The sequence below is a fragment of the Carassius auratus genome, unplaced genomic scaffold, assembly GCF_003368295.1.
Source record: "Carassius auratus strain Wakin unplaced genomic scaffold, ASM336829v1 scaf_tig00003761, whole genome shotgun sequence".
NCBI classification, from domain to species: domain Eukaryota; kingdom Metazoa; phylum Chordata; class Actinopteri; order Cypriniformes; family Cyprinidae; genus Carassius; species Carassius auratus.
This window is the reverse complement of record NW_020523543.1, coordinates 407,533-551,711: the sequence shown is the minus strand read 5'-3', so window position 1 is coordinate 551,711 and position 144,179 is coordinate 407,533. Positions and strand designations below refer to the sequence as shown.

Here is a 144,179-nt window from a genome sequence, read left to right as displayed (position 1 = left end):
CAGCAACCCCTGTTGTTAATTGGGTCAGATTATACCCACTTAATCACTCCAGTGGAGTCGGTGCGTGTGGGACCCCACGGGGGACCAGCCGCAGTGAAGACAAAGTTGGGCTGGACACTTCTGGGGCCGATCAGGTATAGCAAGCAGCAGGCAACATCACAAGTGTCTGCACATCTCCACCCTCTCACCCACTAACGAGCTTCTACAGAGTGTAGAGAGATTGTGGCAGCTGGATGTTCTGCCTTACAGGAGTGAAAAGCTTGTCACACGCTCCAGGCAGGATCAGGAAGCAGTCCGCCTGCTGGAGGCAAAGACCACACGAGTAAATGTTGTTGGAATTCAGCGCTACGCTACTCTCCTCCTCAGGGTGAAGAACATGCCACTGCTTCAGGCACCTAAGGAGGCTGTGCTAGCTAATCTCCGCAGTACAGAGAGGCGTCTGCGGCGAGACCCTCAAAGAGCAGCAGCATACTGTGCAGAGATTGGAAAGCTTGAAAATGCGGGCTATGCAGTTAAAGTGTCAGAAGAGGAGCTGAGCAAAGCAGCTGAGTCCTGATTCATCCCACATCACATGGTGAGCCATAACGGAAAGAACAGGATTGTGTTCAACTGTTCCTTCAAGTATAAGGGAAACAACCTCAATGAGCTGCTGTTGCCTGGGCCCACCTTAAGTTCCAGTCTACTGGGTGTACTGCTGCACTTCAGAGAGCATGCGATTGCTATCAGCAGTGATATCAAGGGCATGTTTCATCAGGTGAGGCTACTCCCAGAAAACAAGCCCTTGCTTCGTTGCCTATGGCGAGACCTTATACAGAGGAACCACCCAGCATCTACACGTGGCAAGTCTTTCCGTTTGGCACCACATGTAGCCCCTGCTGTGCAACTTATGCGCTGCAGAGACATGTGTTTGACCATAGTTAGCCAGGTGAAGATGTTCGAGTGTCGATAGAACGATCCTTTTATGTGGATAACTGTCTGCAAAGCCTCCCATTGGTTGAAGAAGCCCGTCACCCGGTCGACAAACTGACCTCAATGTTGGCAACAGGTGGATTTGAGTTACACCAATGGGCCAGTAACACCCCAGAGGTCATCAGCCATCTGCCAAAAGAAGTAAGATCTGAGAGCAGTGAGTTGTGGCTCAACGAGTCAGGTACTGACCCACAGGAGCTGGCCCTGGGACTCCGTTGGCTCTGCAATTCAGACACTTTAAGGTATAAATACCATATGCTGGACCAACATACACCCACCATGCGAAACATTTACAGAGTCCTGGCACGCCTGTTCGACCCTCTGGGATTTATAGTCCCTTTCACTACACGGGCCAAGGTCTTGGTGCAGCACTTGTGGGACAAACAGAGAGAATGGGATGACCCTTCACTGCCTGAAGATGTGCTGCAGCCATGGCTGATGTGGGAGGAAGAATTGCAGTATCTCTCCCAGATTCTACTGCCTCGCTGCTTTGTGAGCCCTAAGATGAACACTTCAAACCACCAAGACTAGAACTGTGTGCTGCCCTGACAGCTACACTGGTAGCTGCACTACTTCAAAGAGAGCTGACTGTGCACATCCGCAATGTTATATGTTGGACTGACTCCACAACAGTACTTACATGGCTTCAGTCTGACTCCTGTCGGTACAAAGTATTAGTGGGAACAAGAATAGCTGAAATCCAGGAGCTGACTGATGTCCGGGCCTGGAAATATGTGGATTCTGCCAACAACCCAGCTGATGACATAACGCGAGGAAAAACACTGCTGGAACTGGCTGGTAAGAACGGATGGAATCAGGGCCCTGCCTTCTTACAACAGTCGCCTGAAGTCTGGCCTACACAGCCAGCCACAGAGGTGACTGAGAATCCTGCTGAGCTGCGAAAACCTGTCTGCTGTCTCACTACAAGTATACAGACATTTCTGCTACCAAAAGCTGATCAGTTTTCCTCATTCAGAGCACCGATAGAAGCGGTTGCACAATCTAGCCCTGTGTCATCAGTGAGCCCAGTCAGTCTAACTGCTGATGACTACCAAGAAGCAGAGAGAGAAGTACTGAGACGAGCCCAGCAGGACAGCTTTGCTGAGGAGCTCAGTCTCTTGAGTACCGGTAAGCCAGTAGCTGCCACCAGTAGGCTGATCTCCCTAGCACCAGAGTATGACAAGGCCGTGAGACTCATCCGGGTTGGAGGAAGGCTCCGCTGCAGCGACCAGTTAGAACCAGATTCTATTCACCCAGTGGCCCTGGACCATCGGCATAAAGTGACCCAGCTCATCATTCAACACACACATATACTTTGAACCTTTATTTCAATAAAACACCTAAACGGAACATCTCGTCTGCATTCTAATCGATGCCTCCTGGTGGTCACAACCTTCCAAAGACCAGTCAAATTATACAGTCCTTAACAATAACCAAAACATACAATCACATGGGCACTGATATTTTCCCGACCTTTAATGCATTTTTTTAATTGCTTAGAAACAATGAACATAATCCCTATTTTTAATTTTTTGCTTGGTCTATTTTTGGAGTTTAAAAGTAGCTGTTTTATAAAAGACGTCTCAGGCAAATTTGATATAATGTGATGGGTTATCAAGGCATTGTCAAGGCAGCTGGTATCATAGTTTACATGACACTTTCTCCCATGGTAGAACCGTGGAGGTTGGTATCTTTATATACATATTAGTGCTGTCAAAATTAGCGCGTTAACGCATTCGATTAATTTGAAATATTTAACGCATAAAAAAAAAATAACGCAATTAACGCGGTTGCAGTTTTTTTTATTTCCGGTTGTGGCCTATGTGTGTTCAACGTGCAAAGAAATATGGATAAGACCAAGGAAGGACTTTTAGACGGAAAGTTTCAGTATAAAACTCTGCCGGATTACTCTTCAGTCTGCCACAAGAAACATTACTCTTCATTCAGTCTGCCACAAGAAACAGCAACATTAAAATCATGAACCCCAATGTCATTGTTTAAAATAACAAAAAAAAAACAATGACTGTTGTAACAGTGCGTAAATCAGACCTTTCTGTAACGCTAACGTTAATAAGCTTAAACGAAAATAACGAAATAATTGTATAGCGGAGTATTTTTTGTACACAGTCCCGCGAACTGTCAATCACTCCTGTACGCGTGCATCACTGTCCTCCTCGCAGCTGCAGCAACTTGCGCTCTCTCTCTTCATCAAGCTTTAAAACAAAAAGGGGACAAAAAGATCATATTGTCTTTGTGCATAGGCTATAGATTAATTAAATAAATGAATATCTAAATTTGTGCCTAGCCGTCTACGGTATTTTTTTAGAACTTAGAAAAAAGATGCTGCATCCAATGAGCAGCCAGCGGGGGCTCGCTGCAGGACGACTCAACCTCCGCGGACAGTTTTTAATGTTTATCAGACAATAAATACTCAAGATTTTGCTTTAGTATAACTTCCGGGACAATTAGGGCCAGATTCGGGAGTTGGGACAACAGTTTAGATTTCGGGACTGTCCCGAATTTTTCGGGACGTCTGGTCACCCTTCCTGAAAGAGCTGCATTACTTCATTAGCTTGAGTCTGACCTGCAGTGATAGGATTAGAATTTGGTGAGGTGTCAGTCAGCGAATCACCTGATTCTGATCTTGTTCTTGCAGTATTCAGAGTCTGAAGCCAAGAGTTTCACACTCACACTCACACTCATAACCTTCTCCGGCCACGTTGAGTTGTTGACACTTAACAGTGGGAAAAGCGACACATGCGCTATTCACTTGTATAACTTAAGGGTGAATGGGTAATGTAGTTTCTGCTCTGGGTGGGATGAATTAGGAAGCTTGCATTGTGAAGGGCGCTCTGAAAATCGGCAGTGCAGGTAAACGATTAAAACCTCTATTAAAACAGATGTCCAAATGCTACAAGCACGTTCTGGGCGCACGGATAGGTGGCAGTACGCTCAAGAGCTATATTTGGAAGTGGCGGTACTGAGTACAGGTGCGTACCGGCCCACTTAAAGCACTGGCAATGACTATATTTTGGAATTTTTTTGCAGTCCACTTAGAATTCAACATGGAAATCATTTTTGTTTTTTATTGGCATTGATTGTTTTGAAATTCAAATGGTACTTACATGCCTGTGTTTTTATTTCTGTAATAAATATGGCTTTCAAGCCAACAGTTAATTTGGAGGATATTAATGGTTTATTGCAGGTATGTTGTTTACATGAGAAAATCTGTGTTACAAGTTAAACAAAAATTCCAATAAACAATAATGTTTTGAATTTAAATAGTTTCTTTGTCTTGAGTTTACATTAATTATTTACATTTTACATTTACATATCCAAAAAGTTTCAGTCTTTTAATTGCGATTAATCGCGATTAATTGCGATTAATTTTAAAAAAATTGTGCGATTAATTAGTTAATTTTTTTTAATCGATTGACAGCACTAATATATATATATATATATAGCTTTAAATTTAATTGTAAAAAGCTCCCTTTGCTCCAGTGTCCCGTTTTTCCTGGGAGTCACAATTCGTTGTCAAATAAACTTCAAGTTAGTGAAGGAAGAAGCACACTCTCTCACGCACACTCCACTTCTTCAGTTCTCATATACAGCACACGATCAGTTCTCAGTGCTCAAACACACACACAGCAGTCCAAATGTCTTTCGTGTAGAATATCTCACATAAATACAGTTATGGATTAAGTGAAAATGAACAGGTGGGTGAAAACTGAACGTGTCAGTATTAGATGTATGCCTTTAATCTTAAAGGGACAGCATTTCTAATTAAGTAGCCTATCCGTGTCATTATAATGCTAAACAACAAAAGATGTTAAATAAATATTTTAAGTAAACCTACTGTATCTGAAAAAAGGAATTTAATATGTATCTCTTTCTTATGTCTTATTGTCTTATTCTGTATCTTTAAAAAAATATATAAATTATATATATTAAATATATTATACATGAACAACTATTATTTTTAAAAGTTATAACTATTATTTTCACTACTGTTAAAACGGACTATCAAGCATTTTTGTCTCAAGATAAAGATTAAAACTAAATCAGAAATCCCTATCAAAATGAACATTGCTTTGCTCCATATGAGGACATTTTACAGACCCATATATGGTGCATCTGCAGAAATGCCTCCTTTTCTGCTGATTATTAAACTTGTTCTCTGTGTCACAGTGCATGTTTGCCATGCTAACAAGGGCTGTTCTCAAACATTTTAAGGGTCAGTGATTCAAATCAAGAAAAAGGGAACCACATGTGACGATCGTGCACCATAGAAACACGAGGAGAGGGAGAGATCCAATTGCAGGTATACTTTATTAACAAAAACAATCCAAGGAGACAAACAAAACAAAAGAGGGAACCGGATGGAACGGACAGGGAACTCGGAGGATGAGAAGGCAAGGGTAAGTCTCAGGAAACGAGAACATTAGTACACGAAGGTTAAGGACTCCATACAAACAACAGGTAAAGACAGGTATTTATAAGGAGACTAATGACAATAGATTTCCTGTACCTGTGCGATTAACTGGAGTGCAATTACTGTGAAGACAGGACCAGACTAGAGGAATTATAGTGCCTATGGTGAAGTGCCTAAGGAGAAGTGAGCTCACTAGTGGACACCCAGGAAAACAGAGACTGACAGCATGACATTACCCCCTCCCCTACGGAGCAGCTGCCAGATGCTCCACCTGCAACCCAGGGAAACCCAACAGATAAAGAAGCTAGGAGGGAGGTGGAGTGGTGGAGGACTAGGGGGAGGGACAGAGGGCCAGAAAACATAGTACACAGAGACAGGAGAACCAGGTAGAATGGGGAAACGGAGACAACACACCCAGATAGAATGGGGAAACAGAGAAAAAACAACCAGGTAAAATGGGGAGACAAAGACAAGACAACCAGGTAAAATGGAAAGACAGAGACAAGAGAAGTGTAACACAAAACAAGGAGTCCAGGAGGGTGGTGGACCGGCGGAGGATCGGGGGAGGGACGGAGGGCCAGGTCCAAAGAAGGAAACAGACAGACAAACAAAAGAAAACAAAAACATAGGTCCATGAAGGACATCACGTGATGCCCACCCGGGCGGAGCAGAGGACCACCACAACCATGTGGTCAAGACAGAAGCCCCCCAGGGCGGAGCAGACAACCACCACATCTTTGTGGTCGAGGCCGGAGTCCCCCAGGGTGGAGCAGAAGACCACCACGTCCTTGGGGTTGAGGCCGGAGTCCCCCAGGGCGGAGCAGAAGACCACCACATATGTGTGGCCAGACCAACGGGAGGACGAAACTCTGGTAATCCTATGGTGTTTCTACGGGATTCCAGAAGATCGGTGCTGACTTGACTCTGCTCATGTAGATTATTGGTGACTTGCATTTGTTCCTGAAGATCCCCGGTGACTTGACTCAGTCCTTGAAGATCCCGGTGACTTGACTCAGTCCTTGAAGATCACCAGTGACTTGACTCAGTTCTTGAGGATCACCAGTGACTTGACTCTGTCCTTAAAGATCACCAAGTGACTTGACTCTGTCCTTGAAGATCACCAGTGACTTGACTCTGAAAGGTCAATGGTGACTAGCCTTGTCTCTGGAAAGTCCATGGTAGGTAATCCTGACTCTGGAAGGTCAAAGGTGACTAACCCTGACTCTGGAAGGTCAATAGTGACTAACCCTGACTCTGGAGGGTCCACGGGCACCTGACTAGACTCTGGAGGTACAACTGGAACCTGACTTGATTCTGGGGAATTTACTGGAACGTGACTCGACTCTGGAAGGTCAACAGGAACTATCCCTGACTCTGGAGGGTCAACGGTAACTAACCCTGACTCTGGAAGGTCGACGGTGACTAACCTTGACTCTGGAGGGTCCATGAACACCTGACTCAACTCTGGAGGGTCAACCAGAAACTGACTCAACTCTGGAAAGTCAAGGGGCACCTGACTCGATTTTGGATGGTCAACAGAAGCCTGACTTCACTCTGGACAGTCAACTGGAATTTGACTCGACTCTGGAAGGTCAATAGGAATCTGACTCAACTCAGGAAAGCCCACTGTAACTGCCTTCCTCTGCAGTGGCTCCGGGCTGGCGGCCATCTTATGCAGTGGTGCTGGCTCTGGTCTTGGGAATCTCTAGGATTTTTGACAAACTGGAGAAATAATCCAAAAATGTCTCTGCTTTCATCTTTGGTGTTGGCGCTGAGCTGGCGGCCATGTTGCACTGTTGCGCTGGACTGGTGGCCACCTTGCGCTGTGGCGCTATTCTGGCGTCCATCTTGGGGAAATAATGCTGGCGTCTCATAATGGGGAAATGGCGGCTCCAAACCGAACCCCGGGTCAACGGGAGCCCACAGTGGAGATCGCTGCCGGACCTCCTCTCGACTGCTTGCTCCGGAGCGACCTCCCCTGGTCCCCCGGAACACAACTAGGCGAGTACCCTCATATTCATTCCTCTCCCGTTTGATGGCTGGGGAGGAAATTGGAACAGACATACCGCTGGATCTGTTTTGATGGAGTCCTTCTGTGACGATCATGCACCATAAAAACACGAGGAGAGGGAGAGATCCAATTGCAGGTATACTTTATTAACAAAAAGGGTAATCCAACACAAACAATCCAAGGAGACAAACAAAACAAAAGAGGGAACCGGATGGAACGGACAGGGAACTTGGAGGACGAGAAGGCAAGGTTAAGTCTCAGGAGACGAGAACATTAGTTCACGAAGGGTAAGGACTCCATACAAACAACAGGTAAAGACAGGTATTTATAAGGAGACTAATGACAATAGATTGCCTGCACCTGTGCGATCAACTGGAGTGCAATTACTGTGAAGACAGGACCAGACTAGAGGAATTATAGTGCCTATGGTGAAGTGCCTAAGGAGAGGTGAGCTCACTAGTGGACACCCAGGAAAACAGAGACTGACAGCGTGACACCACATCACTATTATGTACTGTAATCTGAGTAAGTACTAATACGTACTATTATCTTATTAATAGTTTTTATAATCAGACTGGCATTAATATCAGAACCTTGATGTCATTTTTCAAAACTCTAAATTCACTACTGATGATCAAAGTAAACTTTTTTCCAACCTTTAGAAAGAATTTTCTATCAGATACAATATGTAAAATAATGCATGACACAACAGTGGTTTCAAATATTCAGAGCTCGCTTTACTTATTTTTCTGGGGTGCAAATATGTGCCGCGTTCATGCACTTCATAAAAGTGCGAGGAGCAAGAGGTTGCAGAACAAACACTTGGTCCCCAATACCCGGAAATGAAAGTGGTGGCGGATGACTTTGGTGAGAGAGCTTGTGGGGTGGTCGGTCGTGTCGGGACTTTGCCCCTTCCTCTTTCTTCTCGAGGGGTCAGGAAGACTTTGGAGGCATCGGGTCCAACACAATCCTTGGCAAGGGACCCTGGCGTCTTGGGAGGGTAGCGTGCTTAGAGGGGCGAGCTCGCTGACACTGCTCCTTAGGGGGCACTGCCTGGGAGGTAGAAGGGGCAGGCTTGCTCTTATGCTGAGTCGGCACATTCCTGGGGTGACTCGAGGCAGAGGCTGAGCTGGAGCGTTTGAGCAGGAAGTGTTGCAAGGCCTTTCATGGCACACAGGGCCAAAACCGTGGCACTGTGGAGGTCGCAAAAGACAGGTGTGTCAGAACCAGACTCATCCAGGGAACGGAGGAGTTTTGCCTGGACAGCTGGAGAATGGCCTTGGTGTGCAGCGCTGAAGCAGCTTGGCCTGCAGATGAATAGGCTCTGCCAGCCATGGCGAAGGTCGTCCTGCAAGGATGAGCAGCCACAGCCACGTCCAGGGGCGGTATTCGCTCACAACCATTCTCCTGAAAGCCTTCGACTGAAGTGAGAGCTGCAGGAGAGGTAGTGCGTAGGAGTGCGCTGTGGGTAATGAGCCTGAACGACTCGTGAAAAAGATGGGACATACTGTACTCTAACAGACAGGCTACGACTTTTTTAGAGTAAAGAAAATGCTGTACTTTTTTCTTAGAGTGAACAGATTGATTTTTAAAAATTTTCATTAATACTGATTTTGCTCTGAGTGAACAGATTGTTTTTTTAAAGCTCTGATCAAAATTCTTTTTTTTTTTTTTGTCAATGAGGGTTTTTTTTCTTTTCAAAAGAAATGTAAAATGAAAAAAAATATATTAAAAAAAAGTAAAAGCGAAGAAAACCATTTAGATTTGGTCTATGCCCATGTAAGCCCAAGCCTGCTTTAGTTTTAGTTTTGTTTTAAGGCAACACATTCTCACTACCAAGTCATCACATATTGACGTGGTCAGGACCATTTGGTGTCACTTTTAGGGTGCTGTCACACATGTAGATCAATAGCTTTCTCCCGCAGCGAGGATTAAAGTTATTACAATGTTGCTTTTTATTCTTTGTGTGGTGTGTTTTCATACGGCAATGTTTCTAAACTGAACAAATTTGTCAGATTTGTCACGCTCAACGTACAAGTCACGCTCAAGTAAATTAATCTCTCATTGGTCAAAGTTTTTTATTTTTCAGAATTCCACTGCTGTCAAAGCTGTCATCTGTCAGTATGGAACTACAACAGCTTTGCCTGGCTTATTGTTTTTTTTTTTTTTTTTTTTTTGTAGATGTCGTTATATTGAGTTATCAGTTTGAGCAGGAGTCCAGGATTCATCGGGAAAACATTTTTAAAATGTACATACTAGGAAGAAGAGCAATAAGATGGCATTATGAAATGAAAAAGTTTACTTTGATTTTGAATGGTAACAATATGCTCACCCACAGACTTTCACATGGTTCGTTTTGAAGTATTAGCAAAAAAACAAAGCTAATGCTTTACCCATTATACATTGTGATTTGGCCTAGTTCGTTGGTCCGTAAGATCGGATAGCTTTCTCATTACAAACGAAACCGCTCAGAGTCAAGACCACCTCAGTAGTAGATATACATTTACATTTATTCATTTAGCAGATGCGACTTACAGATGAAGACAGTGGAAGCAATCAAAAACAACAAAAGAGCAATGATATATAAGTGCTATAACAAGTCTCAGTTAGGTTAAAACAGTACACGCAGCATGGGATTTTAAATAATATAATAAATAAAAAAGAAAACAGATAGAATAAAAAAAAGAATAGAACAAGCTAGTTAGAGGTTTTTACACACACACACACACACACATATATACAATTGCATAATAAATGAAAAGAAAATAGAATACGAAAAGATTAGAAATGTAGTGAGATTTTTTTAAGAATAGAATTAGAATAGTGAGTGTTAAAGTTAGAGGGTCAAATAAAGATGGAAGAGATGTGTTTTAAGCCGATTCTTGAAGATGGCTAAGGACTCAGCTGCTCAGAATTGAGTTGGGGAGGTCATTCCACCAGGAGCCAACATTTAATTAAAAAGTCCGTAAAAGTGACTTTGTGCTTCTTTGGGATGGCACAATCAAGGGACGTTCACTTGCAGAATGCAAACTTCTAGAGGGCACATAAGTCTGAAGTAACAAATGTAGGTAAATGGGTGCAGAGCCAGTGGTAGTTTTGTAGGCAAACATCAATGCCTTGAATTTTATGCGAGCAGCTATTGAAAGCCAGTGCAAATTGATAAACAGAGGAGTGACGTGTATTCTTTTTGGCTCATAAAAAATGTATCTTGCTGCCGCGTTCTGAATTAATTGCAAAGGTTTGATAGAATTGGCTGGAAGACCTGCCAAGAGAGCATTGCAATAGTCCAGCCTGGACAGAACAAGAGCTTGAACAAGGAGTTGTGCAGCATGATCTGAAAGAAAGGGCTTGATCTTCTTGATGTTGAATAAAGCAAATCTGCAGGATCGGACAGTTTTAGCAATGTGGTCTGAGAAAGTCAGCTGATCATCAATCATAACTCCAAGGCTTCTAGATGTTTTTGAAGGAGTTATGGTTGATGTGCCTAACTTGATGGTGAAATTGTGATGGAGCGATGGGTTTGCTGTAATCACAAGCAGTTCTGTCTTGGCAAGGTTGAGTTAAAGGTGGTGGTCCATCATCCAGGAAGAAATGTCTGTTAGACAAGCTGAGATACGAATAGCTACCGCCCGGATCATCAGGATGGAATGAGAGGTAGAGTTGAGTGTCATCAGCAAAGCGGTGGTATGAAAAGCCATGTTTCTGAAAGACAGAACCTAATGATGCCATGTAGACAGAGAAGAGAAGTGGTCCAAGAACTGAGCCCTGAGGCACCCCAGTAGTTAGATGTTGAGACTTGGACACCTCACCACTCCAAGATACTTTGAAGGACCTTTCTGATAGGTAAGACTCAAACCATTGATGTGTGGTTCCTGAGATGCCATTTGCCAGTAGGGTTGATAGGAGGATCTGGCGGTTAACCGTGTCAAAAGCAGCGGACAGATCAAGCAGGATAAGTACTGAAGATTTGGATTCTGCTCTTGCCAGTCTTAGAGCTTCAACAACTGAGAGCAAGGCCATCTCAGTTGAATGTCCACTTCTGAAGCCAGATTGGTTGCTGTCAAGGGTATTGTTGTGTGTGAGAAATGTAGAGACTTGTTTGAACACAGCTCGTTCAAGTGTTTTTGCAATAAAAGGAAGAAGGGAAACTGGTCTGTAGTTCTCTAAAAGAGATGGGTTGAGGTTGGGTTTCTTAAGTAGTGGAGTTATATGTGCCTGTCTAAATGATGAGGGAAAAACACCAGTGTGGAGGGAAGTGTTGATGATGTGAGTGAGTGCAGGTATAACTGCAGGAGAAATGGCTTGAAGGAGATGAAATGGAATAGGATCAAGCGGACAAGTAGTAGGGTGATTAGAAAGGATGAGTTTTGAGACTTCTGCCTCAGAGATTGAAGAGAAGGATGTAAATGAGTGTAAGTTTGCTGGTGACATGAGCTTGACTGATTGTGGTGTGGAAAATTGTGCACTAATGTGTTTCATTTTATTAATGAAAAAACATTTCAAAGTTGTCAGCTATTAGAGATGAAGCAGGAGGGGGAGGAAGAGAACAAAGAAGTGAGGAAAATGTTTTAAAAAGCATGCAAGAGTTAGATGAATTGTTAATTTTGTTATGGTAGTATGTCATTTTAGCAGAGGAGACATTAGCAGAGAAAGAAGATAGGAGTGACTGATACACAATAAGGTCAGTAGTATTTTTCGACTTGCGCCACACCGTTTCAGAAGCTCTAAGCTCCACCGCCAGGCACCGTGGATGAGATCACCCAGTTGGTGGAGGGCCGAGCAGCAGTGCGTCTGGGAACCGGAATTTTTTTTTGTCCTCGTCTCTGTCGCTCCTCCTTCCATCTCCTTTTCTCTCGCCTCGTCTGTCCTACTCCCAGGTTCCTGTGTGATCTGCGTGTGTTTGTGTGCAGACCCGTGTGCTCGTGGCCCAGACAGACTCTGATTGGTCCTTCACCTTGTCAATCTTTAGAGTGTCATAACTGGACACCGCCACATCGTGTCACATGCTTCCTGTACTCTTTCTGGGTGATATCTGCCCACAACAACACTGATATACCTCTGTACTAGGGGTCGACCGATTATCGGCGCCGATATTAAGCATTTTTATTGTTATCGGCATCGGCCATTTTCAAAACCGCTATGGCACTGATCCAGCCACCTCAGTCAGATCGCACCACTCTGTGGCCTAGACTGAGCCCCGCCCATCGTCCGTCTGATTTGTTGGGAGTCACGAGCCTGGCCAATCAATACGGCTGGCGCGGCTGGAAAATGTTCCGCTCTCACACCGAAAGCAAAGGAGCTGCTTCAGTGATCATCATCACACATCAATAAGTTCTCTCTAAAATCTCTCGAAGGTAAGAATGCAGTAAACGTTCCTGAAGTTGCTATAAATCACTACACTGAAGTTGCAAAACACCTAAATATAATCGATTTATGATGACTAACCCCGTTCAGTTATTATACTGTGAATTCCCGGTCAATGTCCGTCATTGCAGTGATATGCTTTAACGGATCATCACAACAGTGCTGAGATAGTGAAACTAAAACCTACTTCTCTCACCATTCGGCCAACTTAACGTTATATTGTGAATAGATTATCAACACGAATGAATTCACTCATGTCTGCCGCAATTTTTTTTTTTTTTTGTGTGTGTGTTGTTCACATAGCTTCACTGAACACCGTCCGTTCCGTTAGGGCTCTTAGTCAAAAAAATTGCGCATATTTGGAGAAATATTTCTTTATTCTAACATGATTGCAAAATAATTGATCATACAGATTCAGAATTACCATTATGCAATTTTGAAGAGCTGAAAAGGCATCAAGCGCGAGCTCTGACACCCTGATGCGACGCGAGCTCCCTATTCCTGATTTAGTTATCTCCGCGGCCGCGCTCTCTCATTTGACTAATAACCCTATGCTAATAATGTCAATTGTCAATAATCTCACATTGCATGTTTCTGGATGACGCTGTCCTGTATACTTCCTAGTTTGTATCGCCGTGATAAACAGTCAAACAAACATTAAACACATAAAAAAAAATAAAAAATTACAATATGGGTTGTGTGTAGGGCTGCACGGTATTGGGAAAAAATGACATTGCGATATTTTATTTTTCTGCGATATATATTGCAATATTTTTTCTTACAAACAAAAATGGGGTGAGCACACTTACATTCTCATTTTAAATGATTTAAACATCGACACCATCGTGTCAATTGATTAATATGCGCGAGGGAGAGAGAACAAGACAGTGCTCGTGTTGTCTGAAGACGGATCGCTCTCTCTGTATCTCTCGCGCGCTCTCTCTGTCTCTCTCACGCGCTCTCTCTCTGTCTCTCTCACGCTCCCTCTCTCTCTGCCCTGTTAAACTTGCATGTGTTTTTCAGTCTTGTCAATGATAAACTTTCACTCTATGATGGTTAGGCTGTGCAATTAATCCGGGAATCACATTCGGATTAACTAAAAAAGCACACACATACACACACACACACGTATGTGTGTGTGTGTGTGCTTTTTTAGTTAATCAATTGATGTGCATTAGAATATTAATGGAGTAGTCACCTCTATTATTTTAGGGTATGTTTTAGTCATCAGAAAATAATTCTAAAGAGTAACACATTTCTAACATGTAAATTATTGATGCCAATATTTCCCTTTCCCTAAACTGTTTAGCTGTACTAAAATATCCATAGGCTTAATCATGAAACATACTGTGGTCCCACTTTTATTAATATTAATGTTGTTATTATGAACAGTTCTCAGAATTAAAGATTTGTTAAAATAATTTAAAGAGAGTCTTTGTCAGAGGCCTTTTTATTCTTAATTTTCATTTTTTACACTAGACACATATCGGTTCAAAATATCGGTTATCGGTCTCCTTGATCTGTAATAATCGGCATCGGCATCGGTCCTGAAAAATGCATATCGGTCGATCCCTACTCTGTACACACGAAATATCCGAATAATAAACCTGCGATTACGATAGTAAAGCTTGTTATGAGATTTTCTTGAGATCTGGGGCATTTTTATAAAAAAAATTGAAAATGTACATCTGAAATGCTAACTTGTGCAGCGATGAAAAAGGCTATAAATAACATATTTTTACAACAGTAAACGACCAAATTCCACCCGTGATCGCAAAAGGGAGTTATTACATACACTCGATCTGTGTTTAAAGTGTACTAATAATTTCATAAATTGTCTGATGTAGCTTGATGCTAACGTTAGCTCTAATGCTACTAATAGCAGGTGCATTTCTTCTTCATAATGTATTCCTTTCACAATAATTCATGTAAGGTCGTAAGAAAATGTTTTGTTGTATTTTTATAGTAAGACTTTTGATAAATAAGGGCTAAATGCATACCGAGACTGTAGTGAGATAGCAGCTTTGTGAACATTGAAATACCACAATAAAGGTTAATCCCACCCAGCAAAAACTCGTTGAAAAGACGTCGAAAAGACGTCATTGGCAGACGTCTAAACAACGTTCAAATTTAGTTGAAAAGTGAAAGGTGAAAAGATGTCTTTTCAGGTCGTCGAAAAGACGTCTATAAACAGAAGTCCAAATTACGTTTAAATGTGGTTAAAAAGTGAAAGGTGAAAAGACGTCTTTTCCAGACCTAATTACAACCGTGAATTATTTTTCATATTCCTAATTAGTGAAAATAAGACAATTCACAGTATATTGACACATTTATTGACACATTACATCTTTCATGTAAATTCTTGATCACATCTTAAGCCTTCTTTGATTAAACAGACCGTAAAAACAGTAATATTGTGAAATATAACTACAGAAATAATTGTTTTCTATGTGGATGCATTGTCAAATGTAATTTATGTCTGTAAACTGAATTTTTAACACAATTACTCCAGTCTTCAGTGTTACATGATCTTCAGAAATCATAATAATATACTGATTTGCTGCTCAAGAAACATTTCTGATTATTATCAATGTTTAAAACAGTTGTGCTGCCCAATATTTTGTGGAAACCATTACATTTGTCAGTATTTTTTTAATAGACCTTGCAAAAGAGTAGTATTTATTTAGATTTTTTTTAATCAATTTAAAAGTCTTTACTATAAACTTATTAAATTAATCCATCTTTCTGTATTAATATAATTTTTCAAGACAATAAACTATGACCAATTATAACCTCATTATTTCCTTACCCTCATGTTGCAGAACACAAATTAAGATATTTTTTTTAACAGATGCCTTGTGTACGCAAAAACCAACAACAGCTTGATGGGGTCTCAGCACAATGTCCATCATCCTCTGGAAGGTAGCCGGAGCCCCGTGCAGCCCGAAGGGGAGAACCCGGTACTGCCAGTGGCCAGTAGGGGTGGAGAAGGCGGTCTTTGGTTTGGCGGTCTGTTAACGGTACCTGCCAATAGCCCTTGGTGAGATCGAGCGTGGATATGAACCGGGCTCTCCCCAGCCGCTCCAGCAGCTCATCCACACGGGGCATCGGGTATCCGTCGAACTCGGAGACCTCGTTTAGGCGGCGGAAGTCGTTACAGAACCGGAGGGTGCCGTCCGGTTTTGGGACCATGACTATGGGACTGGACCAGGGACTGCGGGAGGGCTCGATGACCCCTAGCTTCAGCATCTCTTGCACCCCCTCTTCAACCGCGTGTCGCCGGGCCTCCGGAATTCGATAGGGCCGCTGCCGCACAACGGTCACTTGTGGTGTGCGGACATCGTGGCAGGGCGCACAAATACCGGTCCACGACGACACGTTCGGCCACTAGGGCAGCGCTGGGGCTCCCGGCGAGCAACCAGTGATGGACGAGGCGGTTGAGTTCGGCAGCTTGGGCACAGGCTGGCAACCGACTATTATACTCACAGGCTCGAAACAATTGGGCCGCGGTGATGGGGGACAAACCCACACACGCCAGAATTTCCTTCCGTAGTTCATCATAGGATTCCTTTTGGTGGGCTGGCATAGAAAAGTAGGCCTGTTGGGGTTCCCCGGTCAGCAATGGTGCCAGTATCCGCGCCCATTCTTCACGGGGCCAGTCCTCTCGTGCGGCGATGGATTCAAACATGCCCAGGTAATGCTCTATGTCGTCGTGGACGGTCATCTTCGGCAGGAGCTGGGTGGCTTGAGTGCGCGGGTCCGGCAGCGGGGCCCGCTGAGCGGCCGTGAAGCGGAGAGCGGCGACTTCACGCTCCGTTTCGCCTTGGCGAGCGGCCATGTGCTCGACGATCTGCTGCTGGCGAAGGCTTACTTCCGTCAGGTGCTTGAGAAGCTCTTCCATAGCTGGGGAGGGAGTCACTGCCTGACGAGGAAGCAGAGGGGGGAAAAAAAAACAACTTGGTGAGTCGGTGATCCTTCAGTAAGTTGCTCGCATTCTCCACCAGTGTCACGGGCTGAAGAATCACACGACAGGGTTTAGTGCAAAGTGAAGCCCCGGAGGGTGTATTTATTGAAGGGTGCTCTGTGTAGTGCTGAATCCTGTGGTGTCCAGTGCTCGTCCTCGTTGCCACGTGATCCTATTTGCCGGCCGGCTGAGTGCAAGGGAACTTGGGGTCCGGTGCTCGGGTGGCGGGCTGGTCGATCCGCAGCTGTCTAGAGGGACAAGAGACACAACGTTAGTTTCAGTCATCTGAAGATCCTCTCTCTCTTGTGTCACCTTCAGCCACAGCGTTTATAGTCCTCTCCTCATCCGCTGGGACCGATCAGCCCGCTGTGATCGCGTGCAGGTGAATCTCCCTCATTGCCAGGGCGACGCTGATAGGTGCCCAGGACACGGCTCACTATATATATATGTGTGTGTGTGTTCTATTCTTTTTTTAATTCTATCTGTTTTCTTTTTATTTATTTTATTATTTAAAATCCCATGCTATGTGTACCGTGTTAACCTAACTGAGACTTGTTATAGCACTTATACATCATTGCTCTTTTTGTTGTTTTTGATTGCTTCCACTGTCTTCATCTGTAAGTCGCTTTGGATAAAAGAGTCTGCTAAATTAATAAATGTAAATGTAAATAATACATGATAAATCTGACCCTTAAACGTTTGAATGGTAGTGTATGTTTGAGGTATTACTTACTAGTTATGTTTCATAATGTCTAAAAATGTTCTTTAGCTGGATACAAGCACGGCCATCAGCATGGAAGAATCTAGAACATAAACATTGTCATTCTGTCAATCTGTCAAAGCCAACAATATTTATTATACAATGCCATGTTTATTATAAATAAACTATAGCAGAGGTGAAAGGCAGAAAAGAAAATTAATTTAGAGATTATACAAAAAATTAAAAGAATAATAACAGAATTTAAAGTTTTAGGTTTACTGACCGATTAATACTCTTACAGTGTGGACATCAAAATAACTAACAGGCAAACAAACACACACACACACACACACATATATTATGAAAATATTAAATAAACACACCCATATATAAGAAAATTGCAGATTCATGCTGATGTAGGCGAAATATATTGTTAAAAATACATATAAAGATACCTCTTGTAGTTAGCATTACAGTTGAGATGCTAACTGACTTTTTCTGAAGACACTGACCAATTCTATAAAGTACATTTTCAACAAAAGCGTGTCATTTACATGAAACAAAGTTTCTTTAATGTAATATTTGTGTAATTTAGGGATTAAATTTACCTGAAATTAGTGAAAACAACCACGAGAGACATGGGGTCCCCCCGTTTCCATGAGGTCTCCAGTACAGCGCGTGACCATCAAGTGTTTTAAAAATATATTTAAATATATTTAACAGTGCTTCAGACATGATGTCTAATATATTTCTTCACTAGGTTATGTTAATGGCTTTGTGGTGCGAAAATTTTTTTTTTTTTTTTTTTGCGAAATTTGGACTAAAGCCCATTTACATCTATTTTTGGGCTAAATTTGGATTTAAAAAAAAAAGACGTTAAATGTAGCTTTTTGGGCATAATTTGGACCAAATCCGACGGACCAAATGAAGACCAATTTTCAACGTCGCTTTTTGGTCTAAAAGATGGCCATGACGGGCCGACTTGATTTACACCAGAAAACAACGTCCAAATTACGTCTGGTGCTGGGTGGGATAAAGGTGGAATGAACACAAAAGAATAATGATAAAAGAATAATGCGGATAATGTGTCATACCTGGCGGAGGTGTGAAAGACTCGTTTGGTGAGAACAATAGAATCATGTATGGGGGAGTATTCAGGAGCCAAACACACAGACAAGGCACACAGAACATCTTCACATATGATCTTACAGTGTACTGGCCTGATTAGACTTCTGGCATCTAACAAGTTAAACAGTCACTCAAAAAACCTAGCTGGAGACATCAAGTGGTTTATGAATCAACTGTGAAACTGTAAAATACAAAAAAGATACAATTACTAAGTATGAAATTATTAATTAACAATGAGTATGTAAAGACAATTAAGCTAAGAAAATATCCATCGTAATGTCAAAATAACCTACTTAAAATGTAATTTAATAAACATAAAATAAATTTAACACTATGTATTTACAGACGTTGCGTCTAGCAGATACAAAGAAGGAGGATGTTTAAGGATTAATCAAACAGCTACCACATTTTGATGAACTACTGCAGTACTACTCGCATTTCCTGTTTCCTGAACTAAGAGAGTATAGAGTCTGAGAATGTGACATCAGCAACGCAATGCATTCTGGGAATTGGGGACATGGACGCTGCTGAATGTACTGTATTGAATTGTTTATAGACGGTTTTGTTTGCTTTGTACAGCTAAACAATACGTTACAATGGAGAAAGCTTGTTGTGTAATTAACTGCCATACTCGCACTCACGACCTGCATGTAAAAAGAATTTCAAACGGAGTGCGATTTTTCAGTTTTCCCGCCTGGAAACAGCACCTTGGATCTCAGGTCTCCAAGTTAACAAAGCGGCGCCGGATGGCTTGGTTAGCGGCAGTAAGAAGGAAAACCATCACCTTCAACAATATTTCCTTTTCCTTTGCTTTATTATTCAGTAAAGCCCTTTGCTTCCTGTTTGAGTCCTTGCCTCATCTTTACCCACAATCTTGACAATCACTGGTAACTGGCTGAATAACTACATAACCAATAAAATAATTGTATCTTTTATTTTTAGGCAAACCAGCCTATGAAATGCTGGAGTGTGATCCTGACTGGGTGCCATCATTGCATCTCGGGCACAAAGAAGTTAAAGCAACGCACTCTGGGGGGTTTAACCGGAGTACAAGGAGACTGCAAGCTGTCACAGGGGATCATGCTGCACCTGCACCACTACATGTAGCTGGCCAGATGGATGAAGCTGCAACAGCAGATGATGCCTCACAAATGGACAACACAGGCTCAAATAACAACTTTTGCGGAACAGCAAGAATGCCATCTTTGTAGCTGCAGGCGTGGTGAAATTAACCGTTTGTTGGAGGAAAACAGGAGACTGAAGGAAGAGCTCGCCCAAAAGAGAATGGATGAGGATTCTTTTAAAGATGATGATGCAAAGGTGAAGTACTACACTGGGCTTCCATGTTTCCCAAGCTCTATAGGTGACTATTTTTCAAAATAAAAGTCCTCACTAAACAGACACATACAAAATATTAAAAATTTCTAATAAATCAAAATCAATTCAGTCTAGCACACTCCCCGCCTGGGATTTTAAGAATCCCAAATCAATTTATTCATCAGGGGACAGAAGGATAAGTTCGGAGACAGGATATATTTTTTGAATGCCATCTTTAGTTACTTTAACGTCAGCTTTCCTCACCAGTCCATCTTTGCTTGGTGAACTTTTCTCAACAATTGCCATTGGCCACTCATTTCTGTTAACTTGATTGTTCTTTACCAAGACAATATCCCCTTCTTTCAAATTAGATTTCTGTCTTGTCACTTTTGTCGGGATTTTGAAGTACTAAGGTATTCCCTGTTCCAGCTTGTCCAGAAGATGTCTGCTAACCTTTGTACTTGTTTCCATTCTTCCCTGAGCAACTCATTATTCCCAAAGTCTCTTTAGGTAGCTGCATTGTGTTCTTGGCCTCTTACCTCCCCATATGAATCTTGAAGTCCACTTATCCCATTCAGTAAATTGTTTTAATGGAACTTCAACTGGCTCATTCTGAGGGGTATAATTATAACTTAATATTTGTGTTTTTTTTACATTTAATTTATATCCTGAGTAAAATCCGAATTTTTTTAACATGGACATCAATCTAGGAATACTAACCTCTGGCAACAAACAAGAGTACGTCATCTGCGTACAGACAAATCTTTTGTTCTAAACCTCTAACTTGAATTCCTTTTATCTCCTGCTCGTCTCTAACCGATTGTGCAATGGGCTTAATGAATAAGGCAAAAAGGGCAGGGCTGAGAGGGCAGCCCTGGCGGCAGCCTCTTTCCAGATTAATACTCTGAGTGAGGTGTCCATTAATCCTTATTCTAGTCTTTGGTGGTGAATACAGAGTTTTAATGCATCTAATGAACTCATCTTCAAAACCAAATCTTCTCAATGCTAAGTACAGGTACTCCCAACGAACCGAGTCAAATGCCTTTTCAGCATCTAAACTAATTACTACTGCTCTGATGTGTTCTTTAGTGACATGATCAATTACATGCAGCACCCGCCTAATATCCTGTGTCTGTCTGTCATGTACAAATCCTGTCTGGTCTGAATATACTAATTCTGGTATCATGTCTTCCAGCCTTTTAGCTAATATTGATTCATATAATTTATAATCCATATTTAGTACAGAAATTGACCTAAATGCCCTACACTCCTTTTTGTCTTTACCCTCTTTAGGAATGACTGAAATTATTGCCTCACTCCATGTTCTTGGTGGTAGACCACCTTTAAGTGTATAGTTAAAGCAATCAAAAATTATCGGGACTAATTGATCTTTAAAAGACTTATACCACTCGGTTGGAAAGCCATCTGTACCTGGCGCATTATTAACTTTTAATCTAGAAATTGCTTTCCTTATTTCTTCCTTTGTGATTTCTGCCATTAGGGCTTTTTTTGTACTTCCCCTATGGAAGTTAAGTCAAGTGATTCTAAAAATGAATTTATTTCCATTGAGCTGGTTGTATTTGGTTCCTCATATAAATTTTTATAGTAATTTTCAAAAATATTATGAATATCTTTTTTTGGTTTTGGGATCGCTAATTTCATATATTTTACTCTCAGCATGTTGCTTCCTTATCCTCCATGCCAGCAACTTCAGAGCCTTAGGACCATTTTCATAATATCTCTGCCTAACAAATTTGGCTATTTTGTCTAATTCTTCCTCATATAATTTAGTTATTTCTTTTTTAACATTGTTTATTTGATTTAATATATATGATTTCTTTCTTTCAACATGTTCTCTTTCTAAGTTTTTCAGGTTTTCTTGCAAATCCACCAATCTTTTACATCTTTCCTTTTTTATAAGATGTGAGAGCCATGAGCTTTCCCCTGATCACTGATTTTAAAGCATCCCATAGGACACTTGGGCGATACTTCTATGTTATTATTGTTATCCATAAAATCTGCCAGTTCTTTCTGGATGTATTCCTTACATGTATCATCATTCAAAATGCTTGTATCGCCACAACCTGTCCTTCTTTTTATTATCTGTCAGGAGAAACAGGCTGGATTCAGTTGCAGGTTTACACTGTGCTTTATTAAAGCAGATGAGACAGAGCAGATGAGTAACGTTCCACAGTTTAGCTCACAGGGTCGTTGAATGCCGGCACCCGAGTGAGGGAATGAGAAATAGAAGCAGATGAGTCAAAGCAGATGAGTAACGTTTCACAGTTTAGTTCCGAGACTGGAGGAATGACAGCTGGAAGCTTCTAGGAGCTCTGTGTTCGTGAGAACAGGAGGCAGAGAAAACAGCTAAAGACCCTGGAGCCTGAAGACAAGACACAACAAGGTGAATACCCAGACCAGCTAGTAGATCGGAGCTATTGGTACGAGTAACAACAGTCTGACAATGGACAGAGAAACACAGGGAATTATAAAGGGAAGAAATTAGAAGCACATTGAGATCAGGTGGCAAACAATTAAGGTTAACAATAGAGAAACAAGGAGGGCGGGGGGGGGTTCTCAAATCAAACATACAGACGCAGTGAGCTCTCAAACCATCCAAACACATACACACACAACACATTCACAACCCCAAAAGGCAGGTGATTAGCCCTGAGACCCGACAGTACCCCCCCTCCCAGGAGCGTCACCCAACTACAAGAAGGATTAAGGGGGGAAGAGAACACCATCTTGACCCTAGAAACATGAAACCCGGGTGAACCCAACCAAGAGTAGGAGGAAGCTTGAGCCTGATCGCCACTGGACTAACCACCTTGGTGATGCGGGTGCCAGCTTACGAGAAGGTGCCCGGAGAGGCAGATCCTTGGTAGAAAGCCAAACCCACTGACCACACACATAGGCAGGAGGAGAGGACCGGCGACGATCAGCTGCAGTCTTGGTTCGGCCAGAGGTTTGGACGAAAATCCTCCTGACTTTCTCCCAGGTGCGACGGCAGCGCTGGACGAAAGCCAGGGTGGATGGAACCGCTGCGTCAGGTTCATGTGACAGAAACAGAGGTGGGTTATAACCAACAGCACACTCAAAAGGAGACAAACTTGACGTGGCCACATGGTGTTATGACCGTATTCTGCCCAGGAGAGCTGCTGGCACCAGGAACAGCGGAGCATTCTTCCTAGATCCTGGTTGTCCCGCTCAGACTGCCCATTGGTCTGGGGATGAAAACCAGAAGACAGACTTGCAGAGTCCCCAATCTATCTACAAAATTCCCTCCAGAAGCGCTGGGCCCTAGTGCGATGCACTTTTCTTCCCACGGTCCGACGGCTATGTGCTATGGGGCCCTGGGTGAGGGGGCCCCTCAGATGCCAGAATCTCGAATCTGGGGGCCCTACAAACTATCGTCTCCGAACGGTGGACGTCCCACCTCCAATCAAAATGCGTACCGGTTTGGTGGACGTGCGCTCCTTCTGTGACCCTTTGACCCCTAAACAAGGTCGTAGGGCCACCAAACTTTTCTGCCTGGTCAAGGGGGTCCCCATGAGGCAAACATACCAAATTCGGCCCGATCGGAACCCGGTGAGCTGTGTCCACGAAACCACTAGTCCTAAAACATTCAAGTAAATGGAATGTGGGATTTGTTTAGACATGTTAGACATTTTGGCACAAACACTAAAACTAAAAACTCTTTGGGACTGGAATAATACTACAAAAAGAAAACTTTGCCTCCCACTGCCAGCAGCTTACATTCCGGAGATGGGAAAACAACTGTCTGCATTCAAACAGAAGAGAGAAAAATGCCTCATGTTGGATCTACTTGCATGAACTGCTGCAAACGTCTAGAAAGGATTGTGATTCTTGAAACAAAATTACTTGCTGGACTTCCAAAACAGACGGAACACTTAGCAGACCGTCGTCATGGACCCTCTCAGCATACAGCCGGTGAGTCCCATGAATCTTCTGAATCTCAACAGTTTATACCAAGTGTAGAGGTGCAAGCCGAAACTGATTGCCACACTAATTGATGGCACAAACAGGGAGCGAAACCCAAAGGAACACGAGACATCAGATTGTCACGAGTTTCTCGTAATGCTGCCATAACTTCCTCTACCCCAGGTTCGACTATGACAAGGCTTGTGAATACTGGCATTCAACCACCCCCTATACATCTTGAGAACAGATTTGAAGCATTAAGACATGTGGGTGAGGAATCCCCAAATACGATTAAACATCTATTGGATCAGCCAGCAGCTAACACCGCTACAAACAGGCGCTCAAGGTTGAGCAGACAGTGGCATTCAGCTCAGAGCGCAGCCGAGCCAAGGACTCTAATAGTGGGTGACTCTGTTATCAGAAACATCTGTAGCAGGACTACAACATGCTGCCTTCCTCAAGCAAGGGTCTCTGATGTGAACAAGGAACTTCAGAGCATTCTGATGAAGCACAAGACTGCAAATCGAATCATCATCAATGTGATCATCTTAAGAAGGACTTCAGTGAACTCTTTGAAACACTTCGAAGACTAAAAGTTCAGTCGTTCATCAGTGGACCTCTCCCAGCAAGGGGAACAAATATGTTTTCACGGTTGCTTGGGCTGAACACATGACTACAAAGATCTTGTAATATAAAAGGAGTGAATTTCATTGACAACTTCAATCTTTTCTGGGGCCATAGACAATTGTTTAAACCGGATGGCCTCCACCCAAACAAACTTGGTGCTAGAGTGTTTAAGGACAATGTCTACTTTTCCCTCAATCATCCTTCAGCAGAGTGTGTCAATCCATTCAGCACAACCTCCCAGTTGCCATTTATTCAGAGCGCCCTTCCTAGTGGTTCCATGGACAGATACATTTTAGCGATATCGTGGTTGAATTCTCATCAGGTGTACTCTGCAAGGTCTGAGGAATCCATTTTTGTAAGTTTTATCCCATAATACTGTAGAAATATGCATAGAAAAAAATGTTAATTTGGTGGTAATTTGGACATGTGGTGCATGTCCACCCTGCAATTTATTTGACGGCATATTGACAACTTGCAGTTTATTAAAAAGCAATTCTATTTAATTCGATTTTTTTAAATGTGTGCAATATTGTTAAAGGAAACACATCCACTGTACTCAGCACACTCAGCAGAGTCCATTCATGTAAGTTTTATCACATAATACTGTAGAATTTGCATAGAAAAAAAGTTGAATTTTGGATAATTTTACCACATGTGGTGCATGGGTATACGGCACTTGGGACTTTTTTAGAAACGTCCCAGAGGCCCGAAATTCGGTACGGTGGTCGCCCCAAGTGAGCTGTCGATGGCGTGAGGCCCTAAGGCGAGGTAAAAATTTGGAGCCTCCTGCACAAAATCTCTCCCTCAGCCCTCTCTGACTCTTACATGCATACGGGGAAGTCGTGGCCTAATGGTTAGAGGGTTGGACTCCAAATCGAAGGGTTGTGAGTTCTAGTCTCGGGCCGGACGGAATTGTGGGTGGGGGGAGTGCATGAACAGCTCTCTCTCCACCTTCAATACCACGACTTGAGCAAGGCATCGAACCTCCAACTGCTCCCCGGGCGCCGCACTGCTCCGGGGCTCCGGGTGTGTGCTCACAGTGTGTGTGTGTGTGTTCACTGCTCTGTGTGTGTGCATTTCGGATGGGTTAAATGCAGAGCACAAATTCTGAGTATGGGTCACCATACTTGGCATACACTTTCACTTTTCACTTTCACATGATCAGAGCCTTTTGAGAGATTTCAGTGTGCCGGACGGGTATTTTTTTTCTTGGTCCTACAGCTTCATGCTTCGGGGACATGGGAGAGGGGCCCCTGAGATGCGAGAATCTCGAATCTCGGGGCCCTACCACCCATCATCTCCGAAGAGGGGATGTCCCACCCCAGATGTAAACGCGTACCGGTTTGTTGGACACGTGCTCCCTCTTTGACCCTTTGACCCCTAAGGAAGATCGTAGGGCCACCAGACTTTTCTGCTCAAATTTGACCCGATCGGACCCCGGCGAGCCGTGTCCACGAAACTGCTAGGCTGAACACATTCAAGTTAATGGCGGCGGGGATTTTTTTAGAAACGTCCTAGGGGCCCGAAATTCGAAACGGTGGTTCCTGAGGGCCCCTAGAGTGTGCTGTCAAAAACGTAGGGCCCTAGTGCACAAAATCCCTCCCTCAGCCCTCTCTGATTCTTACATGATCAGAGCCTGTTGAGGGATTTCAGGGTCCCAGACGGGTACTTTTTTTTCAAGGTCCAACAGCTTCGTGCTTCGGGGACATAGGAGAGGGGCCCCTGAGATGTGAAAACCTCGAATCTCAGGGCCCTACGACCCATCGTCTCCGAAGGGCGGATGTCCCACCTCCAATCAAAATGCGTACTGGTTTTGTAGACGTGTGCTCCCTTCTGTGACCCTTTGACCCTTAAATCCCCGGTCGAGGGGATCTTTCAGCCCAATCAGACCTTTGCAAGCAACCCACTAGGCCGAACCCATTCAAGTAAATGGCAGGTGGGACTTCTTTAGAAAAGACCCAGGGGCCCGAAATTCGGATCTGTGGGTTCAGGGGCCGCCCCGAGTGAGCCGCCAATGGCGCGGGGCCCTGGGGCCCTCGCGAGTTGTGTCCACGAATCCGCTAGGCTGAACCCATGCAAATAAATGGCAGGTGGGATTTTTTTTTAGAAACGTCCCAGGGGTCCCAAACTTCACAGCGGGGCCCGTGGGCCCCCCCAGGCACCCCACCGAGACCGCGGGCAGATCGGAACGTCTTGCATCCGGTGAGCGCCTGTGGGGCTGGGGTCCCGTTTCGGGGACGTTCCATAAAAATAGTGGATAAGTGGACAAATAGCGGTTCCACAAATTTTTGAACAAGACTGCGCACTCAGACTTTCTCCGCAGACTTCTGTGCATTTCAGGTAAATGATAGCAGAATACTTTGGGCTATTTCTAAGGAAATCCCAGAATACCATAATGTTATGACTATATCAACACCTAATCATAAAATGTAAATTAACATTAGTGGCATTCTAGATGTCAAAGAGGTTTTGACCATTGACAGAAGCTTATGGACTGTTTATTACTTTACAGGAAAACTGTTTATTTACCCAGGATGGGCTTATTTAAATATGCCTTTAGATAGTTATTTTAGAAGATTGGATATTAATTAAGGAATTAATGGGATGTTGGCTTAAGAAGTCTATTTGTATAAGCCCATATAACTGGATAATAGAGAGAATTATGCTGAAGAAGATAAAGGGAAATGTATGACTCTGTACCCATTGTATTGGACAGTAGCTAGACTTCAATATACTAACTTACATGCAGGATACAGACAAGGGATAATTGATACTGTATGTTATTTTAATATTAGGAGCTTTCACTGGGATTTTGATTTTGTGAGAACTAACGGGCCTTGGAGGACTGATAAAAAGTTTATTAAAAACCTGTTATTCTACAGTCGTTAATATTATCATGCAGGTGGTTGGGCTTAGTAGGAGTAGAGATAAAGAGGACAAAAAAGTGCTCATTGAAAGAGGGATTTATCGAAAGACCTTGACCGAACGTAGCACTCCTTTGGTGAATAAGGTCTGAGACTTTACTTCTGAAATACATGGCATTTCAATAGAGTGCCACGAAGGGTGAACTATGGAATGATAACGCGGACTTAATTCAAAAGGAGTCGCAAATTGTATTTGCAATTGCGTTTTCAATTTGTGCACGCATAAAATGTGACATAATCCAAACGCAAATGCAAATCGCGCATTACCATTTGCATTTTCGTTTAACCCAACGCACAGTGTCTGCCATATTTAAAATGGAAATGCAAAGTCCGTTTGCAATTGTGTTTCCCGGGTCTTACGAGTCATATTTAAATAGCAATTTCAATTACCATGTCTGCTTTTTCACTTTCTCAGCGTCGTGTATACACGTCGTGTATTTGCTCCTGAACACCACCGGTGTTCTGACGGAACACCAAACCCCAAGTATTTAGTCTGTGCCACCACCCATCAGAATGGCATACCGTCGTTTAATGCACACGCGCAGCAGTGAAATTGGTGGAATTGCGCATGCGTTAAATTTAAACATCATTTCAGCTTACCTAAGATTACAAGCGGTAAATTTTGGTGTATTATATCGCATATTGTATAAAAATATATATTTATATACAAATCTGTATCAAAACAGCATACCCCTTTATAAACTGTATTTTTTTTTATTAAAACAGAAGTTATCAAAACAGCATACCCATTTATAAACCGTATTTGTATTAAAGAAGGAGCTATCAAAACAGCATACCCCTTTATAAACTGTATTATTTTTATTAAACCAGGAGCTATCAAAAAACAGCATACCCCTTTATAAACTGTATTTTTATTAAACCAGGGCTATCAAAACAGCATACCCCTTTATAAACTGTATTTTTATTAAACCAGGGCTATCAAAACAGCATACCCCTTTATAAACTGTATTATTTTTATTAAACCAGGAGCTATAAAAAAACAGCACACCCCTTTATAAACTGTATTTTTATTAAACCAGGGCTATCAAAACAGCATACCCCTTTATAAACTGTATTATTTTTATTAAACCAGGGCTATCAAAACAGCATACCCCTTTATAAACTGTGTTTTTTTTAAGCTAAATTGACAGACTCCGCTATAAAACTCAACTTCCGGTATGCTATTCTGACAAAGTATGCTACATCGACAGAACACCGGCACCAGTTGTCATGTGTTAATGTGTTCCTTCCTGCTTATTCTGTAATAATACTTTTACAAATCCATATCCTGCTTTCTTCTTTCTATGGAGGGAACTGTGTAAATGAGACCGATAATAATATAACTGAACACGTTTCATAAGACTGTTTGACAGCTGGGTTATTTTACATACATTATTGCAAAATATTTACTGTGTTCAAAAATGTAATTTATTTTATTCCTTTAAAATGTTTACAAGGTACACGTAGTGAAGTGAGCAGGTTGTTCGCCCCATATGCACAATCAAGAGTTGGTTTACGGAAGAGGTCATGCAGTTCAGCTGTGCCAGCAAAGAAATTGAAGACCATAACATACACCCACAGATTTTTTTGCTTGTCTAAAAGAAGAGACTGTGAGATTCCAAACCCATCTGAGAAGCTGAAGCTGGAGAAAGCTGATCTGAGTGGGGAAAAAAAAAATTTCCCAGGAAACTTGTAACATTGTAAATTAATATAATATAGAATGTCCATGCAGAGTTACGTTTCTACGTAATCTATTTTTGTTTTCTAAGTGTTTATTTTTTATTTTTTAAAAGACATGCTGTACACATTTTGTTTGCCTTTCAGATAAATATTGTCAGCCAGAGGATTTTACAGATTACCTCTATAAACAGTTTCCGAAGCTCAAAGATGCTGGAGGCTATGAACTTCTTAAGACTCGAGGTGCTACCCGATCAAAGTCATTGGAGATAATCCCTTGTCTTAATGAAGGATACTCGGCAGAGTACTTGAGCAACAGTGCCCTTGGCATAGGAGTTAGCATGATTTTCATCAGACCTCTTCAGAAAGACCTAAGCTTGGAGGTATGTAAACTACATAAATAAAGCATGGGAAATGGCTGTTAAGATTTGCCATGTCTGAATTTTATTTTATTTTATTTTTTTATTGAAAAGTACTCAGAGGGAAGATCAGGACAAGGGCCACAAGTACCTTGTTTGTACTGCCAAGAAAAAATTTCTGTTGCTAAAATGCAGAAACATGTCGACCAATGTGAAATGTAAGTGATGCATGGAAAACTTTCTAACTAAACAATAGAATGTTAAAGAATACTTTTCTTATTATAATAAAGTATAATAGTTTTTATTTAAATAAGTTTACCTTCCTTTTTTTCTACATTTATTTTCATTTCCTTTTTTAACAAATAAGGTTGGAGGGAGGGACATGCCAAATCCCCCAAAGCAGCAGCGAGGAATCACCTAGAAGCAGCAGACAGAGTTTTCCTAGAGACAGCAGCAAGGAATTACCTAGAAGCAGCAGACAGGGTTTTCCTAGAGACAGCAGCGAGGAATTACCTAGAAGCAGCAGACAGGGTTTTCCTAGAGACAGCAGCGAGGAATTACCTAGAAGCAGCAGGCAGGGTTTTCCTAGAGACAGCAGCGAGGAATTACCTAGAAGCAGCAGACAGGGTTTTCCTAGAGACAGCAGCGAGGAATTACCTAGAAGCAGCAGACAGGGTTTTCCTAGAGACAGCAGCGAGGAATTACCTAGAAGCAGCAGGCAGGGTTTTCCTAGAGACAGCAGCAAGGAATTACCTAGCATTAGCGAGGAATTACCTAGCAGCAGACAGAGTTTTCCTAGAGACAGCAGCGAGGAATTACCTAGAAGCAGACAGGGTTTTCCTAGAGACAGCAGCAAGAAATTACCTAGCAGCAGCAGAAAGGGTTTTCTTCAAGACAGCAGCGAGGACTTACCTAGAAGCAGCAGACAGAAAACCTTCAGAAGCAGCAGCATCAGACAGGAAAATTATCAAAGTAGAGAAGCGAGGGACAGTGACAATGAAGGTGATTTAGTTGAAGTTTCCTGCAGTCTGTAGAACAATAAGTTTATTTTCTCTATATCAGAGGATAGCTAGAAAAAACTTTCAAAATATGACAATGTTTAAAGTCTTGTGAAAAGTGCCTACCAGATTTTTATTAAATTATATTTATTTTTTTATTTTCCTTTCTTCTCAGAGTGGAAAGTTGAGCCAAACTTGTTTCAGGCAGCACATCAATACAGAAGGAGACTTTTGGAAAGGGCTGAAAGTCTATCTGCTGAAAGTCTAACCGCAGGACTGAACCTATGCAGCAGTACACAGGAAAGAGAAATTTATATTTTCTATAAATCTCAACCTGGCAACTGGGCTCGTCCATTTTTCGTCATACTCCGGAGTAAAAGTAATAGTTTTATTTAAATATTAACACATTTTATACAAGCAATCTGTATGGCAATATCACTGTATGTTTAATATCCTGGATACACTGCATAGATATTAATATTCTTTACGTTATCTCAGGTGATGCAGCAATTGGAGATGGTGTGAAACGCTACTTTCTATCCCAGGTTATTTCACATGTTCAGTTTGGGTTTGCCCTAGATTTTGGTAAGTAATTGTAATCTAAACATTACGTAATTAAGGGAGGGTTTGGCAAAAATGCACATTCTTTCAGTACTCTCAGTCTCTTTGATTTTAATTGTATGACTGTTTTTTTGTCAAAACAAGAGAAAATTGATTGGTTTTGGGTAATTTCTAAAATAATTGCTTTTTTTTAGATGCAATATCAATTTAAAATTTTAATAATTTTAAATGAAATTACACATGACAAAACTGTATAAAAATGTGTTACCTTGGAACTTGTATTGAGCCTAAAAAAAGTGTTCTTTTTTTTCTCACTTTAGACAACTGTGGCAAAACTTTATTTTTCACCGGTCAAGAAGACCATTTGGTGCCATCAACCTCCCGAACTCTGCTGGATAGTGACCTGTTCCGCATTGTTGGACGCATGATTGGCCATTCTTTCATTAATGGTGGTCCCTTATTGACTGGACTTAGCCCTGCTATGTTTGGAATAATAACTGGACAAATGAATGAGACAGTCATAATTCAACTGGAAGATTGCCCTGACACCAATGTAATTGACATTGTCCATCTGGTATGTACAACATAAAACCTACCTCTGATCATTGTTTTGTGCAAATAAAAATTACTGTGAAAATGAGAATATTTGAACTAGATTAGTATATTTTTTGCTAACATTGATTTTATTACAGCTTCAAAGATCAAATACACTTTCTGATGATGAGCGTGCAAAAGTGAATGACCTGGCTGTCATTTGGGATCTGCCTCGGGTCACTGTGGAAAACAGACTGTGGCTAGCCCAAAGCCTTCTTCACCATGCGGTAAGTTTAACCTTTTTTAAAACATCTTTTTTATTTTAAACAATTTTTGTAACTATTTATGAAAGACTGCAACAATTAAATACTTCAGGTCATTGGCCGGCGGGAGAAACAGATGCAGCAGTTGAAAAAAAGACTGTAGGATACTGGAGTTTTGCGCATGGTTAAAGAACGACCTTCTCTTATTGAAGTCCTATTTCCACGATCATCTTCCCTGACAATTGATGCACAGGTAATGTACCATCATGTTTCATAGAATATTTCCAAAAAGATAGTAAGATATACTTGCACATCATTCTATGTAATGATTATGCATTATCTACAGTTCCTTCTAATAGCAAAGCATGGTTTACACACAACTGTTCAAATGTTTTGGAATAATTACGATTAGTACGACAAGCTATATTTATTTGATAAAAAATACAGTAAAAACTGTAATATTGTGAAATATTATTACAATTTAAATTAATAAATGTGTCTTGAGCAACTAATCTGCATTCATGTAACTCTGAAGACTGGAGTAATGATCCCTGAAAATTAAGGTTCGAATTGCAGGATTAAAGAGAATTAAGAAATAATTTATTTTCTCCAAAACACGTTGTGAAAAATGATTGCAACCTTTTATTAAATAGTTTTTGCAACCTCCCTTTTCCAAGATAACAGATCTGAGTCTTCTCCTATAATGCCAAGCGAGAGAACACCTGACATGAGATCAGAGACCATTCCTCCATATAGAATCTCTCCAGATCCTTCAGATTCCCAGATCCATGTTGGCGCTTCTCCTCTTCAGTTCAGCCCACTCATATTCTATATGGTTCAGGTCAGCGACTGGGATGGCCATTACAGATGCTTGGTTTTGTGCTCAGTGATCCATTTTTGTTTTGATGTTTGTTTTTGGATCATTGTCATGTTGGAAGATCCAACCATGGCCCATTATAAGATTTCTAGCAGAAGCCGCTCGGTTTGGATTTTTGATAGAATCCATGATGTCATGTATCTGAATAAGAAGTCCAGGACCTCCAGCAGAAAAATAGGCCCACAACATTAAAGATTCAGTGGTATATTAAATTGTACACATGGGATACTTTTTATCCTTGTGTGCACCCAACCCATCTGGCGTGTTGGCTGCCAAAAAAAGCTCTTTTTTTTTTTTTTTTAATCTGACCACAGAACCCTGTGTTGTTTAAAGTTCCTGTCGTGTCTGACCACTGAATATGCTGGAGTATGTTTTTGGAGGAGCATTTATCTTTAAACCCTCCCAAACTACATGTGGGGATGTAGGGGTTGTTTGAATGTTTTATTTTTTTATATATAGGCTTTCTGACCCCAAGACTCAAATAATCTCTGCAATTCTCCATGTTTTATTGTTGAGTCTTTGGCCACTCAAACCATCCTCCACACCGTGCATTAAGATAATATAGATGCACGTCTTCTTCCTGGCAGATTTGTAACATTTTTACTTGATTATAACTTCTTAATTATTGCCCTGATGGTCAAAATGGGTATTTTCAATTATTTAGCTATTTTCTTGAAGCCAGTTTCTATTTTGTGACGCTCAAAAATCTGAACTGTATTGTTTGGTTTTGCACATTGTGATGGATGATTAAGGGAATTTGGCCTTTGTGTTTCCTCATATTTAAAATCCTGTGAAACAAGAAGTCATGGCTGGACAATTTCATGTTCCTAGTCCCTCTGGTCTGCTAAAAAAAGGTAAATAATAATGGGAATATACTTCAGAGATATTTTATTCATAAAACATTCTAGGGGAATGAATAATTGTGGCCAACGTGTTTTGGAGAAAAACATTTTTTTCATAATGTGATCCCCCTCCCCATTTTAATGCTTTTACTTCAATGAAAGTTTGAATTATTATTTTTTTTTAATGAAAGATTGATTTTTAATGAAAATAATTTTTTGAATGAACAATTTATTTTTTACAGACATTTTTTTATCTTATTTACCCACTGTATGTGGGTGTATTTTGGAACTTAACTTGTTAGTCTTTCACATTGTATGACCCTTAAAAAACAGAAACATTCTTAAACTTTTAGTTTAACTCAAGCTGCTAAAAGAAAGTCCTACATATCAAAAGACAGTGACTAAACTGTAAGATTTTTTTTTTTGTGAATTATCCCTTACTAGTATTACTGATTTCAAGAGTGTTCACAGTGTAATGCTATATATTTTTGTAGCATTAATTCCAGGGTGCAATCGTATAGTACCAGCAGTGGGTAAGCTACTGCATCAATTTATTTTGTGATTATTATACTAGATGATCCTGGAAAAAGTAATATGGCCAAACCCTGACAGTGATGATGAGGAGAACTTCAATCTGGAAACATGCTGCAGAATCACATCCTATTTACGGCAATACGTTGAACAAGGTACACATTTTGATTCTGTATTTGTACACATTTAATATAGCATTTTTAAGATGTAATTTGCTGGGTTGGGTTTGTGTGGTTATTTCATTGTAAGATGACATGAAGATGTCTTATATGAAAATGTCATGTCAGTTTTAATGTCACATTTATTCAATTAGCATACAAACTAACACATTATATATATATATATATATATATATATATATATATATATATAAACAGGTACACCACAAGAGCTGAAAAATCTTGTTGAGTTTTGGGTTGGATGGACAAGCCTACCACAGGAACTGTACGTGGAAGTGTCTCCTGACGTCAGAATGCCAACTGCCTCAACATGCAGGGAGACCCTTAAAATCCCACTGCATTACAGTGATTATGAAGAATTCTGCGCTGATCTAAATGCAGCTGTGTCCAGCAACAGCTTTGTTTTGGTTTAGTCTAAAATGAATATTTCGTAAACCCTCATGTTGTCTTAGGGTTCTGTTTGGAATTTTGAGACTTTTGTTACATTATTTGTCTAAACGCATAATAAACCTGGGTTTGATTTAATTGTTCTGAAGGTATGTATAATTTTGTTCTTGTCCATTTCACATTGGTTTCATTTTTCAATAAAATGATTAAATCCCACATAAATCTAAAAAAACTGACAATGAAAGCCTGATACTACACCACAAATGTAAAGTGTAACAAACATTCTTACACACCTACTGGTTTAACTGCAACAGGCAGCATTTTTATTTAATTTTGCAAATTGAGAACACTTATTTAAAGGGGTGAGACTTGGCACCGATACACACACTTCTGTGAATGAAGACATTGTACAAGAATATTTGTACAAGCATATTTGGGTGAGCAGTTGATCTATCCCAATAAACGAGTTACCTGTTGCACCGTTTCACAGGTTAAAAAGAACATTTTGACTGGGTAAGGTCTTCATCTCTGCAGCAGTCAACTCGCGCACCCTTGAAGCTTAAAAGAAAACCAAAATGCAAAATATATTTATTTACATCAATACATTAATTAAAATCTAATTAAATGTTTTGTTTTTGATTCTGTAATTAACTAGAAATTCAACCAATTATGGTATTTAAGAATTTACCCAGTAAAACCTGAACCTTTAATATAAAACATCCAAATTGCTGGCCGCACACTGAATCTGTGCTGAAGTTAGCAATGTGCTAAAACTTTTGCTTGCTTTTTAATTCACATGCACTTTACTTATAGAATAAAAAGTTGCTAGACTTCTTCAATTTGTACTGTATGCAGTGTGCGACCAGCAACCTTCTTGCTGGTTTTTTTAAGTATTCCCTTAGCTCTATGCACCTGAATATAAAGGATTTCTTGTCAATTTGGAGTGCAACAGTTTTTTCTAATTTACAAAAAGTGTAAACTCTAAATATCATAACATTTTTCTTACTCTGAATATGAAGACCTTGTGCCCGTAGAAGACCATGTATAATCCTGTACGCAGCATTTGGGTAATGTCTTTGTATTTCTGCCACAATGTTGTCTAATACATCATCAGTGACATCAGAGTACAAATCTTTAGTCCTTTGGGGGAAGAATAAATTATTTAAGATTCATCAGAAAACTAAGGCAATAATCATAACATAATAACCAATGATATCATCAAAATCCTTTAAATTACAAATTAATAAAAAAAAGTGATCTGGAGTGCCAAAAGTAGCTGCCATGTTTTATAGTGTATGTATTTATATTTGTTATTTGTACAGTGCCATTTCACTTTTCCCTCGCTCATTAATACAAATGTATTAAAATTAAGTACCTTAATCCATGCTGTTCCAGTCTTCTACGTATGGTTCGCTCAGATACTCCAAGCAGGCGTGCAAGCTGGACACATGAGTAACCACATATCACGTAGTACTCGATCATCTCTTGTGGTATGTCCAGTAAAGGACGTCCTGGTCCTTTAGTTGTCCTGTCCTTCACAAAAAGCCTGTTAGCTACTTCACTGAGGTTGGCGAAGACAACATTACTGATGTTGCTGATGTTCAAGGCCACAAACTAATTTATCTTATCCAAAATTAAATGGCTTCTGAGTAAGAGGAAATCTGTAGAGGATGCACTGTCGTCAACTTGCTGCGCGAGCATCATAAGGTCCTCCACAATTTCACCAACTACCTCCATTGTTTACAATAAATCTGCGTCTGTTCAGGGCATCACCTCTTGACCGTCGACTGTGAGTGACGTCACGTCCCAACACGAACACGCCCCATAGCATAATCCCACCCTTGACAGTGATTGACAGGTTTCCGTGTAAGGCATCGGAAATGGAAATACAAAGGGAATTGCGATTCCATTTGAGTTTTGGCTGGCTACGTACAAGACGCTGTGAAAGTGAAAAGGCAGACGTGGTAATTGAAATTGCTATTTAAATATGACAGGGTCAAGACTCGTAAGACATGGGAAACACAATTGCAAACGGACTTTGCATTTCCCTTTTAAATATGGCAGACACTGTGCGTTGGCTTAAACGAAAATGCAAACGGTAATGCGTGATTTGCATTTGCGTTTGGATTATGTCACATTTTATGCGTCCACAAATTGAAAATGCAATTGCAAATACAATTTGCGACTCCTTTTGAATTAAGTCCGCGATATCATTCCATAGTGAACAGTTGAGTGATATACAATGGATAACTTTAAGAATGATTCTACCAGCATTGCTTATTTGTCAGGAAACAGTGACAACCTTTTGGAAATTCTGGTTAACAATAGTATTTTTATTACAGTGAATATGATATGATATTATATAAAATAATAATATAAATTAAAATAAAAAAGGGGGGTTACATACATATGTTTTTAAGTTTTTATTTTCTATTTTTAGGAATATAGGAATTAGGGAGAGCCCCAGATGGAGAATTACTGACAAGAAAATGTAATTACTGGATTGTTATTGGACAAGATAATTGTATGTAACTTTGTAATGGGGGATTTATGCCAGGAATATTTCTTCAAGAATACATTCATTATGTGGATTAATGACTATGATGAGGCAGAATATAATGTTGAATCTTATGAATTGATGACTGGAGTGCATGTAGACATTTGAAAAAAAAAAAAAAGTACAATCTTTTTAAACTTAAAGACTGGCACAGATTGGAGATCGGGGAATTAGATTCTTGTGCACTGCTTGCATAATAAATTTACAGCTAAAGTTATAAGAGTGGTCAAATTTGATGAACTGCTTTTAATTATAGGCCGAGAAATTTGTGGAGTTCCTGGAGAAGGAGGATTTAACCTCGACTCAGCCCGCCTTCACTCCCCAAGGTGCTAAGAATCAAACAAGCGGCTCCCACACCAGAAGGTATGCCTGGAATGCCAGATCCCCTCTCTTGGCTTCTGAAGAGGATGTCAGAGAGAGGGGAAGAGCCACACGTTTCTGAGTGAGGACCCCTGGGGGAGTCTGATTGGGGCCTGTGTACATGAAAGTACGAACGGACGATTCTTCTTAGTGCGCACGAGATCAACAAGCTTGTTTGCTTTGCAGCCACTTTAAATACAAAATAAGCATTCGATCTACGTCAGAACGCTCTCGAATCTTTCTGCAGTGTCGTGAGCAGAGCGGCAAGAGCGATTTTTGACGCTCTCGACACCGGCGGTGTGAACGCACAGTAAGTCATAAACGCCCACTTTTGCTCTGCAGAGACCTAAGTCTCACCTTAAGGGCCAGAGCTGACAACCCCTGACATACTGATTAGTTAATAATCCCTCATGAAGAACGAGTACACTTTAATTTGTACATTTTGGACAACCATTGTTTTTGTATTATTAATTTACATTTTAATTACTGTTTTCTTTCTCACTTTAGATGCTGGAGAAAAAACAGCGAGGCTAAAGCATTCAAAGTGGAAACATCTGCTGTGGCTCATTAATCCAGAATTGGGATGGAGGAAGGAGCAGAAGAAGCAGAAGATCAGAGATCAGGCAGAGATCTAGTGGTGCCACTGTGGGAACCCATTTACCTAATCTGTTAGTTAAACCAAAGATTTTCCTCACTCACTTTCATGTTGTTCCAAGCCAGACTTTTTTTTTTATATAAAATAACGCATTCACACAAGCACCATGATGCATCAGTGTTGCATTAGCGTGAGCGTGAGAGCTGGCGCTTTTGTGAAAATCCATTGGGCAGTAATAATTTCTGAATAGATTATTTTTGCTGTTGTTGTTTTTTGCGTACACAAGACATCTGTTAAAAAATATCTTAATTTGTGTTCTGCAACATGGTTTGGGGCAACATTAGGGTAAGTAATTAATGACAGAATTTAAATTTATGGTTGTTCTAATGTGGTTATAATTGTTCATAGTTTATTGTCTTGAAAAATTATATTAATACAGAAAGATGGATTAATTTGATAAGTTTATAGTAAAGACTTTTAAATTGATTAAAAAAAATCTAAATAAATACTACTCTTTTGCAAGGTCTATTAAAAAATACTGACAAATGTAATGGTTTCCACAAAATATTGGGCAGCACAACTGTTTTAAACATTGATAATAATCAGAAATGTTTCTTGAGCAGCAAATCAGTATGTTATAATGATTTCTGAAGATCATGTAACACTGAAGACTGGAGTAATTGTGTTGTTTCTATGCATCCACATAGAAAACAATTATTTCTGTAGTTATATTTCACAAATCAATATTACTGTTTTTACGGTCTGTTTAATCAAAGGAGGCTTAAAATGTGATCAAGAATTTACATGAAAGATGTAATGTGTCAATAAATGTGTCAATATACTGTGAATTGTCTTATTTTCACTAATTAGGAATATGACAAATTATTCACGGTTGTAATTAGGTCTGGAAAAGACGTTTTTTCACCTTTCACTTTCAACCACATTTAAACGTAATTTGGACGTCTTTTTATAGACGTCATTTCGACGACCTGGAAAAGACGTCTTTTCCACTTTCACTTTTCAAACACATTTAAACGTAATTTGGACGTCTCATTATAGACGTCTTTTCGGCGACCTGAAAAAGACGTCTTTTCAACTTTCACTTTTCAACTAAGTTTTAACGTTGTTTAGACGTCTGCCATTGACGTCTTTTCGACGTCTTTTCAACGAGTTTTTGCTGGGTGGGTTGTTTTCCATCTGCAGGAGGCATAACTCCTGCAAAAGAGGATGGGAGTGAGTATTAATTTTGAGTGCTTGCATCTTTCCCTGTATGTCTGAAGGTTTGTCATGTCATGTCAATCTTTATGGTTTTATTTTGCCTAGGCGCCTCGTTTCCATTTCTGGTTTGGCCATAAAGGCCAAACAGGCCAAGAAAAAATAGAAAAACTTCTAAGATAAATACAGGGTAATATGGCTGTTTCTCTGCTTTTTGTTCAAGATGTGTACAAACTAACTGGTCATACACTGTGTGCAGAATTATTAGGCAAATTAGTATTTTGACCACATCATCCTCTTTATGCATGTTGTCTTACTCCAAGCTTATTAATTAAGCATATTAGGTGATGTGCATCTCAGTAATGAGAAGGGGTGTGGTTTAATGACATCAACACCCTATATCAGGTGTGCATAATTATTAGGCAACTTCCTTTCCTTTGGCAAAATGGGTCAAAAGAAGGACTGCAGAGGGATGCAGCACTCTTAAAATTGCCAAGCTTCTGAAGCATGATCATCGAACAATCAAGCGTTTCATTCAAAATAGCCAACAGGGTCGCAAGAAGCATGTGGAAAAACCAAGGCGCAAAATAACTGCCTGTGAACTGAAAAAAGTCAAGCGTACAGCTGCCAAGATGACACTTGCCACCAGTTTTGCCATATTTCAGAGCTGCAACATCACTGGAGTGACACACATCACAAGCTCAACTCCCAGTCCTACTGCCAGTTTCTGGAAGACACCTTCTTCAAGCAGTGGTACAGGAAGAAGTCTGCATCCTTCAAGAAAAACATGATTTTCATGCAGGACAATGCTCCATCCTGTACCAAGTACTCCACAGCGTGGCTGGCAAGAAAGGGTCTAAACGAAGAAAAACGAATGACTTGGCCTCCTTGTTCACCTGATCTGAACCCCATAGAGAACCTGTGGTCCATCATGAAATGTGAGATTTACAAGGAGGGAAAACCGTACACCTCTCTGAACCGTGTCTGGGAGGCTGTGGTTGCTGCTGCACGCAATGTTGATGGTGAACCGATCAAAACACTGACAGAATCCATGGATGGCAGGCTTTTGAGTGTCCTTGCAAAGAAAGGTGGCTATATTGGTCACTGATTTGTTTTTGTTTTGTTTTTGAATGTCAGAAATGTATATTTGTGAATGTTGAGATGTTATATTGGTTTCATTGCTGAAAATAAATAATTGAAATGGGTATATATTTGTTTTTTGTTAAGTTGCCTAATAATTATGCACAGTAATAGTCACCTGCACACACAGATATCCTCCTAAAATAGCTACAACTAAACTACTTCCAAAAATATTCAGCTTTGATATGAGTTTTTGGTGCTCAATCTGGTACACGCTAGGGATGACACCCCTGATACGGCCATCTTGTCGCTCGATGCTGAAAAGGCATTCGACAGACTTGAATGGCCATATTTGATGGAGGTGCTTGCGTGATTTGGTTTGGGTGACAATTTTCGTAGATGGATGGAAATTATATTAGCTGATTCAACTGCAGAGGTACTTACTAACAACCATGTCTCGCAACCATTTAAATTAAGTCGCGGATCCCGACAGGGCTCACCACTTTCACCTCTGGTCTTTGTTTTATCCATGGAACCACTAGCAATAGCAATTAGATCACATCCAATAATTTGTGGTATTCATTCAGGTGCTTTAGAACATCGTATTGCCTTGTATGCTGATGATACTGTTGTATTTCTGTCAGAGCTTGAAAAATCTATACCTTCCCTTTTAAAGCTTATTGGCCTTTTTGGTGAGTTTTCTGGTTATAAGGTAAATAAGGATAAGTCATCAATTATGTTCCTGAATGAACAAGAGAGAATAAACCCAAAAGTAGTACACTCCTTTGTTAACGCTGTTAATGGTTTTGAGTATTTAGGAATTAAAATAACCCCCAAAATAAGTTCCCTTAGTTGAGCTAACTATGAACCTTTATTGCTGATGGTGTCTGAGGAAACTACTAGATGGATGACACTGCCCCTGTCTGTAATCGGAAGAATAAATGTGATTAAGATGAACATATTACCAAGATTTTTATATATCTTTTAGTTGTTACCACTTGCCCCTCCTCCTGCTTTTTTCCAAAAAGTCAATAAGCTTCTTTCTAATTTTATCTGGAGTAATAGGAAATCTAGGCTTCGACTTTCTCTTTTGTACCTGCCTTATGACATGGGAGGGTTACAATTACCAAACTTATTATGGTATTATTGGGCTGCTCAAATGAGGGCTGCAATGTTCTGGTTCTCCAAAGATCAGAATATACCTTGGATACAGGCTGAAGAGTTGACCACAAAAGGCATGACACTTGACAGCTTTATATATTCAGCACCCCTTAAGGAACTAAAAAAGAAAATCGACAATCCATTTGTAAAAAATACCATTATGATATGGTATGAAGTTCATAAATTTCTCGGAGAGACCCCATTGTTGTCTTGTTTTTCTCCAATTTGGGGTAATGAATATTTCAGCCCAGCTAAAAATGACCTAGGTTTTAAATTATGGTTAAATAAGGGTATTGTTAGATTGATGGATTTATATGAAGATAATATATTACTGTCATTTGACAATCTGGTGTCGAAGTTAGATATACCTCGCAAACATTTTTTTAAATACACGCAGCTTAGAAGTTTTATTTTTTCGAAATTGAGATATTCTGTCCAACTCCCTTCATTATCCTCATTGGAAACTTTTTCTACACATGACTGTTTCAGTAAAGGGCGAATTACCCAGTAATACAAAATACTGGCACAGAATTATAAAGAAAGTACTTAAAACAAAAGGCAAGCATGGATGCAAGATTTAAATAAAGACATTTCATTGGATGAGTGGGGTACAATAAGTTTGAGCGCAAACCCAAACTATAAACACTCGATTGAGACTCTTACAATATAATTGGATAATGAGAACTTATATCACTCCTGTGAGACTAAATAAATTTAACCCTAGTATTCCTGACTTATGTTTTAAGTGTAATAAGCTTCAGGGTACATTTTTTCATTGTGTGTGGGAATGTGAGGAGATGCAAATGTTTTGGAGTAAGGTAATTCAGTATATATCTCAATTTACCTCCTCTCCTATTCCTTTAAGCCCTTTAATATGTGTATTGGGTATGTATGAGGTTAGTTGCTCTCTGCCCGCCAAAGAAAGAAAACTGGTGGATCTGTGTTTGCTACAGGAAAGGCGTTCGATTGCCCTTTGTTGGAAGAGTGTTGGCCATCCATCCCTTGGGCTTTGGCTAAAAAACTTAATAGCCAGTTTGGCCTTTGAAAAGCTTACATATGTAGCAAAGGGGAAGTCTTCTGAATTTTATGATATTTGGGAGATATTATTGGAATTTGTTAAAAGAGGTGATCTTGAAGAGGCTATAGATGTGTGAAGTATGTATTTTGGAGTGTATACAATATATATATATATATATATATATATATATATATATATTTTTTTTTTTTTTTTTTTTTTTTTTTGATGTGTGTATATGTGTGTATATATATATATATATATATATATATATGACAGAAGACCCGACCTGAAAAAGAAAGTAGAAAACTGCGTGTTTTTCCCTCTGTTTTGTTTTTGTTTTTTCACAGTCTTTTTGTTTCGTAGTGTTGATGGATCCCCTCTCTAGCCCCGGATTCCTCCTCCTCATACTGGAGCAGGAAGGACGTTCTCTCGAGGACCACACCAGACGGTTTCTTCTGTTAGCTAATGCCACCAGCTACCCGGACGACGTGCTCTGCGCCTTCTACAACGTCAGCCTGAACTCCAAGTGCAGAGCGTTGTCGCCCGAAGATGGTCCTCGGGAGGATTTCGCTGCATTCGTGGAGAGGACTCTGGTGAGAAATGGTTCACCTCTCACCGTCTGCCCCATAGAGGACCTCGCCAGCCCCACTCCCGACCCAGAGACCAGCCAGCCACCATCACGCCGAACGGAGCCAGAGCCCACCGCAGCCACAGAGCCCGAGCCATCCACTGACAGGGAACAGGATCTCGAGAGCGCGACTGACCAGGTGTGTGAGCCGGCAACACCGTGCATCGTGGGAGTCCTAGTGGAGATCGAGGGCGTGGAGGAAAGCCCTGCCCACACTCCTGCGACTGAGGGTGAGCTGTATGCAGTCTCTGAAGATCATATGGAGCAAGTTCTGGATCTGATGGACTGGTCTATGGAGGTAATCCCTAATTTTCCTGTTTCCCCGCTGGTTCCGTCCAGCCCTGATTCCCCTGTATACCCTCTCAGTCTCCCACTCCTACCTCCTCCAGTCATTTCCTCTGCTCCATTTCCGCTGGTTCCATCCAGACATGAATTTTCTGTTTCTCCGCTGGTTCTGTCCAGCCCTGAATCTTCTGTCTCTCCGCTGGTTCCGCCCAGCCCTGAATTCCTGTCTCTCCGCTGGTTCCGCCCAGCCCTGAGTTTCCTGTCTCTCCGCTGGTTCCGCCCAGCCCTGAGTTTCCTGTGTCTCCGCTGGTTCCGCCCAGCCCTGAGTTTCCTGTGTCTCCGCTGGTTCCGCCCAGCTCTGAATCTTCTGTGTCTCCGCTGGTTCCGCCCAGCTCTGAATCTTCTGTGTCTCCGCTGGTTCCGCCCAGCTCTGAATCTTCTGTGTCTCCGCTGGTTCCGCCCAGCCATGATTTTTCTGTTTCTCCGCTGGTTCCGCCCAGCCCTGAATCATCTGTGTTTCCGCTGGTTCCACCCAGCCCTGAATCTTCTGTGTCTCCTGTATTCCCTCCCAGCCTCCCTCTCCCACCTCCTCCCAAACCTGCTGGTCCCTCTGCTCCACTTCCGCTGGTTCCGTCCAGCCCTGATCCTCCTGTCCTTCCTCCCATCCTTCCTCTCTGTCCTCCTCCTAGACCAGCCAGTTCCTCATCATCCCTGCTGGTGCCAGTCAGTCCCGCAGCTCATCCTCAGTCCGCGCTATCGGGGCGCGATGGTTCGCCGCTGGACTGCCAGTCTCCAGCTCCGCCTTGGCGCGTTAAGGCCCTGTCTCCGCCTCCAGCCTCCGAGCCCTGGACTCCTCCTCGGTCCTTCGACCCAGCGGCTCCGCCTTGGCTCTTAGCTCCCTCATCTCCACCGTGGCCTGTCATCCCACCTGCTCCACCGGGCTCCCTCGTCCCTCTGGCTCCACCTTGGTCAGTCGTCGACCATCCGCCGCCTCGGGACTCCACTCCTCTGGTTCCACCTCGACATTCCATCCCTCCGGCTCTGTCAGGCTCCTCCTTCCCTCCGGTTCCACCTCCATCCTCGGTCACTCCGGCTCCACAGCGGTCTGCCAGGAGCCTTCTGCTCCACCTAGGCCCTCCGGAACCTCGACGTCACCCTGGCTCTGCGGCTGTGCTGCTCCATCTTGGGCTCCTCACCCACCGGTGCAGTCTCCGCCTGTCGGCCCCCTGTTGTCGTCGACCCCTCCTTCACCATGGCGCCTCCCGGCGTCGACTCCACCTTGGATCTCCGTCATGGCTGGTCTTGGGTGGACCATCTGGCTCCTGGCTCCTTCCTCCGTGGTCCCTGTCTGCTGGCCCCCTCCTGGGAGTCCGTCCTCCACCGGAACCTCCTCCCAAGTTCCCACCCACGCCTCCCTCGGTTGTTTCTACGGTGCGAGGACGCACCTACCGGGAGGGGGGAGTACTGTCACATACCTGGACTCATTTAGTGTTTTTGCCCCTGTGACCCAGTTTCTGTCTTCCGTGTTTGGTTTGATTAGTTCCCAGGTGTGTCTATTCTTTTCCTCATGTGTTCCATGTCCCTGTTAATTTAGTTATTCCATCCACCTGTAATTCCCCATTATCCTTTGTACATAAGCCTTGTCCTTTCAGTTCTGTTTTGTCGGGTCTACTTGCTACTAACTCACTCACTTACGTGTGTCTATCGCTGTGCTCCATGAGTTGAATATATTAAAAGCCTTATTTCGTTTATTCTCGGCTTCGTGTTTCTTCCGGCAGCGTAAACCGTGACAATATATACTTATTAAAAGACTGCCAGGGTTATAGTGGAGGGGGGGAGTTTTGAATAAGGAATGTTTGAATTTAAATGTACGTTTTGTTATATTTGTTTGTTAAATGTGCTGTAAAATTCAATAAAAATGTGTTACCAAAAAAATATATATATTTAAGTTCCATATGCTTACAGTTTGCATTTTTTAATTATACCTGAAGTGTGACCAAACATTTAGTATTATCTGTTTTAGCTGTTTGATCGCGCTGGTGCCTCGCGCACATATTCACTGGAAACAGCAGCCGTTCGCCTTGACATCCGGTCCACTTTGGCATATTGCTCATTATGATACCATCGATGCGTGAACTACAAAGCCTTATTTTTACCTCATGAATAATAGTTAAGCTTCAAATGTGCAACATCATGAATATGGAAACGGATTTCTCCCGAATGAGAGAACGCAAAATTACCTTATGTTTCACTTTAATTTTTTTTTTTGTTTGTTTATAGCTACCTCTCCTTGAACTGTCACCTTATCGTGGTGGAGAGGCTGGGGCTATATGCTCCTGGTAGGATCTCCCAAGGCAAACAGGTCCTTGGTGACAGGCCAGACTAAGAACAGTTCACAAACCCCTTAATGTTGAGAAATACAACAAGGACCGAGACGTCGCCCGGCATGTCGCAGCCAGGGCCCCACCCTGGAGCCAGGCCCAGGGGTTGGGGCTTGTATGCGAGTGTCTGTTGGCTGGGCCTCCCCCCATGGGGTCCGGCCGGGCTTAGCCCGAAGTAGTGACGTGGGTCCGCCCTCCTGTGGGCTCACCACCTGCAGGAGGGAGCGTAAGGGGCTGGTGCATAGTGGATCGGGCGAAAGTCGAAGGCGAGACCCCCGACAACCCGATCTCTGGACACGGAATCTGGCTTTAGGGACGTGGAATGTCACCTCGTTGGCGGGGAAGGAGCCTGAGCTTGTGCGGGAGGTTGAGAGGTATCAACTAGAGATAGTCGGGCTCACATCCATGCACAGCTTGGGCTCTGGAACCACACTTCTTGAGAGAGGCTGGACTCTCTACCACTCTGGAGTTGCCCATGGTGAGAGGCAGAGTGCTGGAGTGGGTTTGCTTATAGCCCCCCAGCTCAGCCGCCATGTGTTGGAGTTCCCCCTGGTGGACAAGAGGGTCGCTTCCCTGCACCTTCGAGTCGGCGATAGGTCTCTCAAAGTCATTTGTGCCTATGGGCCGAGTGGCAGTGCGGACTACCCAGCCCACTTGGAGTCTCTGGGAGGGGTGCTGGAAAGTGCTCCGACTGGAGACGCCGTTGTTCTACTGGGGGACTTCAACGCCCACGTGGGCAGTGACAGTGACACCTGGACCCCTCCAGGTGTCACTGTCAATGCCCACATGGGCGTTGAAGTCCCCCAGTAGAACGACGTGATTATGAGGAACGGCCCCCCTGATCTTACCCGAGAGGTGTTCTGTTATTGGATTTCTGTGCTAACCACGGTTTGTCCATAACGAACACCATGTTCAAGCATAAGAGTGTCCATCAGTGCACGTGGCACCAGAACACCCTAGGCCGGAGGTCGATGATCGACTTTGTGGTCATGTCATCAGACCTTCGGCCATATGTCTTGGACACTCGGATGAAGAGAGAGGCGGAGGTGTCAACTGATCACCACCTGGTGATGAGTTGGATCCGATGGTGGGGGAGGAAGCTGGACAGACTCGGCAGACCCAAGCGTACTGTGAGGATCTTTTGGGAACGTTTGGCCGAGCCCCGTCAGAGAGCTCTTCAACTCCCACCTCAGAGCTTCAACTCCCAGGCAGAGCTTCGACCGGATCCCGAGGGAGTATGGAGATATTGAGTCTAAGTGGACCACATTCTCCACCTCCATTGTCCCTGCGGCTGCTCGGAGCTGTGGGCGTAAAATCTCCGGGGCCTGTCGAGGCGGCAATCCCCGAACCTGGTGGTGGACACCAGAAGTAAGGGATGCCATCAAGCTGAAGAAAGAGTCCTATCCGGCCTGGATGGCTTGTGGGACTCCGGAGGCAGCTGACAGGTACCAGCAGGCCAAACGGACCGCAGCCCAGGTAGTCGTGGAGGCAAAAAAACGGGCCTGAGAGGAGTTCGGTGAGGCCATGGAGAAAGACTATTGGTTGGCCTCAGAGATTTTGACAAACCGTTCGATACCTCAGGAGGGGGAAGCAGTGCCCTACCACACTGTTTACAGTGGAGATGGGCACCTGTTGACCTCAACTGGGGATATCGTTGGGCGGTGGAAGGAATAATTTGAGGATCTCCTCAATCCCACCGACTTGTCTTCCGTTGAGGAAGCAGTGGCTGGGGACTCGGAGGAGGACTCGTCCATCACCCGGGTTGAAATCATCGAGGTAGTTAAAAAGTTCCTCAGTGGCAAGGCACCAGGGGTGGACGGGATCTGCCCTGAGTACCTCAAGTCTCTGGATGTTGTTGGGCTGTCTTGGCTGACACGCCTCTGCAACATCGCATGGCGGTTGGGGGCAGTACCTCTGGACTGGCAGACAGGGGTAGTGGTCCCTCTTTTCAAGCAGGGGGACCGGAGAGTGTGTTCCAACTATAGGGGATCACACTTCTCAGCCTCCCCGGGAAAGTCTATGCCAGGGTACTGGAGAGGTGAGTTCGGCCGATAGTGGAACCTCGGATTTCAGGAGGAACAGTGTGGTTTTCGTCCCGGTCGTGGAACACTGGACCAGCTCTATACCCTTTCCAGGGTGCTGGAGGGTTCATGGGAGTTTGCCCAACCAGTCCACATGTGTTTTGTGGATTTGGAGAAGGCATTCGGGCAGGGCTGCCCTTTGTCACCGGTTCTGTTCATAATTTTTATGGACAGAATTTCTAGGCGCAGCCAAGGGCAGGAGAGTGTCCGGTTTGGGAACCATGCGATTTGTTCGCTGCTTTTTGTAGATGATGTTGTCGTGTTGGCCTCCTCAGACCAGGATCTTCACGTGCACTGGGACGGTTTGCAGCCGAGTGTTCCGGGGGAAGACCTAGGACAAGCTGGAGGGACTATGTCTCCCAGCTGGCCTGGGAACGCCTCTGGGTTCCTCTGGAAGAGCTGGAGGAAGTGGCTAGGGAGAGGGAATTGTGGGCGTTTCTGTTTAGACTGTTGCCCCTGTTAGAACGATATTTTTAATTGTTGTTTTGTTCTGATATATTTGTTAAATTAAGATTTTAAGATTTTAAAATAAGATTTTGTTGTAAAGTGAAGGGAACTAAAAATATCCTGTTGATACATATATAAATTATACATATATATGTTGATACATATATATATTAGGGTTGTAACGTTCATAAAATTCACAGTTCGGTTCAATACGATACACTTGTGTCTTGGTTCGGTACAGCAAAAAGAAAGAAATGCCAGATAAATTTCCTTGATTTTAATTTTTTTTGGAAAAAATGAAATGTAATTACACAAGCTAGGACCAAGCCACAAACAAGCTAAGAAACTGGGAAAGAGTAGAAAGAGGATGAAGGGGTCAATGGAATGGGATGATGGTCAGGTTGATCAGGGCATCTTGAATTGATGGGTCAGAGAGACTCAGCATCGGGGTACCATCTCTAGCATATATTTAGGCCAGAAAATGAGGACCCCCAAAGTTGGGAAGAGCTGAGTTAAGTGTGAGCTCAGAATGCCTGATCATACAGAGAGGATGCAGAGGATGATTAGTTCAGGCGCAGGTTCTTGTTTTCAGAAGCCCTTAGAAGTATGAAAGTGTGAGAATGAGAGAAGCTGGGCAATCGCAGCCAGTGGTTATTCGAAGAAATAGTTGATCCCCCAAGTAGGTATAAAATGGGATCTGAATGACTGTAAGATGTTAAGTTGTAGATAGACAGTGGGTCGGTTGATGGGAAAGGAAGCTTTGAGACAGTTCCAGCCGGAGTGGTATCCTGGAGATCATGGTTGAAGCAAGGCAATTAAGAATGGCTTCTTAGAAAGCCTATTTGGTGTTTGGTCTGTGGTATGACCGGCGAGATGCATTTTTATTCCGGAGCCAAGTCTAACTTTGACTCTTCATCTCGTTTCCCATTTCAGGTTTACAAGATTCATCATGGTATAGGAGTCATGGTATAGGAGTTGCTCGGAGGAGGAACTGTTGTTGAGTAGATTAAGTGGGCTAATGCATGAATTATATAACTGTCAAATATAATTATCTCTTGATCATGGTTTCAATTTCTACTGCATAATCTGAGCAGATGAGCAGATTCTGACTATTCAAACCCCCAAGGATGGCTGTTATGACTATGGGATATGTTACATAATGCTGTGGAGACTGCTCTTGACTGTGAATTGTAGGAAATGAATTCCGGAGGCTGTTCAGAAGTCTAATCCATATACAGTTGGATACAGCCGGATGAGAGATAAGTGTGGATACCCTCATTATGGAGGTGCAGATGGAGGTGCAGCTATCTGAAGTCTTCGAGGAGGTAAACAATGTAAGGAGACTGTGGTTGTTAGTAAGAATCCTTTGTAGCTTCGGGAGATAGACCAACATCCTAGGCTGCTTCTGCTAATAAATGAGGCTCACGATGAATTAACGGCACCATCCCAGAAGCCTCACCGGATTCATGATGGATAGGCAAGACTTGGCATTTATTGGTATCGGCTTTGGCCGGCCAGCTCCGTGGCTTGCTAATTGAAGGAGTATTCTGTGTTTGTGATATGGTTAATAGTTGAAATGAGTGTGTCATGGAGAGAAGATAAGTTGATTTAATTCAGCCTCTTCTGCTAGTGGCCTGTCGACTATGTCAGGTTCTTGATAGGAGTGCGGAGGTGCTTTGCAAGTCAATCTGCTGGTGTCATAGGGTTATGAGAGCAGGAGTTTCTCACATGGCTCCATCACAGAATGCGCAGGTGTGAAGGCGCCCTCAGTTAGACGAGAGGAAGTCCTGATAGTGGCTGAAGGAAGGGTGGAAGAAGGGATGTTGGGATGAAAGGATGTCTTTGAATGGGGGAAAGGGTTGAGGATGAGAGAATATAGGAGGGGGGAGGAGGTAGGGAAAAGTAGGGAGAGGGGAAGGGTGGAAAAGGGATGTTGGGATGAAAGGTTTTTTTTGTGGGGTTTGTTTCAAGATGCAGGAAGTGGGGAGGGAGGGGGAGAACGGAAAGAGGTTTTGGAAAATAGAATTGGAGGTTGAAGGACATTGGCTGGACATCATTAAATATTGTGAAAACAGAAATAGTTTCATAAAATTATAATCCTCCTGCAAATATTACAAATACATATTTGTTAAAATGGCATTTCAAATCATTTAAATATTTAGGTATCCATTTGACAAAAGACAAAAAATAAAAAATATTTGAGCCTGTCCTCCAACAAAATATGACCATATAGGTTGTTTGTGCAAGCACCTTATTACGACCTAACATAATTCCTCCTAACGTGTTTTCTGTAATGGCAGGTGGTCAAATAAATTAAGGTGGGGTAAGCGATTTCTAGTAGACAAAGTTGACATTTGAAATCAACAAAACAAACACAGCCTTACCCCAAAAGGGTCTCGCCCCTATTTTGATAGCTCTGCCCCACACATACATACGAATACAAATTAGCACACATTTACCATCTAAAATACACGAAAAGAGGAAATCAAAGATGCTTAGCAGTACAGACATCATATGAATTAAGTTAGCTGCAATTTGCTATAGTTTTTTAAATGTAACAATAAATTAATTCATGATTATCTCCTTAGTAGCTTGTACCTGCGGTTGTTGATCAGTTATTACACTGTAAGAAAAATATCTAGAAAAATTGAAAAGGGTACCATTTAGTAATTTTCCAGGATATTATCCATTATCTGTTGTAATCCTGTAACCCGAAATCACAAACCATGATGTGTAATTTAAAATGCAGGTAAAAGAATCTCTTTGAAAAATCAATACAGAAAATTTCTTCATAGATTGCTTTCGTTAGCTAGTATGCTACTTTTGTATTTTATTAATACACTGCTTAAAAGTATAATAGTTCAGAATGTGGTTTGACCTGTTTACTAGTTTTATCGTATTTATTTCATGGATGTAGATGGATGTCTATTTTACAAACAAATCACAATTAACATTTATAAAATATATTTTTTGCTAAGATTTGATTTTGTGACAATTTTGCATCATGATGAGATAATGGCATCATTGCACAATGACATCACAATGCCATTTAGTAACAAATCGAGCTTCCTTGAGCATCTTTCCCTGAAAATGAGTTGGCATCACTGCCCTCAGTCCCCTCTCTCGAGCTTGTTTACTCAGCTTGCATAGAATTGGATAATGTGTGAGAGTGTAACGATACCTCATTATATTTACGCTTGTCAAGGTACAAAACTACGGTGCCCGAGAGAGGACATGATCGGTTCACTTAGTTTTGTTGTGGCCACAAAATGATTATATGATGTAGCCATGAGATTAATTTGTGAGAACATTATATTAACTTGTACGAAGATCATATTATGTTGTGGCCACAAAATCATTACATCTGAGACAACCCTGCAGAAAGCTCAGCCCTAAGTACATTGGACCTTTCCCCGTGGAATGACAAATTAACCCTGTCACATATCATCTACACCTCCCTGAACAATATCGGATACACCACACCTTTCACATTTCCCTGCTAAAACCCCATCACGCTCCTGTCTCGGTTGCCTCCACAGACCCAGTCCCTGATGACGAACCCCCATTGCCACCCATTGACGGCGAACCCATCTACACGGTACGAGAGATTCTGGACTCCCGACGTCGTGGTGGGTGACTGGAGTATCTTGTAGACTGGGAGGACTATGGACCAGAGGAAAGATGTTGTCAAGATTTACTCGACCCCAACCTGCTCACAGACTTTCATACCCAGAATCCCGAAAAACTCGCTCCACGACCCAGAGGTAGTCCCCCACGGCGTCGGAGAGTTAGGTCCGCTAGTGCGTACCCTGGAGAGGGCGGGGGGAAGTGTCAGGTATCTTGCAAGCCGGGTCCCCACCAATCACCACCACTCACAGTCACCTGATTACTAACCAGCCACACCTGCCATGCATCACGGAACCAATCAAGGACACTATAAAAGCACTCACCCGTACCTCAGTTCCCCGTCAAGCCTCCAATAGGAACGATCTCCTCAAAGTTGTCTCCAAGCTCCTGCAAGCCAGACGTAACGTATACTCAACTTAGTGTTACACTTAACATGTTGTTGTTCTGCTGTTCCCAGGACCGTCGCTGTAGTCTCCTGTGATTACCCCAAGCTGGTACTGTCTTTGGCTTATAAGAAGGAAGAGAACATTAATGAGCGATCAATGACTGTGGCTTTGACATATGTGTTCCAAACAAACTCACCTGTGTGATTCCCCGCTCCATGTGAATTCCATACAAGCCTGCACTAGAAGACTGACGCTTCACCGTGCAATAAGGAACTGAAAACACTGAACACTTGAAACTTTATTAAATAAACACAGTTCTGAATTCACCTTTACATCTGTGTCCCGAGTCCTACCTGACAATAGTAAAACATTGATGCTTTTGAATTAAAATATTTAACAAAGCATGCAAACAAACGGCCGCTTTTATCATGTTCGTTTTGTGATCGCGCTATTTCCAGTCACGTATTTCTTAGTTTAATGATTTCTTAGTTTAAAGTTTGTTGGTGAAATGATGGGGTTGCGTGATGTTGTTCCTGAGAGGCGTGTAAAGGACAGGTTTTAGTGATGGGCAGCGGACCTTCAGGCTCGACTGTGGAAACCCTGCACTATTCTGGCCTCGGTGCTACTGGCCTGAGGCTATTAGCCCCGCCCGCCTGCCCCATTCACTTGGAGAATCTTGGTCTCCTCACCGTCCTTCCCAAAAAAGACCATTAGACAGCTGCAGCTCAGATTGATTTTAAAGTACTTATACTCTGTATATAGCCCAGGACCTATATACATAGTAGATATGCTCACTGAATATAAACCTAACAGACCACTCAGATCAGATTGAGACAATTAGAAATATCAAAACAAGGGGAGTCCTCCTTTAGTTACTATGCCGCCCGCAGTTGGAATCAGCTTCCAGAAGAGATCAGATGTGCTAAAACACTAGTCACATTTAAATCTAGACTCAAAACTCATCTGTTTATCTGTTCATTTATTGAATGAGCACTGTGCAATGTCCGAACTGATTGCACTGTATTTTGTTTAATCATTTCCTATTTTTAACTGTTTTAAATTCATTTTAAATCAATTTCTAAATAATTGTAAACATTAATTTCACCGTTTTATTGTTGTGATTTGTTAAACGATTATTTTACTTCATTTTATGTAAAGCACTTTGAATTACCGTTGTGTATGAAATGTGCTATATAAATAAACTTGCCTTGCCTTTTATGCCCAGAGAAAGATGCCTCTGATGTCTTAACCTGAGTAATAATCAGATGGAATGACGTTCTGCAAGAGCAGTATACTTTTCACTGCTCATTATCTAGGGCTGCCCCCCTTATAGTAGACTAATCCTTACCTGACGAGAAAAGGCTGAGTCGACCATATTTTTTAGTTGCTTAGTCAGACAAAATGTATAATAATAATTGTGGTAAGGTCATGCATTCTGCAACTAAAGGTTGTCAATTGCGGTAATATACAGGACAGGCCAGGGCATCCAAATGTTTGCCTATCATTCATTGACCTGAAATATGAATTATCATCTGAAACATTAAGTTGCAACTTCACAAGGCCGCTCGCTCTTAACGTTAACCTATAAATATGTGCACTATTTCAGTGTTTGTGCAGAATGAGGAAGTGCTCGCTGGTGTGATCATACAAATAATAGTTATACATATTTGTAAGCTTAAAAGACTGTTCTTTTATTTGAGTGCAGTCACAATAAAAAACTAAATTTGTGATTTTGTAAAATAATCAAATTGTATACCGTGTATACTTGTCTCAGTCATAAGAAATATAGGCCTATCTATAGAAAGTGAAATGTCTTCTTTTAAACCAGTGGTTTTCAACCTGTGGTCCGCGGTGGTATTGCAGGTGGGCCGCTAATTATTTTCTGTTCATTTCCAGACCATTCTAGGGCTGTGCGATTAAAATAAATCATCATAAAATCACGATTTGAGTGTGGGCGATTTCTAAATCGCTTTATAGCACGATTTTCCGCGGCCCTGGCCTCCTGCAGTATGCTATCTGATCCAATCAGAATGCAGTGCGCTTAGCGTGAGAACAGAACAGACTGGGCATATGCCTAACTCCAGGTTCACACACTGTCTGTGATGCGCCTTTTTTCAAGTACATGTTGACGCATCAGAGCATTCACACTGTGGTAAAAGACTAGAAATAAAAACGTACAAAAATAATTAATATATAACATGAGCATAGAGAGAATTGTGAGTGCACAGGACGCAGTTTAAGTGAGAGGAGACACGTTTTAAGTGCGCACACTCTCTCCGCGCAGAGCAGCGTGTATCTGAGCAAGTACGTCTGGTTTTGTGACAGAGCAAAACTCGCTGCTGACCGCATACACATACTGTATACACACTGCACCTGAGGCACCGCTACAATTAATGAGCTCTATGAACAATGCATGACAAAAAAGAAAAAAAAAGTCCCTGTATACGGGATTTTTTTTTTTTTTTTTGCCATAAGTCTATACATTTTGTTACATCTTTACTATAGTGATAATTTTGACTTATGTCTGTTCTAGAGATGTTATAACTTTTTGATAAAGCTCTAATTGGTTTTCTTTTGGAAATATGTTTCAAATTAATCCTTAATGCATTCTTAACTGTAAAAGCATATCGGTGTGTGTCACAATCGCAAAATTGATCAAAGAAATCGAGATTTATTTCTTTTTTCCATATCGCACAGCCCTAGTTCATTCAATAAATACAGTTAACAATCTAGCTTCTGAGTACTTAGTTATTAACCCAACAATAGTGGGGTCAGTTAATTTTTTTGAAGTGGGCCGTGCAAACATATGTGTATGGTTGTGTGGGCCGCGAATTGAAAAGGGTTGTGAACCACTGTTTTAAACAAAACAATTCAGATGGAAAACAACTATTCTCAGGCAATGTGATCTATATGAAACTTTAGTACAGGTGCATCCACTGAGGAGATCGTCTTTTCATCACTGCAGCCGAAAATACAGCAAACACTGGTTTATCAATGAATTATTTAAATGTTATGACTGTCTTTTTGCTTTCCCCTGATGCATTCATAATCATTATGCCAGTGCACTGTGTGGCAAACCTTATTCATGCGCTACATTCGCAGTTAAATGCTCATTACTAGGATTTATGGTTTATTAATATAAATGTGCAATAAGTCGACTAACCGCTTAACATGCACTGTAATTTATTGGCTGTTACTTGCACACAGCCTCAGAAGTGACTCCTTAAATCATCTAAAGACAATACAGAAATTGCTCTAGCAAACCTAGTCCCTAAAGATAACAGTAATCTGAATGGTTTAAACAAGAGAACTAAGTTTGACTCTCACTGGAAACTACACTGACACCATCATGTTGAATATGACCAATACAGTGTCATTTACCTTAGTAATTAAACCCACTCTCATCACCATAAGATACAAACTCACTTTGTCTTTAATAAAAAGGTTTATTCTTTGCAAAGAAGGTCAGACATCACACAGGAAACAGTTGCTGCAGAGTGTGACAAGGAAGGGAGGGCGATCCCCCGCCTTATATCTCTTTTCCAAGTCAAGCTTACAAACTCTCAGCAGCTGTACTTTTCCACACATAGAAAGAAAGTCAAAAACACGCTACTAAATCATTCTTATAAAGATCGGTTCCCCCTATATTTAAGACCTAGAGCTCTTAGGTCATGGACAGATGCCTTTGGGTCTCCCAGTTGTTCCCCCTCTCAGCCCAGCATGGCCCTGTGGATCTTTTGAAAGTCATACATCTAACCCCAAACCCATTTCTCACTGTGACTACACAGCACTTCTAAGAAAACACATGCAGTATATAATGTTTCAGAAACATATAAGGTCATGCAAAATCAATAGAAACAAATTTTTCCATTACACGTTAAATCAAGACACATCAGTAAATCTTAAACACATTCTTACATCTGTTTTCCCACAACACCCAGCCATAAAACAATATTAAGGCGTTTTACAAACTTTCCCATGTTTCTTCGGCTATAATGCTTGTTCTTTTACTGTACTGATCACAGATACGTAAATGGATGTTGTCCACAGTGAGAATGCAGATGTAACTTAAGAGTGTGAAGCATGTGGCTTGACTCTATGGTGGATTTTCATGTGTCCTTTAAGGTGGTCTTTTTTTACAAAACTCTTCCCACATTGATCACTTGTGTGCGGTTTCTCTCCGCTGTGGATCATCATATGTGTCTTCAGGTTTGATATTTGGGCAAAGCTCTTTCCACACTGATCACATGTGTGTGGTTTCTCTCCAGTGTGGATCCTCATGTGTGTCTTAAGGTTTACATTGAATGTAAAACTCTTCCCACACTGATCACAGGAGTATGGCTTCTCTCTAGTGTGGGTTTTCATGTGAATCTTAAGGTTTGATTTCTGTGCAAAACTCTTCCCGCACTGATCACATGTGTGCGGCTTTTCTCCAGTGTGGATCCTCTCATGTATTTTCAGATATCCTGGCCAATCAAATCTCTGGTCACAGTGTGAACACTTGTAAGGCCTTCCTCTAATGTGAACTGGCTGGTGCTTTCTCAGGTCACCGGCAGTAATAAAGCACTTCCCACAATCAAAGCACATGTGATCCTTCACACCATTGTGTCTTTTCTGGTGTCCTTTTAATACACTCAGCAAACTAAAATGCTTTCCACACAAAGAACACATGTGAGGCTTTTCTTTTGTATGAAATTTCAGGTGGACACTTAGGCCTGAAGCTGATGCAAATGTTTTCCTGCACTGATCACAGTAAAATGGTCTTTCTCCAGAATGCGAACGCAGATGTAATTTAAGAGTGCTTGCATCTCTGAAACTCTTGCCACACTGATCACATGGGTATAGCTTCAATCCAGTGTGGATCTGCATGTGAACCGTAAGGGCTCCTTTTTGTGCAAAACTCTGTCCACATTGATCACACGTGTGTGGCTTCTCTCCAGTGTGGATCCTCATGTGATGCTTAAGGTGTTCTTTTCGTGTGAAACTCTTCCCGCACTGATCACATGTGTGTGGCCTCTCTCCAGTGTGGATTGTCATGTGTTTCTTCAGGTTTCCTTTTCGTGAAAAACTCATCCCACACTGGTCACATGTGTGTGATTTCTCTCCGGTGTGGATTGTCATGTGTTTCTTCAGGTTTCCTTTATGTGCAAAACTCATCCCGCACTGGTCACATGAGTGTGATTTCTCTCCAGTGTGGATTGTCATGTGATGCTTAAGGTGTTCTTTTCGTGTGAAACTCTTTCCACACTGATCACATGTGTGCTGTTTCTCTCCAGTGTGGATTTTCATGTGCTCCTTAAGGCTACTTTTTTGTGTGAAACTCTTCCCACACTGATCACACGTGTGCATCTTCTCTCCACTATTAACCCTCATGTGACTTTTTTTGTTTGGGAATCTGTTTTCAGTCCGAGGGCAAGAACTTTTGGCTCCCCTAACAGACTTTTCTCCAGTTTTGACATGTTGATTTTTCTCCTCTCCTTCACTCAGTTCTTCACTCTCCTCAATCTGTTCCATTAAGTCTAAAACATAAAAATAAAAAGTTTTATTTTCATCCATGTATTCTCCAAACAGCTCATGGGGGGTTTTATTTTCTGTAAGTCATCATTAACTTTAAAGGGGATTGAAAAAGTAAACTCAGATGTAACACCAGAATATCTTGTAATCCAATAGTTCAGTAATTTTTTATTAAACAATTGTGTGTTTTTAATAAACAATTGTGTCCCTGGAATTTTTCGTGAATTAGGCATACTGATCAGTTGTTATTTTTAAAACAATACAGGTACAAATCCTTATTTTAAAATGAATGAGGACCATTTAAATAAGCCATTTTAGCCTTAGCACTGACCCACTGAATCTTGATCCAATCTCAGCTTTTAAACAAAATGTAGTGAAAGTGAAAGTTTCCCAACACTGTTCCTGGAGGCACACGAACACTACACATTTTCCAACTTTTCCTAATCAAACACAGCTAAATCAACTATTCAGCTCGTTAGTAGAGACTCCAGGACCAGAAATATATAGGTCAGATAAGGGAGGGTTGCCCTGCATCTCAATGTGGCTACTTATATTATGCCCTTAAAGTATGTACTCTTTTAGTGATGAAAAAGTACACTTTTGAGTGTGTAGTAGAAGACTAGGCAAGCTTTGGGACATACTATCATGTCACACAATTGCGTCTTTAAAGGAGCACCCTGTCACTGTAAACTGGCCTGTCAATCATCTCGTCACAGTTAACATCCTCCACATTTAATTTAATTTAGCATCCTACAATACTGGAGAGAAAAGAAGTAGCTAGTTGATCTGCCAGTCGTGATTTGATCACGACTGATCTGCTCCTCTTTCATGAAGAGAAGTCTGATCATATTTTCTGCATAATGAAGCATTTAAAAGTTAACGACCAAATGGATGTTTATAAAAGTTCACACTGCTGTTGCAGATGAAATAACACAGATAACAATAAATAAATATTTTTCACCAGGTTAAATGTTGATTATTATGCCGTGTTCCAGTAACCCATGTTTTTCCAACCTTCTAGCCGTGAAAATACACTGGAACGGCAGTCAAACCCGTGACTTCCCACCCATAAGCTCATACTAGATCGATGTACAGTAGGTGGACAACCTAAATGGGGATTACCGCCGCGGGCGTTAACTGTAATTCAGTCGCTTGTTAAAATTATTCGTGAAACTACCGGCAGGTGGCGCAAAGGGACGGACTGCGAAATGAATGTAATTGTAATCGCCATGCTGTTAACTGTATATCAGTCGCGTTTTAAAATAACTTGTGAAACTACCGCCAGGTGGCGCAAAGGGACAGATTGCGAAATTAATGTAATTGTAAAATGAGATAAAAGAAGGAAGTAAAACAACAATAACATTATGATATAACATTGTAACATCTTTAAAAAATATTAAAACATTTACACTGAGTTAATTCCAAATGTAGGATAGTCTTAGGTTACAGTCTACTCATAAAAAAATTTAAAGAAGACCTTAACACAAAGGATCATATGCATTCATTTTAATTTCGGTTCATTCTTGGTTTTAAAAAAATCTTCAGGTTTCATATGCAGAGCGAAATGAGAACGGTCCAGCATTTAGCAATAATTATTATTAACTCTGTTATTATTCTTGATCTTTTCAAACTACTAAAAGTTTTCATTTTTGAATTATGCCTTATGTGAGAACAAAAATTTAGTATTTTCTGTTTCAGCTGTTTGATCGCGCTGTTGTATCGTGCACATATTCAATGGAAACAGCAGTCGTTAACCAGACATTCAGTGTTAGCAGCGATCCACTTACCCCACATATTGTTAATTATGATTTTTTTTTCCATTGATACTGAAACGCGTGAACTACAAAGCCTATTTTACCTCACGAATAATACTTAAGCTTCAAATGGGCAACATCACGAATATGGAAACGGATTTATCACGAGTGAAGGAAAGAGAAAGCCAAACCTGACCTTATGCTTAGCTTTAAATTATTATTATTTTTTGTTTGTTTATAGCTAAGCCTATATTATTATATACTACAATTATATTTATTGCTTACAATGATATATTTTTAATTCTTGTTTTGTTCTGATATTATTGTTAAATTTAAAGGATTTGTTGTAAAGTGATATCCTGTTTGTACATGATAACATTATTAGGCCAGCAGTTCACTGCTCAGCTGTGGACAATTTAAAAATGTGTGATATAAAGGTTGCTGTCCCATTTTATACAGGAGTTGTTCATGTAAAAAATTGAATTATATTGTTAGTTCTAATTATATTATTAACACAAGTTCATTTAGGCTATTTAACAAGCACTGTGACATTTTATCCTTTTTTACTTATAAACTCCTTGAGATTTTAAAGATAGTTCAATAGTATTTAAATTCAAGTTTAAAAATAGGTTTTAACTGCTTAAATTATTTCTATATGAATTAGTAATATGTTATCATGAAATCAAAAATTTTATCATAAAAAAAAGTCATTAAAAAAATACCATCGGCCTGAGTAAATTTGACCATTATAGACTGGTTCTCTCTCTCCCTCTCTCTCTCTTTCTCTCTCTCTCTCTCTCTATTTAACAGCATTATCTCAATGAAATACGTCTTCCTTCCATTAGAATGAATGTTTTCCTGCTTGCTAAATGTTGGGCTCATGATCAATAAGTTTGCCTCAATCTGATTCAGTAAAGTCAAACTGCAGTCAGTGAAGCCTCGGAGACCCGCGGGCTGTGAGGCGGGAACAAAGGACTCCGCTTGGTCTTAAAGCCTTCCGCAAACACCCACGATCACAAATAACAATGATTTTCGTAAAATAATGATTAATTATTAATTGATGATTTGTTATTATCATTATGGTATTGTAAAAATAATAATATGGGCTGCGAGAAAATAATGAATACAAAGAGTAGTGCTGCTGAGTGCAGGCATGTTTCAGCCCAGTAAAGGCGGGCGTACACGGTGCGAATTCGGATGGTCTGAAGATCGTATGTCCATGCACACGGCACGAGTGAGTTTATCTGAAAATCGTACGGATGAGATGATATACGACACGATTTTACAACCTGCGAATTCCAGAAGCAATCGCACAAAGTTGATAGACGTGTTCGACTTGAAGCAGCGCTGCACGCACAGAAGGATCACTGTATGACATTACAGCGAGAGCGATATGAGAGCACACATATCCAATGCATTCGAATCACTCTCGCGGTACTTTGATGTCATACAGGTGATCATTCTGTGCGTGCAGCGGTGCTTCAAGTGGAACGCCCCTAATATAACTGCTCTCCCTCTCTGATAACTGCAAATAAAATATTGATACGAGCCGTTACGGTTTCATACACGTACAGGTTATTTTTCAGCAATAGGAAACCGGGACGTTTGGTTACCCTGTGTGTGTGTTCTTGTATATGGTTTATAAATATCTGAAATGGGTATTAAAATGTAAACATGGTTTGTGATGACAATTACTGTGCCCTCGTAAACCAAATGACTTAAAAATTTTTCGTGATGGATAGAGGTAGTGTATGGGGATATACAGTATAGAATACCGTTACGTTTATGGCGAGTCCCTGTAAACTACATATGCGTGTGTGAGCGAGAGAGGGAGAGAGAACTAAAAAGGCATTGGAATACGTTGCTAGAAACATCATACAGCACTCACTGTTCCTGACAGACTTCAGCTGTGTGATGTCATCAAGTTTAGACACTTTTTCGCACGACAACTCTCACGTCCGGTGTAGACACAGACAGTGTCTGCTCTATTTACAAATAAGTTATATAAGAACCAAAAAAAAAAAATCCTAAACCAGCGGCATAACGAGATGGAATTATATTTACACTTGCTCTGTCCTCCATCCATGACAAGTTTTAATCTGAACAGATCTTAACGCTGAGTTGATGGTTAGATGCATGATGGGCTAGTATTAACAAAATATAAAATAGTAATATTATCGTAATAGTATGATAATGATAATAGTATCATCTTGTCTCAGTTATAAATGTATAATTAGATTAAAACTTGTTTTGAAAAATTTCTTTGTCATTTGAATATTGATTTTAAAATCGATTTAAATCATAAATCAGATTTTTTTAGGCCATATGCCATCGACCAGCACTAAAAGCAAGTAAAGAAGGCTCCCTTTAAAATCACTTATGTTGTCAGTTAATGAAGCTCTTTTATACGTTGTGTGTATCATGTTGATTATAATGAGAGAACTTGAGTTTAATCATGAGGACAGTTTATTAATCCGTCCAGTCTTTAGAGTTTCAAAGATTTAGCTAAATCATGCAGGTTTAATTTAACTTGTTTGTTGTTTTAGGCTAATAATAATTAATGTGAACAAAATTATACAGCGCTTCACGTTTAAACATGCAACAATTTCTTAATCAGTTTACAAACAAATGTATTTTTGCCAGGAAGTTATCTGTCAAAATAAAGGAAAGGTAACGAATAACAAAAATGCATGTTGTTTTATTAAAGGAATTTAAAAATATAAATTTAAATATAGGCATAATATATGAAAATATTGGCATTGCATATTAATCCATATAGCCTACCCCCCTAAAATAGGCTACCACTTTTAATGCTCCGATGCAAAGTAAACCACAATTTCTTTTGAATAATATAACACATAATTCATGTAATATACTGCACACCTTTTAAATGTGTCCAATCTAAAATATGGTTTAATACCATGTAGCTTAGAGAAAATATAAGCACAGGCTCAGGCATAGGCTTGACATTTATCCTGCTTGAATTTGTTCTAAGAAATAACTTCATAAGTACTGTGGCGATGTAAAGAAAATCCTCCCCTTCCATGCCCATATCGGGATGTAGAACAATTAAGTCAAAATTATGAAAAGGAAAAATCGCTTGGAATAAGGGGGGAAATGGTAAACGCGAACGCCAAGTGGCAGGTGAGCAAACCAAACAATGGACACGAGTCATAACTGAGGAGTTGATCGGCGGGAGTGAGACGCACGCTGTATTAGGTCAGGGTGAGTGCGGAAATAAAGATTCACCAGGCTGCAGAGAGAGAGTGTAACGAACTGCTGAAGGAACTCACAAGATCGTCATTCCGTTGGGTTTTGCTAATCCGGAGAAAACGCTGCCTCCCATGGATCTTTTCCCTGCCAGACATGGTCAGCGATATTGCACACACACACTCACACACTAACGCACTTCATCGCACGCACTTCATCCACACATTCGCGAGTCGCTTTGAGTGACCGATTTATTTATATTACTGACTTTCATTTAATTTCCCTTTCAGTATATCTATGACTTTGGTTGCTCGAGAAAAAATATATACTAATCCTGTGTTTTTAATCCTGTCTGATCTTGTTTACTTTGATGTCTAAGTTCATTTAATTATGCCTGTATGAAAACATTGTCGTTTACAATTGTTGATTTTTAATTTATTTATTTTTTTTTATTATTATTGTTCGTTTTTGTTTTTGTTCCTTTCCTCCTGATTATATGGGGTTTTTGATTTGTGTCCAGAATTGTGTATAAAGAAGGGAAAAATATATATCAATGAATTCTTTTGAACTGCAAGTTGTTGTTTGTCTTCTATTAACTAACGTACAAGCAACCCATGTAGTTTTTGTGTAACTGTGGTTTTGAAAATCTCCCTGGGTTATCACGGTATTTTGAAATTTATTTGGTGACAGGCCAAAATCCTGTCTGGCGCCCGAACTATGAAATAGATCGTTTCCAAAAGGTCACTAGGGCGCACCACTGTTACAGTACCAAACTTTCATCTGTGAATATTGCATATTAAATATATTAAAGATTTTAACTATAGTGTTTTTCTTTCATTTTCCGTGACTAAAGCCGTCAAATGTAACACATCATCGAGGCAAAACTGACATCTATTTGCGAAAATGTGCTGTGATGCGCTTGTTTGATAACTTGTGGTTAAAGCGCCACTCAGCAGTCAAAGGCTGCAAATGCACTTTACAGACGCGGCGGCGGTAAAAGAAGCCTTTTGGATGTCTACCTACTGTACTCCCAGTTCCAAGCTCTGACGTCACATAGCACGCAAAACATCAATGGCAGCCCCTACAGATAACATTGCCTACGGATGCAGTGTTTATGCGAGTGGTACACATTGAAAAAAACTATTTTAGGACAATATAAATTTATTTTGCAATAAAATTATTAATTACAATTCCTTGAGCTCAGGAAGTACTTCTGTTTTGACTGCATTCATTAACCCTATTACCAAAAATTTTTAAAAATAACCATGACTGACTTCTATAATTTCAATACAAGTAAATGTAACATTTTTGAAGCAGATATAGATGTAAATCAAATTCAGGAAATCTGGATTTTTCTCACGCCTCCTTTCCTTGACCATTTGTTGAAAATAAAAAAGTTTCAGTTTTAGACTCCAGTTTGTACCCAGTTCATAGAAAGTGTCCTGTTTATTACTTGACATTGTAAATAAATATGAAATAATATTTCACAAACTTTTTATACTACAAATTTGACTATAATTTTCATTAATCATTAATGACTGTTCAAAAATAAACACCAACCTCTTTGTTCTTCAGTCTCCGCGTTTTCCAATCTGCAGGATTCTGGATCACTCATGTTCTCAATGTTCAGCTCTACTTCCCTTCTAGGCTGATGGGAATATCCCAGCATTTATTGGAGAGTTGTTGTGGGAGGAGCTTCAGTGAAGGTGAGTTGCTGTAGGAGGAGCTTCAGTGAAGGTGAGTTGCTGTGGGAAGAGCTTCAGTGAAGGTGAGTTGTTGTGGGAGGAGCTTCAGTGAAGGTGAGTTGCTGTGGGAGGAGCTTCAGTTAAGGTGAGATGTTGTGGGAGGAGCTTCAAGCAGTGTGGCAGGAATAGCAAATCTGCTAAAATCCAAAATAATCAGTTAATAATGTTTTCATTATTTCACAGATTTTAAAGCATTTTGAGTTTTGTGTTCACATTTTCAAAGACGGATAGATAAAAGTAAAAGTTCACTTTTTATGAGTTTTTATTTATTTATTTGCGAGTCGATCTAATATAAACATTAATCTTTTCATTCGTTTATCTATCATAAGAACAAACTAACAAAGAAATGGATGAATACACATGCATAAATAAAATAAATGAAATATAAAAATTACATTAATAAAACAGAAGTACAAAATAGCAAAGATTTCTTGTTCAATTTGGTGAACTGTGGTTGGTTTCAGTCTGTTTCCACCAATGTAATGAGCTTTAAGTGGCAGTTTACAGGTGATCTAAAGATATCAGCGTCATGAATGAGGAGAAAACAGGAACTATTAACATGAAATCAGCACTCCTGAAAAGATTTACATGATCATCAGCAGAGATTTCATTTTATTCACTTTATTTAATAGTTAAGAAACAGCTACTCTATACTTCATTATTATTTATAACAACATGAGACATAAAAATATGTGTCAAAACATATACAAACAAACTCAGAACAAATGACCATGGTTACAGTATTTCTCTGCCTACCGTTTGTCTCCATTCAATTCATCAATTCACACGGAAAAATAAAAACCTTGTTACAATATTTTAAACTAAATATCGTAAAACATTATTGCCCATATTGTACAGCTTCACCACTTAAAACACAGGGGAAGATGCCCCATTATTAAATAAGTGTGCATTTACTCTTAAGTTGTAACATCATTAGATATAATAGCATTAGCTAATAAGTTATTATGGAAAATAAAAAGGAACATTTTCTCATTTACTTGTCATAGCACATGTACTTACAAAAATTTAAGTCACCTTTAATATCGTTCTTATTAATATTTATATGTGTCAATAATTAACATGTCATTGATATAATGTAATAAATCAACTATTCTATTTAAAATTTTGTTTTGACAATTTAGATGAATAATCTAACAACCAATGGCAGTCTGAAAGGTAAATATATTCTATTAATATTTACATATTAGCTTAAAATCAAAAATTAAGATGTGGGGCAGAGGGTTTATGAAAAGTCACAGTTATCTTGCCCTTCTCTAAAATCAATGTGTACAGATTGTTTGTTGGTGCATGATTGTCCATTTTACGATCTTGTTTCTGATGCGTTGTTTGTAAAGAAGGCTGACAAATAACACACAATGACCATACTTAAATAAATACATATTCCAATCCATTTACTGACTCCTTTTTGATTCAAAAATTCAAACAGCAACAAACGATAATTAAAAAAATTGCATCGTGGCTGGTCATAATGCCGATTCAACAACATAAATACCTGTTATTATGAAGAAAGAACACTACACAACTGAAAATGGCTCCTACAACATGATGCATCTCTTAAACCTGCACTTTACCCATTTTAATATCAATCAATCAATGCTTTTTTCCCCTTGTTTTCATTTTCTGCAGTAAATGTAACACCAGCAGTGCTAATGACATTATAATACCTAAACATTTGAAAAAAAATGAAAATCTGTCATAAAATACTCAGGGTGCTCTAAACTGCATGAAGTTCTTTCTTCTGCTGAACACAAAACATACTGTGGATGTGGATAACTAAACCGCTGCTGGTCCTCAGTAACATTCTTCAAATATTCCTGAGCAGCTGAAAATGAATAATTCAATAAAAATAATAGTTTGAGCATAATGTAAATAGACTTACGTTTTTCAGGGTGGTTGAGAAATCACGTCTGTACACAATGACAGTGGAGCTACGTATAAAACTATGTGAATAGTTTTAAGTTGAAATATTAAATCTCTGAGAACTGCAGAGAGCTTTTCACACGTCTGGCTCACGGAGTGAAAACAGAGGAGTGGACCAGCACACACACACACACACGCACACACACACACACACACACACACACACACACACACACACAGATGTGGGGCCCCGCTATGTGACCTCTGGAGCATGAGAGAGATTCCAGGTGGTCAACACTTTTGAATGTTTACTTTTGGGGTAGATTTATACAGCAAATATTAAGTTATATCTGGATGACTGAATATATATTTACCCTCCAGGTCAAGTGGAGTGAATATATGCATTTGTATGTTTGTGAGAGAGACTTATTTTTATCGAATTTGTTCTTCTCATTTATTGATTCCATTATAACTTCTGTTGTGTAATTATATTCTGTATTTTACACATCTACACAGCTGTCCCTGATGATCAGGACCACAACATTTTGGGTCATCTTTTAACATTGTGTTGGCAGCCTAATCGCTAGTTAGCTGTGAAAGCTGTGATTTTATAAGAAATCAAAGTTTAAATGAATTCTTATTAGGTTTTAACTTTTATTGTAGTTTATATCATAAAGTAAATTGTGTTATGAGCACGATATGTACAGTGAGCACTTTGACAAGACTTGTAATTTCATGTAATTTCACGACTCATTAACACAGAGTTTACTAGATTAGAAGCATTATAACATGTTAAACAATCATAATCGCTTTCTCAGATTTCAAATGTCCTTTTTATATGATAGTTCAAAGCATGCGTGAGTTTGACTACAGAATCCATATAGAATCTATATAGATATAGACAAATGTTTTGGTTGATCGTTTGTTTTTTATTGATGATGAATCCTGTTGACTTTGAGTCTCTTCAAACTGTTTTCCTCTGAGAGCGCTGTACCTACATCAGATGTTCAGCTACACTCATACTCTATGGTAAAACAAGCTCCTTCACTACTGATGATGGTTGATGTGTTTTTCTTGAATCCATGGAAAGAAACACCTTTTCTCCATCTCCTCACATCCTGTCTTCCCTGTATCTCAGTCACAGGACTCTTGTTTCAAGTTACCTTCCAGTCCACTGATTTTTGTCTCTTGCAAAAGCCACAAAGCCTTCCAAGAAGGCTTATGTCATTCTTGAGATTTAGGGGAGCAGTTGGGGGTTCGGTGCCTTGCTCTTAATGGTACTTAAAGTCATGGTATTGAAGGTGGAGAGAATACTGTACATTCACTCCCCATCTACAAACCCTGCCAACCCGAGACTCCAATTCACAACCTTTGGATTACAAGTCTGTAATGGTCGCACACCCCAAAAAATAGGAATTTTAACTTAAAGATGAATTCCTTACAATATTACACTAGCAAAAATGTTAGTTTCCAACAAAAACAAAAAAACCTTCAAGGAAACTTAGCAGTATTGGACAACACATTTCGGACAACACATTTCGACACCGTTACAGCAGATGACCTGCTAACCCCGGAACAACACTTATCAGGAGAAAAGGTAACAAAAGTAAACCCATGCCCCCCTCTACTGGACAACTTTGTCAAATGCATCCCATTTACTACACCCCCTTTCCCCAGATAACAATAGCTTCAAATAGTTATCTACATTACTCTTTACAATATATCACATGTTTTACAACTATTGTACATTTTACTCAGTTTATATATATATATAAATATATATATAAGGTAACAACACAAAACCATAACATTTGTGCATTTACAATATAAACTAGGGTCTTCGGGTGGACTACCTCCGTCCCAGTGAGTTCCAGGACACATTCTTTCCCCATGGCTGGGGAACTCACTTCTAACTATTTGTAGTCTTCTAAATAACTCGGAGTCTTCTTCTGTCTCGTCGACCTCCTTAACTCTAAGTGACCTTTCACCACAGGAGATTCTGATCTTAAAACCTCCTTGGTCGTTTCCCCTGTCTGCTCCACATTAGTGTCTTTGGAAAGTGTAACATCCGCAATCGATGTTAACTCCTCCCCCTCTTTCCTAGATGTTTCCTCCAACCCCAAAGTTTCCTCTGCAGGCACACATACCTGTTCCTCACTTGATCTATGTGCCGGCGCACTACCTGACCATTTTCAAGTGCAACAGTACAAGACACCGGTCCCGTCTGTTTCTGAACTGTCCCAGGAATCCAGATAGGCCCTGAACCAAAGTTCTTAGTGTACACTTGGTCACCTTCAGTCACATGTCTCTATTTAGCATGTCGATCATGGTAACATTTTTGCTTCATCTTTTTTCCTGTATTTGACTTTTAAAGTCTGGGTGGATGAGATCCAAGGTAGACCTTAGTTTTCTTCCAAACAACAGTTCTGCAGGAGATTTCCCAGTACTCGACTGTGGTGTGATCCTGTAACTGAACAGTGCTCTAGCCAGCTTCGTCTCAATGGAATCTCCTGTGCTCTTCCTCATTAGACTTTTGAAGGTTTGCACTGCCCGTTCAGCCAGTCCATTAGAAGCTGCATGATATGGTGCTGTGGTGATGTGTTTGATGCCATTTCGGTTCATGAACTCTTGGAACTCTGCACTTGTGAAACAACTGCCATTATCTGACACCACCATTTCAGGTATCCCATGTTGGCTAAAACTTTGTCTCAGACATTGAATGGTTACTGTAGAGGTAGACTTACTTAGCGGGTACACGTCTAACCATTTAAAGTAGGCATCCACTATGTTAAAAAACATTCTTCCTAACCACGGACCAGCATAATCAATGTGGATTCTTCTCCATGGCTGATTCGGCACCTCCCACGGATGTAAAGGTGCACAGGGTGGTGAATTTCTATTCTCTTGGCATGTGGCACAAGTTTTTACCATGCCTTCTATTTCTGCATCCATCTGTGGCCACCACATGTAACTCCGTGCCAACCCTTTCATTCGGGTTATTCCAGGGAGATTGATGTGTAATTGTTTCAAAAGAGCAGCGCGGCCCGGCGGGGGAATCACCACTCGTGCTCCCCACAGAACACAGCCTCCCTGTACACTGAGTTCCTCACGTTTCTTAGTATATACTCCAGAAACGGACTCATCCATTCTCTTTGGCCATCCTTTGAGCACATACTCTTGCACTCGAGCTAAAACTGGATCTTTGTCTGTCCATTTCCTAACTTGCTCTGCTTTGACAAGTGGCACATCATTTTCTTCAAGTAGGTGCACTCTTTCTTCGTCCGCTGGAGTCTCTACTCCTGTCTCTGTTAACGGCAGTCTGCTAAGTCCATCAGCATTCAGATGTTCCTTGCCAGCTTTGTAAACAATGGTGTATTCGTATCCACCCAGTGTCACAGCCCATCTCTGTATACTGTACGTGGTGATGCCATTTGTGGCACTTCTCTCAGTTCATTGAATAATGAAATCAACGGTTTGTGATCCGTAACAATGGTGAGCTGCCTCCCATACAAGTATGTGTGGAATTTCTTCACACCAAAAATGACAGCTAGACCTTCCTTCTCTAACTGAGAGTAATTCTTCTCCACTGCATTCAGTGTTCGGGACACAAACCCGATCGGCCGCTCTGTGCCGTCCTCCATCCTGTGCGACAACACAGCTCCAACCCCGTATGGGGAAGCATCACAAGCCAGAATGAGTGGTTTCTTTATGTCATAATGCACTAGTATGGCTGACTACTGCAGAAGATCTTTTGACTTCTCAAAGGCTTCTTTTTGTTCGGAGCCCCATGTCCAGTTTGTCTCCTTCCTCAACAATGCATGTAATGTTGCTAACAAGGTGGACAGGCTAGGCAGGAATTTATGATAATAGTTCAACAAGCCTAAATAAGCCTTCAATTCACTCACAGATTGCGGTGTGGGGGCTTCCTGGATCGCTGTGACTTTTTCTGTGACTGGTTGCACACCTTCAGCACTGATTTTGTGGCCTAGAAATACCACCTCCTCTCCAAGGAACTCACACTTGCTGCGTTTCAACCTCAGACCGCTTCTTTTAATCTAGATAATACCTCGTCCAGGTTCCTTAGATGTTCTTCATCATTAGTCCCTGTGACTAAAATGTCATCCAAATACACTGTGACGTGTGGCATGTTTCTCAAGATTCCTTCCATGGTGCGTTGGAAAATTGCTGGGCTTGATGCTACTCCTAATGGTAGCCTACAGTAGGTGTACAATCCTTTGTGCGTATTGATAGTGACAAATTTCTTTGCACTTGGATCAAGTATGATCTGCTGATAAGCATGGCTCATGTCCAGCTTTGAGAATTTCGGAATAGGAAATTCACTTTAGGAATAGGATATTGTTCTACATTAGAGGCTCTGTTGACTGTGAGTCTATAATCCCCACAAATTCGAATGGAGCCATCTGGCTTCCTCACAGGTACAATGGGTGCTGCCCATTCTGAAAACTGTACTGGTTCTATAATTTTGTCCTCCACCGGGGGTTTTACTGCGAACGGTAAACGTCGAGGCTTATAGAATCGTGGCTGGGCTTCCGGGTTAACATGAATGTTCGCTGTAGTGCCCTTAAGCTGTCCCAGCTCTTCTTTGAACACTTCAGTGTGCCTGTCTAACACATCTGACAATTTTACAGCTGGAGTCATTGTTACTTTATTTACCAGCTGTGGCAGCAGCCCTGAGTCTTTTAGCCAGCCACGGCCCAACAAATTTGGCCCTGCCCCTTCTACTACGACCATCACCAGTTTTTTTCTACTTCCTGGTATGTCACTCTTCCTGTTACCTGTCCCAGCGCCCCCATCTTCTCACCTGTATATGTCTTCAAGTTCATATTGCATGATCTCCACTCAGGCATGTCTGTTCTTTTCCAAAGCATGGAGTATTGATCCTGTGTCAACTTCAAACTTCACTTCCATGCCATACACCTTTAACTTTTGTGTGATAGGACCCACTTTAGGTAGGTTTTGTGATACACTGTAAATTATATCGATGTCACTTGCATCCTCTACATCACTCACTTCCTCCTCTTTGACTAAATGTGACCTCCTACCTTTCTCTTTTTCCTTTCTCCCCACTCTTTGTCCTTTGAACGGTGCTTTATGTGAACTAGCCCCAGCTTGCTTCAATCTGCATGCTCGTTTCATGTGTCCACGCTTCCCACAGTTATGACAGAGTTCATTCACAAACCTGCATTCCTCGGGCACATGATTTCCTTTGCATCTGTAACACACAAAGTCTTTTTTTGGGCCTTTCTTGTCCACTGAGTACACTCTATGCACCAATGTTTGTCCTTTCTGCATCCTCGTTACTTGTGCTGTCTCCTCTGTTAACATCCCTTGTAAATCTTTTACATTTTTGTTTGCTGACTAAATTTCTCAAGAAAAAAAATGTTAAATCTCCAAAAAAAAGTGTTTAAATAATAAACATTATATGCTGAATTAATTGTAATTCCTGTTTAGTGTTGTTCTTACCAGGTGGTGGATAAGTTGTTTTTAAAATATGTCATTATATGAATCAGGAATAACGAGTTAGGACCGTCAGTGAATATATTTTAATCTTAACAATTACATGCTTTTCTCATTAATCCAATTAGTCACAAATAATTATTTATCAATATATGCTAAGAAAAAAACTCAAAATGCCCCAAAGAAAAATTTAAAAGAAACATTTAAAAGATTAATTCTTCTTTTAGACAGTGACATTGAATAGACAACGCAAATAAAGTGGTCTTTAAAAATGTCAACGTTGTATGTTTTAATCCTATGACTCTCCTTATTAATTCAACACATTCTTGTATTCGGTCTGGAATATATTTCTAGCCTCTCCATCGCATCTTGCTCTTCAGAGGGATAGTTCACCCAAAAATGACAATTCTCTCACCATTTACTGGACCTCTGTCATCCCAGATGTTCATGACTTTCTTTCTTCACATGAACACAAGCAAAGATTTTTTGAAGTGATGACGGTCAAGATTACAATATTGGTATTTGTATTTTTCTTACATATGCCTATGGTTTCACTTAAGAAGACAGTGATTCATTAACAGGGGTTGCATGAGTTACTGTCATATTCTCTTTGTGTATAGTTCTTGAAGTTCCAGTTTTGGATGTCCCATACACTTGCAATATATAAAGAGAAATTATTATTTTTTCTAAAACTCTAAGTTTGTGTTCATCTGATAAATGAAAGCCATATAGGATGACATGAGGGTGGAAATGATGGAGTTTCCTTTTAATCCCTTTCCCTGTTTTTTTTTTTTTTGGTTTTGCTAGGTTTCATTTTAATTGTTGTTGTTGAACTAAATATACATGCTTGACCTGTGTCATTGAATTTTTTTAATTCTCTCCCTTTAACCATTCTTCTGTATTGTCTTTCAGAAAAAAATTACTTGAGTACAATTTAAAGTTGTACTTTTTTACTTTTTTTTTGCAGTTGAAGGTCCAAAATTATTCAGAGTTTAAGACCTTCACTCCTATGGGAAAATGTACTTTTTGGCATTACTGACTATCCTGACCAAGAGAAGCAGTACTTTTATTTAATTCACTTATTCTATTAACCAAATTTCACATTCATAAGTGTACATTTACTAACAACAAAAACATTTTTTTTTTATGGTTTTGTTGACTGAAATAAGTATACATATTGACATTATCAGAGACTCTGTGAATAAGAAAACTTTACAATATATTTATTTGATTGTATATATATATATATATATATATATATATATATATATACATAAACGTATGTATATCTTGTATTTTTATTTTGAAATGTGATCCTTTCCTCCCCCTGGCAAATGTTTTTGTTTGTTGTAATTTGTCTTTTTTTCTTTCTTTTCCGGTTTTATTTTAATGTTGTTTTATTTATAACATTGTGTGTTATTGTTCCTTGAATAATAAAAAAACCTCACTCTTATCCATTTCCGTTTCCTCCTTCCTTTTTTTATAATATATGTGTGTGTGTTAAGTGTATATTTATTATGTATATATAAATATACACACATGCATGAATTTAAGAATTTTTTTGTTTTTATATTAAATATGTTTATTTATAAATAAATTTTTGTATTTCTATACATAATAAATGTAAACAAATTTATGTAAACAAAAACATTACGTGTATATACGTTTTTATATTTACATTCTTATATTTTATATATAAATATATTTAGTATATACATAACATATTTTTTCTTAAATGTATACATGCATGTGTTTGTATTTATATCCATTTACATTTAGTCATTTAGCAGACGCTTTTATCCAAAGCTACTCACAAATGAGGACAATGGAAGCAATCCAAAACAACAAAAGAGCAATGATATACAAGTGCTATAACAAGTCTCAGTTAGCTTAAACACAGTACATGTAGCAAGTTAAAGAAAAAAATATTATACAATAAAAAGAAAACAGATAGAATACCGCAAGCTAGTGTTAGAGGCCTTTTTGCTTTTGTTAATTGTATAATAAATAAAAAGAAAATAGATAGGATGCAAAAAGAATAGAACAGTTAGTGTTATTTATTTATTTTGAGAAAACAAGTAAGTAAATGTAACGGCTCGTAAGAGAGGAGGAAGCAAATGCAGGCAATCAGAAATGGTTTATTGAAAACTTGTCCAGAATGTAGGCAATGGTGATAGAAGGTCTACGGTGGCGTGAGAAGTGCTGGATGGTGAAGTCGGTGGTGAAGGTGAAGACGGTCAATGGATGAAACCAGGAACAGACCGGAACACTCACACGAAGACGACAACACGAACATAATCCAGAACACGGGAGACGGTAATACAACTGTATGGCTGAAACATGAATGAGGATCTGACAACAGACAGAGAGATGGGTGAGTATTTATAGCTGAGTGGAGATGAGGATCAGCTGGAGCGAGACAATCAACATACAGGTGACAACAATTAACCAAACGAGCACATGGAGACTACGAGAGTACAAATACAAACACAAAACATGACACGGAGGAAACAATGGATCTCCTACCGTGACAGTAAATCAATAGAGTTTAAGTCTAAATGGGGAATTTTTTTTAAGAATAGAATTAGAATAGTGAGTGATAAAGTTAGAGGGTCAAATAAAGATGGAATAGATGTGTTTTAAGCCGATTCTTGAAGATGGCTAAGGACTCAGCTGCTCAGAGAAGGGGAGGTCATTCCACCAGGAGGGAACATTTAATTTAAGTCTGTAAAAGTGACACGCAAGCTTCTAGAAGCACATAAGTCTGAAGTAATGCATTTAGGTAAAGGGGTGCAGAGCCAGTGTTGGTTTTGTATGCAAACATCAATACCTTGAATTTTATGTGAGCATCAATTTGTAGCCAATGCAAATTGATAAACATAAACACATAATAAATATACACAGCACACACATATATTATGTAAAAATAAAATCTATGTATTTATTTATTTTGGATACGATTCATGATCGATCGTTTAATTATTAAATATTTCTGAAAGGAAAAAGTAATATTTAATAATATAATATATTAAATTTGCGTCAGCTCTTCAGCACGTGATTAATTCTAGCCAATGAGAGCAGGAACTGCCGGAACTCTGCATAGTTAATGAGCTGTCATTCCGACTTCAACTGATACCGCCCAGCTCCGCTCAACCAGGTAAGCTTTTTAAATTTCTCAGTTAATTTCTTTATTTTTCATTACAATTTGTTAAATTCGTCAAAATAGTTGTGAATTAATTCTTTAATAGTAATTAATTTACACATTTTAATTTTGATTAACAATGTTGCTAGTTTCGTTTTTAAAGGACCAACGGTTTTAACGGCAGACTTCCGATCGTTTTCTGAGGTAACGTTAACGTAATATCTGGTACTATATCCTTTCAAATTGCACATGAATTCATTAAATTAACATTTATTTACGTCCATTGCGGTGTTTATTGGGTTTCATTTCCTTTTCTGTCTTCTTGTTGTTTGACAGCGAGCAGTAACGTTAGGCCTAACGTACATAACGAAGTATAATGGAGTTAGGTTAAGTCCGTATAATGTCTCTTATAAAGTCCTTAATAGCAACAAAAACAAAGATTAATATAGCATAATACAATACCTCGGCTACACACGCTTATCAAATCGTTATCATTAATGTATGGCTGTTCATAACTGATAGATTTCTCTTGACTGTATAGTTAATTTGTATGTACATTAATTCATACAAACCTATGTAATATTTAAGTGATAATTTCTTTTTTCTCCCTTATCCATTCTCAGATATTAAATCATATACCATATATATATATATTTTTTTCAACTTTAGTTTTAATCCATTAACATATTGTTTGTCTTCTCTCTTTTGAGTATTGATTGCCATCTAGTCCTGATCGCAGAGATGAGCTCCAGTCTCAATCCTGTACTGCTGAAGCAGCTGAGGTCTTCAGGATCATCACACACTTCAGACAGGTGTGTGGACAGACCGGAGATAAACTCTGCAGAGTTAATACACAGTGGCGGAGCCAGGATGTTTTTCATAGAGGGGCAAGTAGGTATCGCTGCAGCCCGGAGACCTCCAAGTGGGAGGAGCTTTAGCCGCAAGTGGGCTGGACTTCAAGGAGACCTCCAAGTGGGAGGAACTTTTGCCGCTAGTGGGCTGGATTTCAGAAATGGGCGGGGTTTACACGGAAATCTAACACCACGTCATTGCCGGGATGCGCAGCTAATGAGGATGACAGGAAGTAGCGATACTAATGAAAACCACATTAAATGTTTTTCATCGTAGTTTAAATTGTATTTATTACCAAGAGGTTGTAATATATATTTTTTTGACAACTGTAAAAACTCAAGTATATTGCTGGATATTTATTTTATAATCAAATAAGTATAAGTATTAAGAAAATGATAATTACATAGAGCAATAAAATGTTTGCTTTAATGTAAAAATGTTGTCACCACCAACACCATAATGTAAGTTTTTTTTCCTCTATCAATTGTCTTTTAATGAAAGTGAATGGCAGAATAAACATTCTTCCTTACATGGTACACAAGTTTGAAATCTGAGAGTTAATTATTTTTCGTTTAAGATTGTTACAACCACCTTGCTCTAGGTGAAACAACATTATAAAGGGGAGGCCACACATGGAAGTAACTTTAACAAATAAACATTTAATCTGAACTAAATCAAATTGGAAATACAAGCCAACTTAAAACAAAACACAAAAAAATAATTCCAAGACTGAAGAGGAAAAGATTGATGGTACCATGGTCCAACTCCTTTCTCAATTCTGATGGATGGTGCAATGCATTCTCTATGTATATTTAAACTACTCATTAGCACATTTGGCTTGCATACACGAGAGACTGCAAAATCCTGGATGGAAGGCTTCTGAGTAGATCCCACGTAACTCACCTCTTCTGCCCTTCCCAGCATAACCTGGTAGATACACAAGCACATTAAGTATATGTTTACTTCTGCCGTTAAAGTAATACCTGACCCCAAAAATTAAAACGGTCTCTTCATTTACTTCCCACATGCCATCCTAGATGTATATGATGTATATTTCTCATGTTAAACATATTACACACAGACACACACACACACATATACATATATATATATATATATTCAAGAACGATTTCTCAGCTCTGTAGGTTAATGCAAAGCAAGTGAATTGTGACCAGAAAGTTTAAACCCCAAGAGATGGCATGATGCCAAGTAAATTAAATTTTATATTGGAATGATATATTCCTTTTAAATTCCACAAGTAGACAAAAAGCTAGAGTTTATTTACCACCAATTTACACAAAACGTACCAGGTGTGCAGCTTTTGTAATCATCATAGCACTCCAAACAAGTGGAGATGGAGTACATTCTCCAGAAGTCTTGTTTGTACTCTGCAGTTTTATCTTTCCAACAAGCAACACCTGATTGGGGGGAGGTAAAAACCTTGTTCATGGAGAAACCCAAGACAAAACAAATGAAAATTTTAATGTCAATACTTACTTTGTAGCCACAAAAAGTGTGCCTGCTGTTTGAAGCTTTTTTCCCCAACTAGGTTTCTGAATCTGGTGCAAACCAATGCCAATTTCATGTAGGCAGCATCTCCTTCTTCAAGAATAACTTCAAGCAATATGTTCCTTAACAATGCTCCTGATAACTGATAATAACACTTAGCACAGGCATTAGAACAAAAAAAAAGTGTAAACTACATTACTGCAGTACCTTGAAGATGAAGCATGTTGGAGGGTCATCTTCTTTTAACAGGTCATACTTATGGGAAAAAAAGTGTAAACTACATTACTGCAGTACCTTGAAGATGAAGCATGTTGGAGGGTCATCTTCTTTTAACAGGTCATACTTATGGGAAAAAAAGTGGATTCAAACCAATGGAACACATTTGAAATCATCATAGGTATTAAAGATGGATTATGCTTACCGTGCTAAAAACAGAAGGTACAATTGGTGATTGGGCTGCTGAATTGAAGTAATTTGGCACTGAAAATTAGCTGAACAATATTATTTACAAATTAAAATTCAAAACACAAAGTTCATAGTACACAACATACGTTCATATCCATGTTCTGCTTTCCTCTTGACAGAAGTTTCAGGTAGTACAGAGTTTTCTTCTTCTAGAAAAGGATAGATGAAACATCTATCAATGTTTAATTGTAGGGTTTGACAAAATATATCTGCAAACCAGAAAAATATGATACCAGCTACATCCGCTCTTTTTCTCTTCCTTCCATGTCTTCCAGAATTTGATTGTCATGCAACAAAACCAAATACAGTAAAAATAAATAAATATTAATGACAAATTGAAAAATGGGTTGGGGGCAGGGGTGTAAGTATGAAGCAGCCACTGCTTTGATAAATGTTTCTAGAGCATCAAATCAAAATATTAGAATGATTTCTGTAGGATCATGTAACACTGAAGACTGAGTAAAAAATTCATCTTTGCCATTACAGAAATAAATTACACTAAAACACAAGCAGAAAACTAAATGAAATATATTTAGAATTAACAATATTAAATACTGAACAAATAAATGAAGCCTTGGTGAGCATCAGACTTCAAAACCAGCCCAAAATGTACTGTAGAAAAGATATGTAAGGAACCCGAGGTTGAGAATACAAGTGTTTCATCTTGCTGATTTTTATCAGCATTGGAACACTTTGCTGCTGCTTTTCAACCCAACCCAATTTTTACTGTAATGAAGTGTCATTAGTCACTAAACATTCAGTACAATGACATCCTAAAACAATTCACTGTTGACGAGTTAACAGTCTTCACTTTACAGATTTTTTTTTTTAAAGCTGCACTTTCATACTTATGGCGTTTATCAAATCACTTACTCTAAAGAGAAATTGTCAAGCAGTATGGCACACCACCATTTTCTTATGTTCCTCATGTTCAGCTGTGTAAATAAAAATGCATAAATTAGTGTAATATTTAATGGAAAATGTATACAGCTACAAACATCTATAAAAAAAAAAGAAAAAAAGAAACTTACTTCAGTGAAGTCAAACTTTTCTCCCAGAACAACATACAGTGCATACTAAAATATTCAAAGAAACAAAAATAAAATAGGTACTAAATTGCAATTGATCACACTTCCCTGTTAGTTATTTAAATATACTTGCCATTAAGACAAATATGCCACAGTTGTTTGACATCTTTTGTCTTGCATTGTCCTAGGGATGACATCAAATACACCACATATAATTTGCATGCAGTTATAGTTGTGTTTTTCCACAGCAATTATTAACTTTTAACATTTTAAAAGCAGCTGTGCTCATGGTCTATGTGGGATGTCTACAGAAAAATCTCACCGTAATGTCATCTAGGACAGTCTCTGACCATATTCCTGGTGCAATTTTTGGGGCAAGCGCTCTATCAATTACAGGGGGAAAAAGTGTATATGAACACAGAACAAAGACGAGCAAGAAATATCTTTCTTTAAGGTAATAATAGCAGTGCTTGCAAGGCAGTGTTAATGAATTAATGGCAATTTCACAACAGTGCTGGCTTGCAAGCACGCTAATGAATTAAACATTTTGGTTTAAACATGAATAAACAGAACAAAGAAAAAAAAATGTATGGCATAGAACAGAACTACCATACATTTTGATGTCAACATGAAATCGAATTGCCCCAGTTTAACTTTTCTTGTTGTGAGCAATTGATCAGTGCATTAAAAAATTATTTTTAGTTTTTAACTCGCATCCCAAAAGTAAATTGAGTTTAAATTCCGTTTCATGTTCACCTTCAAAAAAGTAAAGTAACATAGTATCATTGGTCTACTCCTTAAGGAGTAAGACAACAAAACAGCAGTAGGGTTTTAAACAGAACTGGCAACACTGCTGCTGAACATGTTAACTGTTGAAAGACCTGTACAAATGCATGTATCTGGCATCACTTAAACCAGAACCGCAGACAGAGTCAAGAAAGAACAGCTGTCTTTGCTTTGGCTTCATAATCTGAAAAATGTCCCAAAATACTTTTACCATACAAATTATTGCTTAAACGTTAACTTTAAAATAAAGCAAAATAATATGATTGAAACGGTGAAAAAAAAAAAAACTGGTGACAAAAACATGGCTTTAAATATGATTACTTTAATAAACTTACAGCAATCATCCAATGGCCTTCTTTCCAAGATGGAAGTAAAATAACATCAAAGTTGGAAATGTCCACCTTTAAAGTATGAACAATTTCTCCACACATCCACCAACACACTTCAGTAAAAATCGTCAGAAACAAAGTATACATCTTAATGCATAGAAAAAGCTTACAGGAAAGTGATCCATTGGGTTTGTAGAAAGAGGTGGTAACCAGGTCACTGAAACGTAACTTCTGGCCACCCAGACTTGAACGTTCTGTGACACAAAGTTTACAAAGAATGTTTTTGTTTAACAAATTAAATTCTGCACCTCATACTGTTAATATGTAGGGCATGGTAGTTGATACTGCAGTTACCCTCATAGATCCAATATGTGCAGTAACCCTAAGACAGGAATTCAGAATCTGCAGGACACACAAACATAAAATCCATGACCAAGAAAATTACACAACTGATATGAGAATGCATATTACTCCATTGTCTTACCATGGCCTCAGTGTCGTTCTGTAGTCCTAATGTCAAAAAGTCTTCACGGGTTAGTGTTTCACCATAAACACGTACAATGTGCTCTTTATGATCCTTGGCTGCATCCAGCACATGTGAAACCTGAAAAAAAAAAAAGAAAAACATGACTACAACATGCATTTTATTAAAGGGGTCATATGATCAATTAAAATTTTTCCTTTTTTCCTTAATGTACATTGTGGAAAATAATTTTTTAAAAAGTTTTTTGAAACTTATACCACATAAAAATAGCATTAAACCAAATAATTTTCTTTTTAGCAACATCATATGAGCCCTTTAAGCACAATTATTTAATAGTCTATAGCATATCGCTCAGCCCTAAAAACGCTCAGAGTAAACTTTAAGACATTACAGACAGAATAATTTACTGAAAATCGTATTTGAAACTGTGTACAATATTGTGAATACTACTATACAAATAAAGCTGACTTGATTTAATACCTTTTCCTGTAGTTCAGCTCTTAATGGATACTGCCAGCACCTACAGGTAGCACTCACATTCTGTAGTTTAGTAACAGCCTCATCTTTGTGCAGATTATCTGCAAGTTCAAACTGTGACAATGTTAAGGTTCTATCTTGAGAATGACCTGAAAGAAAAAAGAAAAAGGAAATAGTACACTTGCTCTAGCACAAACATTTTTTAAGGTTTTAAACCAATGTGTGTTACCAATGACAAGCTGTCCGTCCTTGTTCATGGAGAATTGTCTGGCCCCCATTGACTTCTGTATTTTCTCTAGCCTTGATTGGTTAAGCAGAATGTTGTGATGGTGAACTATATTTCGAATAAGAAAGATCTGAGAGCTGGGAGACATCATGTTTAGAAAGTAATTGTTCTTCTCCATTTGGGCAAAAAATTGTTCTGCCACTTGTGTATTAACCTTTCCAGCCAGTTCTGGCACCAAAGCAGTTCTTCTTAAAAAGTCTTTGGGATCTTTGGCATTTGTTTCGTGCAGTTTGTCATAGAGCACATAATGCTCTTGTCACGGGGTGACGAAAGAGAAGCGGAACTAAGTCCCGCCGGAATTTTGTGTTCCCCTCGGGACGGTGTCGCGGTAACACCGGTCCACTTCCGGGTTGCGCCCGATGTCACAATAACAACGCTAATGACAGATTGACATCTGGTGTGGGGAGTTTGATGTGGCGATCTGTGAGAGGATTATGGAGGCGGAGTAACCACATAAAAAGAGAAGTGCAGAGACCATACAGGGGAAGATTTCTTTTTGGTCGTTCGTTCTCCCGGCTATTCTTCCTGGTTGGCTTGCCCCCGTGTGTGGTTCTTCTTTTTGGATGTGTTCCCCTAGGAGAAGTGAATTCCTGGGACGTTTGGGCTGGCGTGTGGAGGTATTTGAGGACTATTGTGGGGTTTCGGCTATCTGGCTGTGCGACAGATATATCAGCGATCGAGTGGAGATATTCAGGACAGAAAGAGTGTGAGCTCTGGAAAGCAAGTGAAGACCAGGCCGCGCCATCACTATCGGAGGGAAGCTAAGAGACCTGATCTGGGACTTCGATCAATTGTATACATCTGGACTGGGAGTGATAACGTTGTGAAGTGGACGGAGCCATCGTTGGGTGAGTGCTGGCTCTATTTGCACTAAGAGTGGGTGTGCCGTGTCTGAAGTGGTGTGTTTGCACAATAATTCGTTTGAAGTGAAGTTACAGAGTGTGGGGAAGATATATAGAGTTAATGCCGGACGCTCACCACCCCGAGAGCCCACCACCGTCACCGTAATCCACACCCAGGCACTCAACTGAAGTATCCCCCAGCTGTAAGCCCCATTTCTTATTCAAGAACACATACTTACTGTTGATTACTTACTCTGCTGTGCAGATCGCAGGATCCTCTGGGCCGAATACTGTATGTGATGTCCCTGTAGAAAGAGGTGGACACACGAATTATTCCTTTTCCGGTCTCAACCGAAGCATCTCCCAGCCGTAAGCCCCATTACTTATGCAAGAACACATACTTGCTGTTGATTACTTACTCTGCTGTGCAGATCGCAGGATCCTCTGGGCCGAATACTGTATGTGATGTCCCTGTAGAAAGAGGTGGACACACGAATTATTCCTTTCCCGGTCTTAACCGAAGCATCTCCCAGCCGTAAGCCTCACTACTTATTCAAGAACACATACTTACTGTTGATTACTTACTCTGCTGTGCAGATCGCAGGATCCTCTGGGCCGAACGCCGCATGTGATGTCCCTATGAAAAGAGGTGGACACAAGAATTATTCCTTTCCCGGGCACAACCGAAGCATCTCCCAGCCGTAAGCCCCATTACTTATGCAAGAGCACATACTTGCTGTTGATTACTTACTCTGCTGTGCAGATCGCAGGATCCTCTGGGCCGAATACTGTATGTGATGTCCCTGTAGAAAGAGGTGGACACACGAATTATTCCTTTTCCGGTCTCAACCGAAGCATCTCCCAGCCGTAAGCCTCACTACTTATTCAAGAACACATACTTACTGTTGATTACTTACTCTGCTGTGCAGATCGCAGGATCCTCTGGGCCGAACGCCGCATGTGATGTCCCTATGAAAAGAGGTGGACACAAGAATTATTCCTTTCCCGGGCACAACCGAAGCATCTCCCAGCCGTAAGCCCCATTACTTATGCAAGAGCACATACTTGCTGTTGATTACTTACTCTGCTGTGCAGATCGCAGGATCCTCTGGGCCGAACGCCGCATGTGATGTCCCTATGAAAAGAGGTGGACACAAGAATTATTCCTTTCCCGGGCACAACCGAAGCATCTCCCAGCCGTAAGCCCCATTACTTATGCAAGAACACATACTTGCTGTTGATTACTTACTCTGCTGTGCAGATCGCAGGATCCTCTGGGCCGAACGCCGCATGTGATGTCCCTATGAAAGGAGGTGGACACAAGAATTATTCCTTTCCCGGTCTTAACCGAAGCATCTCCCAGCCGTAAGCCCCATTACTTATGCAAGAACACATACTTGCTGTTGATTACTTACTCTGCTGTGCAGATCGCAGGATCCTCTGGGCCGAATGCTGTATGTGATGTCCCTGTAGAAAGAGGAGGACACACGAATTATTCCTTTTCCCGGTCTCGACCGAAACATTCACGAGCTCTACTTACCCGGATACCCCCCCTCACTCCGGGACGGGTGACAGACTATCCTGGCTCTTGCTGGCCCCGTACAGGCACGAACTGCTGACGACTCCACGCCTTCCCGGCGTCCGAGGTCTGGCTCCGTTCTGGTCGGGAGACACGGAAGGAACACTGAACTTTTAAATTGCTTTTAACCAAATAAAACCTTGTTCATTTTTATACTCTCGTCCGTCTGGTTCTTCTGGTACGCTCCCCGAGGTGATCCTGGGTTTCAGGGGTGGGTGCAGTCCAGCTTGGCCCCCCCCGACCTGTGACACTCTGAACTCCCTGTTATAGGATGTCCATTGATATCTGGAGGATTTTGTGGCTCTGTTAACCAGGGAAGATTAACCTTGACCTTGCCTTCTTTGGCTAAAGAAATGTTTTCAACAGTAGGGCTAAGAAGTCTTCCCTCGTTTGGAGAAAATGTCAACTTTAATGGGTCCCTCAGATTTCCATGTGTTGCTAGACCTCTTGCAAAATCATAAATGGTAACATTTGGTAAATGTTGCCATGACTGTAAAATATCAATGTAGTCCCTTGGACTTTCCGCTCTCATGTTAAATTTAAGGGTGTATACCACTCCACATGGACACATAACTGTAGACCAGCCTCCTAAAAACAACAATAATAATAATAAGTAAATTATTTGAAGCTTCAATTGATTGACATAATTGGAGTATGGTTCCATACCTGATGCACCCCAGACTTTTTGAAAAATTTTATCATAGGTGCTCCTGCTCCTAATTTCATTATGAAGCCTGAGAATAAGGTCTGTTTTTGAACCACATGGATTAACCCCACAAGCTTTGCACAGGTTCTTGACGTCATCAACCTATACCATTCATACAATTTTCCATACTGTAAAATAAGGATACATAAAGCCACATAGACAAAATTAAATAAGTAATCCTAACCTTCATTTTCATGACTTCCTCAAGAAGTCTATCTTCAGTTATATCCACATCTGCCTGCTCTTTTGGTTTTGCTGGGCGATGTACCTTTTCCCACTCTGTGTTTAGAACCAAATCAGATTTTCGAGTTTCTGGTCCAATCCATGGTGCCCAAAAACCGAATGTTGGCTTAACAACAAATGGATTCTCTTCTCCAACTACATGAGAAAACAATAAAGTAATGACAACAAAGCCTCAGTGACACGAGGGTGAGTACTTAATGACAGAAACTAAATTTTTGGGTGAGCTAACACTTTAATCACTTTTTAATTTTTAACTGGACTACAACATACCCTAGATATTGATTGAAAATGTTCTGATTTTTAGTTCAATGGTAAAGGAAATCCATGTCTTACCATTTACAAACCCGAGGGAAATTATATTTAAGGACACGGACTCCCAGAAGTCTTTCACATTAACTTTCCCAGTATACTCAGCTGGATCTGGTATCTCACTCACTGTAAAAGTAAAAGGTAACAAACCTTTTTTTTTCCGACACCATAAAAATCAATTTTTCAGAATAGCTTTTAAACGTTTTCTTACCTGGCATGCTAAACACTCCCTTTTTATGAAGATCCATAATAACCACAGGAGGATGAGAGCCACAATTGATGCATGAATATTTGTAGTCATGTTGCACCAATGCTTCAAAATGTAGGTAGCCATGAAACAGACGGTTGTGTGGAGGTAGCTTCAAACCAGATGCAAGTTCCATTGCTTTGAAAACTCTGCCTGCTGCATTATGAGTCTATTGGCAAATATAAACAAGTGTTATAATTTGTTACAGGTATTAACATCAAACACTGAACAATTAACTTGCATGAAAATAATTCATTTTCACTGATGTATCAGTCCACAACATGAAGCAGAATTATATATCAGTAATAATAATAATAATAATTCAATATGCTGTAAAGTTCTGTGTCTAAAGAGATATTTAATTAGTTTAAGACCCAAAAATATTTGTGTTGAAATACTTGTCACTAATTCAGCATTTTGTGGAATAAAGGCTCATTTAAAATGTTCAAGTATCATACCTGGAGTGATGCCCTTAAATACAAACATAAGTGGAAACCCATGAGAATGTGATTGTCAAAGTTGTGGATTCCATCCTCCCAGTCTTGGTAACGGTACTCCATTCCACATCTTAGACATTTCTTGAAGTATGTGCTTATTCCTGAATAAAATAAAATTATTAGATACATAGATGGGAATATACCAACATGCTGTAATATTTAGTTAGAAAGATATATTTTACAATACTTACCTTCATAGACACATGTCAGTGTCACAATTTTAGCTTTTGCTGTGATCAGGATGGGGTCACTTAGAGGCAAATTATGACAGCATTCAGACATACTTTAAAATTCTTTGCAAAAGTTCTTTTCCAAGTCCAAACGGCTTTTCCTTGCTGTCTAATTGATGTTCATCCAAGTTGTCTTCATCTGGTCCAGTTGATTTAACAGATTTAAAAAGCAGTCTATTCGTTTGAAAGAGAAACCACTTCGCGACACACTTATGTGGACATGACATCCGTGCATTAACACAGGGACAATGCCAGCTGTTTCTCTGGGCATCATACATAACCATCACCCTTCCCAACCGACTGTAGTATGAAGATTTGTTCTCCAAGACAGACACATAATGCTTTTTGGGTGGTCCAATATCAACACCCACAGCAAGGGGGGCACTTTGGTCTGCTGCCTCCTTTAGTCGGGCAAGACACATTTCTTTCTTGTTTTCTGTAAACCATCTCTGCTTTACAAGCTCAGTCAATGTGTCTTCCTCAAGATGACAGGTGTTTGAGGGTGTTGAACAATAGTCAAGCGACCTTAGGTGAGAACATCTAAATGCTTGATGCCCACTCCTACCTGCTATGTCATAAAACAACGAGCAATCATCCACCTCACATTCATTTGGACCTCTCAGTTTTTGCTTTACATGGACAGGAACAGGTGGCCCACGAAAAGTTTTGGCAACTGCAAAAATACCATTCACTGCATCTATACACTGACTCGCAAGATGACAGTCAGCACATATGTCCATTTTTTCAGTTGCATGCTTTCTTTTCATGTGTCGTTGCAAATTTTTCAAGTATAGAGTAACATTACATTTAGAACATGAAACTAATTTCTGACTTGTTTTAAGATGTCTCAGCTCCTGCTCCACAGATGGTAGAACCCAATGTTTTTGGTTCATTGTGGATGGCTGGTCAGTTGATACATGGGCCACAGTTGATGGCTGGTCCCCATGTTCGTAGTCCATGGTGGATGGCTGGTCAGTTGGTACATGGGCCACAGTGAATGGCTGCTCCCCATGATCGTAGTTCATGGTGGATAGCTGGTCAGTTGATACATGGGCCACAATTGATGGCTGGTCCCCATGTTCGTAGTCCATGGTGAATGGCTGGTCAGTTGGTACATTGGCCACAGTGGATGGCTGGTCCCCCAGTTTATTGGCCACGGTCAATGGTCTGCTGATGTGCTGCTGTTTTTCAGCCATGCAGGATTTATGGAACCCTGTTGCACTGGCCACAGTAGAAGGTTTGTTGTTTATGTTGTGCGATTGTCCTGGTTGAATGTCTTTCTGCACTTATATTTGTGGTGTGTCTAAGGAGGTGTTTTTCCAAGTCTGTCCGACGTAATATTGGTTTGCCACAGTAACAACAATGATAATGTGCAGCTTTGTGACACAAGAGGTGGCATTTATATATTTTGAAGCCTAAAAAAAGTATTTTAAAAATATTACCTTTTGTCAATATTTACTGGCTATTAATGAACACCAATACATAATTATTGTAACAAATAAAATTATTTGGTCTACTTACGGCCATGTACAACCACCCAGGATAAATGGGACTGAAGATGGCCTGTTGCTTGGAAGCACTCCTCAAATTTTATTTTGTCCTTTGGACAAATGGGGCAGTGAAACTTTGTGCCTCAAGAGTGTCAAGCACATTTTTCACTGAAACGTGAACCTAAAAAACACAATAATGCGTGTTTAACATTTACCTCCAGTTTTCAGAGAAGGCTTAAGCTAGTTCTAGACTAAAATGTATATTTTAGTTGTCATAACTGAAAGCAAATCAGTGCAATTGTTTTGTCTCAAAATGCCCATTGGTAATGTTTTTTTTTCTAGGTTATGTTTTTAAAAGCTACTTAAATGTCCTAATAAGCCCCTTCCTGTTAAACCAAGCCAATTTACTTATTATTTAGTTATGAGTATTAAATTGAAAAAAAAAGTTTCAACTGCATGACAAATTACATGTAAAAAAAAAAAAAAAAAAAAGAGCAGGATTTCAAACAATGACCAGTTTTGTTAGAATCAACAATAATCAGTTAAGAGTTTTAACTAAGACTTTTACAAATTTACATCATTCTTTAGGAAAACTGTACCAAATCTATTAAAAAAGTTTGAATTTATCTCAGTGCAGTCATAACACATAACGTACTTTTTTTCTTAGTCACAATAACGTTAACTTACCTGCTTATGGTCTCCTCCGGTGTCCATTATCTGCACCGTAGAAATGGATTGCAGAAATATTTAGCAAAAAAAAAAAAGGGTATTGTAAGACACTGTAATGCTGTAATTTGTCTGTATTGCCAATGCAGCAGTGCTGTCCGAGTAATCGTAAATATTACTTTCCTAGTTTAAAAAAATGGCAAATGAACGCCCTTCCAATGAGCTCGTAATCACGACTTCAGACGTGGAAATCATCAAATTTCCGACAGCACAAGAAGGCAGCATACGAACACACTTGTCTCAATCCTTTCAAACTACGTAAAAACTAAAACATCAACCGCCAAGATGATGTACTTTTTACAACTTGTAATACGTTGTACAAGTCTTAAGACTATTTAACAAACTTACCCCTTCAACTCATCGTACATGGAGCTGAAAATCTGTCTGGTTCTTCTTTGTTTTGGCGGTTCGCAGCGTGCATTACCGCTGTGACATTCAATAAACCAATCAAAAGCCTCTGAGGGTTTGTACAGCCCACTTGGAGCTGAAGTCCAACCCATTTGGAGCTGACCCGCCCATTTGGAGGTGGCTCCGACCTCCGTTTATACCTATCTCTAGAGGGGTGGCCAGGGAGGGGCCTGCAACCAGTCTGGGGTGGCATAGAAATCTTTATTATTTCAATATAAATATGTTTGATTATAATGTACTGGACTGTTTTAGTGCCTAAAACACAACTGAGTACTATTAATTTCTACTTAACTGTAATTGAGATTTGGAAACTAGATCAAGTGATACTGGGTGAATATGACGATTTTTTTATTATTCCTCACCTCCAGGTATTTTAATTAAGGGGCTCACTATAGACCAATTTGGAGTGGATGTCACATTTACATCACTTGCAGCTGCACCCGAATTGTGGTGGCAGAAAAACACTGGGAACAAGTGGGGGGAAAAGGGTATAATCCATGAAATAAGAGAAAAATTATATTGTTCTATTTTTGGTGTCAGACCTTTACCTGTTTTTTTATAACAATTCTGACCTTTTCTTGCAAATGCAAGTTTTTATTATAATGTTAGTTCGGACATTATAACTTGACTCAACAATTGCGAGTTCGTCGATTCTGAGGAAAAAAAAGCCAGAAGTGTGGGATGTAAACTCATGATTCTGAGCCGAGTGGAAAAGAGAGAATAACGAGTTGATGTATCTTATCAGAGGTGTGAGATATAATATTGGAAAAGTACACATTTTTAAATATAAACTCAAAATTAACTTATTATTATTATTTTATTCCATGGCTTGCACAGACTGCTATGTTAAAACTGTAATTTTCTGCCACCAGATAGACTCTTCCCACAAAAAATGTCACCACTGTTTGCAAACAATAAAATTGGTCTATAGCTTTATTGTTTATTCGGCTTCTAGAAACTCCCAAATGCTTGCTCTCCAACATTGCATACTCCTGGATGAGGCATGTGTAGTGATACAAATTTGAAAAAGGCAGAAGTCAACAGTAATAAATGCCAGAATAGAAAATGAGTTATTTTATGCATTTAAAAGTGTTAATTTTTGCATGATTTCTAGTATAAGTGCACTGTGCTCACATTTATTTGTGTATAAAAATACATATCATCTTGTGCCTTATATGGTAATCTCGAATTGCAGAATATATTTTAGTACCTGCATTTAAGAGTTTGCAGTTGTAAGGGAAGTGTGTTTTACTGACAAATAGCCTTAACAATATCTCATGAGATCATAGTTCACAGTTGTTCTGAAGCTCACTTGGCTGCTGTAGCTTTTCCGCGCTCGTTTGACGCTCGCGCATGACGCTGAGGTGAAGCTCAAGTGTGCGTCTGAAAATTCTCCCGTTTGATGTGGTTATAGCCTAAAGAGATATGGCGGTTCCACATCTAAATAAATGCATTTCTTGTCAAGAAAAAAAATATTGACAAAAACTGCAGTTTTGAGTGGGGTGGCCAAAGGAGTTAATACATTTGGTTGCTTTTAGCCTTACCCTGGAGTTGGTTTACCCTAGCTCCACCTATGATCTCAGTTCATGCATCTCACAAATCTATGTTATAAGACAATAAATATATGCATAATTAATATTTCATAATGTCTACAATTTGTGTTATAATGAGAGAAAACGTGAGCATAAAAATTTCAGCACTGCATTGGTCAAAGCTGCAAACGCGTGTTATATCTTAAATATAAATGATTAGCAGCCGCAAGTGTATGTAGAGTTTCTATTTTATATTAGTTACTGTTGCTTTTGTGCAATAGATGAATAACAATTTATTTGTTTTAGATATTTAATTTTGAGATATTTACTGGAGTCCTGTAAATAATTTTAGTCTCCCCAATCCTGCACACACAAGTCTTGTCCCACGCGCTGCACTCGGTCTCACGGGAGAAGGTCTCTAATCCACTGAATTTACTTGACTCAACATTTCGTGTGCTGCAACCTTTTTACAATCTCTGGATTATGAAACACTGCACTCTGTCAGCAATGTAGCGTGACAATATTGTATAGAGATCCCGGCTTTTATATATATTGTAACATTCATTGCACACAGACTGATATATTTCAAATGTTAATTTCTTTACATTTTGATTATTATAACTGAAACTAAGGAAAATCCCAAATTCAGTATCTCAGAAAATCTGAATATTATTTAAGACCAATACAAAGAAAGGATTTTTAGAAATCCTGGCTAACTGAAAAGTATGAACATGAAAAGTATGAGCATGTACAGCACTCAATACTTAGTTGTGTCTCTTTTGCCTTAATTACGGCAGCAATGTGGCGTGGCATGGAGTGGATCAGTCTGTGGCACTGCTCAGGTGTTATGAGAGACCAGGTTGCTCTGATAGTGGCCTTCAGATCTTCTGCATTCTTAGGTCTGGCATATCGCATCTTCCTCTTCACAATACCCCATAGATTTTCTATGGGGTTAAGGTCAGACGAGTTTGCTGGCCAATTAAGAACAGGGATACCATGGTCCTTAAACCAGGTACTGGTAGCTTTGGCACTGTGTGCAGGTGAAAACTGAAACCCATGTCTTGCATATATCTGTGCATAGTGGTTCTTGAAGCACCGACTCCAGCTGCAGTCCACTCTAGGGTTGTGCCGATAGATGATAGTATCGTGTATCGACGATAGTCAGAGATATCGACATAAGCAGATCTCTCTGTCGATAATCAAGACGATATTAGGCTCATTTCCCTATTAATGTATTAGATAATAATAATAACTATTATTTCTATTAGGCGGCTTATTATAAGTCGGCTATCAAACTGCCTATTTCACTTCAGCATCGAATTTCACACACACACACACACACACATACACCGCGCACATGAGCGCAGGAGGATTAGAGCCTGTAGTCGCTGAAGTTGTCCGCTTTGACTCCGATAACTTGTTAAATCCATGAAATGAAAGCGATAGAGAAATGAGGAGTTGGTGTCCCGCACATTTAATGGCTTGGTAACGTTACAAGGCAACGCGCTCTTCAAGAAAGAGATTAACTCTTTCTTGGCGTTACAAATAAAGACAAAATAATAACAAGACGGCAGAGCGAACTTATCCTAGTGGTTCTCACGTAGTCCTTCTCTTAAAGACTGATCACTTAACTTATAACACACACTGTGGTGATGACGTAGAAGGACTATGTGAGAATCACTATGCATGATAAGTTCGCTCTGCCGCCTTGTTATTATTTTCATGCACACCGCACTATAATGTGATGCATGCAAAATACATAGTTTTGGCTGTTATAAAGTCTCCATCAACAAACAGACGTACATCGTCTGCATATATAAGGTATTTTATTGCACTTTAACAAGTAAACTGAATGGCCTATATGTGTGTAATATTTTAAATGAGCCCTTACTGAGTTTAATGTCACAGTTATGTTAGAATGCATCTCATTCTTGTTTCTGTGACGGTGCGTCGGTCTCGTCATGAGATACGTGGTCCAGAGCGCTGTATGACTGATGCATCAGTTAAATTCAGCTTAACTCAGAATATATGAACTTACCTGTTTTAAATACTTTATATTTATTGTGTTAGTTTATGCCCAGTATTAGTGTTAAACTGCTGGACTTCTACTATTGGTTTTCAACTTCCTTGCGTAGATGCAGCAAATTTGTCACAGGACGCGCAATATGACACTTGCGTCTGACTATATATGAACTAGCTGTTTTAAATACAGTATTTTTACATTTAACGTTAGTTTATCAGTATGTTTGAAAGTATATTTTTTGATTACTGGTGATCCCATAGGCTCTCTCTCGCGCACTTGCAGGGTTTAAAACACCAAACAGTTATGCAATGACAAGAACAAAGAGTCTATCTCTTGCTCCACCCTTGCATGATAATATCATATATCGTCGATCTCACATGCTGACGATATGACGATTTGAAAAATGATCATATCGCCCAACACTAGTCCACTCTTTGTGAATCTCCCCCACATTTTGGAATGGGTTTTGTTTCACAATCCTCTTCAGGGTGCGGTTATCCCTATTGCTTGTACACTTTTTTCTACCACACCTTTACTTTCCTTCGCCTCTCTATTAATGTGCTTGGACACAGAGCTCTGTGAACAGCCAGACTCTTTTGCAATGACCGTTTGTGTCTTCCCCTCCTTGTGCAAAGTGTCAATGGTCGTCTTTTGGACAACTGTCAAGTCACTAGTCTTCTCCATGATTGTGTAGTCTACAGAACTAGACTGAGAGACCATTTAAAGACCTTTGCAGGTTTTGAGTTAATAAACTGATTAGAGTGTGGTACCAGGTGTCTTCAATGTTGAACCTTTTCACAATATTCTAATTTTCTGAAATACTGAATTTGGGATTTTCCTTAGTTGTCAGTTATAATCAACCAAATTAAAAAAAAACAAAAAAAAACAAACAATTGAAATATATCAGTCTCTGTGCAATGAATGAATATAATATACAAGTTTCACTTTTTGAACGGAATTAGTGAATTAAATAATTTTTTAGATGATATTTTAATTAAATGACCAGCACCTGTATTATCCAAGGCAACAATGTAACAAGAAAAAATTGCAGCAGGAGGAGTCCAAGTACTCCAAGTACTCTGCTCTGCAGCACACTCACACTGTTGATGGAAAGGTGAAACTAAAGATATTGCTGCTGGTTAGCCAAAAGGGGGCACTGTTGCTCACATAATTAAGTAAAAAAAACTACTAGGTAGGGTTGTGGTGTCACAGCATATTATGAGATTATATACTCAGAAAAAAGGCTTTCACATGTTTGAATAATCATTAAATTCATGTAATAATAATTAATCAAACAACTGCATTTGTTGTTGTTATTTATAAGCCTCAGGGATGAGATTTAAATTCAGCAAGAAAAATAGGAATACAAAGGAGATTAAAGCCAGTTTTGCTTGTGGATAAACTGTGAATTTTGCACATAAAATAAAGAAATTAATCTATCTTAAATCTCCTTTATATTCGTCTTTTTCTTGTTGAATTTTTTCTCAATTTTAACAGTTTTTTAAATTTTTCCTGTGGTACCTGTGGATCAGTTGGGGGTGTGCCTTGAAAAATGTAGTATAATATTAATCAATAATTGTATTAACTGCTAAAAACAATCATATAAATTTTTGATAACACTTTATTTTACGATTACATCCATTAGTTGCTTATTACTAATAATTATAATTTTTGTCTCAATGAATTCTTAATTAATAGTAAGGTGGTTAATATACAGAAATTAAATACAGATGTAATTACATGTAGTTTTTTTTTTTAAATATAAGTACAATGTAAAAACATGCATGTACACAATAAGTACATTGTACTAAATTATTAATTAAAATGTAAGTACATAGTAGTTAAGGCCACTTAATATAAAGTGGGTCCAAATAAAGTGTTACCAAATTTTCTAAGAAAAAAGTAGGAGGACTTCTACATAAACACAATTAACTGGGTCATGTAGAGTGATTCAACATTGCTCATGTTTGAGCATGATGCATTGCGAAACCTAACTACATGAGTTAAGTTTGCAAATGAACTTTGAACATTGATATAAAAAAGCCTTTTTCTATTAAATCAGTTTTCTTTTTTCTATTTATTATATAAAAGCCCTTGCTACGTGTACTGCATTTATGCTAACTGAGACTTGTTATAGCACTTATATATCATTGCTCTTTTGTTGTTTTGGATTGCTTCCATTGTTCCATTTGTAAGTCGCTTTGGATAAAAGTGTCTGCTAAATGACTAAATTTAATATGTAAATGTAATATAAATATATATGCAAGGGAATTGACAATGCAGATTTACAGTAAAGTAAAAATTTTTGCATGTTCCTAATGACCAAATGAGACATCCGGCAGGACTTTGTTGATCCTGGAACATCACTATGATTAACCAATCAGATATGAAGAACCAGTTTATAGCTTTTGTGAAGTTTAAGCTCACAATCAACAATGTTTGGTTCTTATACATCAGGGTCAGTCATCTATAATTTCCTCTGATTTTAGATATAACTTATGATTAAGTATGAGAAGGATATGATCAAGACTAAATTTTTTGGATTAAAGAACATCTAAACTCAGCAAAATCAGGACGTGCGAGACATCTGCATCAATCTGCTTTTAAGCACTGTTTGTTTTTTCAGTGTTGCATCACAGAATTTGATGAGCCAAAGAGGATAAACTGGGTCATGTGCAAACATTGATTTCACATTGCTCGTGTTTGTGCAAAATACATTGCTAAACCTAACTAGATGAGTCAATGCAAACAAACTTTGATATTGGGTTTTAAAAAATGCATTTTCTGAATGTTTGATGCAGTTGCCAATGCTGAAGTTTGAAAGTTTAGATAGATGTTGTTAGCATGATACTAGCATGTTTATCACGGTTGGTAAAATCTTCGTCTCTGCTAATCACTATGTGAGTGGACCCTTACGAAAAATAACCATGGTTTTATTATAGCAAAACTGTAGTAACCTATGTTTTTTTGGAGTATTGACTGCCATTTGTAAAACCACAGATTTACTACAAATACCATGGTTAAACTATGGTTAATATAGCAAAACCATGGTTAATTTGTGGTTACCATGGTTTAACTACAGTAACCATGTTTTTTTGGTTTTATTTGTAGTAAAACCATGGTTAATTTTCGTAAGGGGAGTTTTGTGGGTCTCTCGTCAGCACTGATCATTTCTAGTTTCTCGTTCCTGTTTCTCCCCGTTTCATCTCCTCGCTGGATCTTCACTCCACTGGAACACTATCCACTCCACTCAACATCGGATCGCTCATCTTAGTTCCTGCTTCACGCTCTCCTGCTGCCTCACCTCATTGTCACTTCCTGGACACCTGTGACATCATCTCTCTTCATTCTGTTTGTCCCTGCTGTTTACCACTGTTTACTTGTGTGCCTCTCAATAAATCTACTATATTACTTGCAATTGCTTCCTCACCCTCCTTACCATTACAGAACGATCTAACCAAACATGGAAGCAGCAAGTTCAACCTCACTCTCTGAATTCATCCACCACAGCATCACCCGTATGGATCAACAGCAGGAGAGCTTCTTTAACACCGGACACCCAGTTCAAGCACTGGTGACGCAGGTGTCCAAGTTCACCAAGCAGATCCAACAACTAACCACTCCCACCGTCTGTTCTCCGAGCTGTCCCTGAGACCAGTTATCGGCCAGAGACCCATCTACCAGTTCCTGAGAGTTACTCCGGTGAGCTGAATTTCTGTAGAGCATTCCTTACCCGATGTTCCATGCATTTCTACCTACCAGACTGGGGCAGCGAGCCCGTCCTACACTTTTCCCTGGCAACATGGAAGCTGTCAACTAAAGCAGAGAGAACACGGCCAGTCCCGTCCTCGATCACGAGCCCATGCAGGTGGGTAGAGCTCGGCTGTCCCGGGAGGAGAGAGAGAGGTGGAGGTTCCAGGAACTCCGGTTATATTGCGAAGGCTCTGGAAATTTTCCAATCTCTTGTCCGGAAAGTCCTCATCATCCACTCTCCTTCCGGTGATACTGAGATTTGCCAACAACACGCACTCCTGTCAAGCTCTTCTGGACTCCGGAGTGGAGGGAAATTTCATAGACACCAATCTTGCTCAACAGTTGAAACTCCCCATCACCTCTCTCGCACAGGATCTCTGTCAGGGCACTCAACGGCCAAGAACTACCCAACATCACCCTCACCACTGGACCCATAACTCTCCTCACTTCCGGAAATCATGCTGACACTATTTCGTTTCTCCTCCTGGACTCCCCCGTGGCACCCATTGTTCTAGGTCACCCTTGACTGGTCAAGCACAATCCACAAGTGAAGGTTGTCATGAGTCCTGTCTGGTGTCTGGTTCTGTTTTTCAGGAGAAGGCAACGGTTTTATCAAACGTGCCAGCAGAGTATCTGGACCTTCCTTCCCTTGCCCAAATAACCTTCAGCCAAGGAGACAGCGGTTACTGTAATTGATCACGTCTTTTGGTTACATGGCCTTCCGATGGACGTGGTCTAAGACAGGGGTTCCCAATTTGTGTCAAAATTTCTGCAAGAATTTTGTAAATTATTGGGAGCTACGGTTAGCCTGTCTTTGGGTTATCATCCCCAGAGCAACGGTCAGTCCGATCGTGCCAACCAAGATTTGTAGAGAACGTTACGATGTTTGATCTCCAAGAATCTTTCATCCTGGAGCCAACAACTTGTTACCAGTGTCATCCACAGGCCTCCCCCCTTTTGAGTGCAGTATAGGTTACTAGCTACCAGTTTTTCCTAGTCTGGAATCTGAAGTTGCGGTCCCCTCCACTCACGCCTTTGTCCAGAGGTGCCACCACACATGGACCAGATCCTGTGAGACTCTGCTCCAGGTGAGGGCACGCACTAAGTCTAAGGCCAATCGCCACCGGTCAAAGCCTCCCGTATACATTGTTCGTCAAAAAGTGTGGCTTTCTACCAACAACATTCCGCTTCTCTCCGTTTCCAACAAGTTAGCTCCTAAATTTATTGGGCCGTTCCCTGTCACCAAGATTATTAATTAATCCGCCTACCCCGGTTCCTCCCCCCTACGCGACTTGTAGTTTGGGAACCTACCTATTCGGTTAATCGCATTCTGGACTCGAGACGGAGGGGACGAGGATTGCAGTACTTGTTGGACTGGGAAGGTTACGGTCCGGAGGAGAGGAGTTGGTTACCTGCTAGGGACATACTGGATCACTCCCTTATTGATGATTACAATCGACAGGTAGGGTCGTCAGGGAACACCAGGAGGCGTTCCTAGAGGGGAGGGTACTGTCACAGTCGGTAAAACCGTCGTCTCTGTTAATCACTATGTGGGTGGAGTTTTGTGTGTCACTATAAAACTCTGAACGTTTCATGTGGACGTCTCTGTTAATTGTTCAACAGCCACAGCTGCCACTCATTACCTGCTCCCTACTTATTGCCCTGTCTTTCGTCTTGTGTTTGTCAGATCGTTGTTTGAAGCTCCCTGTTGTATGCCTAGTTTCTCCTTCCTGTTTCTCCCCATTTCATCTCCTCACCCTCCCTACCATTATAATGTTTTAGCACGATTAGCATGATTTTAGGTTTGATCAATTAGAAAAAAGCCAAGTTTGGTGATTGTAGCTTGAAGGCTCTTGGAGGAGATTTTAAAATGTTTTAAAATGTAATCTCAGATGAAAAAGCAGCAACTGAAATAGCAGATCGATAATTTGTGACCCTGGAGCACAAAAAAAGTCTTAACCCCTTACTAGTAACCCCCCTTTTTTGGCATGGAGACCGAAATTACATACCCAAAATAAAAAAGTTTCTGCTCATGATTCTTTCTGACTAGATACATAGTCAACCTTTGTTCACAAAGCTGACACTTTAAAGTTTACTGTTCAGGAATCAGAATCACTCAGACTGTTATGATAATAGAGATATATAAGCTCAAACATAAAAACAAAAATAAAAATATTAAAAACATATGTTTTAAATGTATTTTAAAAAATGTTGATGTAGGAAATGAGTTTGAAAACACAGTGTAGCTAAGGCCACAAGTCTTCCAAGACTTCATAAAAAATTTCATAATCGAATCTGTAAAACTGTGAATTTTATGAAATATTTTCTAAGGCCATGTCATGTGTGTTTTTAGAGAAGGCTAATCAGATTGATTTATGGCCCTTGTCATCTCTGTAAGATCTCACATGTAAACTTTCCTGTGCTCTTTGTGTATGTTTCACTGTTGAAAACTGCCCGAATCATGATTGTATTGTTCTCACCAAACGGTTCTTTCACACCTCCGCCAAGTATGACACATTATCCGCATTATTCTTTTATCATTATTCTTTTGTTTTTATTCCACCTTTATTAGCCTTGATTGTGGTTTTTCAGGCTTTACAAAGCAACAAAGCAGCGATCTCACTTCAGTCTCTCTTTGCATTTAGCCCTTATTTATCAAAAGTCTTACTATAAAAATACAACAAAACATTTTCTTACGACCTTACGTGAATTATTGAGACAAAAATGCATTATGAAGAAGAAAAGCACCTGCTATTAGTAGCATTGGTGCTAACGTTAGCATCAAGCTACATCTGACAATTTATGAAATTATTAGTACACTTTTACTCAAAACTCACTTTAAACCCCGATCGAGTGTTTATAATAACTTCCTTTAGCGATCAGGGGTGGAATTTGGTCGTTTACTGTTGTAAAAATATGTTATTTGTAGCCTTTTTCATCGCTGCACAAGTTAGCATTTCCGATGTACATTTTCGATTTTTTTTATAAAAACGCCCCAGATCTCAAGAAATTCTCATACCAAGCTTTACTATCGTAATCGCGGGTTTATTATTCGGATATTTTGTGTGTACAGAGGTGTTTCAGTGTTGTTTTGGCCAGATAACTACCAGGAAGTGTGCAGGAAGCATGTGACACGATGGGGCGGTGTCCAGATATGAAACTCTAAGATTGATGTTTGAAAGACCCAATCAGAGTCTGAGTCACACACCGCACGAGCTGTGACTACTGCACGCACACACAGATCGCTGGGAGAGGCTGTTTATCATCTGATCGCGTAAATCCGTGGAAAATGAATAGAAATGACGATTCTGTCTGAAGAAATATGAAGTAAACATCAGTAAATATATCCATATATCTCCGCAGATATGCATCTTTGGTCTGTAAATCCTTATTGACGCTGTTCAGTGAGTCTATGTGAACACAAATAAACCGCTCTTGACGTGACTGAATATGAGTGAGTTGTGAATTTCTATTCAAAATGTGGCATAATACGGATTTATTATTTTGCACTCCTGACATAAATCACTAAATATCTGTCACTGCAACAATGTTTTATCAAAATATTGGTCAAATATCGAAGCTTGAGTCTTTAAACTTTCCATTGATGCACAGTTTGTCCAGATGAAGTAAGACAGTGATGTTTAATGTGCTGTGAAAGTGAAACAATAATAAACTGGGGCCGTCAGCGATGTTTGCACGCAAAGGGGTTAAGTCTCTGGGTATATTTGTAGCTGTAGGACCTTGGTGAACAGTCATGCCAATAAATTCAGAATCGGCTACTTCTGCCAAAGCAATTATAAGAGCCTACTTCTTCCCATCTGCGATCTGAACTAAGTTAATGATTAGCTGAAGAGGAACAATACTTAGATTGTCTGGACCTGTTCCCTGTCAAGGAGAACTGCTAAAAAAAAACTATGTCGACATTAAGTGAAGTGATAATGTGATCATACATCAGAGGACAAGTCTGTTGCAAAATACCCCCGCTCATCAGAAAACTAATTCGACATCGACATCCTGAGTCCCTTAAAATGAGCTGATTTAATTAACTTTTTTTACAAGATACAAGGACCATGTGTATCACAGCATCACATGATCACAATGTATGTAAACATCACAGAAATCGTTATTAATTAATGGACCTCAACACAAAGAACTAATACAGGACCCATCCCATGACTCTGCTTCCTGCTAGCTTGTGAATCTTTCTACGAACTGAACCTTTCACTGAACAATCTCAAAAGGACAACCATTAAGAAATCTGGAGGTTTAATGATATTTACAAATAATGTTTTATGTTTTATATATGTTTGATGTGCTCAAGGTAATCTGTGCAACTTTATTGTTTTATAACACCTTTTAGCATTTAGTGCTATTAAATGTGTGTAAGATATGAAAAGTTTAGTATTGAATGAAAGCTTAAATTATTTGCTTAAACTTGGTGTGAAAGAAATATCCAGATCCTGTATTGTGTGATTCTGTATTATGACACTTTATAGGATGTCTTCTCACATGACGATGTCACATGATGGCTAATAAGTGTACAAAGAGAAATAGTAAGGGGCGTGTCTAAGCTCTGCAACAGCATCCCATTGGAAGATCGCCATGGCTTGACCTATTTACTCCATCGCTATTAGCATTCTTGCCATCCTGAACTCAAAACCACTCCATTGAAACTTCGTGACTACTAAGAATCGTTGAAATCTTGAATACAGCGACACCATCCGAAACTCTCCAAAGTTCTGTGTAACCAGGCAACCAACCATTCACCAGGAGGGTTTTCCCAAAAGACGTCATCCGGATGTCAGATCTGCATCCACTCCGAGGCATGGGGATTCCCTGAGACGAGGCAACAAGCAAATCTCCCACTCCGCTTTTAGAGCAAATGCAAGTTAAACAAACTTAATTTCTTGCTGAAATAAGTGGAAATTGATCTTAAGCAGTAAAGACAAGACACATCTGCTTTTATTCTAACGAATAATTTACTCCTGGGACTTCATTCAAATCCGTGATAATTCTCTTCAGTTTTGTTTCTGTATGTAAACGTGTGTGTATATCCAAAAAAAAAAAAACATTGTATGGGTCAAAATTATTGATTTTTCTTTTATGCCAAAATCATTAAGATATGAAGTAAAGATTAAGAATTGATAACATTAAAGATTACTCAAGTAGCCTCATCTTAAATCTACTGCTGCTTTTGTTATCGTGTATCAATTTGCACATTTCTGCACTATTAGTTTTTTTTTTCTTATTACGGAGGCATGAGAAAATTCCAAGATAAGGAATAAACATAGAATCCTGAAAGTCTATTTTATTTCTTCCACAGAATAAAACTCAACATTCTATAAGGCAGGGGTTCCCAAACTTTTAAATGATAATGATAAATATGCTGCTGCCCCACGACCCTGCACCTCCCCCACCCACCCCACCTCGCCAACCCCTCCAGTCACAAATGTACAGCAAATCTATTTTATGCCCAGTCTCAAAGCAAACAAAGTTATATTTTATTGTTCTACGTGCAAAATCAGTGTTACGATTCTGCATGAGCCGCTCAATATCCACGTGTTCTCTCTCGGAAAGTAACCGTGCAGCTATGTTGGGTTGAACTCGTTCATTATTCTGCCATCAGGAACCAGTCGAGTAGGTCTGAGCGGCTATTTAGATGTGTCACTTTATGGTTTTCATAAAGTGTCACGTTGCTTCTCACGTGACATACTGCAGCAACAACAGAGCTGAATGAATGATGATCTGCTTTTATGTCATTTTTCATTTTTTATTTAAAATATTCGCAAATTTGTTAGATATGGCATGAAATAGCTGATAATCCGATTGTCAAATATATGCAAGTGGAAGTGTTTTGTTGTTTAACCTTTCAACGATCGCATTAGTTGAGCTGTATGCGAGATAGGCGCCCCCATCTTAGTTTGTGCCGCGGACGCAGTTCAGAGAATCGGATCTGTTGGATTTACAACACGTGAATTCATCTACTTCTCCCGAAATACATAAAAGTAAGTGGCTGTTGAACTGGGAGAATAATAAAGTAAACTTTAAAGTTACTTACTCAATGTGTATCTGATATGAATAAAACGGGTCTAATTATAATGGAAAGGATTATTATTGCCTCTTCCTTTGACATCAGTGTGTATTTTAAAAACTGTAAATGTATTGTTTTTTTAGTACTTATATGTCTGAAACCTAAAATAAACATGTGGTTGAAAACACTGAAAAGTTGTGATGACAGCTTTGAGCCCGTCTCTGGCTCAGCGCCAGCCAATGCACAAGAGCACATTTGAATTTCACGTCATGCACTGACCGGTGTGATCGTACACTACAGGGACCAGCATAGACTGATCACACAGGTGTGATCGTAAGTGCAAAAGGGTTGAATTAATTGCAACAAAAATATATAGACCCTATATACTGGTATTTTTTCCACTTTTTTCATAGAAATCATCTCACAACCCCTGCGCTGGGGTCCCGCGACCCACTGGTTCACTTTGGGAACCACTGCTATAAGGTAATGGAAGTGAACATTTGAGGAAATAATGAATAGTTTTGATGAGTGCAAGGAGCCCCGCAGGTCTATGTGAATATGAGCTCCACAAAAAAAATTATTTTATTTTTCTTATTATAATTTTATTTGTTCATGGGACCCTGCTACAGCCTTTCCTACCATACACCTGATGGATACTGACTGTAATATGGCAATCACATGAGGTGTGTTGACAGAAGATTGAATAGAGAGTGCCAGTGCACCAGCCTTGATGAAGCCTTCATAACAGCCTTCTGGATGTATTTTGTTTTCAACATTGCATATCCAATACACCTGAGAAAGACACTGACTTTCCTTCAGAGGCACATTCTCAACATTAGAAGATTCCCTTACGAAAATTAACCATGGTTTTACTACAAATAAAACCAAAAAACCATGGTTACTGTAGTTAAACCATGGTAACCACAAATTAACCATGGTTTTGCTATATTAACCATAGTTTTACCATGGTATTTGTAGTAAATCTGTGGTTTACAAATGGCAGTCAATACGCCAAAAAACCATGGGTTACTACAGTTTTACTATAATAAAACCATGGTTATTTTTCGTAAGGGTGGAGACAAGCACTGTCAGTAACTTTACTCTGAATGATAATTATTTTGTTTTAGATCCTCATGCCTCAACTGTACCATTGTCAAAAGTGCACTCGAATGACATTCACTCTTTTGAAGTTAACCCAATATGTTGGGGCTGTACAAGCACATGAACCAAATATTAGTATAACCGGTGATATAGATGAGTGCCAATCACCTTTTTTGTGATTCCATTCTTTTAGTAAACATGCACAGGAAGCATATGTACTTTTGGTACTCAGTGCAGAGTCAGTAGTACAGTTGTATTATAATATAATGGAGAAGGTTCTGGCTGCAGACTTGCACTCTCAGACCCTATCGCTCCCACTAGTGACAACACTTGCAGTCTTATTTATTTTATATTTTATTCTACTTATTGGTTACTTCTTGTTTGAATCTCTCAACATACGTTTTTTCTTTTGTGTAGGTATCGTTGACTGCAAGTCTGTCAGTCCAGATGTTAACAAATACAGCTTTTGACTTTAACTTTACAACAGCAAGTGTTACTTACCGTGTAAAGAGACGTTTGTATTCTCAAAAATAATTGTAATCTGGTTTTTATTATTGATAAACTGGTGATGACTAAGCCGTTTTGAAGGTACTTTTGAAAGTAATTTAAAATAATATTCTTTACATCTTTAATGCTGTTTTTACCTTGGATGAATTTCATTTGTTTTTATATGATTATGTGTTAATTGCTTTCTATTAATCTATAAGCCAATAGCGATTAAGAGTATGGGTTGCCTTTAGGCGGAACAGCTAGTTTTCACTAAGCCTTTTGGCACACCCCCTACCTTTCTTTCCACCAATGAGAAACCGTTTGGCACGCCCATTGCTCCAGGCTGCAGTTACCCATACTTGAAATTAAATGTCAAATATGACAACATCCACAACACCAGAGAGTCATTATTAACACAATGTTATAAAATAACCAAGTCAAGTAAATGTTTGTATTGATTTTAGGTTATGTAATGTGTGGTGCTGAATCTCATTTCTTATCATAACTCTCCTGGTTTTCCTGTGTGGGATTAGGTGTAAGATAAGGATTTGTTGTGGGTTTTGGAGACAGGAACCAATCAGACAGCAGTCTCCTCTGTGTATGAACCAAATAAAAAGAGGGGAGTCATGATCTGGTTTTGAAGAGTCAAGCATTTGTTGTTCTTCAGAGAGCTACAGACGACTTGGACGTGACTAACTTCATAGAGGGTGAGGTTTTTCAGCCGTTCAAAACTTTACACTTTACTGTTTCATAAAAGTGTGGCTTGAGTCAATGGATAATTTGAAATGCTTATATATATATATATATATATATATATATATATATATATATATATATATATATATATGTATATGTATATGTGTGTGTTTTATTCTGTTTTGTCAGGTGTGCAATGGCAGTCTGGCCTCTTTGTCTGTCTTTCTTTCTGCTCTTTGCTCTGGATGCTTCAGGTAATTGTTGTGAAGTGTATGTGGACCAGTTTTCTATTGATGCAGTTTAGCTCAAATCCCAGTGACTGTTAGTTTGGACTTGGAGATAAATTCATAATCTGATTATTTACATATTTTCTCTACACATATCCATTGTTTTTCTTTGATTATTTCAGAGGCTGCACCTCTTACTGGCACAGGCGATGGTGAGATATTTTAGTGCGTTACATTTGTTCTGTCTAGTTATAGTGTCAAAAGCAGGGTCGTCACTGGTGGGGTGATTATAGGGACCCACGGATGTGGACAGAACTCAAACACTGAACTGAGTTCTCCATCTGCACCTGAGTGAACAAAAACATAAACATACAAACACAAAAAGAGGTGAAAAGCTTAATTCAGCATCGGTGCGCTGTGTTCTGTGCACACAGAGAGCCACGTCTAAGCCCTTCAACATCAAATTGAGTTTTGCCTCTTCTTGCTTTTGAACAAATGCATAAAATATTATGTTATACCTGTCTTGGCGGTCGGTTATCTCTTAAGTGAATGTAAACAGTTGAGAAAGAAATAAGATGCATTGTCTCTTAAAGTGACTGCACCTCATTTACCAGCTGCTGTCGATGTCCTTATTTTAATCCTAGAAATCTGATAAGAAAAAATGACTCACTGCCTTTCAACTGTTTTTAATTTATATAGTGAAGATTATGCAATGCTACAGTAGGTAGACAGCCAAAACACCCTTTCTACCGCCGTACGACAACCACAACCACAAGTTATCAAACAAGCGCATCAAATCACATTTTCGCAAATAGACGTCAGCTTTGCCTTACTGATGTGTTACATTTGACTGCTTCAGTCATGGAAAATAAAAGAAAAACACTATAGTTTAAATATTTCATATATTTAGTATTTAATATATTTACAAATGAAAGTTTGGTACTTATGAAGTTATGTGCATTTCTTAGAACAAATTCAAGCAGGATAAATGTCAAGCCTGTGCCTGAGTCTGTGCTTATATTTTCTAAGCTACATGGTATTAAACCATATTTTAGATTTGACACATTAAAAAGGTGTGCAGTATTATTTATATTATATGCATCATGTGTTATATTACTCAAAAGAAATTGTGGTTTACTTTATTAAAACTGGTAGCCTATTTTAGGGGGTACATGGATTAATATGCAAAATGTCAATATTTTCATATATTATGCCCATATTTAAATTTATATTTTTAAATTCCTTTAATAAAACAACAACTGATTAAGAAATTATTGCATGTTTAGTAAAACGTAAAGCACTGTATAATTTCGTTCACATTTATTTATTTATTTAAGCCTAATTGGCCTAATTCAATTCAATTCAAGTTTATTTGTATAGTGCTTTTTACTATACAAATCATTACAAAGCAACTAGAAACAAAGCCTAGAAAAACAGAAAATTATGTTTCTGCAATATTTATTAATAGCTTATAAGTGGTGACTGTCAGTTTGTGCACATATGACAGTATTTGTAGAAAAATTTATGCAAGTCGTAGTCAGCCAGATGATGAACATTATTCATATTATTTAAGGGGAAGTCGTGGCCTAATGGTTAGAGAGTCAGACTCGCAATCGAAGGGTTGTGAGTTTGAGTCTTAAGTCGGCAGGAATTGTGGGTGGGGGGAGTGCATGTACAGTGCTCTCTCCACCCTCAATACCACGACTGAGGTGCCCTTGAGCAAGGCACCGAACCCCCAACTGCTCCCCGGGCGCTGCAGCATAAATGGCTGCCCACTGCTCCGGGTGTGTGCTCACAGTGTGTGTGTGTGTGTTCACTGCTCTGTGTGTGTGCACTTCGGATGGGTTAAATGCAGAGCACAAATTCTGAGTATGGGTTACCATACTTGGCTGAATGTCATGTCACTTTCACTTTAATAATTAATAATTATTATATGATGCAGTCACACTTGTAGCAATATTTGTTAGTTCTGTTGTTGATTCAGGGTTAGCATCATCTGAGGTCCTCTGAGGGTCAGCATCATCTCTTTTCAGGTGTTCTGGATCCAGACTGGAGCTTGTGTAAATCCTAGTTACCACGGGATGAAGATCCAGCAGAAACAGAGAAACAAAATTGAGACATCATTAGCATAGCTGCTGATCCAACAAAGTAAAATTAATTAGTTTAACCCAAGCTAATGAATAAGAATGTACATTTGATCAGATACAACTAAACTCACAATTTAAGATACATTATTCAAATGCTTGGCAAAAGAGATGCGTTTTTAATCTAGATTTAAATAGAGAGAGTGTGTCTGAACCCCAAACATTATCAGGAAGGTTATTCCAGAGTTTGGGAGCCAAATGTGAGAAAGCTCTACCTCCTTTAGTGGACTTTGCTATTCTAGGAACTACCAAAAGTCCAGCGTTTTGTGACCTTAGGGTGCGTGATGGGTTGTAACGTGGTAGAAGGCTAGTTAGGTACGCAGGAGCTAAACCATTTAGGGCCTTATAGGTAAGTAATGATAATTTGTAACTGATACGGAACTTAATAGGTAGCCAGTGCAGAGACTGTGAAGTTGGGGTAATATGATCATATTTTCTTGACCTGGTAGGACTCTTTTGGACGACCTGTAGCTTGTTTATTGAAGAAGCAGGACAACCACCTAGAAGTGCATTACAATAGTCCAGTCTAGAGGTCATGAATGCATGAACTAGCTTTTCTGCATCAGAAACAGATAACATGTCTCGTAGCTTGGCAATGTTTCTAAGATGGAAGAATGCAGTTTTTGTAACATGGGAAATATGATTTTCAAAAGACAAGTTGCTGTCTAATATAACACCCAGATTTTTGACTGTAGAGGAAGTAACAGTACATCCGTCTAGTTGCAGATTTTAATCTACAAGATTCTGTGTAGTTTTTTTGGTCGAATAATTAATATCTCTGTCTTATCCGAATTTAATTGGAGAAAATTATTTGTCATCCAATCTTTTACATTTTTAACACACTCTGTTAGCTTAGATAATTGAGAAGTTTCATCTGGTCTCTTTGAGATATATAGCTTAGTATCATCAGCATAACAGTGGAAACTAATCCCGTATTTTGTAATAATATTACCAAGGGGCAACATGTATATTGAAAATAGAAGGGGACCTAGGACAGATCCTTGTGGCACTCCATATTTTACTGTTGATAAATGAGATGACTCCCCATTTAAGTAAACAAAATGGTAGCGATCTGACAGGTAAGATCTAAACCATCTTAGAGCCTGCCCTTGAATACCTGTATAGTTTTGTAATCGATCTATGAGTATATGATGATCTATGGTGTCGAACGCAGCACTAAGATCAAGTAAAACTAGAAATGAAATGCAGCCTTGATCTGACGCAAGAAGCAGGTCATTTGTAATTTTAACAAGTGCAGTTTCTGTGCTATGGTGGGGCCTGAAACCTGACTGATAATCTTCATACAGATCATTTTAAAACAAGAAACAAATTAATTAACGTCCTCACGATTAAACTCAAGTTCTCTCATTATAAAAAATGCACACATTCAAGAAAATGCACACAATGTAAAAAATTGTTTTATCAATAAACAACTTAAGGGAGACAAGAAGTAAAGGGAGCCTTCTTTACTTGCTTTTAGGGCTGGGCGATAGCATATGGCCTAGAAAAAATCCCAGCTTTATTCAGAAAAAATCTGATTTATGATTTACATCGATTTTAAAATCAATATTCAAATGACAAAGAAATTTTTCAAAACAAATTTTAATATACTTCTTTATCATTCATTTACCAGTCAAATTTATAACGGAGACAAGATGATAAAAAAACTGTAATGTTATTATCTAAATGCTGGAAAGACCTTTATTTTATTTTATTATATTTTCTTGTTAATACTAGCCCATCATGCATCTAACCATCCACTCGGCATTAAAAGCTGTTAAGACTGGTAACTCCGCAGTGTGTCAGTGTCATAGACGGAGGACAGAGCAAGTGTAAATATATTTTCTAGTCTATATTTCCATCTCGTTATGCCACTGGTTTATTGACAGTTTTTTTTCTTATATAACTTATTTGTAAATAGAGCAGTCACTGTCTGTGTGTACACTGGGGTGCATTTCCCAAAACCATAGTTGCTAACCTGTTAACTTCGTTGGTTGGCAATAGGAAATTGCATTGCAACCAACAACTAACTTAGTTAGCAACTATGGTTTTGAGAAATGCACCCCTGGACGTGAGAGTTGTCGTATGCTAAAAGTGTGTCTAAACTTGATGACATCACACTATAGTGTCAAATCATCTGAACACAGTGTCAGTACATTTCTTCATAAACAGAACGAGCATCAGTTCACTGATGGGGATCGTGTCCAGTGTATCCATCACTGTGTTCTGTTGTCTTTTGTAGGATCACGCCACTTAGACCTGGCGTGAGTTTATTAATGGGTTATGTTACAGCACTGCTTGGCGCTGGTTGATTTTTGGTGTATGTGCTGTGCTTGTGCTGCCGCATTCATCTGTATTTCTTCTGGTAAAACATCTCTCTCACTCGGCAGCAGAGTCTGTGAGCAGCAATAACTTCCCCTCCGTGTTCAGAGCATCAGCTGCGTGCACACTGATACCAGGAACACGCTCCGCCTTCCATGGATAAAGTATGAAAATAACAGGAGAGTTTCAAAGTGGCTTAGGCTATTGTGTGTGTTAACTTTTTTTCCCTATCACATGCCAAACTAATAACATTGTAAGCATTAAATATATAATTGCTGCTTTCTGCTGTGCAAATTTTGTTTGTGATGCAAATAACAGTACATTTTCATCAGTTATTTTATCTAAACGGATCAATTCCTTCAAGATTTCAAAATCAGATAGCATGCTGATAATGTAGTAGCACTGTAAGATTACATTCGTTTGAATGCATTATTGCGAAAGCGATTGTGAGTGAATGTGCTGTATCTGTTTAAATCATGCTTTAACCCGAAAATAATCATTAAAAGAAACATACTGTAACGCCACGCCAGCAGAGGGAGCCGTCACCAGAGTATTGACTGTTCACCACTCCCTCTGCTTCTACAGTCATTTCCTGTTTGGGACTATTTAACATGTGCTAGCATGTCACTTCACTGGGAAATATTGCCAGTTAACCTGCCTTACCAAGTGTTTTCCTTGTGAGTATTCTGACTGCCTGTTCGATCACGATTCTGCCTGTTACCTCATTCACGTCTCTTGGATTGCCCCTTTGGATTTATTGCTTGATTGGACTGATGTTTGTGTTTGACCTGTTCGTCTGCCTACTCGTCTCTGTCTACTGGATAACCCCTGTGTATGTTGAAAGATCGGACTGCCCTTACGGTACTGACACATTGCCTGGTAACACGACTCTGTTTGTACGATCTTCCTTTAATAAAATCCTGCAAATGGATTCACATTCTGTCTCAACCTCTTTGTTACACATACAAACTCCTATAGCCTGTAACATCCAGCTCGACTATTGCAGGCATTATAACCTTCTGATCAAGCCATAGGTAAATATGTTTAACATTAGGTCTTGCTGCATATGCAGTTATATTACGGTCTGTTGGCATGAATTGTACTCATGATGGAGGCTCTTGGAGAAACCATGATGCTCAGATGCTTAAAAACATCCTCTCCTCACTCCAGTCAGAACCACTCTGCGCTGCTCATCCTCTGCTCGGCAGCATGTCTTTGTGTCAGATGCGCGGAGAGGGTTGAGCCCTGAGTGGAGCGTTGGTGAATGTTAAAAAGAAATCGATTTTCATTCAAACAAACTGATGTAAATTACATATTCAAATTAATCAGTAAAATCTATTTATCACCCAGCCCTACTTGCTTTCTTATAATTTAATATAAACAATAATTGCAGCTGCATTTAAATGCAGGTGTGTACAATATGTGCAAGATTTGCACTGCACGTGTGATGCTGAGTGCAATGTGCAGCATTTTTTCTTAATTGTTTTATCTTCATTACAAATCTTGTTTGGTTTTATTTTGGATAATTGCATGTAACCTTGTAATGCATATGCAAAATGTGAATTATAATTCATATGTTTGTGCAAAAATTCATAATACGCATTTAAGACCGGGAGGCGCCCTCTCGGTCACTTAAATTTTTTTCCTTATAATGAATTTACTTAAAATTGAGGTGTCTCACATACATTAAAAATATATCTACAGAAAGCTTGAAATGTCTTTTAAACGAAAACTAAAGCATTATGTAATCTGTGAATGTTGCATTTCTCTCTAAAGGCACGACCATGTGGAGAGAGCCAGCACTGTGAATTTCATCTTGTAGCTGACAAGACAACATTTGTTTATTAATAAATAATTAAAATGTCTCATTGTACACAATTATTAGGCTACTTCTGCCTATGCTTTGTGGCTTACTTAATGCATGTGCTTGAGCGTGGAATATATTAACTTGATTATGTAAATGTGACATAAATGTCTGATAACCAAAACGAGTCCTATCTAAACCTGGTAAGCAAGTTTGAAACCCTCATTAGACACTGTCCATTTAAAAGAGATTCACAATTTTATCTCAACCCCCACAAGCTATATAGAACTACCCCCCAAAAAACCCAGCCCCCTCCAGCTGAACTAAATTTGGTGTGTTTATTTGGCTGTGAGGAACGATGTGTTTTCATTTTACTGAGTTGAAACATGCCTGCACTCACAATCAGCCCTACTCTTTGTATTCATTATTTACTTGCAGCCCATATTATTATTTTCACAAGACCATAATGATAATAACAAATTATCAATTAATAATTAATCATTATTTTATGAAAAATCATTGTTATTTGTGATCGTTGATGTTTGCGGAAGGCTTTAAGACAAAGCGGAATCCTCCGTCGGCTGCTCCCGCCTCACATCGCGTGGGACTCCGCTAACAGACTCCGCTTCAGAGTCTGCAGTTTGACTTTACTAAATCAGATTGAGGCGAATACAACTACGAAATACCAACATTTAGCAAGGAAGGAAAAAATTCATTCTACCTGAAGGAAGATGTATTTCATTGAGCTAATGCTGTTAAAGAGAGAGAGAGAGAGAGAGAGAACCAGTCTAGGACTATTCTTAAACTTGGAGCTCATTATATTGAAGTACAAATCCAAACACCAGAAACGTTATGCATTTTATGAATAATGAAACTTTATGACAAGTGAAGTAAAACAAATTTTTGGATCGTTCCTTATTTTTTCCCTTATTTTCTACAAGAATAAACATAACATATTACCTGACGGTAGTTTCGCGAATGGTTTTAACACGTGACTGACAGTTAACGCCGCGGCACGGTAATACCCATTTAGGTTGTCAACCTACTGTATTTTACATTTGATTATATGGTTTCTATACCTGGACAATTACAAACATAAACCCTGTTTAATTTGTATCTTTGGTCTGTTTATTTCTTTGTGCTATTTACACAATTTTAAACAGGGACCTGTCCCCTGGTCAGACAAGGTGCGTATACATACAATATCAATCTGATCTCGGCTTAATGAAAATACTAAAGATTTAAGGCAGCAAAAATACTAACAAAACTTTTTTATAGCAACCTGTGAAACTGAAAGTGGATGGTCTGCATATGAAGGTAGATGCTTCCGCTTTTTTAACTTTCAGCGTTCCTGGATTGATGCAGAGGTATGAGATGCCATCTTATCATAGGGATTCCTTCATTTCTAAGTCTTGAAATTTTCAGTTAGTTAACAATAGTTTTTATGTCCTACTCTCTTTAGAAACAGTGTTTGGGCTACGATGGGAACCTGGCCTCTGTACACAGTTATGATGAGTACATCTTCATACAGGACCTGATTAAATCTCAAACTCAAGCTTCAACTCTGTCCTGGATAGGAGGCTATGACGCTGTTTCAGTATGTTTGTTTTACATTTGTTTAGCGTACTTGTCAATGGCCATTCTTTTTCTTTAGTGTATTGTAGTTGTTTTTGAGTTATGTCCTAGTATTAAAGAAAGATTAGGATACAGCTGATATTAGACATGTTAGTTCTACTGGTTTCTATAGAGAAACACAAACATGTTTTAGATGCGTAAACATTATGTACTGTAATTCAAATGGTTAGTGTGAACATGTTTTTAATATTTACGAATATTAAATAATGCCATGCAATGCGGTTTTGCTGTCGTGTTCATCACAGTGCCAAATACTTAAATAAATAGGATATTTTTGGTGTTCTGTTCACAGGAGGGAACATGGCTGTGGAGTGATGGATCAAAACTGAACCTAGAGATATGGGCTCCTCCACAACCTGACAATTGGAATGGAGTAGAGCATTGTCTTGAGATGAACTATCATTGTGAGTGTTTTAAATGTTTATGAAATATCATCACTATCTTTATTTATTTTTTTGTCTTGTAAGTCCTTAGTAGCCTCAATTCATATAACCAACCGATATTAACTTCACCTGATGTTTATGAAATGGTAAAGGAATAGAATTGGCTGTATTACCTTAAGAAGCATTACATTTGATCAGAATAATTATACTGTAACAATAATAGACTTTTTTTGCTTCCTGCTATAGCTTTGAGCAACTGGAATGACCAACTCTGTCATGAAAAAAGGCCTTTTGTGTGTGTGAAGAAATACACATCAGTATATAAGCTTCATGTTACATTTTGAATGTCTTATGGTCTTGAATCAAAGGAATAGTTGACCAAATTACAATATTTAAATCATCGCTTACCCTCAGTCGATCCAAGATAAATATTAGTTCTTCATCAGAACAGATCTAAAGAAATATAACTTTACATCAATTGTTTATTGATGGAGATACTCTGCAGTGAATGGGTGCCATCATAATGAAAGCTCAAACAGCTGATCATGAAAACATCACAATAGTCCACACGACTCCAGTCCATCAATTAATGTCTTGTGAAGTGAAAGGCTGCAAGTTTGTATCCAGTTTTTCATTTTTTGGTCAAATGCTCCTTTAATTCTCTGATTCCTTTACTAATGTTTAAGTAGAACTCAATAAATATCAAGCAGTTGCATTTAATTTTTTCTGTGGGGTTCTGTCTCATCACACGTATCAGATGTGCATAAACTTTGAATCTGCACAAATAAAATTATACATCAGAGGTGCTTTGCTTTTGTCATGCCATTGTGCTATAATAATAGGAAATAAATAAAAACATTTGTTAATCGAGTTACATTAAAACAAACTATTAAATAATTCAAGGAGTAGTGTGCCAAAGAAACTTTTGTCAAAATGTCTATTTCATGAAATGACAAAGCTTATATAAAGCAGCAACAATACAAATACAAACTCCTTTAAGTGTTGATGATTGGTCCACTGTCAGGAGAAACAGGCTGGATTCAGTGGTTACTCTGAGCTTTATTGAAAGCAGATAAGACAAGGCAGATGAGTATCGTTCCACAGTTTAGCTCGTTCGACAGCCGAATACCAGAGACATGAGCGCTGGAATCTTCTTGGAGTACTGCATTCGTGAGAACAAGAAACTAGAAGAACATTGAGAACAGGTGGCGAACAATTAAGGTTAACAACGGAGAAACAAGGAGGGCGGGGAAAACTCAATCAAACAGGTAGACGCAGTGAGCTGTCAAACCATCCAAACACACATTCATAACCCCAAAAGGCAGGTGATCAGCCCCAAAACCTGACATCCACATTAAAGAGATGCTTTAATTGCATGTTTGTCATGTTATCAAATTGTGAAATAAGTCAATGGCAATTCAGGAGTTAAGGGTCTAAAATGAGGAGGGTCTGGCTGTAGACATGCTTTTAAAATGATTTCTTGATTAATTAATTTAAAGACTGCAAGGGACATCACTTGTGGAAGTGCAGGGGTCTGAGAATTCAAGTAAGTAGTGTTATCATATCCTTTGTGTCAGATTGATGATTTATTAACCTGATTTATGGCCTGATTTATGAGGGGTCCAGTCTGCGTTGACTGACAGGTTGTCATATGTCAAATGTGTACATGGTCAGATTTGGGTTGATTTATGGCTATATGACCTGTCTGTCACAGTGACTGCCATGTAACTGGGTTACTGTCACCCTTGGTGACAGAGGTGTCTCTAAATCAAACGATCAAACAGATCTCAGATTTGACTTTTGATGTATTTATTACTGGATATATGATGGTTATATCTCTAACCAGAGCTGTGGGGGGTTTTGTGGAGTTCCTTCCTGAGCAGTTACTCACTTCCAGTCAGGTTTGGGTTCTTCCTGGAAAAAATGGCTGAGCAAAAGTGAGTGTAATGACACCTTTACAGGATCAATGTTTGTTTGATCTATATAGTATATGTTGATACCTAGACACCAACAGTGTGGCTACCGACTGGTCTACATCCACCTCTGAAAAGGAGGTTGTCTGGGCGTCTGGCTTCTGTGTTTGCTTTAGGTCAACACCTTTGGTGGATTGGTGTCTAGACCCAAGAGCCCAAAGCTTCTCGCCTGTCCGTTTTCCTCCTCTGATGTAGTCTGTGTCCAGTATAATGTTTTAATATGTTTGTTAACGGTAATGTAGTTTGTTTGGGGGTTGGAGGATATCCAGACACGTGTCCATCTCAAACCTTTATACGGTTCAGTTCTGCTTGATCTATAGGCTAAATACTGATCGCTAAGCAATCGCTGTTTTGATAGTTTGCAACAATACTGGAATGCTCTGGAAATACGTATGTACAACATATTTTCCATGTCAATAAAGAATTATAAGAATTAAAGAGTTCACCAAGAACATTACCCATCACACTTTCTATATGCTTCTGAAAAGGTGTTATGTTTGGGCATGTTCTTTCTACCTCATCTGTATGTGTGTATGCTAACACCTGTGTAGGATCAGTACAACCTGATCTGTAGGTTGAACAGATAAACTTATGAGGAGTCTTAAGTTAAAAATGATCCAACATCCTTGCTCACCGTCCTTATCCACCAAATCCACCTCACCTAACAATTTATTTCTGACTGTGAAGGAGGTTGTGGGGTCTAACTGACAGTGGATGCGGGTATCATCTATGAAGATACCCAGATAGCAACAGACTCCGGGGCGAATCCGCCTTCAAGTCGCCTGCTCCGCTGTAAGCTCGGATTCAATTCGACAACGCGCACAGAATATGCCCCGCCTCCGCTCAGCGCACAGAATATGAGTCAGTTGGCGGACTCGTCACAGACGCTGGGCAGATTCACTAACCGGACGCGCCTTTTTCAATTATCGCAGTCACTGAATCCTTCTCCTCACCGTGGAAAAGCTGGAGCCGAAGGCCGGTGAAGACTGAACACGGAAAGAATAGTTAAAATATGCTTTATTTGAACAGTTGTAACCAGTAACTTTACCGTTAATAGCTTTTCTTTTTTTTTTTTTTTTTTATGTTTGTAATTTTAAAAAATGACTGTGGCCAAGTTAGCTCTTCAGTGTTAACTCAGAATTGAGTGAAAAGTAATTTGGCAAATAATCTTTTGAGTAAAACGCTATTTGGACATAATTTCTTTATCTTTCTGGTAGGTTGGGTGATTTAATGAGCTTATTAAATAAGGTTTCCGTCCAGGGGTGGGCTAAGGGGGCTGGAGCCCCGAATGTTTTCAGTTAAGCCCCGAATGTTTTTATTACCACCATGCCATCATAAATATCTTTTGACTCTCAGGTCTACAGGGTCTGTCATTTTACGCGTTGTCATTAACACCCGACGAAACCCGCCCACTGAATCTAGTGCTTCTGACTGACATGGAAAATGGCCAACCATCGATGAGCGCCTGTACGATCCAGCCAATGAAATGAGATCTTTTTGTTGGCATGTAGTATTTTACTAGATCAATTTATTTGATAATTAAAATGGATATTTCAAAATTCTTCAAAAAGATGAAGTAAAACACCCCCATGCAACACTTGAACGCCAAGATACATCAGCTTCAGGTATCTGTAAATTTTAATAATAGTATTATATTTCTTTTTCGGTTTTAAATCGTGTCTGATTTAACGTTACATTTTGAACATCTAACAGTTAAGGGTTGCGCAGCACAGTCTCTAGGACACACACACACACACAGAGAGAGAGAGAGCGGTTATAATGTTTGGTTAGCACGGCCTGTGGCAGACTTTTCGTGTCAGGGCAACAATGCAATAAACAAGATAATAAAAAAAGACATATTTCGCGAAGGAAATGGTTCCAAACAAAGCATGTGGTTGTGCTCTGCAGCAACGCACAGCGGTGTTTACTGAACAAATTTGCTTAAGTAAATGATTCACTGACCCATTCATAAAAACAGTTGCTAACTTTTTCTGAATGAATCATCCGTTTCTAACGAATCCATTGATTAAATGACTGACCGACTCACTCATTAAGGCAGTGGCATGCCGCCACCTAGTGGCAAAGTATCATTCTAATTTTTTTCATAATTTCATATTTCTGTATTCCAAATTTTATATTTGAAGGATTTTTCTGGGCTAAGCCCCGGATCTCCACTCACCCTAGAACCGGCCCTGTTTCCGTCCAATCCGAGCTAAACGCAAATTTTCACTCCTTTCGAGTAACATAGGAGGGAGATAAGCTAATTTTAGGCCTAACGTTACCTGTTTTTTTTCACTGAACTTCTAGTTGTTTGAGTCTATTTTTTTGTTTACATATGACTATGCTCCACCTCATGTAATGTTGTTTCAGATCATTATTTCATATCATATTAATTCATAATTAATAAGTTACAGTGTGTGTGTTTGTTTGTGTGTGTTCTGTTGCAGCTTACAACTCATTAAAGTGCTACCAGTGTGTTTTTGGAGTATTTCTTCTTTCTATTTCATCTTTCGTCTCAGGAAAGTAAGATTAAAAACTGTTTTATACTTGATTTTGTCAAATACTGATAATGGTCCACAACTACAGCTTTTAACATGTAATAAATGTGCCATTTTTAAAAGATTCATACCATTATTTCTTACCATATTAATTCATAATTAATAAGTTACCGTGTGTGTGTGTGTGTGTGTGTTTGTGTTCTGTTGCAGCTTACAGCTCATTCAAGTGCCACCAGTGTGTTTTTTGGAGTATTTCATCTTTCAATTTCATCTTAACTGAACATCTGAGTAAAGTAAGATTAAAAACTGTTTTAAACTGGATTTAGCCAGCTATTTTGTCAAATACTGATAATTAGGGCTGGACGATTAATCGAAAAGTAATTGAAACCAAAATTCAGAACCTGTTACTGACGTAAAACACAGAGACGGCGCACGAGCAGTGAGCCATGTGTCTTCACTAAACTCTGATAGTTGTATGTGTATTATGGTTTATGTGTATTAGCCTACGATTTGCCAGTTTAGACATTCAAGCGATTATATGATCCGATGTGTATTATATTGAGCTACCGTGCTCACACAGCTGCATTGTGGCACGAAAACAGAAACTAGTTGTAAGCGCTGTCCTGTGATTTATCACTAAAGTAGCTAAGAAACTCAAAAGTTATTATAGCATATATTTTTCTACTTTTGAAGGAACTATTTACAACCCACAGCTTCATAATTAATAAAGAAATGATATAACTAATTCACACAAGCAATCGCTCTCATTATGTACTGGTACTGTGCTAATTTATTTTTATCTGATTTACAACAAGCAGAAATATGTTAGAAATGTTATGAACCACAGATAAAATAACTGCTGAAAGTTAGCTATGTCATGTCAGATCACTCTTTCAAAAGGAAAAAATATCCCATCTTTAATAGTCAAGCAAATTTACAGTACAAACCTTGTAAGTGAACTATTAGGGCAAAACAAACAAATAAAATAATCATTAATTAATAATTGAGGTAAAATGTTTAATTAATCGAGGTTTTGATTTTAGGTCATAATCGTCCAGCCCTACTGATAATGGTCCACACTACAACTTTTAACATGTAATACACGTGCCATTTGATTTCAAAAGATTCATACAAGGTTAAAAGTTTAAAAAACCTACATTTTAAGCTGTTTCTTAGGTTGTGTTTGTTATTGGAAACAAGGTTTGCATTATATATAACACTGTGGAAAGCAGTGATGGAGTCTACATAGAGGAGGAGATTAAACCAAAGAGAAGGCCAAACCCAATGTTAGTATATACATATATTATCCTTTATATTCTACATTAACTTTTTGGCCTTTATATTTTCTCAAAAACATAATTTAGTATAAAAATCAGAATACTCTTAACACAACTACAACAGGATTGTCATAGCATTCTCAAACAATTACACTAATTTACAACTTGTTGTAATTTTCAACCCTGATTGTTGTATTTTTTTTCAACCCATTTTATAGTCATTTCTTTGGAGGCACAGATGATGACAGTGAGGAGGAAAGTCATCCTCATAAAAAGAGAGCCAGGGGTCCAGCCAAAGTCTTAACCGAAACCACCAGCTTCTGTTATCTCTCCACCAGCTCCTGTTATATCAGCACCACCTTTTATCCCAAAAAGCGGCACAGCTGCTCCTCCTACACTCACTTCACCAGCTCACTGTGCACAGACACCAGCAGAAAAGCAAACCCCTTCTACAAGAAAGGTCTACAGACCAACCTGACGGGGGGAAGAAGTGGATCAGACAGTATCGCCTGCTCTGGTGAGCAATACCTCATCCGATATAAGACTCAAATAGTGTTTATTTTGTCAACTATTTTTTAATTGTAGTCTTTGTCCTGTCAAATTAAATGTTTAGCTTTTATCATATTTAGTCAACCTTATCCTATTTTGGTTAAGTCATTTTTAGCTGACTAAACATCAGGAGATTTTAATCTAGTTTTAGTCAATGAAAACTTTTGAGCAAAAAAATAGAAACAATTATTTAGCTCAAAATTATAATTATCATTTGAGAATTTTTTTTTTTTCATTTCATCAGAATAATTGCACTTTCACATAAAAGCACATATCAAGAGAATGAAGTGTACCCATGTTTTATTTTACCTCATCTAGTGTGCTGATCTATTATAGGCTATTTATCATTTTTTTTAAAACACGCTACATTAAAACAAGACACTTACTGCAAAAATTAATACAGAAAATTAAATTAAACCATTTAAATGATGTAAATGATAACAGCAATATATAAAATAACAGCAAAAAATACTTTATATAAGCCCATTTATTCAGCAACCACAATCGCAAACAATCGAGTGGAAATCAATGTTTGGATTTATTACAGTTCATCGTTGAGAAGATAAATTGTGAAGGAACACAGACTGGCTGAATGATACTTTTATTTGAGTAGAAAATCTCAATGGATTTCATGTGTTACGAAGCATGTTTGAGCTTCAGCAAGAACCAATGAGGTTCATTCTCATGTGTTACACAGCGCATTTGAGCTTCCTCAAGAGATTTGTTCTCGCGCATTAAGCCGGTTCGGTTGAGCTTAAATTTGTTCACTGATCAATGTTTATTTGTGAATAAAAGCCTAAATTAAATTATTTGAGGCCTCTTTTAAAAAATAAATAAATAAGAATAATAATAACTTTCTCTTTCTATCTGTTAAGTGGAATGTATGCCTTAATAAGTTATTTATTTATTTATTTATTTTTACAGCTGCAGAAGACCACATTATGAGTTTATTGGAATTAATAAAACACCAGCAGGAGCAAATAATTGCTAAAGTAAATTATTTGACGAGCAAGTTGAACCCGGCAGCCTGAGACATGGAAATGCCTGACAACCCAGTGGCTCAGAAATCCTGCAAATAACCAAATAAAGTTGAGTGTGGTGAGTTTTTTTTTTCTCAATCTCATTACACTGGAAATGTACATTACATTATCATTTATTATTATTATTTTTTACAGCGCATGCTAATCTTAGGGAGTGAAAAATGCATGCTGTGTTAATTATTTTTAATGTGATAAACAAATTTTTATGAGCCGTTTTAGAAATGTTTAATGGTCTTTCAGCCAATTAGAAAGTCATATGTCTATTAAATAACTTGTGCTGTATTAGGTTTGCTCCTAAATGAACCTGGATAGCCATCACCTCTCTCTTAGCATTACACAGTAGTGTAGTGCAAATGTTACCCTACTTATGGGTCTGATTTAAAGTTGTAGTGACAAATGGAGCAAACCATAATTTTGGCACAAAGCCTAAAGCCTCGTGCACACCAGGACGGTTATCAAGTAAGCTTATCGCAAGTATTTTTCATGACGTTTTTCAGTGCGTCTTTGTGTTCATGCCCAAGCAATTTTCACTGACGATGTGCCAAGTGAACATACAAATTCACTCCCTGACAGTAGAGGAGCTTTTTGAAAAATAGAAATACCCTGGTACACAAGGTGGCAATGCACATCTTTACACTTTACAGTCTGCACTATATACCTGTCTGCTGACAAGGAGCTCCAGCGATGAAGAATTTATTAATCTGTTGAATGACGAAAGACGACAGAAAAGGTGCAGATATTGGATACATCCCGTAGTTTAAATCTATCGACTGATTCCTCTTCATTGTTGTCTTAATAGGTATCAACGTGTGCTCGGCAAGACTGTTTTGTGCTTGAGCGTCACCAATTCGTGTTTTATTGTAACTTCAGCAGAAACTTAAGCTTGCTGTTTTGCGTGTTGGTGTGCATACTCACATTAGCGCCCTTTGTTTAGTCACGAGGCATTAAACATAAATGTGCGCAATAATCGCCCTGGTGTGCACAAGCCTTAAGGTTACACTACCTGTTGGTCCCATTAAGCAATTTGGGCAAACTGTACCAGATGTATTTTTGAGTGCAGTTTTCCCAAAACTGTCAATATATGCTGTTATATACACTAAACATCAAATATATGGCACAGGGGACATTTATTTCCCTCAGTTAAAGTGTTAGTTCACCCAAAAATAAAAAATTTTCATTCATTTATCCCCCTGATGCCGTTCTACACCCGTAAGACCTTGGTTCATCTTCGAACACAAATTAAGATATTTTGATTAAATCCGAGGGCTTACTGAGGCCTGCATTCAAAAAATGACATTTCCTCTCTCAAGATCTATTAAGGTACTAAAAACATATTTAAAACAGTACATGTGAGTTCAGTGGTTCAATCGTAATTTTATAAAGCGACAAGAACACTTTTTGTGCGCCAAAAAACCAGAATAACGACTTTCCCACAATATAGTGATGGGTTGATTTCAAAACACTGCTTCGGAGCTTTATGAATCGAATCAGTGACTCGGAGCGCCAATGTCACATGATTTCAGCAGTTTAGCCGTTTGAAAGGAGATCCGAGTAACTCATTCAATTTGTAAAGATCTAAAGCAGTGTTTTGAAATTAGCCCATCACCATATTGTTGAAAAGTCGTTTTGTTTTTTGGTGCACAATAATTCTCGTTGCTTTTATAATATTTAGGTAGAACCACTGAACTCAAATTAAATATGTTTTTAGTACCTTTATGGATCTTGAGAAAGTAAATGTCATTGCTTTGAATGCGGGCCTCACTATGCCATCGGATTTGATCAAAATATCTTAATTTGTGTTCGAAGATGAATGAAGGCCTTACGGGTGTTGAACAACATGAGGGTGAGTAATTAATGACAGAATAAAATATTTTGGTTGAACTAACCTTTTAATACAGTATTGTTCAAAATAATAGCAGTACAATGTGACTAACCAGAATAATTAAGGTTTTTCGTATATTTTTTTATTGCTACGTGGCAAACAAGTTACCAGTAGGTTCAGTAGATTCTCAGAAAACAAATGAGACCCAGCATTCATGATATGCACGCTCTTAAGGCTGTGCAATTGGGCAATTAGTTGAATTAGTTGAAAGGGGTGTGTTCAAAAAAATAGCAGTGTGGCATTCAATCACTGAGGTCATCAATTTTGTGAAGAAACAGGTGTGAATCAGGTGGCCCCTATTTAAGGATGAAGCCAACACTTGTTGAACATGCATTTGAAAGCTGAGGAAAATGGGTCGTTCAAGACATTGTTCAGAAGAACAGCGTACTTTGATTAAAAAGTTGATTAGAGAGGGGAAAACCTATAAAGAGGTGCAAAAAATGATAGGCTGTTCAGCTAAAATGATCTCCAATGCCTTAAAATGGAGAGCAAAACCAGAGAGACGTGGAAGAAAATGGAAGACAACCATCAAAATGGATAGAAGAATAACCAGAATGGCAAAGGCTCAGCCAATGATCACCTCCAGGATGATCAAAGACAGTCTGGAGTTACCTGTAAGTACTGTGACAGTTAGAAGACGTCTGTGTGAAGCTAATCTATTTTCAAGAATCCCCCGCAAAGTCCCTCTGTTAAAAAAAAGGCATGTGCAGAAGAGGTTACAATTTGCCAAAGAACACATCAACTGGCCTAAAGAGAAATGGAGGAACATTTTGTGGACTGATGAGAGTAAAATTGTTCTTTTTGGGTCCAAGGGCCACAGGCAGTTTGTGAGACGACCCCCAAACTCTGAATTCAAGCCACAGTACACAGTGAAGACAGTGAAGCATGGAGGTGCAAGCACCATGATATGGGCATGTTTCTCCTACTATGGTGTTGGGCCTATTTATCGCATACCAGGGATCATGGATCAGTTTGCATATGTTAAAATACTTGAAGAGGTCATGTTGCCCTATGCTGAAGAGGACATGCCCTTGAAATGGTTGTTTCAACAAGACAATGACCCAAAACACACTAGTAAACGGGCAAAGTCTTGGTTCCAAACCAACAAAATTAATGTTATGGAGTGGCCAGCCCAATCTCCAGACCTTAATCCAATTGAGAACTTGTGGGGTGATATCAAAAATGCTGTTTCTGAAGCAAAACCAAGAAATGTGAATGAATTGTGGAATGTTGTTAAAGAATCATGGAGTGGAATAACAGCCGAGAGGTGCCACAAGTTGGTTGACTCCATGCCACACAGATGTCAAGCAGTTTTAAAAAACTGTGGTTATACAACTTAATATTAGTTTAGTGATTCACAGGATTGCTAAATCCCAGAAAAACTATTTGTACAAAATAGTTTTGAGTTTGTACAGTCAAAGGTAGACACTGCTATTTTTTTGAACACACCCCTTTCAACTAATTGCCCAATTGCACAGCCTTAAGAGCGTGCATATCATGAATGCTGGGTCTTGTTTGTTTTCTGACAATCTACTGAACCTACTGGTAACTTGTTTGCCACGTAGCAATAAAAAATATACTAAAAACCTTGATTATTCTGGTTAGTCACATTGTACTGCTATTATTTTGAACAATACTGTATATCTGTTTATATCATCACACTATAAATGCTCACTTAAAACTGATGCAGTCATCACGTCTTCAGACCATTTCAAAATGGCACAAAGCAGTGATATCTAAAAAGGAGAGTTATGTACTTATTTTATAATTAACCAATAACACTATCATTTTCTTCATTCAGACCGAGAGCTTGCACTAAACAAGAGGAGAGATTTATCGCACAAACCAATCACATCCAATAATAACTGTTCATATCCAATTATAGCGTGACAGAGGCATTGCCTTCTCTCACATGATTTTTTCCCCATTTATCTCAATGAGCCTCCAGGAAGGTCACGGCATACTTTGTCTCTGTAGAAAGTCAATGGACCGAAGCGAGGCAAGCCTCCACTGTATTCATTGACAAAAAATCTGAGTTGTGTTTTTGTCTTTCAGAAATAGATTTTATTCATTATCATCTCGTTCCCATTGGTGAACAAATGCTATTGACGAAAATTAAGACTGTTGTACTGTTTCTCTCTAGAGTGGATCCTGTCATGTGTTTTCAGGTGTCCTGAATGACTGAATCTCTTCTCACAGTGTGAACACTTGTAAGGTTTCTCTCCAGTGTGGATGTTCATGTGTGTTGTCAGATGTGTTGACCGACTGAGTCCCTGAACACTTGTAGGGTTTCTGTCCAGTGTGGATCCTCTCGTGTGATTTCAGATTTGATGACTGACTGAATCTCTTGTCACAGTGTGAACATTTGAAAGTTTTCTCTCCAGTGTGGATCCGCTCATGCGTTTTCAGACTTGATGACACACTGAATCTCTTGTCACAGTGTAAACACATGTAGGGTTTCTCTCCAGTGTGGATCCGCTCGTGTGTTTTCAGAGATGTTGACGCACTGAATCTCTTGTCACAGTGTAAACACATGTAGGGTTTCTCTCCAGTGTGGATCATCTCATGTGTTTTCAGATTTGATGACACACTGAATCTCTTGTCACAGTGTAAACACATGTAAGGTTTCTCTCCAGTGTGGATCATCTCATGTGTTTTCAAACGTGTTGACCGACTGAATCTCTTGTCACAGTATGAACACTTGTGAGGTTTCTCTCCAGTGTGAACTCTCTGGTGCTGTTTTAAACAGTCTGCTGTAGTAAAAGTCTTGTCACACTCAAAGCACATGTACTCTCTCAAACCAGTGTGTATTTTCTGATGTCTTTTCAAAATTTGTAGAAATGAAAAACTCTTTCCACACGCAGAACATGAATGTGGTTTCTCCTTTGTATGAACTCTCTGGTGATCCTTCAGGTCTGAAGCACTCAAAAATGTTTTCCCGCATTGATCACATGTGTACAGTTTCTCTCTAGTGTGAATATTCATGTGTCTCTTAAGGGCTGACGATTGTGTGAAACTTCTTCCACACTGAACACAAGTGAATGGTTTCTCTCCAGTATGAACTCTCATATGTTTCATAAGATGTTTTTTTAGTCTGAAATTCTTCCCACATTGATCACATGCGTAAGGTTTTTCTATGGTGTGAATCCTCGCATGCTGTTTTAAACAGCTTGCTGAAGTAAAAGTCTTGTCACATTCAAAGCACATGTATTCTCTCACACCAGTGTGTATTTTCTGATGTACTTTGAAACTTTGTAGTAATGAAAAACTCTTTCCACACACAGAACATGAATGTGGCTTCTCCTTTGTATGAACCGTCAGGTGATCCTTCAGGTCTGAAGCACTCAAAAATGTTTTCCCGCATTGATCACATGTGTACAGTTTCTCTCTAGTGTGAATATTCATGTGTCTCTTAAGGGCTGACGATTGTGTGAAACTTCTTCCACACTGAACACAAGTGAATGGTTTCTCTCCAGTATGAACTCTCATATGTATCGTAAGATGTTTTTTTTAGTCTAAAATTCTTCCCACATTGATCACATGCGTAAGGTTTTTCTCCAGTGTGAACTCTCATGTGAATGTCAAGAATTTGTTTGCTTGTCAAACTCTTTCCACACTGAGTGCAGGTGAAATATTTTTTGGCTCTTCTTTGCCTTAAATCTTTCTGTTTGGTTTGAGAGCAACTCAAAGGTTTTTCTTCAGTTTTGCCTTCACTGAACTCTCCATTCTCATTTTCTTCAAACAACTCTGAAATAAAACACAGAAATATTAAAAAAAGAACAGTGATGCGACAGTAAACAACTGCTGTGTCAAATGTTGATCATTTTGATGTATTTGTTTTTTTGCAACCGTGGACAGTAGACAACTGCTGTATCAAATGTTGATCACACTGATGTATTTATTTGTTTAATTTTGATGAAACAGTCACCAACAGATAAGGACAGCAGTTTGTGAGTGTTTTGCCTCATTTTCTGGTTAGACTACTGTGTGATTTTCGTTGCTAGAAAAGTTTGTTTTAATTACTGTGTGTCTTACCCTGGTAAATAAGTGCTGTAGTGGCGCTTGGTTTTGCATTTGCATTTGCTTATATATTTATGCATTTTGCATATGCTTTTATGCAAAACCACTTACAGTGCAGTGCATTCAGGCTATCAATTTTTACATATCATAGTGAGGCGTGGCCAGCTGACTTCAATCACAGGTAATCAGGCAAATATAAAAGTGGTAGTTTCACCTTGGCAGCCCTCGTGTGAAGACAGAGTGTAAAGACCATCGACTCTACCTGCACAATTCCACCTAACACGGACATCGACAGGGCACTTGAGTATTGCTTTTCTTCCCTTTCTTTACTTTTTGTATAGCTTGTTCTCAAATACTTATTTCAGTCACTTTTAGTCACTATGTGCTTTCAGATCTCTACTATCACTACTAACAATCTGAGAGCACGCAATGTACATTGAAGTAAGGCCTATCCGACAAACCTGACCTCTACTACTACGCTCTCTATTCCAGTTGGTCTCTGGAACTGTCATTCTGCTTTTAACAAAGCAGACTTCATTTCTTCTATTGCTACTCATTTCGGTCTCAACCTCATGGCACTGACTGAGACTTGGATCAAACCTGAAGACAATGCCACTCCTGCAGCCCATTCCACTTGTTCCCACACTCCTTGTATGACTGGGAGGGTTAGAGGTACTGGTCTCCTTATATCAAAAGAATGGATATTTGATTTTCAACCATCACCTACAGATAACGGTTCATTTGAATCACATGCCATTACTGTAACCCACCCTGTTATAATCCACTTTGTTGTCATTTATCGTCCCCCAGGTCAATTGGGAAACTTTTTGGAGGAGTTGGATGTGCTGCTATCAAACTTTCCTGAAGACGGTACTCCTCTGGTACTGCTTGGTGACTTCAACATCCACCTAGATAAACCCCAGGCTGCAGACTTCAACACTCTGCTCGCCTCACTTGATCTCAAGCCAGTGTCTACTACAGCCACTCACAAGCCAGGCAACCAACTGGACCTCATCTACACACGCACGTATTCCTAAAGTGGCACACACTCCAAAGCAGGTCACCTTTCGACGGAACCTACGCTCACTCTCTCCATCTCGTCTATTTTCTGTGGTTTCATCCTTGCTTCCTTCACTCTCTCAGTTTTCAGCTCTGGACACGAACACTTTAACCTCTTGCTTGGACAACTTTTGCCCACTGTTGTCTAGACCATCACGCACCGCCCCATCTGCTCCCTGGCTGTCTGAGGTTCTCAGTGAACATCGCTCTAAACTCAGGGCTGCAGAGAGGAAATGGCAGAAATCAAGAAACTTTACTGACATTAGTTTGTATCAGTCTCTCTCTTCCTTCTATGCACATGTCTTCACGGCTAAAACATCCTACTACCACAACAAAATTAACAGCTGTTGTGACGCTCAGCCACTCTTCAAAACTTTCTCTTCTCTTCTTAATCTGCCTCCACCTCCTCCTCCATGGATAGTTTTCTTCACAAATAATATGAGAACTATCAGTAACCAATTCTCCACATCGCAGACTAAGGATAACTTCACAATGACCAATAGACTCTCTCTCCTCCTTCTCTCCACTCTCAGAGAGACGTTTTCAAACTTATCCTGTCCAATCATCCTACTACTTGTCCACTTGATCCGATCCCCATTCACCTCCTTCAAGCGATCTCTTCTTCAGTCATACCTTCGCTTACTCACATTATCAACTCCTCTCTTCACTCTGGAACATTTCCCTCAGCATTCAAGCAGGCTCGGGTAAGCCCACTGCTTAAGAAACCATCTCTTAATCCAGCACTTCTAGAAAACTACAGACTGGTATCCCTTCTACCTCCTGGACAGCAAACAATCTGGCTTCAAAAGTGGCCACTCAACTGAGACTGCCCTGCTCTCGGTTACTGAAGCCCTGCAACTGGCAAGAGCAGCTTCAAAATCCTCAGTACTCATCTTACTGGACCTGTCTGCTGCTTTTGACACTGTTAATCACCAGATTCTCCTGTCCACCCTCAGAAAGATGGGAATCTCTGGAACTGCTCTCCTGTGGGTTAAGTCCTACCTCTCCGATAGATCCTTCAGCATGTCTTGGAGGGGTAACGTTTCTAAGTCACAACAACTTGCTACTGGGGTTCCTCAAGGCTCAGTACTTGGACCTCTTCTCTTCTCCTTTTACATGACATCATTAGGATCTGTCATTCAGAAGCATGGCTTTTCCTATCACTGCTATGCTGATTACACTCAACTCTACTTCTCATTCCAACCAGATGACCCGACGGTAACTGCTCGCATTTCAGCCTGTCTGAGTGACATTTATAGCTGGATGAATGACCATCACCTTCAGCTTAACCTTACTAAGGCTACTAAAACTTCTCTATACAGTTGGGTCCGTCAACCATAACTACTTCCAGGACAGCCAGAAGTTGTCATGGACCATCAGTTAAGCTTCACAGACCGTATTGCTACAATGACCCGGTCCTGCAGATTTGCCTTACACAACATTAAGGGATTAGATACTTCCTGTCAGAGCAAGCCACCCAACTTCTTGTCCAAGCTCTTGTTCTCTCCAGACTGGACTATTGTAATGCTCTCCTGGCGGGCCTTCCCACATGTACTGTCAAGCCTTTGCAAATGATCCACAATGCAGCAGCGAGGGTTGTCTTCAATGAGCCAAAAAAAGCTCACGTTACTCCCCTCCTCATCAGGTTACACAGTAGCTGCTTGCATCAAATTCAAGGTACTGATGCTTGCCTACGAGACGACCACTGGCACGGCACCAACCTACCTAAACTCACTGGTTAAATTTTATGTGCCCTCCAGAAGTTTGCGCTCTGCAAGTGAACGACACCTTGTGGTGCCATCCCAAAGAAGTTCAAAATCACTCTCACAGACCTTTTCCTGGACTGTGCCCAGCTGGTGGAATGACCTCCAAATCTCAATTTGTATAGCTGAGTCTTTACTCATTTTCAAGGAACATCTACAGACTCATCTTTTTCGCCTGCACTAGCACTTTTCCTTTTCGTGTCTTTTCATTTATTTAAAAAAAAAAAAAACCTGGCTATGCGTTCTATACTAGACTAACTGAGACTTGTCATGGCGCTTGTATACTGTTGTTGTTCTCTTGTTGACCTGACTGCTTCTATTGTTCTCATTTGTAAGTCGCTTTGGATAAAAGCGTCTGCTAAATGATTAAATGTAAATGTAAATTAAACTTTATAATCTTCAGTAATATTAATGAAGAATTAAGATTTTACACAAATCTGTTTGTTCTTCCGGTATCTTCGATTCGTTTCCTTCTGCAGGGTTTTGTGGAGCTTCATAATCTCTTTCTGGAAGTGCAGAAGATTTTTATTCAACTAAAAATGAATTAATCAGATATGAACCAATGTAAATATAGCCATTTATGTATCAAGTTATTCTACTTTTATAATCATGTACGTGCCTGTGTGTACGGAGTCCTGCTTGAGAATGGAATGTGCAGACATTACAAAAGTACACTGAAGCTACACTGTTTGGACATAGACAATGTTTAGACAAAATATATGATAAGGCCTCCTTATTTTTACGTAACATAACCTAAGGCTCATGTCTACTTCCTAAAAACAGACTGGACGCAGTGTAAAAAAAAAAAGGGCCTGCACCAGCGCAAACCGTCTTTTGGAGTTAATATAGTGCTGTCAGGTTTTACTGAAGACGTGCAGTGATGAATTATCGCTGAAAAGGTGTGGACAGTAATTTTTGCTCTTGACCTTAGTCAATATGCACTTAGAGTTTTCCTTTCAGATGCAAAATTTATGGAAGAAGAATATTGGAATAAATCACTACGCTAATTTGCACTGTGCTTTGTATTTGGCGTTGGTCTTATGTAAATCAGATGTGTCTCCCAGCAGGCACTGGACGCCTATATAATATCAGACTGACATTGAGCAGATGTTGCATTTTGGTTGAAAATTAAAATCGGGATGATGTCAGTATTTGATGTCAAACTGATGTTGTCTTAACATTGGATTTTGGTTACACAACCTAAAAACAGCAAAATATTGGTATTGGACATCAATTTAACATTGACGTTGAATTTACACTGAATTTTGATCACCACCACAACCTAAATTTTACCAAATATCAGCATTTTAGACGTGTGTCTGCTGGACATGTTATTTAATTTGCACATTGTCAGTAAATTACCTGCAGAAACTTCCGCTCCCATTTACTTTTGTATCGTAATTCTAATTTTCCATGTTTAGTAAAAAAGTACATGTCTGAGATGTATTGAATATGCCTTGAGGAAAACCTAGATAAAGAGCTATATAAACCTATATAAAAAGCTGAACTGAGAAGCTGTTACTCGCGCGCTGTGTTCGGTGCTCACCCGGAGAGAGAGCCGCGTCTGACAGACAACAACACTGAACCGAGCTCTCCTTTGTGAAGTTCTCCTAGAACTTCCCCCTGCACCTGAACGAACAACTACAAATCGCAGTTTAAACAAACAGAAAAGGATGTGAAAGAGCCCAATTCAGTACTCGCTGTTTTCTGGTGTTCAGAGCTCATGCAGAGAGAGGCGTCTCAAAACGCTTGAACATTGAATTTGGCTTATTTTGCTCTAGTACCGTCAGATACAAATACAGTCAAATTCATACCATCCTGGAAAGTATGTTAAAAAAAAACTGTCGGTTATATCATGAGTGAAAGTAAAAAGTTTAGAAAAAAATTTGACATGTATTATATTGGATGGATTCATTATCTCTTAAAGTGACCGCGCCTAATTTAGCTATATAGTATTTACTAGTAGGTGCAGGACTCTATAATATTCATGCAGGTGAGTACAGCAAAATAAATTGAACTGAAACATATTATACCCCAAAATATAATTCTTCATACAGTGGACCACTAGTGAAATTGATTAATATTATTATTATTATTATTATTATTATTATTATTATTATCGATGATAATACTAAAAATGGGACCAAAATTTATTCAGCACCATATAAAAAAAATCTATAGTTATGAGGTGTGTGTGTGTGTTGACAAATCTTTTGCGATGTCCTAACAGCCAGGATTCCCACACAACACGTCCGATATAATCTAATTTGTGACCTAATGACTCCTTTGAGCCGATTCATTATAATGAATGGTTAAAGCAATTGGTCTTCCCTTCAGTGTCTGAATCGGTGTATAACAAATCATTACTTCTTAGAAGAACATACACATCTAGAATAAGAAAGTAAGTGTGCTTACCCCATTTAGCAAGAGTGTTAATTAAAATTTAGCCTTAATAATCCACAGTATGTATAGGCCTATGACAATGTTTAGTAAATTACCTATAAAAGAATTTAGTTTTAAAGGTCCTATGACATGAAAATTTCACTTTCTGAGGTTTTTTTTAGATTAATATGAGTTCCCCTAGCCTGTATATGGTCCCCAAGTTTCTAGAAATTTGAATCTGCGTAAATGTTTCTATCTTTCTCTGCCTTTGAGAAAATGGAAGCTCAAACGGGCTGATCTTGAATCTCCTCGTTGTGACGTTGTAACGAGAATTGTTACCTCCCCTTTCTCTGCTTTGCCCGCCCCAATATTTACATATAATTCAGTCGCAATGTCAGCACAGGCGTTTCAAACAGACTTTTATGATATGGATTCGACAGCACCGGCACAAACAGTGAGTAACAGTGTTCATTAATGTCTGATCTGTGATCAGTGATTTCTGATGTGTAGCTAATTATTCAAGTTCACACAGACTTTCTTCCTAAATCGTTTAATACTGTTTATGCATCAGTGAATCAAGCCAGTGACTAAACGATCAACTTCACGTTGTTTCTCTTAGTAGCATGAAACAAATCTGTTATTTAAATTGTGATTTAACTACAGAGAGCGAACAAAGAACGCTCGCTTTTTTCTGGAGCTGTTACACATCGCGAGTAACATCTGCACACTTGCCCAAACTGCAGTTACAATGAATGACGCTGTTATGCTGCACAACGGAGCTCTTACTGTATTCATGTGTTTGCTGTTAGCTGTGGTGAAAGCAATTTGTGAGATAACGTGTTGCAATAATGACGAGATCACTGCATCCACGCGATAAACAGACTCTGACTACTCAATGCTCATCACTGCAGCCTTTCATGTGATGGGAAAAGATAAAAATAATTATATAATCAACACTTCCACGATTCCTTAATCTCGACAGCTGTAATAGTAATTATATATATATATATCCAAAAATCAAAAAATGCTTTTTATTTCTAAATTTTAAATGTAAAAATCATACTAACAATATAAGTACACCTAAGGAAACTTTTAAAAGCATTTAAAGAAAAGGAAATAATCCATGTCATGGGACCTTTAAAGTTATACTGGAGTGAGAATAAATGGTAAATAAAAATATGGAAAAAATACACTATTACACCTTTTAACATTACGTTTTTAATTGATATGATTATACTAAAATAATTATCAAGTCTATCAAAAAAGGATTTTATCTTTCTTAACTATGAAAGCCAGTCGTGGAAAAATCACAGCTTTTTTTTGCAAAGAGGGCAAAAAAAGATGACAGTGATAGTTTTTTTCATGAATAGGATAAAAAAACAGTTTCTTTGTATTTATTTTAAATGTAACATTTATTGTCAATATTGGGATCATGTGGGTACTAGGGTACTCCTTGCTGTGTGTGGATGACCATGTCGGTCAGCCACCACCGAAGACCAATTTTAACCCAGGAAAAACCCTGAAGTGTGTCTCATTCAGACCTGCTGTTCTTGTTTCTGCAGATGTTTTATGTAGGAAATAAATAAATATTGCCTAAAGTGAAACCATTCTGTTTTAGTTTTGAATTCTGAAATTAATCTACCGTAATTCCTCAAATAAAAACCGGTAGTCAAATTTAAACATCAAACATGTATCTACAAAGGGTGGGAAGTCGTATAAACCATAGACTGTATAAAAACAGGTAAGTTACAAGTGAGGATTTTCGAGGACGGGGTATGAGCGGAGAAAAAGGCTACTAGGCTGCGAAGTAGCTGATGCTTTATTCTGCTAATTTACTGCTGCATTTTGTTCCATCGCGAGATCGTGACAGATACGATGGACAACTAAAAGTGTCACCGAAATGCATCATCTTTCGGAGAAGGTGAAAAAACACGAAAGAACAAGTAATATATACTGAGTAATTTAAGTAAGCAGTGTAATGTAAGTGAGGACTGTGATATAAATGAGCAGTGTAATATAAGTGAGTTGTGTAAACCTTGATTTATTATTAAACTAGAATCGAAATAAAACGTTTTTTTTCTTTTTTTTTTTTGAAAAATCACTTCCTGGCGTCAGTCTTCATCTGCTGCTGAATTGTGTTAACACACATATAGAAACATAAGGAGAGCAAGAGATTCATTCGTAATGTCAGTTTATTTTTAATTAATACTATAGTAGTTCAGTTCCCTTTACATCTTTAACTAGCTGTTAATTTATCAATTGAATGGGTGAACTATCCTCATTAATCTAGCAAACATTTGCCCCCCTGAGAGAATTGGTAGGAGCACTGACTAGTACACTGGACCGAGAAACATTTCTGTAAGACGAGTCTGATTCATGAATCGAGGAGCTGATGATACTGCGCATGTGTGATTCAGTGTGAAACAGACCGACACACGAGCGTCTGAACCGAACTGTTTCTTTTGGTGATTGATTCTGAACTGATGATTTGCTAATGTTATGATCTCTGGAACAATATCGCGCTTAATTTAAAACAATTACTTATCAAACAGATTAAATTAGAAATAAAGGCCTGTCTCTAATAAAAGCCTTCTTCAAATAAAAGCCTGTTAACTTCTGCAGTTCAGGTAAATGAAGACCCCGGCTTTTATTTGAGGAATTACGGTAAATCAAATAAAAAACAACTGCCTGTGCAGATCGTGATTAAAAATGCAGTGGTTGCCTCTAATTTCAAATGGCTAGATATTTTTGTTCAAAGCCAGTTTGTTTGTTATAAAGCAAATAGACAATAAATAAATGTGCTTAAAAATCAGTATCAGTCTCAGAATCAGTCAATTTGATGGCGGCCCAGCGCAGCGGATCACTGGTGCTCACCTCATCATCACCGTGAGCGCTGCTGTTAAACCCTAAACATCATTCTCACTTCTTTTGTTTAGGCTTGCATCAATAGGGCTGTGAATCTTTGGGTAGACAGCGATTCGATATTCATAGGTCCATCCATCCATCCATCTATTATCTTCCGCTTATCCGTGGCCGGGTCGCGGGGGCAACAGTCTAAGCAGAGACGCCCGGACTTCCCTCTCCCTAGCCACTTCTTCCAGGGGGACCCCGAGGCGTTCCCAGGCCAGCCGGGAGACATAGTCCCTCCAAGGTGTCCTAGGTCTTCCCCGGGGCCTCCTCCCGGTGAGACGTGCCTGGAACACCTCCCTGGGAAGGCGTCCAGGAGGCATCCGAAATAGATGCCCGAGCCACCTCAGCTGGCTCCTCTCGATGTGGAGGAGCAACGGCTCTACTCTGAGCTCCTCCCGAGTCACTGAGCTTCTCACCCTATCTCTAAGGGAGCGCCCAGCCACCCGACGGAGAAAGCTCATTTCGACCGCCTGTATCTGGGATCTTGTCCTTTCGGTCATGACCACCAGCTCATGACCATAGGTGAGAGTAGGAACGTAGAATGACCGGTAAATCGAGAGCTTTGCCTTACAGCTCAGCTCCTTCTTCACCACAACAGACCGGTACAGCGACCGCATTACTGCAGAAGCTGCTCCGATCCATCTGTCAATCTTACGTTCCATCCTTCACTCACTCGTGAACAAGACCCCAAGATACCTGAACTCCTCCACTTGAGGCAGGAACTCTCCACCAACCTGAAGTGGGCAATCCACCCTTTTCCGACTGAGAACCATGGCCTCGGACTTGGAGGTGCTGAATCTCATCCCAGCCGATTCACACTCGGCTGCAAACCGTCCCAGTGCACGCTGAAGGTCCTGGTCTGAGGAGGCCAACACGACAACATCATCCGCAAAAAGCAGCGACGAAATCATATGGTCCCCAAACCGGACACTCTCCGGCCCTTGGCTGCACCAAGAAATTCTGTCCATAAAAAAAACGGAACCGGTGACAAAGGGCAGCCCTGCCGGAGTCCAACATGCACCGAGAACAGGTCTGACTTACTGCCGGCAATGCGAACCAAGCTCTTGCTCCAGTCATACAGGGACCAAACAGCCCTAAGTAGGGAGCCGCCGACCCCATACTCCCGGAGCACCCTCCACAGGATGTCGCGAGGAACATGGTCGAATGCCTTCTCCAAGTCCACAAAACACATGTGGACTGGTTGGGCAAACTCCCATGAACCCTCCAGCACCCTGGAAAGGGTATAGAGCTGGTCCAGTGTTCCACGACCGGGAAGAAAACCACACTGAATCCTGAATCCGAGGTTCCACTATCGGCCGAATTCTCCTCTCCAGTACCCTGGCATAGACTTTCCCAGGGAGGCTGAGAAGTGTGATCCCCCTATAGTTGGAACAAACTCTCTGGTCCCCCTTCTTGAAAAGAGGGACCACCACCCTGGTCTGCCAGTCTAGAGGTACTGTCCCCAACCGCCATGCGATGTTGCAGAGACGTGTCAACCAATACAGCCCCACAACATCCAGAGACTTGAGGTACTCGGGGCGGATCTCATCCATCCCTCCTGAGGCGTCGAACAGTTTGCCAGAATCTATTCGAGGCCAACCGATAGTCTTTCTCCATGGCCTCACCGAACTCCTCCCAGGCCCGAGTTTTTGCCTCCACGACTGCCCGGGCTGCAGTCCGCTTGGCCTGCCGGTACCTGTCAGCTGCCTCCGGAGTCCCACAAGCCATCCAGGCCCGATAGGACTCCTTCTTCAGCTTCACAGCATCCCTTACTTCCGGTGTCCACCACCGGGTTCGGGGATTGCCGCCTCGACAGGCACCGGAGACCTTACGGCCACAGCTCCGAGCAGCTGCAGCGACAATGCAGGTGGAGAACATGGTCCACTCGGACTCAATATCTCCAGACTCCCTCGGGATCCGGTCGAAGCTCTTTCCCGGAGGTGGGAGTTGAAGATCTCTCTGACAGGGGGCTCGGCCAAATGTTCCCAACAGACCCTCACAGTATGCTTAGGTCTTGCCAAGTCTGTCCAGCTTCCTCCCCGCCATCAGATCCAACTCACCACCAGGTGGTGATCAGTTGACAGCTTCGCCCCTCTCTTCATCCGAGTGTCCAAGACATATGGCCGAAGGTCTGATGACACGACCACAAAGTCGATCATCGACCTTCGGCCTAGGGTGTCCTGGTGCCACGTGCACTGATGGACACCCTTATGCTTGAACATGGTGTTCGTTATGGACAAACCGTGGTTAGCACAGAAATCCAAGAACTGAACACCGCTCGGGTTCAGGTCAGGGGGGCCGTTCCTCCCAATCACGCCCCTCCAGGTGTCACTGTCACTGCCCACGTGAGCGTTGACGTCCCCCAGTAGAACTACGGAGTCTCCAGTTGGAGCACTTTCCAGCACCCCTCCCAGAGACTCCAAGAAGGCCAGGTAGTCCGCACTGCCGTTCGGCCCGTAGGCACAAACGACAGTGACAGACCTATCCCCGACTCGAAGGCGCAGGGAAGCGACCCTCTCGTTCACCGGAGTAAACTCCAACACATGGCGGCTGAGCTGGGGGGCTATCCCCCATGGGGGAAGGCCCGGCCACCAGGCGCTCGCATACGAGCCCCAACCCCGGGCCTGGCTCCAGGGTGGGGCCCCCGGCTGCGCCATGCCGGGCGACGTCATGGTCCTTGATTTAAGTTTTGGCATAAGGGGTTTTGTGAACTGTTCTTAGTCTGGCCCGTCACCAAGGACCTGTTTGCCTTGGGAGACCCTACCAGGAGCATATAGCCCCAGACAACATAGCTCCCAGGATCATTCGGGTACTCAAACCTCTCCACCACGATAAGGTGACAGTTCTATATTCCTATATTCATAGGTTTTCCATTCAATTCAAGAACTTTTTTTGCTAATTTAGAACGATTAAATTCAATTCACAATTGAATTCAATTTGATTTGATAATAGTGATTTGATTCTGTATTCTTTAAGTGCATTCACAGGATTATTTAAATGCTTCCTCTAAATTCTTTAAATGCTTAGTCTGGGGCAAATTACAATAGCATTTATGGTTAGAGAACCATGGGATAGAGAAAAAACACGTTTGTCTATTGTTACCGCATTTTTCGGAATGGCATGGAGCGCCCTCTGGCGGCTGTAGACTGTAAGGTTTTCCATTGGTTTATTTATCTTGGTTCATGTCAAATTAATTTTGATAAATAAGTCACACCTGACTGCAGACCAGTCAAACTATGAAAAAAAGTCTTCTAGTCCGGAAAATACGGTACATGCTAGTTTAATGATGCTAAGGGCATGACATGGCATATGTAGAAATTGATGTAATCCAAGATTTAAAAAAAGAGCTTTAATGCATAAGCTAACATTTTGTCACACCAGGAGTGTAGCACTCATTTCAGAAGTGACAGAAATGTAAAATGCAATCATTTTATTTGTATTTTATTTTACGAGGAATTCTCTTTACAATTATTTCAATTCTCTGCACAGAATTAGGTAGAAAATATACATTATAGTTTCAGTACTTTAATAAATATGTAAATTAGCACTGCATCATTCATAAATCGTATAGTATTTTTTCTTAACGTTTCATCAGTTCGTTCTGCTTTTTATTCACTTTAGCTCCAGAGAAAGCCTGGCACGTCTATGAGAGCGAGATCACTTCTCTTTCAGTGTGAAAACTTCATCATTTTCACAAAGTAAAATGCCATAGAAGCATTTCTCTCCATCAGCGAATTATTCTGAAAAAAATTTCAACATGCCCGATGTCTGTTTTTTAAAGCAACAAACGCTACTTTCATGCATCTGATGATCAGATAAACCTTGCGCTCTTATTTCAAGGTCGTTGTTAATGCTGTGGTTATTTTAACAGTTTCCTTCGTATATTCGGTTCATCAGCATTGTTTAAACACATTTATCATTCAACGTAACTGTGCGTTTGACTTAGACACTCACATATCTGCTCCGTCCATGCAATAATAATACAGCTTTCATTTCTTTTGGGATAAATGAACGCATTCACATGTTGTAAATCTAAACTGTATAGTGTACATAGCCCCTAAATTTAGCGATCAACTATGCACATTATAAACATAACATTTAACATATAACATTCAACAGCACTTTTAAGGTTTTTAAAATATATCTGAGAATATGAATAGAGTAATTTGCCTGAGAATATGAATAGAGTATCTTTTTTCTATAAAATGTTGTCTTTGTTACTTTTAGTTAAAAAGGATGGTAGCAAAGTCTTCTTGAGTTTGTCTGCATCCATATTGCAGGTTTCCTCTCACTTGTAAAGTGTGGTATGGGAGCAGTTATTACGTCTTTAACAGAAAGCCGTTTTTTCTGTGTTTCCGCTCACATTGAGGTCCCAAATAATGGCTCAGTGGCTCTGATATAAAACCTAGAAGCATAATGTTTTCATGCACAATTTCCCCAAAGTCTAGACTGACCACGGCTTAAACGAGTGTTAAATTAACCATTTTAATAAGCTTTATCTGTGTCCAACATGTCTCACTCAACCCTTTCACTTATAAAAACAGAGCATTTCTTAAAAAACTGTGACACACAGGAAGTGACATCATCTGAGCTCTTTCTACAGCAGGGCAAGAGGACAAGATCCATTGTTTCAGTTTCCACACAAACTGCAGTGTTATAAACTGAATTGAGGAAGGTACAACATTTTTGGTAAAACATTAGTGAACCAGATATAAAATAAATGTAAATTAAACAGTTAAAGGAATATTTCGTTTTTCCATTTCAAAGTTTTCCTTATGCATACAATTGGTTTCCTCCCTGGAGAGAAGGGGCCCCCAAGATTTGTTATGAGAACAAGGCCCACTTGTGTTTCTCCAGATGTTTCTCATCTGAGGGTCTGTATATTTCAGCTAGGCAGGCTGTTTTCTCTTTACACACAGACTTATACGATGGAAGAATAACTGCATATATAAATGGCTGGATTCACCTTGATTAATTCATGTTTTGATTAATAAAGATCTTCAACAGGGACAGTTCAGTTAATGTTACCAAACGTGTCGTGTAAACTCTACTGATCACGGACTGGATTAGAGACAATCGTTGATAACTCGACTCTAGAGACTCTCAGCTTGACAGTCTCTGATAAAAACGGTCTCTCTTCCAGCATCAAAACCTATCATCTGTTTATCTAAATGTGATGAACGTGAATGAATGAAGAATAAACCCCAACCTGTTTGTTCCTGAGTGTGTTTGATTCTGCAGGGATCTGGATCTCTCATCTTCTCTCTTTAATAAACTCCGTCTCTGAGCAGATTTCAGCTCTTCCTGAGGTTCCTCTTCTCTTCTGAACTGATGGAGATATTTATATTCCTGAAAACTAAACTACTGTGAGGGAGGAGTGTATCTGCAGAGAAAAACACACACATATCAGTTACTGAATTTGTTCTTATGCTCTTTGAGAAAAAAGGGGAAATTGTACTTCTAGGAGTACAACACCTTGTCTCTGGGACTGTATTAAAGGGACAACTTTGTACCCAAAGGGTGAATGTGTCTAGCTATTTATATATTACTCCATTATAATCAATAAAAATATGTAAAGGTATAGAAATATAAAATAATGTAATCTAATACAAATAATGTAAATGCTTCCAAATATAAATCAATGGTCGGAAAAAACAGTAGAAAGAGTAAACAAAAGTAAAAGTACAGATTTGTCTCAGTCTGTGAAATATGTTTTAAGAGGCAAACTGCTCCAATGAATATTGAACAAATTATGACAAATAATGTAAAAACAAACACTAATGACATTCATCGGCCACTAAAGCATTCGTTGTAATAGTCACCTAATAAATGTTCAGAAACCGACAACTATCACAGAACCAAAAATACAAAACACCAAAGAAAAATGTTTCAGCGTCAAACTAAATTCATATTTATTGATAAACATTAACATATAGATTTAAAAGGTCTCTTGTTTCAAGGTAAAGTACTGAGCAGTATTTTTCCAACCGATAGAAAGTTGGTTTGACGTTAGACAGATATTCAGCCGCGAAAAAAATCAACAAATTCTTAGCGGATGAGTGTAATTGTGTAAAAAATGGCTTATCTGAAACACAATAGAACGTAGAACTGAACACACATTGCAGTTTTAATTATCCTCAATTTGTTGCAACACACAAAGTCTTTGTGGAAGATTTTAATCAATCAAGAATAATCAATGTGAATCTAGCCATTTTTGTTGCTAGTTATTATTCCATTATAATCCCATAGGTTAACTATAGAAAGAAATCTGCCTACGGGGCCAATTTTACAGACCAGATGAGAAACATGGTCAGACATACAGACAGGGCCTTTGTCTATACCAGAGAGGGGGGGGGGCTCTTCTCTCTAGGGAGGTATTGAAATTGTAAACATAAGGAAAAGTTTAACTATTTGAAAACGCCCGGTATAAGGTATATAATGAGTTGCCACCTAGCATTCAGGAGATCTTTTTGCAGAGAACATCTCTGCTTTTTTTCTCTCTGAAATAAAGTTTATCTTCTGGAAACAAAACCCTGAGACTGTGTGATTCCTTAGATCTAGTGCAGATAAAAATACACTACATCTTCAGCAGCAGCACCCTAGTGCTTAGGTCAGCTAGGGGCCGTTTACAAAGTACATGATAATGAAAAAACGAAAATGTTTCCCACCGGAATGTTTTTTCATAATTATCAAAAAAAGAGCCATTTGTGCACCCAAGGTCTTTGAAAGATATAAAGACAAACACTTATGGTGCTCCCTTGAATTTAAATAAGAAATATTGTAAACAAGATATTTGATAGTGGTTATTATTATATTATTACCATTACAGTTTTTCTCAATTGCTAAAACACAATTTCTGAAACCTTGCTCCATTTTCTAAAAACATTGAACACAAAATTTCATCTTCAAGCACTATTTACAAATAATAATTTATAATTTTGAATGTCATACCGGTTCAGAACAGCTGCAATCTCTTTCCTCTAGGGGGCAGTAATACTGAAAAGTGAAAGTGAAAGTGAAAGTGAAGTGACATTCAGCCAAGTATGGTGACCCATACTCAGAATTTGTGCTCTGCATTTAACCCATCCGAAATGCACACACACAGAGCAGTGAACACACACACACAATGTGAGCACACACCCGGAGCAGTGGGCAGCCATTTATGCTGCGGCGCCCGGGGAGCAGTTGGGGGTTCGATGCCTTGCTCAAGGGCACCTAAGTCGTGGTATTGAAGGTGGAGAGAGAACTGTACATGCACTCCCCCCACCCACAATTCCGTCCGGCCCGAGACTAGAACTCACAACCCTTCGATTGGGAGTCCAACCCTCTAACCATTAGGCCACGACTTCCCACAGACTCAAGTGGGAAGTCGAAGTGGAGACTCAATAGAGCATCACAGTCCCGCCCACAGCCCGAGAGCGCTCTGGTGCCGGAAGTAAATTTCCCATTCATTTCTCCCATTGACTTTCGGGAAAATCCGTATATAAAGAGTTTTAGAGCATGTGTGAGGATAACCAGCTACGGCTGAACTCATAAGCATATAACATATCATTTCGAGTGAAAATATTAAGAGAAAATCCAAAAAAAGTCAAAGGTACAAGACTGTGTACATATTTTCATTTCGAGCGCAGGAACTACTCATCCCAATAAACCACCGCGCCACATTGAATTCGACTGGAGCCACAACCGCGAACGAGCCTTTTGAGCGACTTCCAAATCTGATGACGGCCGCCCACGCGAACTTTTTCCTCCGGTGAATTTTATTTTATATAGTGAATGTGCATTAATAGCAGTTCTTTCAGTATTAATCATGTAAATAAATAGTGTTTTATATATGTATCGTGTATTGATGTTTATATCTATAAGAGTATTTTATATTGTGTGTGTGTGTGTGTGAAAGTGGTTAACAATAAAATCAGCAATGGTGCAGTGCTTTGTACCTGACTGCAATCACCGCTCAGTCGTCAAAACATGTCGTTGCCATTACACAAATGTTCAGTAAATGGACAAAAAGGTATGCCTAAGCTAAATATTGTTTTGACAGTGTCATTATAAAATGCTTGATTTGACTCATACCATATGAAGGCTACAGTAGCCTAGCTAAGTTACCAACCTCCCTGCAAAACTCTCATGGCAGCCAAGGAAATCATGATTGCACTGATAAGTCCACCATGCAAAAACGCAACACAGGTTTTTATTTTATTTTTATTTTTTTATTAATGATCTTCAGTCTTCACGGACCTTCGCGGGGTTTAACCAGACGGTTACAAGAGCTCCACCAATCAGATGCATCACTGTGGGATTGTTCAGGATTGTGGGTAATGAAGTACTTAGCCAAGACATCGCGAATAAAAGGCATTTATATCAAAACAAGGTTAGTGCCCCATGATCCTTTTACGTTTATATGAGCATATACTATCGTATGGTTACGTTTTTATGGCTTATACCCCAAATGTCAATGCAGAAATTGCATTGAATTTTTACTTCTGGCACCAGCTGTGGGCGGGGACTGCTCTATGGAAGGCTGCACAAGAGATTTTTGAAAGTCAATAGCTTTTGACAATGAAAACTACTGCAAAATGATCCATAAGAAATCTGTAACAGGACACAGCATTTGAAGCTAATTACTAATTACTAACTATATTTACTTGAAACTAAATGATGTATTGGTTTCATTTTCAAATGTATGAGTTCTATTATAGTTCTGTGGCCAAAACCACCATCAGAATGTTCTTCTCGGAGCCAGTAACAAGACACACCCTTTGAAGTTGAGATGGAATACTGTATGTTTTAATAATGAGTGTGTTAATGGGTTCAAATTTAATTCAATAGTATGCATCCCAATTTACATGTGATAGTAAAAGATGGCAGTAAATATTGTTCTGTGAACAAATAACAAGACACACCCATTTAAATGTACGTATCAAACTGTATGCATTCTAAATTAATTTATTTAAACTTCTGAATGTCAGATTTGGTCGAGACAAGTGCAATATGTTTCTTTAGTTGGTGGTTAACTGCACAATCTTTGTCATACTTTGCAAGCATTTTCTCAGTCGGTACATTTCAATAACTTTTGTTGTGCTACAGTTATGTGAATGAAACCAACAGCTAAATGTTATTTTATGAACACATAATAAGACACACCCCTTTGATTTTAGATTAAATATTTATACATTTCACAAGTGAAGCATTTAGATGTAACTTTTCTCTTCGCTTTGCACTTTGCAGATACTCCCTTTCCTGCACTTTTACATTATAAGGTATATCAGTTATAATTCCTTAAGGCATATTAAAACCAATAAAACACAATGCGTGTTATATTCTACATTTGAAAACAGTTACAACAGTATGTTTCTTGTCAATGTGCTAAAAACGTCAAACGTCGAAACAACTTTATATCGGTTCTGTTCCAGTGTATTTTAACAATGTAAAAACAAATTTGATCCAAAGACGCCAAAAGAGTAGCAGCTCTCACTCCAAACAGTGACACGATCACACAAACACACTCGGGTCTGAATGAATCAGATTTTCCTCACATACTCGCCGCTGCTGCTGCTTTAAATGTTTATTTCTGTAGAAAGATGCCAGAAAAGACGCACAAGTAGCGCTGAACCCGATGAAAACAACACAGACACGAGCCTGTAACGAGTCGCTTAAACAAACTAAGTGTGTGTGGTGGTCGTGTGAGTAAGAGAAATACCGTGATCTGCTCGCCTCTCTCTCCTCACAAGACTCAGTTCTGTCTGTCTCTGCGTGCGTGTGTGTGTGTGTTTGTGGTGGTCGTGTGAGTAAGAGAAATACCGTGATCTGCTCGCCTCTCTCTCCTCACAAGACTCAGTTCTGTCTGTCTCTGCGTGCGTGTGTGTGTGTGTTTGTGGTGGTCGTGTGAGTAAGAGAAATACCGTGATCTGATCAGTTCTTGAAGGAATCGCTCTTTTGACTCGGTTCACAAATCAAACTTAAGGTTTGTTTTTGTAAAATGTAACTTTAGGATGTTCTCTTTCTCTTCTCTTCAATCATTTGATTATTATAGCGCCTGTGTAAAAGTGTCTGTTT

General features: G+C 39.6%; 2 protein-coding genes, 3 long non-coding RNA genes and 2 pseudogenes across 8 annotated transcripts; 3 read left to right on the top strand and 4 right to left on the bottom strand.

Annotated features, from left to right (window-relative positions):
* The first annotated feature begins 31,474 nt into the window (after positions 1 to 31,474).
* Positions 31,475 to 34,727, top strand: LOC113070341 (uncharacterized). Its single transcript, XR_003279902.1, has 5 exons — positions 31,475 to 31,550; positions 31,669 to 31,797; positions 31,886 to 32,026; positions 34,067 to 34,178; positions 34,401 to 34,727. It is a non-coding gene; the product is annotated as an uncharacterized LOC113070341 (long non-coding RNA).
* A 2,676-nt stretch (positions 34,728 to 37,403) lies between these two features.
* On the top strand, positions 37,404 to 38,943 carry LOC113070347 (uncharacterized). The gene is made up of 2 exons (XR_003279910.1): positions 37,404 to 37,816; positions 38,014 to 38,943. It is a non-coding gene; the product is annotated as an uncharacterized LOC113070347 (long non-coding RNA).
* Positions 38,944 to 55,854: 16,911 nt separating this feature from the next.
* Positions 55,855 to 66,663, bottom strand: LOC113070314 (gastrula zinc finger protein XlCGF57.1-like). Of its 2 annotated transcripts, none has more exons than XM_026243561.1 (3): positions 66,534 to 66,663; positions 64,449 to 64,770; positions 55,855 to 57,929 (listed from the first exon to the last, which is right to left on the bottom strand). In XM_026243561.1, the coding sequence occupies exons 2-3, from the start codon at positions 64,555 to 64,557 to the stop codon at positions 56,479 to 56,481; spliced, it is 1,560 nt and encodes a 519-aa protein (XP_026099346.1). In that variant the 5' UTR covers positions 64,558 to 64,770; positions 66,534 to 66,663; the 3' UTR covers positions 55,855 to 56,478. The 2 variants fall into 2 exon arrangements, with proteins under 2 accessions (XP_026099346.1, XP_026099347.1); XM_026243562.1 differs by having other exon boundaries at positions 64,449 to 64,767.
* Positions 66,664 to 76,619: 9,956 nt separating this feature from the next.
* Positions 76,620 to 79,944, bottom strand: LOC113070344 (uncharacterized). 3 transcript variants are annotated; one of them, XR_003279907.1, is made up of 8 exons: positions 78,992 to 79,944; positions 78,834 to 78,895; positions 78,194 to 78,228; positions 78,047 to 78,109; positions 77,917 to 77,954; positions 77,484 to 77,837; positions 77,294 to 77,404; positions 76,620 to 76,913 (listed from the first exon to the last, which is right to left on the bottom strand). It is a non-coding gene; the product is annotated as an uncharacterized LOC113070344 (long non-coding RNA). The 3 variants fall into 3 exon arrangements; XR_003279906.1 differs by having other exon boundaries at positions 77,917 to 78,109; XR_003279905.1 differs by having other exon boundaries at positions 77,484 to 78,109.
* Positions 79,945 to 80,085: 141 nt separating this feature from the next.
* LOC113070349 (uncharacterized) lies at positions 80,086 to 87,199 on the bottom strand (annotated as a pseudogene).
* A 16,940-nt stretch (positions 87,200 to 104,139) lies between these two features.
* Positions 104,140 to 113,569, top strand: LOC113070339 (galactose-specific lectin nattectin-like). Its single transcript, XM_026243627.1, has 8 exons — positions 104,140 to 104,263; positions 104,442 to 104,506; positions 104,662 to 104,691; positions 111,913 to 111,936; positions 112,028 to 112,116; positions 112,212 to 112,346; positions 112,677 to 112,788; positions 113,014 to 113,569. Exons 2-8 carry the CDS (start codon positions 104,449 to 104,451, stop codon positions 113,109 to 113,111), a joined length of 546 nt encoding a protein of 181 aa, XP_026099412.1. The 5' UTR covers positions 104,140 to 104,263; positions 104,442 to 104,448; the 3' UTR covers positions 113,112 to 113,569.
* Positions 113,570 to 123,577: 10,008 nt separating this feature from the next.
* LOC113070310 (zinc finger protein 271-like) lies at positions 123,578 to 141,064 on the bottom strand (annotated as a pseudogene).
* Between the last annotated feature and the right edge of the window lie 3,115 nt (positions 141,065 to 144,179).

Excerpts from the sequence above, each read along its gene's own strand:
- LOC113070339 (XM_026243627.1), top strand. The coding sequence starts at position 104,449 with ATGGCAGTCTGGCCTCTTTGTCTGTCTTTCTTTCTGCTCTTTGCTCTG. Across the intron at positions 104,507-104,661 it reads CTTTGCTCTGGATGCTTCAG|AGGCTGCACCTCTTACTGGC; the intron begins GTAATTGTTGTG and ends TGATTATTTCAG. Across the intron at positions 112,789-113,013 it reads TCTTGAGATGAACTATCATT|CTTTGAGCAACTGGAATGAC; the intron begins GTGAGTGTTTTA and ends TTCCTGCTATAG.
- LOC113070314 (XM_026243561.1), bottom strand. The coding sequence starts at position 64,557 with ATGCTGGGATATTCCCATCAGCCTAGAAGGGAAGTAGAGCTGAACATT. Across the intron at positions 57,930-64,448 it reads GGAGACTGAAGAACAAAGAG|ACTTAATGGAACAGATTGAG; the intron begins GTTGGTGTTTAT and ends TTTATGTTTTAG.